Source organism: Blennius ocellaris (assembly GCF_963422515.1).
Source record: "Blennius ocellaris genome assembly, chromosome: 19".
Lineage (NCBI taxonomy): Eukaryota > Metazoa > Chordata > Actinopteri > Blenniiformes > Blenniidae > Blennius > Blennius ocellaris.
Window position 1 is genome coordinate 17,934,856 of NC_137668.1, and position 121,896 is coordinate 18,056,751.

The 121,896-nt window shown below is 43.7% G+C and overlaps 4 protein-coding genes across 6 annotated transcripts; 2 read left to right on the forward strand and 2 right to left on the reverse strand.

Moving 5' to 3' along the window:
• Window positions 1–11,747: 11,747 nt before the first annotated feature.
• On the reverse strand, window positions 11,748–43,214 carry fam49bb (family with sequence similarity 49 member Bb). 2 transcript variants are annotated; one of them, XM_080515429.1, is made up of 12 exons: window positions 43,109–43,214; window positions 34,159–34,250; window positions 26,346–26,428; window positions 25,143–25,264; window positions 23,616–23,721; window positions 19,694–19,833; window positions 18,253–18,330; window positions 14,686–14,802; window positions 14,517–14,596; window positions 14,313–14,439; window positions 14,162–14,232; window positions 11,748–12,511 (listed from the first exon to the last, which is right to left on the reverse strand). In XM_080515429.1, exons 3-12 carry the CDS (start codon window positions 26,416–26,418, stop codon window positions 12,448–12,450), a joined length of 978 nt encoding a protein of 325 aa, XP_080371555.1. In that variant the 5' UTR covers window positions 26,419–26,428; window positions 34,159–34,250; window positions 43,109–43,214; the 3' UTR covers window positions 11,748–12,447. The 2 variants fall into 2 exon arrangements, with proteins under 2 accessions (XP_080371555.1, XP_080371556.1); XM_080515430.1 differs by lacking the exon at window positions 43,109–43,214 and adding an exon at window positions 37,764–37,952.
• A 1,289-nt stretch (window positions 43,215–44,503) lies between these two features.
• On the forward strand, window positions 44,504–46,312 carry eef1a1l3 (eukaryotic translation elongation factor 1 alpha 1, like 3; the record flags this gene model as incomplete). The annotated part of the gene is made up of 6 exons (XM_080514828.1): window positions 44,504–44,647; window positions 44,723–44,902; window positions 44,970–45,266; window positions 45,329–45,479; window positions 45,563–46,126; window positions 46,200–46,312. 6 exons carry the CDS (start codon window positions 44,504–44,506, stop codon window positions 46,310–46,312), a joined length of 1,449 nt encoding a protein of 482 aa, XP_080370954.1.
• A 1,082-nt stretch (window positions 46,313–47,394) lies between these two features.
• asap1b (ArfGAP with SH3 domain, ankyrin repeat and PH domain 1b) lies at window positions 47,395–106,233 on the reverse strand. Of its 2 annotated transcripts, XM_080514876.1 has the most exons (29): window positions 105,410–106,233; window positions 83,959–84,031; window positions 80,317–80,462; window positions 77,753–77,827; window positions 77,321–77,370; window positions 76,985–77,114; window positions 72,120–72,205; window positions 70,375–70,450; window positions 69,427–69,513; window positions 68,364–68,464; window positions 68,127–68,196; window positions 64,912–64,999; window positions 64,781–64,829; window positions 62,472–62,638; window positions 60,260–60,393; window positions 59,946–60,037; window positions 59,676–59,862; window positions 57,309–57,394; window positions 56,423–56,538; window positions 56,264–56,331; window positions 55,605–55,712; window positions 55,079–55,304; window positions 52,648–52,716; window positions 51,922–52,083; window positions 50,520–50,598; window positions 50,303–50,367; window positions 49,645–50,210; window positions 48,895–49,017; window positions 47,395–48,776 (listed from the first exon to the last, which is right to left on the reverse strand). In XM_080514876.1, exons 1-29 carry the CDS (start codon window positions 105,533–105,535, stop codon window positions 48,702–48,704), a joined length of 3,480 nt encoding a protein of 1,159 aa, XP_080371002.1. In that variant the 5' UTR covers window positions 105,536–106,233; the 3' UTR covers window positions 47,395–48,701. The 2 variants fall into 2 exon arrangements, with proteins under 2 accessions (XP_080371002.1, XP_080371001.1); XM_080514875.1 differs by lacking the exon at window positions 52,648–52,716.
• A 3,245-nt stretch (window positions 106,234–109,478) lies between these two features.
• nfx1 (nuclear transcription factor, X-box binding 1) lies at window positions 109,479–121,024 on the forward strand. The gene is made up of 23 exons (XM_080514912.1): window positions 109,479–109,708; window positions 110,829–111,752; window positions 112,433–112,594; window positions 112,834–112,911; window positions 113,025–113,130; window positions 113,751–113,822; window positions 113,908–114,047; window positions 114,126–114,225; window positions 114,322–114,539; window positions 114,641–114,738; window positions 114,824–114,854; window positions 114,944–115,026; window positions 115,817–115,925; window positions 116,106–116,225; window positions 116,306–116,385; window positions 116,479–116,709; window positions 117,084–117,157; window positions 117,242–117,343; window positions 117,655–117,792; window positions 117,881–117,947; window positions 120,289–120,437; window positions 120,534–120,638; window positions 120,835–121,024. Exons 1-23 carry the CDS (start codon window positions 109,690–109,692, stop codon window positions 120,908–120,910), a joined length of 3,282 nt encoding a protein of 1,093 aa, XP_080371038.1. The 5' UTR covers window positions 109,479–109,689; the 3' UTR covers window positions 120,911–121,024.
• Window positions 121,025–121,896: the final 872 nt, after the last annotated feature.

Sequence of the window (121,896 nt, forward strand, 5' to 3'; positions counted from 1 at the left end):
ATGATTTGGCCGAACTCCTGCAGGCTCTGTAGCAATAATGAATGAAAATTAATATTAAAAGATTATTCTGGAAGCCACAATAATAAGATTATCTATAATGAAAGCACATTTTCTGAGCAAATGAGAAGTTCTGAGAATTTTCAGAGAGTTTCGGCACGTCTTGTGTTAAATGACGCAGGACAGGATGGAGGTGCTGCCACCGCGACCATCTGGCTGCTGGACTCTTCACCGGCAGAGGTGAGGGATCACTTTTAGGGAGCAGCATAATAAGTAGGAGAGGCAGAATGACGCAAGACATCATTGCTGGTGAAAACAAACAGACAGAGAGCTGTTTGGCACGTTAACCTGTTGCAGCAGCAACGGCAGAGGAGCAGAGGAGAAACATTTCCGCTTCTGAGGAAGAAAAGTAAAAAGTCTTTGGACAAAATAAGATCAAACCTGTTCAGAAAAATGTTGGGACTGAACCCTCCTCTGCTAATGACTGCTCAGCACTGCCGGGATCATAAATGAATAATAAATCACGCACTTCAGATAGCTGCGAAGGAATGAATCCCACAGGGCAACAAATGGCTCATCAAAGCGCTGTCATTCAGACGAGGTGTGGCCGGAGCCGTACCTCCAGATAAGCCATGAGATAACGCTGGGGTGGGGTGGGGGGGGGGGGGGGGGGGGTCTACTGATATGGCAACAGCTTGTGTTGGAGCAAGGGGAGTGTGATGTTTTCACAACAGGTGCACAGGTGGTTACTTGTGGCTGCATGTCCACAAAACATGTAATCCTAACGTCTCACCTGAAAGACAGGTGAAGGTAAACACTGGTGAGCCTGCAGATCCGCATGTCTGGGGCGGATGAACGTCACAGCAAAATAATGACACTGCACACATGGACACGCTCTTTGACTTCACTACGGTTATTCTCATTGGGTTCATTAAATGGAAAATGTGCTTTTTTCCAGCTTGCTCATAGACTAATCTCAGCTGATGGAGTTGAGTGGTCTTTCCTCCTCCAATCACCTTAAAGCCAATCAATCATTGATCTTTGGAGGTTTGCTCGGGGCAAATGTGGCCCACAGACCAAAAGATATCCCATCACTTAGCTAAGTGTTGATGAATTACAGCTGATCCAGAGCCCAACAGCAAGACTCATGACTGAAACCTCGATTCTGCATGTCACTCCAGTTTTATGGTTTCCTCTTTAACTCCTACAGTGCGAGCTGTTAAATAGTTTCAGGTGCCTCAGGCCAACAAAGTCTTTATGTAGTCAAACTCTGTGAAGGTTTATTACATGACTGGAAGAGTTAGTCATATGCATATCCTCTTTCAGAATTTCTCAAAACACTGATGCTTTTATGAGTTTTGCATTTATTGATTGAAGTGGTGTGATCTAATCAAGGTGGAATCATATCTACTTTTGGTACGCACAGAGGACTGTGTCTGACAAAATACACCGTTGATTTAATGGTTTCCTTCATTTACATCATTTGTGTTGTTTATGATGTTTTTAACATTTTTGAAAAGAAGGTGCCTCAGCCTTGACTTGAGAAAACCTATCACTCCATAGGCGTTTTCATCTTGTGTCAATCTCTTCTATTGTTCCTTTTTCCAAACTTTTACATTATGACTGATCAGCTCACATATTGCACTTGTTTTAGGGTTTTGTTGTATTTATATTTAACATGCATATCTGTTTGCAATAATACTGATACTGTGCAGCTTCCTCCCCGGATATGTTTACATCCATAATGTGACATTTAATTCTGTGGTTGTAGGAGCTTCGTGCTTCATGTAAGTCACTCCGCGGTGCACGAGCAATAATGTGAGCAAAACTCCTGTTTGTTTGTGATGAAACTGATGGTACAACTCCTCCTATCTATTTTAGATAGCATACAATTCATTACACTTCATATCATCTTAGTGAATGAGGTAGTAAGTGTCTGAATGTATTAATAGGAAGTTATGAGGTTGATTGAATGTTTTGTTTCTCGAGTGCAGCTTGTTAATTATTGAATGTTTGATTAGATGTCAGTACATAGCATAGATGTTTTGCAGCAGATCATGTCACATCAGCCTAAACCTGTTCTCATCAATAGCTGAGAGATGTAGGGTGTAAAGCAACGGTAAATAATTCATGAATTATTAATAAGGCGGTCTCACCTTATAAACCTGCACATAAAAAGAGCAAAGAGCAGAGAGCGCCATCACAATGTGTTGGTCATAAATCACACCATATTGTTTTCACGCAGTGTAGATTTTAGTGTATTTATCAAAAGACATAACATTGTAAGCAACTTAAAAACTCTGGACGGACGGACAGATGGGTGGATTGATGGACGGAAATGTTAAATCTAGATATTAATATGTTTTTCTTCTTTTATTATTTTTACCATCATGCTCTCTGTGGGCTCAATTTGGAAAAGAGGGACGAATCATTTGATGGAAACAGGAAGCCACCTTGACAAGACGCAAACTGACGGACAACAACCAAACCACATTTTAATGGAAAGGGAGAAGTGGAGCTGGTTGATCGCGGGGACATTTATTCTCAGCCGCGTGTGATGTGGAGCCAGGAATTAAATGCAAATATTTACTTCTATTACTGCACTCCCATTAGAAGTGTTTCTCCTGCGGGGGATGTGCAGGTCAAGGAGACCTTGGGAGCAGACAGGCCACCGTCGAGCCGGTGTTGCCGAGGCAGGCCGGCGGACGGCTCGTGGATGCGGGCAGCGATGAGAGGGGATCTGTCTGACTTTGGTGTGAATAAAACATGCCGTGGCATGTCGGTGGCGACTATCGAGGAGGCTGCCTGCATTATTCATGCGGAGTAGCAGGTGAGGATGAGGGGCTGGTGGTGGTGGTGGTGGTGGTGCTCAGGGTGGGTGTGGCTAGAGAGGGGAGAGGGCGCGGAGCAGGGGGATGATGCACCGCTGCAGGAGCATGTGAAGGTGTGAAGGTGTTGCCAGGCTGTAAAGACTGCGGAAGGTCGTTCGCCCAGCAACTGAGCTCAGCCCCTTCACGGAGGCCGCTCACATACTGAAAACGATCTGCCTCCTCTGAAATAGGCACCGTGAACAGCAATTTATGGTTTTGACACATTAGCGGAGCAGGGAGGTCAACCTAGGTTTTTTTTTTGCCGGCCGGAAGTTAAATGTGTTTCGTTTAACAGCAACTCCGATCACATGCCGCCGCCTTTAATAAGAGATCAATACTTGTGTTATGCGAAAAGAAAATCTTTCAGATTGTGTGTCAAAGAGTGATGGGGATGGGATGATAGTGTCTGTAGTTGAGGCGGTGTTATCCCAACCTCACTAACCCCAGGGACGGGGGGTGGGGGTGGCTGGGGTGGGTTCTCCCATAAGAGCTGAATCAGTGTTTTCCCTCTGCAGCGCAGAGCAGAGGAGAGGAAATGTGTTCCAGTCAGCAGCTCTCCAGCTCCCAGTCAGGGAGAGGCCAGCAGACAGCACCGCAAGCCAAAGCTGATGCGACTGCACCACCTGCAGGCTCCCCACCACATCAAGTGAGCTCCTGTGTGTGTGTGTGTGTGTGTGTGTGTGTGTGTGTGTGTGTGTGTGTGTGTGTGTGTGTGTGTGTGAGTGTGTGTGTGTGTGTGTGTGTGTGTGTGTGTGTGTGTGTGTGTGTGTGTGTGTGTGTGTGCACCTGTGTTGAAAGCTGTGCGTGCACGTCTATCTATATGTATGTGTCTCATTTTGTGCTATTTTTGTGTGTGTGTTATATATATATATATATATATATATATATATATATATATGCACTGTATGACAAAAATATTTCTCCATTAAAGAAATCAATACATTTTTCTGATAAGATATTTTATGGTCAGGCTATGATTAGGGACAGGCAAGTAGTAGTCATGGTTGAGTTTAGACGAACACATTGCAAGTTATCCAAAATCCCAAATCTGCTCCAACGCTCACCACTTCATCATGCGTGGGGGGATAAAAATCAGGTCCCAAAAAGGAAAAGCACTTCGAATTTCATATACGTATGTGTTGAGTTGATATATGGTGAGAGCTGGGTTGACATTAGGGAAAGGTTAACGTTTTGTGAAGTAACAAATTAGTTTGAGATAAATTAATGTCAGTCAAGAAAATATCCCTAAAAGGCCTGTGTGTAAATCAATCAGAGAAACTGTCACATAATAAAGAAATAAGAGACATGATTTGCCAAAATTCCATAATTGCAATCTGCTGCCACAAATTATGCCAAAAAAAAATAAAAAATCTTAAAAAAAGAAGAAGAAGAAGAGGAAGATGGTGCTTCTTCTTGTTCATCAAGCCAATAATGCAGAGAATACTGCAGCTGTGGTCGCTCGTGTCCATTCACTTCTCCAGTGACACGCCCTGCAGAGTAATAGGTCAGTAATGAGAGAGCTGCTGCTGGAGGCTCTGCATTGCTAAAAAGAAAATGCATCAGCAAGAAAACGCAGCCTAAAAATCAAGCAAGGGGAGCTGCAGCTAATGACTATTGATCGCCAATCAAAACAATGCCAATCACTTGTCATTGATGTTTCCGAATGTCTTCTTTTATTTGACCAAATCTCAAAGGTCCAGTGCATTGAAGAAAAAGCAGTTAATTCAGAAATGTTTTACTTTTGCCATTTAAATTTGCTTGAACAAAAAAGGTTGAACAACATCTTGGGAGAGTAAATTTATCCATGCTGCCCCACTTGCAAAAATCTTTTTATAACCTGAGCATGTTTTACTGTCCCCTTTCTAGGAACGTAAGATGACACTAGATAACCAGTGCCAGTCGGGTTTGATTACAGTAATGTGAACGCCTGGCAGCAGCTGGAGCTTCTCGACGAAAGTCAAAGGCTCACTGCACCGGCTGACACACCCCTCCCTGCTCTCGCAGCCTAAAACATGCAACACGCCGCCTGCTTCCTAATTCAATAATAAATACCCTCCAACAGCCAGTGCATCCAAAGTCACGGTGTCTTCTGCACAAGACAAGAGTGTTTATCAGCAAAATCTGACATAATCAAAGCTCTTTAATCAATAATCCCTCTTTCTTGACTCTGAGATTATGGGCCTGAGACGGTGGTATTTGTATTTATTATGGGTGATTTTATCAAAGCTGAAGTGACCGTGTTTATTGAATTGATTGGTATAAATAATACTGCAAGCAGTAAACAGTTTTCCACTGATACAACAACACAAGAGACAACCCGATTGTGTCTTGCCATCAAGTCAGTCTTGATTTTTAGAGCATAACTAAACTGCTAATCTTGGGAGGCGACTTGCAGAAAAATTCTGAATATGAAGATTGTATCAACTTAATGCAACAACAAAAGTCAGAATTACACACAATGTATGCATAATTGCAAATAAATCATTGGGCTGCTATCAGCAGTCAAACTAAATTGTAAGTTATTTATGAAAAATATATAAACCCATTATAAGGCATCATTTTTGGAAAACAAAGGGAAATCTCAGCTTAAAACCAGCACTGGAAACACAGTACTGGTGAAAAGTCTGCCGTTTCCATTAATTCTCTATTATGGGACTTTTATTGTGTATAAACATCATATATGTGACTACTGTTGCTATAACAATGGAAAATCTGAGGTTTTGTCACACATAACCAATTAATTTTAGTTAAAAAAAAACAAAGACACTTGTCACCATGGTAACAAGTAACCTACCAATTGGTGGGTTTCATGAAAAACTGGGAAGTGAGAGAGTTCCTACTTCCCAGTGGGGAAAAATGCATCTGAATACTACCAAACGGAGTTTCCTACTGGAAAATTTGGAAGCTTCAAGTCGCTTAATATTTGTATGGAAATATATTGTACTTCTTGAGTTTCCTTTGTCTGTTTGTCTCTGTTTATCTTTTTCATACAAAACTGTAAACTCACAAGTGGGAGTTTCTCCAATGGGAACTTTCCCATTTCCCAACTGCATAGATAGACATGCGTAGAAGTCCACACATTAAGATTTACCAAAGTTTAATGAGTGAGCATTACACATTTGTTGCATTTGAACAAACATTTCCCTGCAATTGACCCAATAATTGAACCCAAATGGGTTTTTCATAATGCAATGTAATATTTTCATCTTTAAAGTGTGAGAATTATTTATTATAATTGGTCAATAATGTCACAACCCTGTATGGGTGCAGTTTACCCGCTTCTATATTTCTGTCAAGATGAGCTAAGCTAAACGCTCACAGTTGTCTCCTGCTTTGTAAGAGTGTCTCCGACATTTCCACACTGTCATACCTAAAACTTCCTGTTACCGAGAATTAAAAAACAAAAAAAACACACAAACAAAAAAAACCCTCAAAAACTGAAGTATTTCAACATTTTAGCGGAACCACTGAAACACAACCACTTGGTGAGCAGATTTCAGCCGACGCTCATGTGGACGCTGCGCCTCCGGTCGGATATTACTCAGTGACAGGATGGCTGCAGACGAACCTCCACCGTGGAGATCGTGACCACAGTTGCACAGTCATCAGGACTCGGGGTCGTGATTTATGGTCCGACAGAGAGACAGAAAACGGTCGACTACCTTCAGGACCTCCGTCTGAGGAAATTGCAAGAGTCAGGGAGGGTTAAAACTGAGTGGAAGTGAATGTGGGCATGACAGTTTTGTACACTCAGAAAAAAAAAGAGGATTTAAACCTGGCCTTCTTCCTCTGGCTGAACTTTTAGGTTGTTGCTGGTTTTCAAGTCGGTGCACATTTGTCATAAATTATTCTGTTGAATCTGCAAAACTCAAAAAAAATGACCAGATGATCTAAGATTTTATAGTCTACATTTTATATATAGCATCTAAAGCATTTACTTTAAAGGAATTCAGGAAATTATTAATTGAATTGATGATTCTGCACTGATAAATAGTCAATTTGTTTTTCCACTTTAAAGCAATATTCATGAGAATATCAATTCCAACCTAAATGCAACTGGATTTAAATGTTTGCCATCTATTAATAACATTAATGGTACTACCATAGACTAACGACTATAGATTTGTTTAAATTATTGATTAATTCTTTTAATCTTGATGCAGAATCCACACATAGTGCTTACAATAAAACCACAACTCTCCTCGTGCTTATTGCAGGCTTGTAATTAGAAATCTGTTTTTGTTTGTACATAATGTGCAGATGTATGGGTTTGCACTAAAACTTGTTTTGTTTTCATCACTCCAACAATTAATACAGCAATAAAATGGGTTTTCAAAAAAAAAAAAAAAAAAAGATCTCTAGTTTCATCCTCCACTTTGCTCTTTCCTGTGTGCAGAAATAAAGATAACGGGGGCCTGTTGGTGTGAAACGTGACAGTGTTTTTGAGGAACTTGGCCCCTGCCCCTCTCTCTCTCTAAAGTGTGGCAACAGAGCGCCAGAGCTTTGCCCAAGCAAATCGTCCTATCTGCTCAACGGACCAAGATTACGGCACTCGTGGTTCTGTGTCACTGGCATGAAAACGTGATCGTCAATGAGCCGTTGATGTTTTGACACGACTGATTAACTAAGAGACCCCCACCCACCCCCACCCCCCCGATTAAAGCAACGTGCAAGAGGAGGAAGTGGGATATTGAGGGGGAGGTGGGGGGGTGAGGGGGGGGGGTCTCTGCATCTGTGACAGCATGTTTGTGTGTGAACGCGGGTGGCGGGGTGGTCTCAGAGGATGGCCGTTGTCTTTCTGAGAAAAGTGAACTTGTCTCACCCAAGAGACAGATGAGCAATGTGTTAGGGCCTCGTGGTTTCAGGACAGAACTCAGTTCTCAGGCTGCTTTTGGAGGAGGGGGGGGTGGAGGTGGGGTGGTTCTTACTGGAATAAAAGAAGAAACTCTTTACTTGGAAATAAGTGACAGTTGTGCCAGTTCACTGTGACGATGAAGGTGCAGAAAAAAAAAGTTTGATATTATTACATGATAGGCAAAAAGAGCTGATCAACTGTGAGTTGAAGGTTTTGCCTTAAAGCCTTTAGTAGGTTTATGTCGATTTTACAGATCTATAAGAAAATTCCTCATTCAGATTTTTTGTTAAAAATATTAACAACACAACTGCATGTAACTGAGTACAATGCAATAGTCGTTGTACATTACAGTATCATTATTAAGTCTTTTTAAGCCAAAATGTAAAATAAAATGAAAACACTTTCTCCTCAATGACCCTTTTTTTCTTTATCCTCCTGCAGAAACTATGCAGCATTATTCCATAAATACCACTACTAAATAGATGACGCAGTGCAAACATGGTCATGATCAGAATATCAAACAAAGGAGGATCTTTTGGGAAGAACTGCCTCCATGCCGCCTGTGTAGTTTTGAAAATATTTTACCTTTAATTTGTCACTCGACTGCGTGTGAAGGACAAAAATAGAAGTAGCCTGTAAAAGCAAGCACAAGGTGAAAAAACAAATACTGGGATCTGATTAAAATTCAGACAAATCCTCAAAGAGACGTCACAAAAGTCGACGTCACAAGTGGGTCAGTGCGGAAGAGTCACAGAATCATTTTTTTTAATATGCTCATTGTTGCACATGCACAATTGGAAAATAAGATTCTTTACAACTGTATGAGTCTTCCCTTATTTTCTATTGACATCAGCTCAAAATGTAGTAAAACTGTAAAAGTCCATTTAAGAAGAAGATAACTGACCACACCCTGAGACTTTCACGACCATAAATCCCACAAAGGAGCCACAGTTTCAACATTCAAGGTCAAGATCTCCATCAGGAAATGTGGCAGGTGTGATATAATATTTGCTCGATAAAGACCCAAAAGGTCAGTAAATGCTTCATTAATTTTTTATAGTTTAATCTAAAAAAACAAAAAAAAAACCTTCAGGACATTCTTTCTCTGTCAAACTGGATGTTCACATCGTCCTCTCACAGTGCAACATGCTGACCACGTGGAAATAATGAATGAATACATGTCTGCACTCTGGAGGTTCAACTCCAAATATAATGCGTTTGTTTCCACACGACATATCACGCATCAAAATAATAATGTTGAATAAATGTCCAACAGGTCTAAAAGTCAAAAAGATGGCCATCGGAAGCATCGCGAACAGCAGCCTTGTGAAAACCATTGATGTGGAATCGGTGCTGAAATGCCCCCCGAAGGTTGAAGTCTGGTGTTTTGTCCTTCTGGCATTAGACCTGAAAAGAACTACAAAAGTTTGACGGCGTCAATAACGGGTAAGTAAAATAGTATTTCTAACTATGGTAAATTTAACCAAGCAGATGTAGTGCTGAACCTGCAATGGTTCTTAACTGTTGCCAAGGTAACTAGTGGATTACAACCATTCGAACTCAAAAAGGTACCTTTTCCTGAACACAACCGCACACATTGAGCCAAAACTTAAAACCAAAACTCAATCATGTAATGTCGTGTATGCTGTTACCATGACGACAAAGGCCGTCATGCATGGTAGTAGCACTGGTAGGTGAAAATGTTTGTGTCTATCCAGGTGGTCAAAGTCAATATTGATGGTAGTAATGATGTAACTAGTGGGTTATTCGACACTTTGTGAAATAGCATGAAATATAGTAGGTAAGATATTGATGTCACCATGGCAACGAGGAACAAACAGCTGTCTATCAAATTAAACCGTTTTTTTTTTCAACCTAAAACAATATTTTATGTGGATGTGGTCCATCATTTTTCGCATGGGACAGATTAAAACAGGTATTTGTGGTTCCAAAAACATCTACATGCAGTATGTGTACTTCATTTTCCCCAGGAGATGATTGGAGACAGAGGTTGATTCAGAGTGCAACGTGATATGAACCTACTCCCTTGTTACCAATGAAGAAGACAAAGGAAATTCAAGCCTTTGTTTCACTTCAGTTGATGGGAGTTTGCGCCACAACTTTCACATACCATTTGAAGTAGCTAGTAAAATGAATGGCAGGTAGAGTTTTTTTTTTTAACAGCTTGATACTGGAGAGGATTGAAGCACCACCTTCAGTTTTAATATCCAGCATCAGCTGTGTTTGCTCTCTTTTTACAGATCCCCCGATGCTGCAGCTCTCAGCTTTTATCTGTAATAAGATCGGTTGTCGAGTTTGGAGGCTTGATGCAGTTTGTTCTCAACTTGATCAATCTGTGCTTCTTTTCCCTGGCGCCGCCCTGATAAATCTCAGCACCTTGGAGAAAATTTGGTGTCAAGATTAGAGACGGCGGCGGCAGACGGAGTTCATCCATCTGGAGCGCTGAGCTGCTGTCTCTCTCCGCCTGCAGCTGCCGATGATGCAGGATGACTGAGAGCTTCTGCAGCGACGGCAGGGGGGGGGGGGATGAGAACAAGGTCGCCGCTGCCCGCTGAGAAGAAGTCTCACAACGGAGCAGGCTGCTATTCTGTGAGCTTTTGCGTGCTTCAAAAACCACGTTGGGCTGCATCCATTGATTTTCAAAAATGCAACAGAAGCTTCACCCCCCCTCCAACCAGTCATTTTTTTTTTTTTTACAACCGTCTCCTTGAAGGACTTTTAAAACCCACTCAAGATGAAAGCACTCTGTCCCCCCCCCCCCTCATGCTTCTGCCATGCCTGTTAGTGCAGTGATGCTGCAGTGGACACACCCAGCAACACTCGGCTGCCTCTCGCTGACCCGGAGAAGTTGTGCTGATGGTGCTGCAGTGGCCCTCCACCTCCCTCCGAAGCACAAGAGTGAAGAAGAAAAAGAAAAAAGAAAAAAAAACTCAAGCCAAGACAGAAGAAATTAACTGAAAAGATGTGTTTGAGGGATAGATGTAACAGGAGGGGGGGAAATGAACATAGAGGGAACAAATAATGGCTCCGGAAAAGCTTTATTTTTTTTGATGAAACAGAGCTGAGCAGTTGTCATGGACATCATGTAATTACACCTCTTAATGAGCCATTAACTATAGAAGACTTTAAGTGCTCATAAAAGCCACGGAAAAGGATAGTACAAATTATAAAAGCACATTCACTGAATGTGTGAGAGGGAAACCACATTTTTCATTAGCAGAAAAAACATGTGATTCACTCTTCTTCCATCAAGCTGGAATTGAATTAACCAAAGTAATTGTTTAAATGACTATGTTTTGGGATTTACACTGTTGCTCAGGTAAACAAAATAAAATAAAAATCCACTGACACCCTTAATGTTTGAGAAATGTGAAGGACGAGCTTTGGCACAAAAACAGACAACTCATTACAGTGGAACCCGTCAGACATATAAAGAAATCATGTCCACTATTCTGCCTGTAGATCAGCCTCAAACTGGAGAAATGAAGTGGAAAATGTGAAAACAAAACATTTTATTCCTGACAGTTCAACTATTCTGGACATTTCCTGTGTTTGACATTTGGATTTTGTTTGTTGGCATAGAAACAACAATGATCAAACCCACTCTTTCACACCTGTGGGCAATTTAGAGCCACATTTTTTTTAAGTGTTTTATTATCTGATGTGTGAATATTCTAATTTGTTGTCTGGTTTGTAAACACACCAATAAAAACATTGATTTTACTTAAAAAAAAAAAAAATCTGTGTGGTTTCACTCAACCAATGGGTGTGCCTTCTGCATTAACCTTTGACCTTACTACTTCCCGTTAACAAGAGGGCATTTTTTGGGAGGGGGTGACTATTACTTAACATTAACAGTAAACTAGTGTGTAAATAGACTATTCACACAATTATATGTGCATCCCTGTTTAATTACAAGCAACACCCACTTCCTGTAAGCCACCGAGATGAAAAAGAAGAAACTTTACAAGTTTGGTCGTAGAAAACAAGAGTTCTCCTTTTAATCTCTCCAGCCACAGCATACTGTCCACTCAACAGTACAGACTCCCAATTTTAATTTGATTCAGCACATATCACAGTTTAAAGTTTTCAAATGAAAAATACAACACAACTATGAAAAAAGACATATGCACAAATTAAAACCTATAAAAAATATAAAAACAGTACTCTTAAATCTCATTTCGACAAGTACCACTCAAATAGAACATTAATAATGCACGATAGAGCAGAAAAATTAAACTAAACCATTAGCTTCTTTTTAAATAGAGGGAAAAGACATCATTTCCATCATGCAGAGGTTGTAATTAAATAACGAATCAAAACAAAAATAATATATACTTCTCTATATATTTCTCTCTCTCTTTCTCTCTCCCCTAAATTTTCAAGTCAAAGCACTCCACGCCCCTCACAGGGAAAAACATGACATGTTTAAAAACAAAACAGCGGGGGATCCACAATGCTTTCGTTAGCTGCCATCGTCACATGGCTTTCTTTCTTTTTTTTATCAAAAACATTACATCTCGGCAACATCCTTTTGGCACAGAAAAAGACGTCAATAATGGCAGTAGCATTTTGCATTAAAAACGAGGGCGGAGCTGCGGCGCTTTTCCATAAAAAAAAGCAACAAAAAGAAGAAACTCTTCTGTGCAGCGACATCAGTCTGGAGAGTGGCGTCTCCCCACAGCAGTGGTTAGCAGCTCAGTCCTACTGCAGCATGCTCTTGATAGTCTTGTTGGTTGAGTCATCATTCAGATGCTTGGTTGTGTACCTGCATGTGGGAGAAAAGTCCAGAAGCCATTGAAATGTGTTGACATGTAAACACGCCCGATGGGTTAAACCAGCGACAGTCCAGTTTGATCTGAAGTGGACTGCACTGGTGATGCAACATCGATCTATGAATGGCTTTCCTCTGCTTCAGAACAGATCCAAGCACATTAATTTAAACATCTTTTTTTCCCCCCACAAAATCTCGAACATCAGTGCGATTGAAACGCTGTGCCATTTCCAAAAATACTTCCAGGTGCAAATTGCAGCAAAACACCCCAAAATCATGTCCTTCATTTACGATTCTAAAACGCAGCAATGTTTCTGCTCCAATTGATGTTTTGGCAAAAGCTTGTCAGCTTTCACACAAACATCTGATCTCGCAGCTCGAGTCACAAGGTCATGCTTCGTCTGCTACTAAAACGCTGCAATCCCGACTGAAAGAGGTGAAGAACAGCAGTACTTGGGACAGTTAAAGCCAAAAACAGGGAAAAATAAAAAACACAGCAAACATTAGAATAAGTGAATATTTCAAATTGTATTGATGTGTTAACGCATGGAAGTTTGATTCTATGGAGCTCTGGAGTGATCGGTTTATAATTACAGTTACTTTTTGTGAAAATTTAAAAGTGTAAACACACGACTTCTGCTTGTCACCAGGCCGGTTTGTTGTGCTACTGAATTCTGAAAGAGGTCCAGAACACAAACCTCTAAACCCACCAGGTGTCAAAACCACCATCTGTTTGTCGAGTCTTTGTTGGTTCAGAAGAATTCCTGCTACTCTTCCGACTCATGTTTTGTCCCATTTTAGAAGTAATCATAAAGTCAGCGCCGGTAATAAAAAAAAAAACCTCCCTGATCCCAATAAAAAATTTTAAAGCTACAATTGTTGGCAATGTGACCGAAACATCAGCGAGGGCCACTTTAAAATACTTCTCTTTGCCTGTGTAAAAAGTTTTAACGCAAACTTCTAAACTGCTGAATGGAAAGTTGACAGTAAACGTTCATTAAATAGCGTGGTCGAGTACTTTACTCAGAATCCAGTATTATCCTCTTAGATCATGCAGCACTCTGGAAAATAAAATGAAAAAAAAAATACAAATCCTTGAGTCAGAGTACTTGGATAGTTTCCACTGCTGCCTGCCGCTAACTTATTCTGTCATCCTCTGTCGGATCAGAGAAATTGTCTGCAAAAGTAAATCCGTCAGATTTTTTTTTTTGCATGGAAATGACCTCATGAGGTCGGGCAGCGGCGGCCCGCTTCAGGCACAGAGATACAGATGTGAGGTCGGCCCCCGTCAGACCGGACAGCGGCGAGGCGGGGCGGGTGAAATTCGGGAGGGCTGCGAGGGAACGAGGTGTCAGATGTAATCGGCCCCGTCTGGAGAGGCTCCGACACCCGGCCGGCGTCAGGCTCACAGCTGACCGGGTCCCCCGGTGGAAGGAGCAGAGTGTGAGTCACCGCGCTCGAGGCGTGTGAAATAATCCGAGAGGTCTGTGTGCCGCTCGCAAAGACAGGCTCCGACATCATTCGGCACGCGGCGCGAGAAAGCCTCCTCCTCCGCGTCTGAGGCGCGCGCTCGCTGGCAGGCTGCAGCTACAATCACATTACATGCTGGGCTGCGGCGGGAAAAAAAACACAATTTGAGCTGACCTGAGAGCGTTGAGGAGGCCTTCCACGCTGTTCGGAGGCTGATCTTTGAGGACTTTGATGCAGCCTTTCATCTGCGGACAAGAAGCGGCACGTTTAGCCTCGGAGGGAGCCGCCGGCGAGCGCAACACAGTGTGAACGCGGCCGCACTCACATCGATTTTGGACGACTTGGCGAATGCTCCGACGGGATGGACGTAGTCGTACAAGATGATGACGCCGACCATCACCCGGAGGCAGAAAGACACCGTGTCCTCGCTGGCGAAGCGGCTGCGATACTCCCTGGCGGAGACACGAACGACGCGTCAAACGCAAAATTCAAGAGGGAGACTTGGAAACAGGTGCCGCTGGACACTTACGGCGTTTCTAGCATGACTTTACACACGCTCGCCATCGTGCTAAGACAGTCCGTCGTGTTCTCGATGGGCAAGTTTTTGTTCTGTAACGAGAGAAGGGGTGAAGCAGGACATCCATCAAACCCCCCCCCAAAAAAAAGTCCCCCCCACCTTTACAAAGAGAGCGCCTCACCTCTGATACAAACTTTGTCGTGCCGTCGCTTAAGGTCTTCAGCATGGGCGTGGCGTCGGCGTAGAACAGAGATATCCGATTGGCCAGTTCATTGTTGACTTCATTCTCACCCTCTGCCTACAAAAGGAAAAGAAAAAATGGACAAAGAAAGATCAGAGAGTAGCTTCCTTTCATGTATCTGGTTTACTTCTTCATCTCGCACGTCTTAAGCTGTTGACCATCTTTATTGTGTTGGACCCAAACAATCCCTGTGTCAACTTTTAATAATCTCGGAAAGATAGAAAAGATGTGTCACCAGAGAAGGTCTTAAAGAAAAGAAATGAAAAGAGCTTCAGCAACCAGCCGTTCACATTAATGTCTGTCTGGATGAACTTCTGAATGAAGTTGATCTTGCATCATGAAAACCACAGAAACAAAGCTTTTAGGACAAATACGACGACTTTCAGGTTTTTACACTTGGCGAGACACGCCGTTTTCATGTATGCGTGTCAAAGTTCTTAAACCAAAAATGTGAGGAGTTCAACACGAGTCCACGTTTGCATTAAAAATGAGGAACTGCCCTCCAAGCAATCTGCAGACATCACATTAGGAATGTGTGTGATCACAGTGAATTTGGACCACACTGAGGTACGGTGGTCAGGAATCTGGAACGTTCCGAGGCTCAGTTGGAGTCTTTCTGTGTGGAGTTTGCAAGTTCTCCCTTTGTGCAAATGGGGGTTTTCTACAGGTACCACAGTTTTAAAAAAAAGAGGAAGAAGAAGCCTCAAATGCATGTTTGCTCTCTGATGGACCCCAAATCGAGGTTTGTAAAGCGTCAAGGAAAATGGGTGATTTTTGACTCTTAACATTTAATCAGTTAAGCAATATGTAAACACTGTAGAGAACGCATTCAGGGATTCACATCACAAGTGGATTAACACACAATGATGCTACAATATTATATTAAAAAATCTGACAAAAAGCCGACAAAAAACACAACGTTTGTTAACTGAAAATATCACATCTTGTTTGTCATCAACCAGCTTTAATAGACCACTTATACACATTTCATGAAATAAAGACAGGGAGATAATGAACTGCTATCACTGAGTCTTCTCAGTCCTCCAGATTCTGCAGTTTGACAAACAAGAGCCGCTGCTTTACAAGTCGGGATGGAACGAGCCTCTGGAAACACCTGGCGGATAACACAGAAGGCGTCTCTTGAACAGCCCGTTCTAAATATGTCCGCATATCTGAATTACCGAGAACTTTTCCTGCCTTTGTGGGGACTCTGATGGAAAATGACTAATCGCCCCAAACTTTCAAACCTCTACACGTTTTAACAAATGATGACATGCGCGCTCAAAAGACGGTTTTAAGCGGGACAGACGCGTTTCATCTGGGATGTCTGAATGATTCAGCCGGCTGAGTGGTGACTAAACTGCGCGACGGCGCAGCGAGGAGGGACGGCGGTCTGAGCGACGCTCAAGCGCTGACAGGTCCTAAAGACAACTTGTCTGCGCCCATTTGCCTAATGGCCTATTCTTGTTTGGAGAATAAAACCTTCTGTCAGATGGGTCAAAACTGAGGGAAAGCGTCAGATTATTCTGCTCTCGCACAGGAACCCTGAAATCCAACCATTTCATGCACAGGACGTCTCTCTGGCGCCCGTGAAAAGGCCGGTACGGAGATGTAGACCAGCGGAGGGGGTCGCTGGGTTTAAGATCATGAAATCAATATGGGAAATATCCGATAACGCTTTAATATGGTTAAATGAGTCGCTTCCTTTGCTAAAGTAAATCTTTCCTTTACGGTCCACACCTATGCTTTGATTTTGTTCACACTCAGAAACAAAAAAAACAAAAAACCCCATTACATTCAGTTGCTCTTTAATTTGGGCCTGAGAGCTGTAAAAGGAAACCATGTGAAATGTCAGACAACCGAGGGACAGATTCTGTGATAAAGAAAGTTTTCTGCAATCTCAAACTAAACAAGGAGAATGCGAACACGTTACAATGCAATACTGAAGATTTTATCTTAATCCTTTTAAAGAAGACATTTACTGCAGGTCCATCTCAGTCGGTCCAAGTTGGAAGTGCAGTTCCCTTTCTGCTTCCACGTGAACCCTGGTGCTATTTTACTGAATTGTGAATGCACCGTGATTCAAAGAGCTGTAAAAAGACCAAACACAGGGTGTGGCAGACTTCATGAGCTTGCCATCTTTGCAGCAGACCTTAACAGAGGTCCAGAATGGAGGATTTCCTGCCGTGCATTTTGACTTTTTTTTTTTAATCTATGAACCATTGGACTGCTTTACCGGCTGAGAATTAATCATGCATTCGAATTGGTGTTGATTTTGTAGCATGTTCTTCGCAGAAGCTCCAGCTAGTGTCCAGTTTCTAGTCATTGTTCTCATGTTAAAAATATGAGTGCAAAGTAAACCAGCGTGATAATATCAGTGTGAAAACACAAGTGTGAAGGTGGCCTAAAACACGGCCCTACTTCCAGTCAGTGTTTTGGTAAACGACGACATGAATGATAATTCAATCTTTATTCCCTTTATAGTATTCATTGTGCAATTTTGTGTCTCTTGTGAAAATAGTCAAACATTGCTTCATTCATATCACGATCATGTTTTGGACAGTGGGAGGAAACCTCCACGTTTACTGGGCAAAACCCACTGGTAAATAATATTGTGGCGGTATCCTTCACAGCTGAGAGCCCAACAATGATTTAAGGAATTGTAAGGAACAAAGGGTGACGGTTTATTTGTCTCTCACATCAACAAAAAAAAAAAAAAATCAGCATCAATGAGACTTTGCTTTCACATCCTGAGTTCCGTCCAGTTACGAGCAATATTCACTTCAAACAAACCACACCAGACTTCATTTGGAGGTAGACTAAAATCTCTTCAAGGGGTCTCATTACTGATGTGCACCAGCTTTTATATCGTTCGAGTCCTCGCACATCAACCAAAAAAAAAAATTTTCAATTGTTTGCAGGTAATCAAACACTCTTACAAACATGGGTGTAATGCCCGAGTGTCCACTTCCCGCAGACCACACACTGCGCATCAGTCCATTTAATTGTAAACTCTAAACCACAGTTTTAACTTGGTGAACTTGTTGCCGAACAGTTGAGACACACATTAGAAGACGCGGTGAGAAAAACACACATCAGTCAAGAGGAGCCGCGGTTCAGACCACCTGATGAGCCTCGGGGCCAATTTCAGTTCTTAAAAGGATGCATCCAATTTTTTTGAAGCTATAAACTGCTCTACTGTGTTCACCAGCTGGTCTCTAACTGTGTGTTAAATGATGACTGAAGGTAATTCGCATTGCGTTTTAAGGCTTTTTTTTTTTTTTTTTTTTTTAAAGCAAGAGACAGCCTGCTATTGCAGCTGAAATAATCATCTGGCTGAAAAGACAAGAAAACAAAGAAACGTGAAGAAGCAGTGGGACTGTGAAACCAAAACAATAAGCTCAGGGATGCTAAAAATTCTTCGGGGAGCAGTGAGATGAAGAAGAAGTAAGGAAATGTGGCCACTTTTGACTAATGGAAGAGGGCAGAGGGACATGATGTACTCACTGGTACATTGTTGATCCGCATCCGACTCAGGGTTCTTCTGTAGTAGCTGAAGTCATTCTGAATGGCAGGATTTGTCATCTGTGAAATATTTCATGTATTAAAAAGGGCATCTTATTTACGGTGATAGAGAGAGAAGATGTGTCTGTAGGTGGCATAGCCTACAGCAAGGCATTCAGTTCTGGATCAAACACGCCACCGTCGTGACAGAAAGCTTTAGCCAACAAGGCAGAAACGTAGCTTTGGGGGGGGGGGGGGGGGGGGGGGGGACGACGACATGGAAAGAGCAATGGTACAATTACAATTTTATTTGCTAAACGGGATTTGAGTCGTCTGACACTCGCTCCCCTTTTTACATCCACGTCTCAGCTCTTCTTGTCAGGAGCTATTTTTTTTTTCCTGCGGGGAGTTGAGCCGAGTATCGACACACTTTCTGACAGGAGGGTTAACAATTACACAGCTGACAAAAAGCCACAAAAGGGGTCTCATTAGGAAGAGGCGAGACTGAGGAGGAGGCAGGACAACTGCAGGCTTACGCTTCAACATTATTTACACTCAAAGACCTCAGATGAAAGCCATGGGAGTCGGACAACTTCTCTTACCCCCCCCCCACCCCTAAAAAAAAATATATATATATATATGAATCATCTGTTTTCGACGTAGAGCCAAACTGACCTCCTCGAGAAAAGGAAGCCCGGGCCAATCGCAGAGCTTCTTTCAAACGTCAGCGGCAGCGAGAGCTCATCATGTGGCTAATTATCCTCATTCTTGTAAAGAGCCTGTCACAGTCGAAGCTGCGCTGGCAGCATGTTAATCCTGCTACAATAGACTGGTACTCGGTCTGTGTCCACCAGGAGAGACGGGCGGCTTCGACGTTCAGACACTTTAAGTAGGTCAGAAGCCCGAGCATTGGCGTGAAAGATTGATGAATGGGCCTGGCATGCCACCTTACACCCCCTACCTTCGTGTTTTTATCTCACCAGCCTGGGTAGTGGTCACTAATTGGGACTCGGCAGTAAACTGCCTCGGGGGTATCAGGGAGGTTGTTTTTTTGTATTTTTTTTGGGGGGGGGTTTAAAGAGCTGAGGGTGTAAGGTGAACCAGTTCATCCACCGTCTCACCAGATGAGCAGTCACACCACTGTGTTCTTTTACATCTGACCAGCACCTACGCTCGATTTAAGGTGATTTCTGGGTTACACACCAATAGTTTGTGGCCAGGGCAGCTTTTTTTTTTTTTTTGCCTGTAATTCTGGATGAAAACAACTCTTTCTTCACAATAACCCTCATTAGCGGGTCCACCGACATCCATGGTGTTCCGAACGGCAAAGAAGCATCAGGACTCCAATTAAATGCTCATCATGCACTCTGTTATAAATCAATTCAGGGGACATCAGCGGCTTATTGGGCCACTGTTGACATTGAGAAAAATGTAGAATTCGTACTTTGAGCTCGTCAAAACGCAGCGTGAAGTGAAGGATTTCTGCGAACTGTTTCGCCAGCGCCTGCTCCCGCTCCAGGTGTTGAGTCGGATCGCTGTAAGTCTCGCTGGTCAGAGCTCCCAGGAGGCTGTGCAATGCTGCTTCTGCAAGGAAAAGAGATGTCTGTGAAGAAGGTGCAGCAATGTCAGGGCAGAGGACAGTGAGGTGGAGGGGGGAAAAAAAGAAAAAAGAACTGCCTTTCTGGTTGATAAATACATCTCAACTGAGCTTTGATTCATTCAATAGAGATCATGGCAAAAGCCTTGAACAGACACTTCAGCTGATGCGTGTGGTCTTCCAGGTGATCATTTAATGCAGCTCAATAGTGTCACATTGAAGCAGAAAGTTAACAGCAAAGGAAGAAGAGCAAGCAAAGACAAAAAGGTCAGAAAGGAGAAGTGCTGCAGGCAGCTGGACACAATGATGGCTATCCTATTAAAAATCTTAAAACAGAAAAAAAAAAACTATTGAATCCAGCCAATATTTACTTCCATTTTAATTTTTGTCGATAAACTAAATCTAGATCCCCAGTTGTCATTTCAAGGCAACCACTTTCTCGATTAGATTTTGGACTCTTTAGGCAGCAATCCCAACATGTTAAGCTATAAACACTTTCTGTTCCTCTGCATCACAAGAATATTTGTTTTACAGTGTTGACAGCAACACATGCACATTGGAAGCATTAATAGGCTCTGTGAAAACAAAAAACTGTAGCATGAAATAAGGTTAAAAAAAAAAAAGACCTATAAATGTCAACAGTAACTAAAGGCCTGATTTTGTCACCTCAGATGAAAGATGGGTAAGGGTGGTGATAAACTTGTGATCATATATATTGTTACAGAAACTGGCTGCAGTCTGACCACTACTTCCATACTACTATGTACATTTTCCCCTCATAAAATGCTCCTGGTGAAACGGTTTCGGTTTATTTATTCAAATCTGGAGGAACTAATGGCATATCTAAATGATATAGAGGATTTTTGTGTATGGGGATTGTCACCTTTGTTTTAGTAGAAAGCGACCCAGGTTTCTAAAATCCACGGTGGTGCAAAGAACACCAAATTGATGAAATATTGCTTTGAAGGATGTATTGTATTAATAGGGCAAAAAAAACCAGCCATAAACCCTTAAATTGGGGAGCTTAGTACACAGAAAACCTAAAAAAAAAACACACAAAAAACAAGAATATTCAGAAAATGAATGATGGAAATTGCAGTGAATCCTCCTTCTGTGTGTTCTCCACGTGAGATCAAGGAATAGCTCGAAAAAGTGGATCACAGCCACCGCTAGATATGTGAACAGTGCAGAGTGTCAGCCAGCTGAGACATCCTGATTAGGACGGAGACAGATAATGGGGCAGCGGTGGTGCCCAAACTGCCCAGGGCCCAGTGCCAGTCTCAGGGGGGGTGGGGGGGCTATATGGTGGGCGATCAGCAGGGAAGGGGGGGTCTATTTGAAGAAGGCCTCAAGAGGCTTTCCTGCTCAGATGCAGATGAGACATGGGACTAATTATCTCATTGGCATGAAATAAGGGTGGGGTGGTATAGGGGGCAGGGGAACAGGATTTCATTCAAGCAGGATTACACTCATTGTTTTGACAGTAAGTAAATACAAAGCCTGTGCCATGCCTCGACATAGCATACCCATAGACTGATAATTAAGCATGCATGAGGAGCACCGGCAGTGAAGTGAGGAGAAAGATTAAGTGAAATGTGGCGAACAACTTCCAAGCAAAATAATATTAATAAACAAACATGTCAGGTTCAAACATTAGCTTTTCAAAAAAATAAAAAAAAAAGGGGGGGAAAAAAACTGAAAAACCTCTGAAGCCCAGAGGGAGTTTTTATTTATAGACGCACAGACTGTGCTTCGAATGGAGTCTAGACGCTGAGGAGAGACTTCGACAGTGATATAACCCAGACAGGCTGCACATCTGATGCAATAAGATGTGCGGCGCAAAAATGAGCACTTTAAATAGATTGGTTCCAATCGTAGTTTACGGTTCTTGTTGATTGCAAACGACGACGCACATGTCAACATAACCTAAAAACAGGCGGATTCAGGCGGAGGTCCCCTTCCAATAATCGCACGAGGACCTTTAAGAGACGGACAGAGTGCTGGCAGTGCAGTGCGGTAAATTGAGCACGTCTGCCTCTCAGTAATGACTCCCATCTGCTTGGGCCAGCGTTTGCAGCGAAGAGGCTGATTAAAAATGGCCTTAGTAGTGCAGTTTCTTCTTCTTTTTTTTCTCCCTCTCCTCCTCCTCCATGCTACGTCCCAGTCAAAACAGACGTAAAGATGGAGAGACTTTCAGGCCCGTCAGAAATGAGCCACTCCTGTATGTCGGGAAGTCAGGGAAGGGCGGGGCGTCGGGGTGGGGGGGTGTCTGATCTCATCAGGTCATGGCGGAGCAGGCGAGCAGAATGCGGGCACACAGGCGCTTTACTGGCAGAGGGGCGGGTCAGAGGATGGCGGGACTTCAGTCCACTCTGCAATCTCTGAAGAACCAGACTCAAAGTTTTAACCGCTGCTCTTTCATGTCTTCTTTGATCCATTTTTAACCTTTATGTTACATGTCACATTTTTTATGTTAGTTCAGTAAATCCATTTAATTTAGATTTGACTTGTATTTGTCATATTTTCCTCTGGAAATGAAGAAGACTTGGCAACATTTTTTTTTCCACCCGTGCCCTAAAAAATTTTAAATATTTTAAGTTGTTACCTTAAGTGCAATTTGGAACTATTCAATGAATGGAAACTCATTGAATTAACATTTAAACTTTGGGAACATTTCATTCCTTCGCTTTAATGAAAAGTACTTCAGTGTTATTTTCACATTTTAAATAAGCCCCATCTCCACCTAATGTGGGGACATTTATTAGCTCTAATTAACAAACCAAACAACTAACAACAAGCTTATTGGCTTGTCATTTATCAAGCAAAATGTCAGACATGTCATTTTCAAACACTCAAAAAAAAAAAGAGATATTTGCCATTTTCTGTAATTGTTCTCGTGTGTCGACTGCAGGTTGAAAGCAAACCAGCTCAAAATATGGCAGTGAAACTTCCCACATGATCGCAGTTGGAGGATCTGTTGAACTCTGAACTTCTCCATCTGTATTATTGCAGTAAATGGATACAGGACAAAATGAGGCTCTTCATTTCCATTGGAAAGCTAAATACATAAGCTCGTCGACAGGTTTCTAGCCGTGCTCAGGATAACGCTCCGCCAGCTTGTAGCAGGGGACTTTGGGCTTCCTGCGGATCAGGCGGGACAGCAGGCCGCGGAGGCAGTCGCAGCTCCTGAAGCCTCGAGTCAAGGCGGGTGAAATAGAGCAGCAGCCGAGGCGGGGAGGTGACCTACTTCGTTACATAACAGCCATCACCGGGCTGCAGCCGCCCACTGCTCCCAGTGACTACCTTCTCCACCGCCACTGGGATTACTGGGGGCTGGGGGCGTTGGGGCATGACGGGCTCCACCTCCCCCCCCCTCTGCCTCAGGGTCATAAGAAGATCAGGGAGCAGTAAGCCTGCGCCTCTTCCCCCCCCCCCCTCGCCCCCACCTCTTGCATCTATGCTAATTAAACAACCTATAGCCCCCCCATCCCAGACAGAGGTCAGCGCACAGTGCAGCGCAGGCAGCACGTCGAGAAATGCTCGGCTGGCGGGGGCGTTGTCTGCGTATTTATATAAGGCTGAGGTGCATGCGGTGTGTATGCGTCACATGGCTCTTCAGCCATCAATACTGCAAGTGCAGACAATTAAGGTCACGTATGATGTTTACATAACGCCTCTATTCCATTAAGTGTGTCAGCTCTCGTGGACAGCGTTACAAATAGCGTAGACATGGGGATGAGAATTGCAGACAGGGCAGGTCGATCCATACCTAATCTCTGCGAGAACTCGTAGAATTTCTTAAGTTTCCCAACCAAGGGAACCACAGCCGCCCAGGCCTGCTCCTGTAACGCGTCGTCATTTGGATTCTGGATCGCCTGAAATTAAACAGAGAAATCATCATTCCATTTAAATAGTGAACCGAAGCAGATTACGGGAGATTTACCATTCAATATCTAAAGGCCATCTTCACATGCGTTTCTGAATTCAGCTTTTATCTGCCCGAACACCATATACGTTATGTGAAATACTTTTAGCTGCTCCACGAGGAAGCTCCATGAAATGCCGTCAGTGTCAGTCACGGATGAAAACTACAAGACTGACAATGAAACACATCTGCAGGAGTTCCAATAGAAGAACCTCAATAGCGACTCTCCGCTTTGAGCGAAAGGCTTGAGGCGACATCAGCAGCCACTTGCATAACCAACCTTAACATCAAACTATTGGAAAACATGTTGCATTGTGGGTAATGTTGTGATAAAGATTTGATAGGAAGAATGCACAAAAGTAGAAAAAATCATCTGTGATTCCTCTTTTAATTTTTTTAAACTGGGTAATCTATAGGATCAGTCTGTGAAATCAGTTGGATACTGACATCAGGGAAAGTTTGATACCTTTTGAACACAGGAGATGAAAAAAAGCCGTCTGCTCATGAACCTGCCACAGAAGTTGAACAGAGCAGGTCCAAACAAACAGTGGTGCAGCTTGATTAAAGTGTGAACTCAGTGCAGACCAAAGATGACGGGCATCAGGACGGCCGCCTCCCAACCGAGATTTCCTGGGTGTGCCATGCAGGAATTCTTGCTACAAGTGCTTTATAACATTCTGTAACCGATTCTGTACTTCATCCAGCATACAACGCCTGATTTGCCACTCTGATATGTCCTCATTTTATTCAAAACAAAAACTAACATGAATACAAAGCAACTTTCTTTTATTAGTTTTTTTTTTTTCCCTGAAGATCTAAGAACAGCACTGGCGAGAGTACAGTTTGTACTTGCACCATACAGCTAAATGTACTCTTCTTCAAATGAATGTTAAATTCATTTAGGCCACACGGTGAAGTTGTGGTGAGGATTCTCGCCTTTCAGCAATAATATTTCCCGCTGAAGTCGGGGCTTGGTGACCTTTCATTGAATGGTTTTCATGTTCGCTGTGTGCATGACTGACTTTGCTCTGAATATTTTGGTTTCCACTCACAGTCCAATACCGACGTCTGAGATTAACCAGTAATTATACATTTACTGTAGCATAAATGTGAATTCCAGGGCAGGCCACGTTTTCACCCACAGTCAGCTGCTATCAGGCTCCAGCCCCCCGTGGAGGGGGAAAAGGATAAAGCCGTGTCGAAAAAAGAAGGATGGAGATGCTTTATTGCAAGACTGACTGAGGCAGGAAGGCGGTATTGTTTCTAATGTGAAACCTGTTAACTATATTTGTCTTTCTTTGAAATCTAAAACAACGACGTTAACGCTGCGCCGCTCTATGTGCCGACAGTGGATGGCTGCATCAGGTGTACCTCTCTGATCTCCTGCCCTGCCCCCTTGTAAGCCTGCAGCTCGTCCAGGATTCCCTTTGCGTCCTTCAGCACAACGTCCACCTGCTCCCACACCTCTCGCTCCGCTTCTGTGGGCTGGGCATCTGCAAGGCACGAAAAAACAACAACGCAAACAAGGTCACTGGGCCGCTAAGCCGCATTCACACCCAACTCCACATACAGCAAAAACTCGGCTCTTGAAATTTTTTTGTAAATCTCCGGATTTCATAGAGAAATTAAGACGAAAAACTTTAAATTATGGAAATTCAGAGAAATAATCTCATCTCAACACTGCTTTTCAGTGTCTCGACACCGCCCACGTTTCTGGCTGAGAGTGAGGACAGGGAGCAAGATAAGAGAAGACAAACGGAGAGGGTTACGCCCCATCGTGGAGATTTACAACAGCTCTGGTTTCAGAATTTGGTCAGATTCTGGATTTTTATTTTGGCTCGAGAGGAGTGGCAATGCAGAGTGGCAACACTATGAACCCCTCTCTACCACCTGAAGCAAAAACACCTTGCCAAGTGTGAAGACGTCAACACACTCCTGCATCCCTCCAGAAGAAAGGCATTAAACGACTCGCAGCTACTGCAGATGCATGCTGTATTTTTATCCATTCTTTCAATATAGTTTCTATTTGGAATGCAGTCCTTCTTAGGTAGGCACTCATGATGCTCTCAAGCGTTGAAATCCAAATACCAAAGGTGCAACTGTGTTTAATTATGAAAGATTTACAATACTGCATGTACTGCAATACCTGATGTTCTTCAGATATAAACCCACCTCGAAACAGTCTGATCTCTATGAGAAATGTTTCCTCTCAAGCTATGACTGACTCTGCGGCTTTGCCAAGTGTGAGAATAGTACAGCGCAGGTTCACGCCGTGTTGAGGGGCCTTAGGCTACACACAACTTCAGTGCTTCATATTTGAGGAGGGGGCTCTGTTGCAACTCTGCCCTGCTTGGTATTCTGCACAAACTCCGGCGTGGAAAAGACAGGTTGATGGAAAACTGCAGAAAAGCTCCCAGTGCTAGATTTGATTCCTTTGCCGCTGGGAGGAACGCGGCATAAAAGATAAGTGGTGGGGGAGAAAAGACTCCGGAGTTCGGCGCTGATAATGTTATGGTAAGATATTCATGTGATCGATATCGGGAGAGGGAGCAATTACTTGAGAAAGACACTCACTTTCAAAATCGAGGAAAAAATTGGGCTCCTGTTCCAGATCTGTGCATGTCAAAACTTTCAGTAGGTTCCCCATGTTACGATACCTGTTGAGGAAGAGAGAGAGAGAGAAAAGAATCAATTAAAAAAAAAAAAAAATGAGTGTAGCAGAAAGATGAGCAGGTGGTGATACACCGACGTATCCGCGGCACCTCGCTGCTGCTCTGCCTCACTGCTCTGCTGCATGGAGGAACTCGGTGGTGCCCCAGATGTGCCCACAGCTCAGAGACACCAAGCCTCCCCTCGGACCCCTGCAGAGTGTGTTTCCTGCACTGCGGCTCCAAACAACCAGATGTCAAACCAAAAAGTCCCAAAAATACAAAAACAGTTTGAATTCTTTTTTTTGTTTTTGTTTTTTTTTTGCTTAACCAAGTTTCTTCCCTGCATTTTGTAAAGCCTTTTCAGTGCAGTTGCATGCAAAAGTATTCCATTTCAGCAGCCATCAGAGAGATATCAGCAGTCGTTTGCTGCATAATAACACATTCAATTAAACATTCATAAAGGAAGTTGCCATGTAAAGGTGCAAAAGAGGGCCTGTGTGTCATTTGTGTACGATTCAGACCTACAGAAGTCTAACCCGCTTTACAATTAACTTGATAAACTCTGAAAAATCACAGCAGTTTCAGCGTTATGGGTCATAAGAGCTGAAGTTGAGCTACCTGAACTACACTGCAACCGCCTTTATTTACCAGTGGAGTGCATTGGAAGACTGCAAACCACACAATAAGTGAACTGTACATGAATCAACTGAATCATAAGCAGCAGCAGAATAAGCTTCTTTGATGTTGGTGGGGGGAAAAAAAGGAAACTGCTAAATATCACATTTGGTAATTATCCCCAAAACGCAGTAGATTTTTCAATAATCACATACGTGTAGGTTTATATGCAGCGCAGATCAATCTTCTTTACTGTACAAAAGTATTGAAGACAAGCTACAACAAAAGGTAGTTCGGTTCGGACAAAATGTCGTCCCAGAGGGTCACTGCAGAGCCGCGATGAAGTTAAACTCTGGCAGGCAGAGGTCACCGGAGATGAGTGACGGGTGAAGAGCCAAAGTGAGCGAGTGAAGGAGGTGGCGATGGGGGGAGTCATGACGGCACAGGTAATGCTTGGAGACAAGGGAGGTGCTGCGACACGGCAAAACACACACTCAGCAGTCAGAGGCAGACGGTTAGACTTTTAAAATGCATGAGATGCATCGAGTGAGGAGGGAGCAGGCATGTGTGCTTCAATTTTGAAACCTTGCAGTGGGTTGTGTGTGGTTTCTTTTTTTTTTTTTTTAACCAAATATTTATGATGACCAAACAATTTTTACATGACCAACTTAGAAAAAGTTCAAGAACAGCCTAATCGGGTGGTCACAGTTGTTAACGACTAATCTACGATTTCTTTTTAAACTAAAGGGCAAGCGATGCAGGAATAAGACCTTTTTATACTGCTACTCATTGTGCCGCTTTCCTTACACAGTTTAACGATTATAAAAAGTGAACTGACTGAATATGAAAAAAGAATTTTGTGCTTTAGCCTTTAAAAGCTCCGTAAAAATGTTGCCAGTGAGGTTTGATTTTCATACATTTTCAGTGGGGAGGAGTTGACGCATCATCTGTGCAGAACATTTTCTCAGTTGTTGGCGTGATTAGTTTAAACAATCATGAGATCCATGGTTTGCAGGGAATATCAAGGGCAAAAACAACTTTATTCTTCCTGCAACCTTGAGGACACAAACACATTTTTCTGCTATTATGGAGCGAGTACCTACCCTCCGATACCCCCTGCCTGAAGCTATATGATGCTACTATTTGTGCAGAGGAGATGCAGAAGAAGCGGTTTTCCCCATTGCTGGCAGAATAAGGATAAACTCTATTGTGAAGGATGAGTCGGATTTCACAATATTTTAGTGAAAAATAACATCTGAAAATTTGATACGGAAGGCACATCATTAATAACTTTGACAATTATTCAGCAAAAATAACAATGAACAGTGCACAATTAAAGTGGATTTTTCATTTCCTGGTGATTTTAATGCATCAAGCTTTGGTGATTTACTGCTGATATTGCAAGAACATGAACCTTTTCTCTTTAACAAATGAGCAATTTTTTTTTTTTTTCCCCACCCACAACTTTAGCTTCTCCTGCCCCCTAGAAACCATGTTTGTCACTAGTCAAATCCAGTGACCACCTGCAAAGACCCACCTGCCATGTCCAGCCTCGTCTTATTACCCTCCGCTAATGTGACCTGAAAGTCTGACTGTGCCAACGCTGGCACCTCGCTGGCTGTCGGGGAAGCAGCACCTGATGCAGCCTCAGAAGGGCTGAGGAGCCGTCACTGGCCCTCGCTCTGCCGGATGATGCGGGCACTGCCCATCCTCGCCCGGCTGTCCTCAAGTCCTCGACTGCCACCTTCCAGCAGCTCTTTAATTGCAGCATGGCGGGTGGGGTGGGGGTGGGGGGGGTCCGCCGGCTGGGCTCTCCTGGGTACACAGCACTTAAACGAGGGCGCTGGCAGTCTCCCTCGCCCCGGCCCAGCGCTGCTGCTTCGCGTCGTTTGAAACGAGGTCATTTTAAGGACGGGGATTTGTGTGGCTGTGTTTCAAAAGTCCAAAGAATCTTCAAGTGTACCAGAAAAAGAAACGGATTAAGTTTGTGTCAACAGCTTTTCAAACACACTCCACTGTTCCACTCAAAACTCAGTTACAACTGCCCCACAAAAAAAGATAAATAAAAAAAAATAAAAAAATGAAATTTTGAACCAACAGAGACTCTGCAGCTGATAGAGTTCTTATGAAGATAGAGGCACTTTAAAGAAGTGTTTATGGTCATTTGTATAAATGTGTAACTGGTTGCTTAGTGATAGTGTGGCACGAGAGGGACGGTGCTGGCAGGCGATATATCAGAGAAGAAGACCTAGAAGAGCAGCCGGCCCTTCCTTCAGCGGTACCCCTGAGAGCTGGCATGGCCTGGGCACCGCAGAGAGCCCGGCGACAGCCTTGTTGTTGTTTTGAACCCCCCCACAGAGCAATCGCGTGAGGGAGGGCTGCTTCTAAGGCCACGGGCAGAATCTGACAAGCCGGAGCCCGCGCAGCACTCCCATTGGCTGAGCCGATCTACCCAACAGCTCACTGTATCCATGGAGTCAAAAAAAATTTTGGTGCCATTGAAAACATTGCAGCAGCCAATCAGGCGCAAGCTCCGGGTGAAGAGCGAGTACAGTAGTAGTAGGACTTGAAAGCACATGAATATATTAATACAGATGAGGTAATGCGCCAAAAACAGCGGATTAGTGGAGGAGTTAAGTCAACTGGAGACGACTGAGAAAGATTTAATTCCACTAGTGAGCACTTAGTGATTTTTATATGATTTGATTTTTATGTGCAGCTCAGCAAATTCACATTGAGATCAATTATTTTAATGCGAAAAAAAAAAAAAATCAACTCATATGCCGATTATGATCAGCAAATTAGTGCACAGAGGATGATGAGGATGGGCATTGTCACTGTCTCAATATGTCAGTAAATAATAAAAATGCTGAATAGAAAAAAAAAAAAAAAAAATCCTAAAATACACCCAGATTACAGAGAAGCTGAAGCGTATTTGGTGAAGACACCAAAACAGTGCCACGCCCATGCAGCAGCCTGACCTCTGGATGGCACTGCCTTTTAAACATCTCCCAGCTCTGCGCCTCCCCTTTAATAAGTGCCGGGGAGCGGGGCAACAGCTGAAACCGAGCACTGCGGCAGTGTCCTCCAAAAACGGCTCGGGGGGCTGATGGCTGGCTAATGTGAGGGGAGGATAGTGCTGACATTCCACTACTCAGCTGCAGCATGAGTATCCACGTGCCCCGCTGCTTTACTATGGGAGAAAAACAACGCCCTCCCTTCCCCAGCCTCGGCGCGGAGCATCACGTGGGCTCTGCCATGGACAGGCTGAGAGCTCGCCTGGGGTGTGGAAGAGGGAGGAGGGCGGGGATGGAGGGGGGGGATGGGGCGAGGCAGCACGGCTGTGTGTGTTTATGCTAGGAATACTGTCTTGCAGAAAGCCAAATTATTTGCTTATTTTGGGCTGTTGCACATCACATAAAATAACATAAAAGGCATGTTCGGCGAGGACGCAGGCTGAATGCTATTGCGTGTGTGGAAGGGGAGGGATTTTAAAGCGTCACACTGCGGCAGAGGCGGGCAGTGCTAGGCAGCTTTAAACTTGACCTAGATTCCCCGGGTGACACGCCACATCGCATTAGCCCACTCGGCCAGACCTGGACCCGCTGGAGCACGCTGACGCTGGCCCGATTCGACAGGCAGAAAATGGGGGAGCACTTCCCAAGTGGGGCTGGCATGCGTGCCCCCACCCCCTTCCCCCGTTTTCCCCACTCCCACCATTTCCTCCCCCCTACTCAACTTCTCCTCACCCTCCCAACCATCCCTTGCCAATCCGGCACAGCTGACTAAAAAGCTGGCTGAGGGGGGTTGGATGGTGACATGAAGGGGGGGGGGGGGGGGTTATGTCGTTTGTTTATGGGGGTGAACTTGATTACCTCAAAGCCACGCCCCTGTATTGTCACACCCGGGTAAACATGAGCTAATACCCCCCTCACCCAGATTCCGGCAAATCAAAACAAACCTACGGGAAGTCTGAATTGTGACGGCTGGCGGTGACATCTAATATCAGCTGTCTCATTTCACCCCCGTGATTATGCAGGCGGATAAAAATATTCCACATATTAAAAAAAAAAAAACCAAAAAGAACCCCCAACTCCTTTAAAGCTCCCTGCCTCACATCATTCCAGCCATAATAAACCCAATCAGCATGAAAGCAAATGAAGGCATGAAACTGACGGCTCGTCCAGAGGAGCAGATCAGAGAGGAGGGATGAAAGTGAGAGCACCTCATCCTTGGATAAGCTCCTCTATTTGGACGGCATCTGATGAAAGTTGGAAACCATGGCAACAGGCATGTACACAAGAGTCAGCTAAAACGCCGGCTCCATTGAAATTGAGCTCATGGAGAGCCTCTTAGCGCCGCTCTTCTGTAACGCCAATACAACGCTTTATATCGTCAACATACACACAGATGCCGACAACCCGCTGGTGCGAAGTTCAGACCAATGCAATAAACCGATGAAAGCCCTGACAGTGGACTTCTACACTCACACCACAAGGGACTATATGATCAACTCAAGAGAAGAAGCTGCTGCGTGTTAAAAAGAACAAACTGAAGTACTAAGTGACCGATTCACCTCCGCGGCTGCGTTAAAAGCGGCTCGCATGAACTTTACTGCTCATTTATCACCTTAATCCTTCACCCAAACCTCTGAACATCTGCTTCAGTCAAAACGAAACCTCTTCCGCCCTCTCACCCTGCCCTTGAGAGTCCTCCGACTCCTTCCCTGGGATGTGTTGGAAATCATTAAGAGGGGCACATTGACTCACCGTCGCACCGAGCTGCACCTCCCTCGGGGGCAGCTGGCTCATGAATCCATTCACAGATGGATCTACCCATTCTTGTGCAGGACCAGCCCTGAAACCATCATTACTTGCGTGACCTTCTGACAGAAGGTGACTCACAAACCTCCTGGCATCTTAAAATTGCACTGATTTATAGCGCCATTCGGAAGTGAATTCAAGCACATTTGTGAAGTACCACAACACAAACTGAAGAACATGCAAAACACTACATTTTTTTTTTTTTTTTTCCTGCACAGTATTAACATAACAGGATTTTGGGTGGGGCATGGAGGAGGTTTTGGTGGGTGGGGGGTGTGATGAGTGTCAGACTGAAGAGCAGCAGTGGGTTTATTCAGTAGGAGATGATCGCCATCTGGAGGCTGATGGCAGGTGTGCATGAAAGGAAAAAGAATACAGAAAAAGACCACTCCCAAACACCCCCCTCCAAAAAAAAACAAAAAAACAGGAGCAGCATGTGCCTGTTCATATCTGGCACACAACTGATTTTATAGACAATTAAGATTTGCTGCACAAATCACAACACAAACATAATAAAATCTGACTTGACCAACATATTGTTATCTGGAGAAGTTTCTAGAAGCACCATCCAGTGTTTCGTAAAGGCAGCTCCCATGAAATTCAAACATTTCTGAAGACTAATTATTGTTTTACATTTTCATTCATTTACTTATTTTGAACCACCAAACTCTATTCCTCCAAGCTCCTTCAAGGAAACCTGGACAGGAAGTTACACAGTGTCAACCCTCTATTGGCATAAATAATAGATACCCGAGGAGAAGCTGGGAGCTTTTAGCTGACATAACAAGCCACTCTACATATTACACTCACTCTGAGGCATCATCTCAAATTACCTATTCAGCAGGGTGGAGGGAAGAGTGAGACCTCAGAACCTCTTCCACATGCTGAGTCAAGAATGGGGCAACCGACATACCAGCTGCTGAATCCCTGTGACAAATTCATAACACATTTGAGAGAATATGTTACATAGGGCAAATTAATCCCTTTGTGAGGTTAATTTCTGAACATTTTTTGCCTTCATTTCTCTACGGGAGCACAGAGTTCAGCAGAAGGGGGCAGCATTCACCCATTTATGAGAGCGTCTCCTCCAGCAGCAGTACCACCCCTCCTCAGGCTCATTAGTGAAGCTAATCCACTATTTCTAGTCACACAAAAGTCAAGCTGCTGCTTTAACTCGTTTTCCATGTATAATGCAACACGTACACTGCTCGCATGTTCCGCCACAGGCAGCCAGGCTATTTCAGTGCAAGGATTTGAGTCTTACTCAGCCCATACAGACATACACAGGGTTCTTATGGGGACGTAGAGCATATATATATATACACACACACAAACCACCTGAGGCTGAGCTGTCAAATGGGCACAGCATTCCAGGACCACAACTCAGCCAATCAAATAAAGCCTGTGTGTCATGGTAACAATCTCCACGGAGACACAGAGGAAAATACAACAGGGATGGGCAGACGTGCAAGCAGGGAGAAATGATGGGATGTGTAATAGGATGAGGTGAGGAGAGAGAGAGAGAATCGGAGAGTAGAAAATGGTTCCTTCTGCCCAGAAGGGAAACGTGAAGAGGGAACTTGAGTAGAGGGCAGCACTAACGGTACATAACAGAAATACCTTGGTCGAACATTCTGGAGCACATGGGTAATCCCCGAGAGTAAACCCAGCAAAAAACCTCAATACAGAAAGTAGCTGACCATCAAAACAGGATAGAAAACCGCTCATATGTAATTGTACATGAAAGCTGGTGTGGGAGCCGCCACATAGTCATGTGAGCGCTGACCTTGTGCCCTGTAGTTACATAAACATGCCAGCCTTGAAGGGGAACAGGAAGCTGGGAGCACCTACATGACTCAACTCCTTTTTATGGCCCACAATGCACTTCATTTCCGGCATAGGCGGCATTACACACACACACACACACACACACACACCGCGTTAAGACTATAATAGGCATAGGTTCACCACAGGAGGTCTTGCATAATGACATTGGTATCTGAGCTCACGAGTTACTAATACAATCTAACACAGCGTTTGTGATCGTGTTTAGATTTCAGTAAGAAAAAGTTGCTTGGACTTGAGAAGTGAGAAAGACGAAATATTGTGTGTGATTAATGTAAAATATTAGTTAGCTTCAAAGCATGAATAAAATTATCAGGAAACAAACAAAAAAAAAAAGTTTCAATGAGGAGTCAGAATTAGCCAAGTGTGCAACCACCCATCAGAAGATGAATGTGCTGGCAGACGAGTCGAGGCGACGTGAGCGCAGGAGGCCTTCAGGGGTCGATCGCTTACCAGTAGAGGAGCAGTGCGACTGGCGGTCCGGCTCAGGGAGGACCGACCTGGCGGGTGGCCCGGGGTCTCAGTCCTCCAGCAGAGGTCAGCCTCTGAAACACAGGTCACATAAAACACACTTCACACTCAGAAAGCTTGCCAGTGCACAACCATACAGTTAAAAAAAAAAGAAGAAGCCATCTGTGGAACTGAAGTCTGTATCAAACACCACAGAGAAGTTGAGGTATTGCAACTTAAGACAGCAATCATGTAAAGTGTATTATATTCACAACAAATTCTGAAAGCCTGTTATCGGCAGAGAAAACTACATTTGACCAACATTGCTGACACACAAACTAGTCGCACTATGTTGCTTAAGACATGCATATCGTCATAGATCATTTCTAACCACTACAGTGGCACAAATGGAAAAAAAATATGATATTAAGACCCCAGATTTGAGGTTTTGTGTGTAGTAATGGGCCAATTGTATCAGTAAAAAAAAACCATGGAACATGTCGACTCACATAAAGCACACCACTTCCTATTGTGTAATACTTCCTCTGATTCACTTCAGGTTTGCTACAAGGCTCCCTGCTTCCTGCTGCGAGAGCACGCCAACACGGCTCGCGGTAGCGTTCTCTGAATGGAGAACGCAAAACCCAATGAGCAATTTCTAACTAAAATCAGATATTCAGTGTCTGTACATAGGAAAGGATCGCCTCAATAGTCCCAGTTGAACGATTCAACTCATTTCACAAGTTGGGCCGCCGCGATTGAGAGCACAGGCTCAGTAGACTGTGAGACCATTACGACCAGGGCGCTGCTCTCCTCGCCAGCCTGCATACAAATGCACCGCCAGAGCAGCAGTGTTGGTCATGCATGAATGTGATCAGACTTCAAACCCTGAAACTTCAAAACCACAAGCACGGTGAAGAGCTGTGGGAGAGGCGCATGAGTGAGCGGACATGATGGAGTGAGACGCTGTGGAAAAAGGCCACGTTACATACAGAAAGGTGAAGGAAGTATATAAAAGAAAGAAAAAAAAAATACCCTCGTGAACTGGAAAGAAAGATGAAATCAGATCAGCCCCTCTCTTATCATTCCTCTTTCAGACACACATTCTCCTGCATGGAAAACCCAAGCGCTCCTAATCCATTACAGCTGACATGTCACAGGTGACATCTGTGGCAGGGCATCATGGGAGTCAGATATGCATCGCGCCTACAGCCGGGGGGGGGGGGCGACATACGGCCAAATCAGTGCTCCACTGAGCACACGAGGTCACAGAGGTTGTAGACGAGCCCACAGTATGTGGGGCAGTCTGCTCGGAGCTGCACTCCCCTGCGCCGCGACAGTTGTTTCATTAACAGGAAACTGTGGTCTTTGCATGTTTCTTTTTGAGCCGAGCTCAACTATCACAGCCAGGATTTAGAAACACGGCAGCGAGGAGCGCTTGAATACGACACGAGACAGCTGCTACAACAACTCCACGGTTTTGGAAATATAAAGCAAGAATAACACAACATGTAGTCCCATCCTTACACTACGTGGCCCAATTTCCCCCCAACACATAATTATTGGTTTGAGAGGGAGTGAAAGGCTTGTAGTCATTTCAAGCACAAAAATTATTCCAGCAACTGGACTGATGCGTTTGTCACAAGCGCTTCGGTAGTTATTTTTATTTACACAAGCAATATTTAAAAACCTAGAAAACTTACAGAATCCACTATGAATCATTGAATAAAGCCATGACTGTGGCAAAAAGGGTGAAATCGCCCACTTTAAAAACAGTCATCATGCGTTTTTAGACTAATGGTTGATGCCGTTTTTGTGGGACTGCAGTCATTCACCTCAGTGCTGCTGCAGGAAAACACTCGCATGATGGATCATTCAGAAGTGGCTGCGTGCAGTGATTCAGCTGAGCTCATCCTTCCGAGCACCAATAAAATCTCGGCCATCACAGAGAAGAAGACAAGAAAAAAAAAAAGAAAAGCTGTGGCAGGGCTAAGTGGGGAAACAAGGGGCTCATAGGTTCATTCAGATTCTTGAAAGACGTCATTAAAAGGCAAGTCAGAGGAAGAGACGAGTTACGGTAAAAATGAAACAATCTTCTAAACACAAATCTCCAAACACTTGAATGTAGCAATTATCCGAAGGGTCCTGAAAGCGGCACAGGTTTTACAGCTCGGGTCGGAGGTTTCCATTGCCAGAGTGGTAAATTTAGATTTTCATGCATCTTCAGGTTGTGACAGCAATAGGCCAACACACCACGTACACTTGTTTGCTTTTAATTTTCTCCAACACATGACGGAGGAGGGGCCAACATGTGTGGCCCCAAACCATTTTAGATGGGACTGCAGAGCGGGCCATGAGGGAATCAATAGGAGCTACATGTGGAGCACCGCCGGCTGTCACGCAGAATAAACAACACCATGTTTCAGCCATTGAGGGGGAAAGAAATAAATAAAGAGGAGGGTCATTCTTCATGTCTATAAATCACACCACACAAGTCCCCCCCCCTCCCATCACATGAAAATGCCCCGCCGTCATGAAAATACAGAAGCAAGTACTTTCTCGTTTTCAGATGTTCTAGCCCACAAATTTGAAATTGAAATGAACTTTGTGCCCTTTAAGTCTGCATTAATGTGAGGCCTTTAAAGTGTTCTATAACTCTTGACTTACATGCAATCAAAAAAATCTTGTGGTGAGTCTGTTTACCAGATCAGAAATACTTCAAATCTCACCAGCCGCAGTCCATTTTTAACACCAATTAGTTCAACTATGACTCAAAGCATTTAAAAGCTCCAGCGTGTAGAATAGGATTTTATTTTATTTTCAGTTTATTGCGGAGCCGTGCTGTAAAATGCAGGGCTTGTTTTTCCATCACATTTGGCTGTAATGATTGCTCGTGAATTAAGAGCAGCGAGTCGTTTATACTGAAGACAAACGGCATCCATGCAATGAGAAAGTTGAAAAATAAAAAAAAGAATCGTTCTAACGGTGTTGGTTTTAGCACCACCGAACAAAATGTGCATTAATAAAAATTAAGTTACTATGACAACCTCTGTCCTCCTTCTTCCTGCTGGGAAGCAAGAGCCAAACACTAAAAACACTAAATTTGCTTTATATGAAGCCCTACACAAGAAATAAAAAAATGTTTTAAAAAAATACTTCAGCCTTTGTATTGACACCAGTTGAGCATTTATAAATAAAACCAATAATATCCACCACGCTAATAAATATGCTGTGCAAATCACTCCACACTAAAGCTGTAATCAATCCCAAGAGCCCGTTTCATAATATGTGCAGGTACATTAAATAAGCCTGTGTCACATAAGAGGATTAAAATATGCTTGCAAAACCGAGCCCGGATTTAATGTACAGGCAGTCGGGTTTTGAAAGTGGGACAAAACCCATCCTCGGGTTTATAGTATGGCTACTTTAACTCTGTGTGCGGGCGGCGGTTTGGTGCGGGGGCAGCACAGCAACAGTTTCATGCAAATTCGGAAAATGTACCATGCTGATTTGCCATCTGTGGCTGCGCGCCTGCTCCATGTGTCCACTGACACGGAGGCAGCCGCACCAGATTCTCACGCTAAAACAAAATCCTCATTATCCCTCACCTTTTTTATAATTTCGTGCATTTGCTGCGGCTTGTAATGAAGCAGGCTGGCGACGGAGACTGTGTCAAGTGGCTGTAAGAGGAGGAGGACCTTCAACGCTACGGCTGCTTTTCTCAGCTGAGAGCCTGGAAGGCTTTTCAGTGTACGTGTAGAAGGTGTGGGGGCAGGAGCACAGAGTCAGGTTTTTTTCTTTTTTTCTCCTTTTTGAGTAGGCCACGTTATTTTTAGCCCTAATGTGGTGGATTCAATTCAACGTCCACTTTGCTTTGTCTCCACAGTTCCTCTGAAGATGCTGCCGTGTTGAGGGCCTTCATACGAGCCGCCTGCAGGAGGAGAGAATAAAAGAGTCATGACCACTCTCTCCTCTAATTATGTGCACGCTCAGGGCTTCAGATAACCCTAATTCAGAAGACGGAAGTGAGAAAGTTGAGAGGAATGCTGGAGTGCGCCAGCGGATCTGAAAGTGGCACACACACACACACACATACACATTACCAGTCTGTTACCCACCGCACACACAAACCACCATAGTGAGGACCTCCACGGCTCTGAGCCATATTTCGATGCTCGTTATAATGAAGAAAACAGGCAGCGTGTGTTCATCAACAGGCTATTAAATAAATCCGTGAGCGGACCAAACGGCAGGGAGTACGTGACGCTCCCACGAAGCAGCAAGTGTCATCAAAACTACAGCTTCACGTGAAAACACATGCTGGAGCACTTTGTACTACGTACAACTTTTCACTGAGCACGCTGTGAAACTGTTGACTTGATTTCAATTTCTTTGTATGAGCTCAAGCTTAGCAGCTGTTGTAAAGCAGAAGTTAACAAATGTCACAAATTCAAGATTTCATAACTGTCACAAGTTAAAATAAAAGTTATTTCAAACATAGACAACTCATGAAATCCATGATGTCTCAAGCATTTTTTTTAATGTCTATATGATAATTATGGGGTGAAAAAGGAAAAGATCTCATGAAATATTCTATTTTCAATGGTGGATTTTTGGTTTTCCTGATTGACAAGTTTATATTTTGAAGAGTAAAACAAAAATATGGCTTGAAATATTTCAGTTTGTGTATATATTCTTAAACTACAATTTCATTTAAATGACAACACCTTCGTAAAGTCATGGCCGATGTCATTTTGTTTTGACAAAGGTGACATCAAGAGTGTGACTTTGCTTTCATCAGTGAAATCATGTTCATTTGTTTTCCTCAGTTCCCAAATCCCTCGACTTGTTTGCCCAATTCGGCATTAATCAAGTAGGAAATCTCAGTCAAATTTTATAATTAAAAATGTTGGTCATTTGACAATCACACCTCAAAAAAGAAAATCTGATCCTTTTGCATCAACACAAGCATGCAATGCAGTGAGGACTGCAATCATATTCTCAATTTAAACCAAACATGGGCCAACTATATAGGCCAGAAAGAGTGTGAATGGATATTTCACGGTCAAACAGATGAGATCAGAAGGAGCATGTAAAGCTGACGAAGTCAAAGCGATCTTTCAAGGAAGAGGGATTGCGATCTCTCCAGCCACTCTAATAATTCAGTTGTGAACATAGACCCTCTGCAGGGGGGGGGGGGGGCTCCAGCCAGCTTCTCCTGACGAATGACTCAAGTGTGTCATCAGCTTTGTGCTTATGGACAAGAGCAGGCATGCAAGAGGAAGGAGAAGAAACGTGTGAGAGAGTTGCGGCTCGCAAGTCGTTCATACAACTTCAAAAAAAAAAAAAAAAGTAATAAATCTGTATGCATGTAAAGAAGCATTCCTGTTGTTCAATGATGCTAAAGTGACCAACTCCCCCAGATTAAGCCGCGTCATGATAATGGTGTTAGAGCAAAATGCTGAACAGGCCAGATCAGCTGGAAGTTAATCCAAATAACTGCACAAACAGCGTTATGCCAGGGAAAGGGATCAATACAGCCCCTTTCTGAGACGGCAGAGGAAGGCACGGTCACTTGAGCATGTGAAACAAGAGAAGTTGCTCACAATAAGAGATCCGTTGGCTTTTTTCTCTTTTCTCTGTTAAAAGCACCGAGGGATGACTGTGTTGTGTTTGGTGCTACATAAATAAAGTTGAATTGACTTGAATTGAAGAAGAACATCAACACAGCTGCAGAAGTTAAGGTGCAGTTTTGGTGGCGACGGAGTGGGAGGGCTGCTGGTTAAGGTCGGTGGATCACTGCGAGGATGGTACGAGTTACGAGTAAGTGCTCAGATTAATGTGGCCGCCCACTTTAGGTCACAAACACAATCTGAAGGAGCGTTGGAATATAATGCAATTCTCAAACTGGATAGCCAGATTTTAACATGAAGAGTATTAAAGTCTTAAATGTGTGTTCCCTGCCAAAAAAAAAAAAAGTCACAACAGAATCTCCAAACCACACAATTCTACAAGACTGGAGTGTCTTTCGACAATGGCCGATGCTCAGAGTGAGTGTTTGGATCCACTTTTCAGTGGAAAGAGGGAATGTAATGAAGTCTGACTGTCAGCACGAGATTACGGCAAAGCTCATACCAAGAATAACTGCAGTAACCCAACCTGTAGACAGCAGTGCAGTGCCGCTGGGTGTGTTCAAGGGAGTGGGGCTGCACAGCAAGGTCCGGGCCCCTCACAATGTTTGACACATTCCAGTTGAGCCCAGAATCCAGACTAATTTGTGAGCATGACAGTAAATATCACGGGAGTGTTATTGATCAGTTAAACACGTGATCACCTCCGATCCTCAAGGTGCATGGACAGACCCCAGGAGACAATATTAGTAAATAATTGTTAGATTTGGTGCGTTTCCACCGTTTCAGCAATGACTCATTCTTTCTCACACACGCATGGCGACAGCTGCCAGGCAAGCAGCTCAACCTCAGGAACAAGTTGGGGTTCATCATCTTGACAGATCTACACATGGATCGGGGAAAATATGGGATGAAACCACCAACTTCTGGGATTTCCGATTTGAAAACAGACCCACAGGAACCTTAATAATCAACTACTGTCCCACTCCATTACTCTCTCGTGGCATCACATTAACTGTAGTATCTGTGACTGGGCAAACCAAAAAAAGAAATAAAAAATCCCCTTACATGGGATCACTCTCAAGATTGAGCTGATAAGATGTGTGTTTTCTGTAGATTTTGCTTATGTATTACTCAATGTTTGAACATTACTGATGATATTCTGTGCGACTGATGGTTCCTTCTATTGTGAATTTACATAAAAGACATGCAGTCTCCAGATCTTTATCTGCATGAGCTGCACGGTAACCAAATCATGTTTAACTTCCGAGAAACACTATTCCAAAGCAGACTTGCACGCCTGTGGCTGCAGTACACTGAGATTTATGAAGGAATACATTGTGCCAAGTGACCCATATTGTCATTTCAAGCTTCTTCAAATGTTACACTTATTTTCATGCGCGCTCTTCAATGACACAAAAACAGGCTTTAGAGTTGCGATTCCTTTCTGAAAATATACAGACGTAAACTCTGCATGACGTAGCTCAACACACCAGAAGGGATGTTGTGCGATATGTGTGCAATGAAACAAGTGCCGCCATCTCAAAAAGGTGTTGGACACATGGAGGGAATTAAACAGCAGCAACACGTAAAGTACGTCTTTACATTTAACAACTTAGCATAGTCGGCATAGTCGAAGTTGCACAAGAGGAAAGCGTGAGGCATCCCAGCCTAATTTAGTGAAGACGTTGCACTTTCCTGACGCACGGCAACAACAAATCCGGCTATTTGGACATTTCACTTCCACTTTCAGTGCTTATGCAAAGACTTGGGTGGAGAGTAAATAATGTACACGTCTGTGCAACGCTTCTGTGGTTTTACAGGCAATGATGCAAAAACCTCCACAGTGGAGTTCGCTTGCCAATAAGTATTCCAGTACCCAGGGTGGATTATCACTAGGTGGCCTTAATATGCATGTCAGTAGTTGTTAAAAGCCAATAAGAAACCTCTATATTCTGCATATAAAACATTTACAACCAGCATGAAATACAATAATATTAGATTGATACAAAAACACACTCCAAGAGTCTACTTTTTAAATCAGTCACTCACCTATAAAACTATTCTCCTTTACAAATACTCCTCTCACTTCCAATCCAGTGACACATTACCCAATAAAAAGCAAATGAAACAGGGTTACACTGTGCAGAATGTCAAGGTGGCTCCTCCCCGCAGGTGATTTTGCAACGAATTCAGCACAAAAGAAGGTGATCTGAGTAATTGCCACCTTATTCTACTAGTCATACTCATAAATATTAGACATGGCCACAGGTTCAACCTGTAAATTATTCAAAACAGCCCATCAGTTCAGTGTAGTTTTCATGGGCATTATTCCTTCTCAAAACAAATTCACATTAGCTGCACACATCTGCCATCAAGGGGATTTTTCTGTGTCAAGTTTAAATGTTCTTCCTGTGCATGCAAGAGTTTTCGAAAAAAAAAAAACAGGTTATTTGGTTGTTACACACAGTTCAAAACAAGCATTTCAGGGCAATAGATTCTAAACGGAGTGTGTGACTGAGATGGATTGAATGCAAGTCGAGGCTGGACTCCAGCAACATGCACCTTAAGTTAAATAAAACACTATAGAAGATGGAACTCTTCTCATAGACAACTTCAAACTCACAGGATCAATCCTTTAGCGATTAACCAATAACTCGTGCAAAAAGAGCCTTTTAAACGGTCTGATTACGACTAACCCTTCTATTCAAGGAAATGACCCGAAAACTTAATCGAAAGTACTAAAAGTGGAGTCCCACTTTGAATGTCGCGCAGATATTTAAATGACGCTCTGATGAAAACCGTCGAAGTCAGACGAGATCCGTGTCAAAGAGTGTGCATGTCCTTTTAATGCAGCTTTAATGGGGCATCATTTACTGCCTGGAGGCGAGCAGCCGTAATCCAATCCATACGGTTACTTTAGAACTGTACATAATCCAGCCATCTCACAGGGACACAGCGACGTTAGAGAGGTTTGTTGTGGGTCAGACTTCTGGCCAAATAAAAAGGACCGATCGAGGTAGCGGTGCAAAGCCGCTGGTATATGAAAAGGGGGAAGTTAACGGTACAGCGAGGATGTAACAGACACACTCCCGTAAACACTTCTTTATATCCGTAGCGCCGTGAACGACACGTCGGATCTGCTTTCCTGGCTGTGTTTCATCAAATCGACCCTCACGGGGAACCAGGTTTAACACTCAAAACAAGACCCGCTGAATGGCAACCGGTGGGCAGCGAAGGCGGCGGGCTGAGGAACCGCAAAATAGTCGAGATAAAGTCGCTGATTTCTCTCCATTTTCTTTCTTTTTTTTTTCTTTTTTTACCTCGATCCTCGTACAGAAACGCGGAGCCGATGTTTCGGATAACCACGCTTGAAGCGGCGGTCCTGGTTGGAGCGAGAAGAAAAGCGATGTGCTGCCGCTGCGGCTGTTTCCGGGTTACTTATCCAGCGTCACTGTGGCCGTCAGCCGGCAGGGGAGCTCGGTTTGTGTCACCTCGGTGCGCGGCGGGGTTAAAGTCCGCTCCCAGCCACTACGCGTGAAAGGCGACCCCGCCCGCGCAGGAAGCACCCGCTGACCTGTTTCAAACAGCCACTTCAACCCGATTACACCCTGAAGTGCGCCGGGAATAAATTGCACCGTCGCTTTATTTAGCACTTTAAAAAAAAAAAAAAAACTGCGAGCTGTCAGAAACGTCGTTCAAGAAGAAAAAAATGCTGAAGGTTCAGTCTCTACCGAAGTGTCTTTGAGCAGAAAGCTGGTAGCATGCCTTCAGGGGGCGCTGTTTTGTTGTGTGACCTCAGATTAAGCAGCATCATTTCAGTTATTTAGAAAAAAAAAGATTTACCCAAAACTGTGGTTTCTAAAGTGTGGCCAGAGGGCTTCACGAGGAGCAGATAAACACAAACCTCAGGAGGCCTTTCCTACTAAGAGCTTTTTTTTATTGTAACTTTTGAGAAGTTACAGAAATAGAACTATTATTAACAGTCATCTTTACACATCCCATCCACCCATCTGTTTCTCAGCAGTAGGTCTGACACTGCTGTTCTCTATACTTTAAATTCAAAGGAACATTTAAGATAATGCAGACAGGATGTATTCACTACAAAACCCACAGAGACAAAATGTGCGGCTTAAATTTCACCAATTGTCCCAAATTACGTTGTTTTTTTTCTTCAATAAATTGTTTCTCTTTTTTTATATAACTATATTCCTCAGTCAGCAGTCCATACAAATCCAAAAACACACAGCCCTCGGTTGTTTTCCTTTGATACATTGTGGCTGATGAGCTTTTGTTTGATAAACGGGGAGCGGCTGCTGGTGGAAAAGGTTCCTCTCTCCAGATGACACAGCTTGTGGTAATTTGAGCTCATTAGATGATCCATGGTGGAAGCCCGCGACAGACCTCTGACTGGCAGCACTCATCAAAGATTAATCCAAAGTATTCATTCCATTTCCATCTACTCACTATTGTCCACAATAAATAAACAAAGTGATTTCCCCCCCCCCCCCCTTTTGATTTCGACCTGAGTGTGTGATACCAAAGAGTTGATCTGGAATAAGGGCCTGGTGGACGCTAATTAAGCTTAATTACACAGCACACCTGAATTCAGTTGAGTATCAGTGGTGCTTATAAAGAGACCCCAAGCAGCTTGAGTGCATTCGTTTGATTCAGGAATTGAATGTGTGAATTTCAAAAACCTTAACTTGTTTGCAGCAATGGCAAAAGAGAAGACTCATATCAATGTCGTCATCATTGGCCACGTCGACAGTGGAAAGTCAACCACCACGGGACACCTGGTCTACAAATGTGGTGGGATTGAACAGAGAAAACTGGAAAAGTTTGAGAAGGCTGCAGCTCAAGTGAGGGGGAAAAAATGTCTTTACACAATCCAACTCTGTTTAAATGTTGACATTGTAATTGCTCTTTCTGTACAGATGGGGAAGTCTTCCTTCAAGTTTGCGTGGGTGTTGGACAAGCTGAAGGCTGAGCGGGAGCGAGGGATCACCATTGATATTTCACTGCTGAAATTCAGCACTCAGAAATATACAATCACAATAATCGACGCGCCGGGTCACCGTGACTTCATAAAGAACATGATCACTGGAACTTCACAGGTAAGAAGCATATCAAAATTTGTCTTATTCGTCTTCAGTCTAATGAGTCTCTCTTCTGATGTTTCAGGCTGATGTTGCCCTCTTGGTGGTCTCTGCGGCCAAAGGCGAATACGAGGCCGGCGTGTCCAGAAGCGGTCAGACGAGGGAGCATGCCCTGCTGGCTTACACTCTGGGCGTAAAGCAAATCATCGTCTGTGTGAACAAGATGGATCTCACGGAGCCGCCTTACAGCCAGAAACGCTATGAGGAAGTGGTGCGAGGCGTGAGCGGCTTCGTGAGGAAGATCGGTTACGACCCTGCAACCGTGCCGTTTGTTCCCATTTCTGGCTGGACTGGGGAGAACATGATCACGTCAACTCAAAAGGTAAGTTTTGGGATTCAGAATGCGACGTTGCTGTGCAGCAAATTAAAGTGTTGTCTGTGCAGATGCCATGGTACCAAGGTTGGAAGGTCAAGCGCCGAGAAGGGACGGCATGTGGGAAAACCCTCCTTGAAGTCCTGGACTCCATTCAGCCACCCGTCCGTACAGTCAACAAGCCACTGCGGTTGCCCTTACAGGACGTCTACAAAATTGGAGGTCTGGCGTGATTCTCTTTGAGCTGAAAGTATTCGGCAGATGGATCACAACCTGCTAAATTTGTCTTCTGTTCAACCCCTCAGGAGTTGGGACTGTTCCAGTTGGTAAGATTGAAACTGGCGTCCTCAAACCTGGCATGACCCTGACGTTCTCTCCAGCCAAGCTGACCGCAGAGGTCAAGTCCATTGAGATGCACCACCAGGGGCTGCAGACGGCTCTGCCGGGGCACAATGTGGGCTTCAACATTAAGAACGTGTCTGTCAAGAACCTGCGGCGTGGTGACGTGGCCGGTAACGCCCAGCAGGATCCTCCCTCGGATGTCAGCAGCTTTGAGGCTCAGGTTGGTCCACGGATGGAGTTTAATAAAAGTTTTGTGCTTCACTTGTCACCAAATTGGAAATTTGTCCTGCAGCTGATCATCCTGAACCATCCGGGGAAGATCAAGGCTGGCTACTCGCCAGTCCTCGACTGCCACACCACTCATGTCACCTGCCGCTTCGCTGAGCTGAAGGAGAAGCTGGACCGCCGCACTGGCAGGAAACTGGAGGACAACCCACAGATCCTGATGTCGGGAGACGCTGCAACGGTCAAACTGGTCCCCATCAAGCCCATGTGTGTCGAGAGCTTCTTCACATACCCGCCACTAGGTACAGTAGTCCTCAATTGAGCTTCCTCCACTGCGTGCTGTAGTTGTTGCTAAAATCCAATTTGCTTCCACAGGTCGCTTTGCAGCACGAGATCTGAAGCAAACTGTTGCTGTCGGGGTCATCAAGACGGTGGTAAAGGACCAAGGGTCAAAAGGTCCACTTAAAGCTCCTCAAGTGGGCAAATAAGTCGTCTTTTGTCCAATCTTTGGAGGTTTTCATTTTCAGAGAACAGTTTTATTTCAGATGCAGTTTTTGTGTTTTAACACAAAGTATTTATGTTGTCTTTAAGGTTTATAGTATCCCTGTGTTGATATTGAATGAAAATGTGGATCATGTATTTTTGTTGAAGTGAAGTTGAGAATAAAATGATTCATACAATTTTGTTCCCCTTTTTTGAGTAAAACAAAGTTGTATTGTGCTTTTAAACCTGTGTTGTATTAAACTTATTTTGATAGGACTTTTCAGATGCCCATGAAAAGTTGCAGTGAGCTTACAAGGATTAAAGTACCTGCACTATGTTTTTGGTTATTCCAACCAGAACGTTAACTTGTGCCCATTATGCTAAGCTTTCAAAAATGTCTATGAAATTTCACCAGGCATGTAGCCCTTGCATGAACTTTTTAGACAAATATATGGTGCAAGATTGTGTTGATTAAAGGTATACTTTCTCCAACTTTGTATCCCTGCAATTGACAATGGTGTGGGGAGGGCCATCTTTTAACGTCAATGTAAAACTTTAAATTAAACACCCTCCATAGCTTGTCAGTTTTAAAAAGCAAATCCTTAAACTTCAATACTAGTTGGCTTCACCTTTATGAAATTGCTCACTTGTCTGAGTACTTTCATTTCTCGCGGGTCTGCTTCAGTTGGGTGATCTGAAAGTTGTGCAAGTCAAATTGGTATGCAAAATTTTAGGTAAAACAATCTATAAAATGCTTCTATTTGAGGCGAGAGTTGGAAGGTCACCTGCTGAGGTTTTATTTTTAAGCAATTTGTATTTATCACAAGTTACTTGGCCTAAATGGGCCTTATTAAAGGCCCATTTAGGCCCATTTATTTAAGGTATAAACAACCAAAAAGGTGAAGTTGGTGTTGTGTTTTAACAAATTGGCAGTACTGAAAGACTTAACAGTAGCCAAACTATAATTCACTGAGGAATGTCTCTTGCACTAACACTGGAGCTTTTTAAATTCCAAGTACTCCCAAACAGATCTGCAAACCACATGGCTACAAAGTATGAGAAGCACGCTCTGTTTAAGTACAGCACTTTTAATGATACAATGGTTTGATGGGTTTGTTCCTTAACATGAGAAGAACTGCAAGTCAGTGAGGACTGGGTGAAAATACTCCGGCTCTCCAGCCTTTATAACAAAGTCCACCCCTTTATCTAAAAAGACATCTCTGGTTCACAGGCAAACCTGGAAATGCACTGAATCCAGTAACATGGAATGATTTTACATGACAAACTTAAAAAAAAAAAAATGTTCAAGCTCATGAGGTTTTACAAGACACTGAATTGTGAACACAGGTTGTTGTTGAAACTTGTAGCCTGTCAGAAAATCAAGTTATTGCTAAGACGTCCTCGAAAGTTTTTCCCGTACTTGTCATCAATAGTGGCTTCAAGAACAGGATACATTTTGCGTCGTCCTGCTTAGTTTTATTAGTGGCTTTTCAAACCCTGAGGTGAGCGTCTTTGAACGCAGCACTCCACTCATTTCCAGTCATTGTTACACCATGCACGGAAAAAAAGAAAAAAAAAGTCAACAGACTGTGGAGATGGCGTCGAGTTCACACACAGAGCATACACACAGTGAACAGTGTAACAAGGAGTAAATTAGTGACCTACAGTGAACCACAGGCTTTGATATTCCACCACACAGTAGCAGCAGGTTTCTATACTGTAAAACAACCAGAATACGTGTACACACAAAGCAAGCAAAGAACAAGGAGTACATTTAATGAAATTCTTTTCAACTCGGGGAAGATCAGTGGGAGACTCCTGCCTCTTGAGTCAATCATGATGGTAAACAGGGATGCAAGACACAAATAATGACATGAACTATTTCACATTCCATTTCATGTTTGTCCTTTTTTTTTTCCAGAAATATAAGCTGATAATTACTCGAGGGCCAGAAAAATTTAATACAGATAAAATTCAAACTCTACCACCCTGATGCTTAATCTGACGGGCAGAGAGCAATGGTACATGTTTTGTACAATAAAACATGTATATACACTCACACACAAATATATATATTTACATACATATATACACAGGAACAGCATAAACATAGACTTTTTAGGTAAGTGCTAGGGTTTTGAGAGTGGCTCTGTCACAGCCGTGCTATAGGGTTAAGATAATACTGGTAGAGGAAGAGTACACACATTCTTTGTACAGCATGGATGAGGCATCCACGGCTAGATGAGCCTTCTTGGTTTACTTCGTTTCGTTGCTGTTGCTTTTTTTTTTTCTTCTTCTTCTTTAGGACACTTGTCTCGTGACAAGAGGTGTTGTAATAGCTATTTACAGGACCTCTCACTCCACTGAGAGGTGTAGTGCAAGTCTTTCTGGCTGTCAGTCACTTAGGATGTGCACAAAAGACATGGGGAACACCCCTTTTCGGTCTGGATCTCCTTCAATGTGCCCGATCTGGAATAATAATAATAATAAAAAAAAGAAGATAAGAAAAGGAGCACAATGCGTTTTTTTTTTTTTTTCTTTTGTGCCGTTTCGGTGCCAAAACTACGGATTTTCCAGCTGAACTCACCCACCACTCCTGGTCCTCTTCCCCTGTAACTATGATCACCTCTCCTTCGACAAATGTCAGTTCATCATCGTTGTCGGCCTGGCAGTCGTAGATCGTCTTCACTCGACGGGCTTTGTTCTTCCCCTGGGTACAACGTACATCATCATTATCAACCATAAGGACGGAGTTACCACTGGGTCTGTTTAATTCTGGAGGCCAATCCAAAAGGTAGCATCAGTCTGGTTCCCTTGAAAAGTCACAAATAGGATTTTTGCTGCCTTTTCATCTCTTGGATTGTCGCATAAAATAGATCATGATGTTCTGATAGACAATCTTCCTCTACATTAATCCTTCATTCCACTTGATCCCAGCTAATTATGGATAAAAGACGAACACAGAGAAAACAACCACTCACACCTACGGGCCACTTAGAATCACAGAAAATAATAAAAACATGCAAAGACCACACAGAAAGGCCCTGTGGCCCTACGACTTGAACCCAGGATATTGAGACAATCGTACTAACCACTACATCACTGATGGCCCAACTCCTTTTCGTTAGAAAATGAGAACGTAATGTCGGGTTGAAATGGTATAGCCAAAGGATAATAGATTGGTGCATTGAACTGAACAATTCAAACTACTTCACAAAATTACGAGAGAAAAGGCTTTATCTGCATATTGGTAGCAGTTTTATTTATTTATTTTATAAATTAACCTTAAAAAAAACGAAAAACAAAATGATGAAAACAGAACAGAAACTGCCCATACCGTGTTAATCTTCCTCGGGAGTGGTACGGGCGTCTCTGCAGTCCCTGCCGGGGTCCCGTTGGTGTCTTCGCCATGTGGTTGAGTCGGGGTCGCTATAGGTGCCTGTTGATTGGGTGACGGTGAGTCCTGAAGCTGCGGTTGAGGATGAGGCTGAGGCTGAGGCTGAGGCTGAGGCTGGGGTGGAGGCGGAGGTTGCGTCTGAGGCCTCTGCGTCGACTCCCCGTGAGACAGCCTGGGAGTGGACTCGGCGGCCCCGGGTTTGGGGGGGATGTCTGCGAGATGAGGCTTGGGAGGGAGGTCTTTGAGCTGGGGTTTGGGCGGCAGGTCTCCCAGCTGAGGTTTGGGAGGGAGGTCCGAGAGCTGTGGCTTCGGAGGAAGCTCTCCGGGTTTAGGGGGGAGTTCGGAAACCTGCGGTTTGGGTGGCAGGTCTCCCAGCTGAGGCCGGTCCGCCAAAGGAACCTTCTGCACCGTTTCAATTGCTGGGGGGGACTTCTGGAAGACCTCTGGAGGAAGGCTGGGCTTATCCATAGATGGATGGTGTATGGTATCGATCTTACGCAATGCCACTGGGGGAAAAAAAACCAAACAATACACCAACTTCAATTGACTGCTTCAATATCCAACTTATTGTATTAAAAAAAAAGAAGAAAGCTTGTACCTTTCTGAGGTAGTTTGGGAAGAACCCTTGGACCAAGTGTAGACTTTGTGTTGCTTGAAGTAGTGCTGAATTGTTTAGAAGTAAAAAAAAAAAAAATGAATCAAATTAATTAAAGAAAACTGCTCATTATCACGTGGAAACACTTTATCATAGTCCATAGAATGACTCTTTTCATATCGGAGAGGTTCCACCAATGCACACAGAAACATCGTGGTACCTTTGCTGCTGAGGAATTCCTTCAAACTTGTTGGAAACAGGAGACATCTTACTGACCGGAGGAGGAGTGGAGTCGCTTCCTAAAATATTGACATCCATGACGACAAACACATTATTGAACACTGCAGTGGAGCGCCGGCTGAAGAGATTAATTTGATATAATTGTGAAAGTAAATCAACATGCCGTGATGGTTTAAAAAAAAAAAAAAACCAATGGGGGATGCATCATCTGGCTGAGCGTTCTATGAGCCCATGCTCTTTGGAAAACTGAGGTGGTTGTGCAATAAAGTGCCGTCATTCAATTAGTGGTGGGGTGTTACAGTTCGTGACTCAAACACAGCAGAAGACATGTGATAACAATTAAAAATACTCATATTTAAACACATAAAGGACGTGAAGCAAGCAAAATGAATGATAGGGGCTTCATCTTTTGTGACATATTTGTTTTTATCCTAAGAGTGCATGTAAATGTTGGTGGAATACATTTTTAAGGAATTACTTTTTTATTCCAGACTAAAACTATTGCATGAATACTGAAATCATCCACAGTTGAGCTGATGAGTGACTTTGTGAAGTTACTGAATAAAGACATAATCAAGACATAATTTGAAATGAAAAGTGCCAGTCTGGAGGAAATGGTGAGGGTCTAAAAAACTCAATCCTCCTCACATCATCCTCTCCTTTTAACGACGAGAGCCTATGATTCCATAACCTTTACACAACAATTTTTACTTTAGATGGCTAAATATTGACAGAAACACATTAAACTTAGCTAAAATATCGTGTTGTATATTCTAAAACTTTAAATACATTAAAAATTGTATCTTTTTGCAACTACTTTCTTTGTCGTCCAGTTTTTAATTCAAAAATGTTCATGCTTTCTAAAGATCTCACTGAAACCAAATTGAAGTAAAATACTTAAAATGTACTTTAACTGCATTTCACTGACTTTCCAGCTTATTTACAGCAGTTTATCAGATGCAGTCCTCCACAAATCCATCAGGTGTGGTCATCTAAGATCACTATTGAATAAATCCTATATTACATAAAGCGGCAGGGAAAAAACAAAACAAACAAAAACCAACTTGGGAGATCTCAATAGATTTGATTGTGCCCAAAAAAATTTGCTCAAGGTCCACTTACAAGCTCATTTTGGAGCTTCAATCCAAATCCCATGGTTTGTATTAGTAAATGGTCACATGAGCTTCGTTTAACATATGGTGGAAAAAAAAAAGAAGAAGATAGAACTGGACAAAGTTCTGACACAATTTAGTCGGATTGTCTAAATGTTTTGTTTTTTTTGCTGTTTTTTTTTTTTTTTTTTAAGACTTCAGTTGAAATAAACCTATCGCGTCGTTGGAGTGAAACCAGCCCTGGACAGTTAAGGTGTGCTTGCATCTCACCCCCAGTTAAGCCCCCTTTACTGTGTGGACTGTGAGAGAGCGGGCTGGGTGGGTCAGACAGGGTGCGTTTGTGTCCAGGAGGGGGGGGCGGAGGTCTCTTCTTGGACAGGGTTGAGCTGCCTCCTGGTGTGAGTGTGGAGGAAGGGCCGGATGGGGGAGTAGCTGGAGGAGCGATACATAAGACACATGAGGTGATGAGGCCTTGAAAAATCCTTCTGTTAACCCCCCCCCCCCAAAAAAAACACCCCGAGAAGGTAAAGGAGAGGATGATTAGGTATGGAGAGGAGAGGAGGAGTGTAAAGAGTGACGCAGAAAAAAAGTATGAACCAAATTGTTGGCACAGGAGCGTTGAGAGAGAAGTCTTGAAGCATTTGTGACTGAGACTTTAAAGCACTCACTGGTCACTAATGTAGAGAAGAAGTGGGCGAAAGAAGCTAATAGAAAGCTCAGCCAGAGAGGAATCAGCTGTGGTTAAGAGTTTACAGCTCAAAGGAGGTGGAGTACAATCTAAAGAAAGATTTCAATTTTTTTTGTTTGTTTTTTTTTTTAAATCATGTAGGCATAAATAATTTAATGTTGATTTGCCTACATAGTCCCATTATTTCTTTAAGAAAAACACCACTACCTTGTAAATCTGAGCTGTAAAAGGAAGAATAAACTGAGGGATAACTGTATATGGGGCACACAGCCGAGTAAGTGGGGAGAACATAAAACCAGGATATTCACTGATGTATGGTCGAGTGCCAGCCAGAGTGGCGTAGTGCGAATGAGAGCCAAGGAATGCCAAGTGTGGAGCTGAAAGAATAGAGAAACAAAAAAAGAGAAAGAAAACAGAGCGAGATGAGGAGTGTGGGAGAGAATCTACAGTATGTCAGTCTTATAAAGAGCTGCTCCCACACACTGTAAAAAAAACAAAAGAAAAAAAAACAAAAGAAAAAAAAACCACACACAGAGAAAAAGAAAAAACCCAAGATGAAATCTTATCAGAGGCGAGCAAAGGAAAAGGAGGAGGAACGGTGTGAAGCCGCCGCCGCCACCACCCCCCCCCCCCCCCCCCCACCCCCCCCCCCGTCGGGAGGGGAAGAGGGCGAGTACTTCAGCACTTTGGCGAGAGAGAGCATCGCCAAGGTGGAGCATCTGAGGAGTTAGTATGTTCATCTAAAAGCATGTCTGTCGTTAAACCTCTTAATCAGGATCACAATCTTATTTTTGCATAAATCAAACTTCGACTTGTTTCCAGTGTTTCTTGAATGTTGGAAGGCGTCTGCAGACCACACCTCCACTCAGAAAAACTGTCGCTTTCGGAGCCGAAACACGGCAGTTTCCGGTGCACAGTTACTTCCACCAGTTTGTCTTCCTTTGATGTGACATTACCAAGGTGCCATTTCACTTCCTCTGGTCTATAGTCCTTTCAGTAGAGGGGCGATAATTCACTGAAACTATCTCATCAAATACAAAGTAAAGCTCCGACAGTGAAGCCGTGAAGTTGAAATAGATTTTTTCCCTCTCTACTCTGGAGCTCATGTGACCACAGAGATGAGACCACAACGAAATGCTGACTCTGGGTCCACTGACCTGGATCAATGCAAAGTTCACCACACAAAGCACAAGCAGTCCATCCATCACAGGGTTGTGGGAGGCTGGAGCTGATCCCAGCGATGGGTAAACACCCTGGACAGGTCGCCAGTGCATCACAGTGCAACTTAGAGTCACCAGTTAAATGCATGTTTATGGACTCTCAAAGGAAACCAGTGCACCACCATGTAGCCTCACAACTCATCTATTTCTGCTATTAGATGTTTATTTTTCTCTTTGGAATCATCCAGACTGGTCTTTAACAACTTGTGGGATGCAGTATGCCAAATAAATCGCAGGACTATTACTGAAAATGTCACAAAGAAATACACAATTCAAATTTCCAGCGAATTGGGGAATGTATCTATTTTCTTTTGAGGTGAAAATAAGATACTGATTCCATCATGACAGCGGAACTCATCAAAAGGTACAAAAGCGTAAATGTATTCATGTCCATTATTACCGGTTTCATTGACTCAAATATTTGGCCTTTGGGGAAAGAGATTTTGGTCAAATATTCTATTTTAAAGGTAAAAGCCACTGAAACTTATAACATACTGACAAAATCATGCATCTTTGACCCTAATAATTCAAACAATTCTATATTTAGTTTGCTTAACAGTACAACAAGTAGCAGGTATTTTATAAATCTTGTGGTATTACATCAGAAAAGATTGACTAAAGGTGGATAAAACTGAGTGTCTTTGTCCTTTCTTTCAAAATTACACCAAAGAAGTCAAAATACCAACTTGTGTACAACAAATGTTTTGTTGAAGACATGAACTTTATCGTCAACATAAACAATACAAATGCTACTCGTACCACTCGCTTTTTGCTTCTTCTTTTCGAAATGTTGTCTCATTGCACAGTAAACAAAGTTTCAGGAAATAACCCACTGAAATTTGTTCTTTTGCACTGGAAACAAGTGAAATATCACACCCCTTGCTTTAGGAAAAATAAGATTTGAATACTTGATGATGAATTAAACTTGTTAAGATGGAGGTTGAGAGTTTGTTTTCCATCATGAGCCTGTTTTCAAACAGCCGACGTTGTGACGGGTCCACGGAGGGAGGCCTGTTATCTTTAATTGTAATACCGCAGACGCAGCACGCCCACAGTATAGCCTGTGTGTACACTACGTCGAGGCTAATGATGAAGTGTGTGTACGGGCTTCCCTTTTACACATGCCTGTCGTAACGATGGCCGCCCTGCCCTCTCCCGAAGCCAAGTTTTCCTGAAGGTTTACTGTGTAAGCAATCTTAATGACACCTGCATCCCGCCCTCTGATCCTGTGTGCTGACAAATTACATACCACTGCAGGGTGTGTGTGTGTGTGCATGTGCATGTCCGTCTGTAGACGAACATTAACAGAAACAATGTGGTCACTATCTTCTCAGGCTATCTTCTGTAAGTCAAACATAACCATCTGACCATTTGCATTACTGGCTGACATTTGCAAAAGAAATATTCCCAGAGTACTATCTCCTGAATCCAGTGCCTTGTTATAGTTAAAACCCAGAGACCGATAAGACTAAATGTTGCATAAAGGGCCGCGGCAGCGCCCGGAGCAGTCAGGTCTGACCTTTGCCCTGGTTCCTGGGTGGCAGCGGCGGCCCGTCCACCGGGGAGGAGCTGAGGTCAGTGGAGGCGCTGTACATCTGGTTGGTGAAGGCGCTGTAGGAGAGACGCTGCTGCTTGTCCCTCTGGCTGATGAAGCCCGGCAGGGAGAGCTTGTCGTGGGGGGAGAGGCTGGAGGAGTGGCAGAAGCTCTGAGGCCTCGGGGAGCGGTCCTTCTTGATGGGACTGGGCTGGAGAGAGAGAGGCACGTAACAGATGAGACTCAGATTGAGCCTGTTCATCATGTTCACCATATTCATTTCCACTGCTTTACACATTTCTGTAAATCTTCACACGAACCTTACAGTTTAAAGCCAACAAAATCAGAAAAAAATGCACCTAAAACATATTACAGTGGCCATTAAAACACAAAGGAATATCATCAATTGTTTCCTTTACATGGCATCCGAACACTAAGTCAGATAATTTCATGTGTCCATCAAGGTGTTTTCGTCTCGATTTGTTCACAGCAGAAGATGAACGTGACAAACCTTATCGTCCAGGTCATCGTCGCTCTCGTCCATCTCCTCCAGTCTGAGGCTCCACTCGTACTCCACATGGATGTGAGGGTTGAACTTCCCCTCAGCAGCCTGCACCAGCTGACACACGCAGACAAATCATTTCAACACATGCAAACTGCAGCGCTTGAGCTCCACGTCTTAAAGCAAACGCTGTAAATTTATGAGAAAAGAGAGTTGGACAAAGAAACGTGTGACCAAATAAAAATACCAAATAAAATTGTGTAAAAAATATAAATAAATCAATCTACAAACGAAGTCAGTTCTGAGATTAAACACACATGGGTAGAATTTACAGAAGCACAGTGAGAAAATTGGAGCAGTTAAAAACAAAAACCAAGACGTTCTAGTATTTTTTTTTCTATCTGCTTGCTCATTTTAGTGTTAATAACAAACATACATCAACAATTACTTCCACTCTGCTGCCGCTGCTGCCCGAGGCTGCAGGCAGACCTTTGACTGCCATCTAGTGTTTCTAATAAACTGGCCAACAATAAAGTGCGTCCACACAGTCTCAACTCCACGACCTTTAGTTTGATTTATCCGACTGTCTATTTCAAGTGTGTGACTTTCATAGAATAAATGATCAGCTGCGGGGTCCGGCAGCTCGTTCGGGGCAGTCCTGTACTTACTGCCTCCTCACACTGAGTGTTCCTCAGTCGCCTGGCAACATCCAGCGCCGTCTCTCCGTTCTGATTGGCTGTGGGGCGAGAAAGGGAGAGTCAGGAGTCTGACACGCTCGTGGCGGCGGATGACACGGGCGAGGGGATGAACCCCGACGTGTGACTCACTGATGTCGGTGGCCGGCTTGCCCCTCAGGAGCAGCTTGAGGCACTCGGGCTTCTCGTACATGCAGCAGTAATGCAGGGCGGTGTTTCCCCACTCCGTCTGCTTATCCAGGTTACCGCTGAGAGAGAGAGAGAGAAAAAAAAAAAAAAAAACAGGACCCAGGTTACATTCCTGAGGGTGTTTTCCACTGCCTGGCCGCTCCAGGTGAACTTGCTATCATCCAGGATTTTAAGATTTAAAGTGACACAATTGAGCTACAAACAACAGAAAGTCTTTGAGGTGAGATTTGTCATTGAATCATTCATGAAAACTCACGTCTCTCCCTATCCTATGTAAATCAGGAGAACTATTACAGCAGGGGTTGGGGGAAAAAAAAAAACCCTCACATTTCCAGCAAAAGAGAATGAAAAATATATTAAATAATAAGCGCCAAGGCAAAGTATGAGCCACTAATTAAAAGCGAGAGTCCTGTGTCTGCTGTGGAGACCGTGTGCAGACGGAGCAGTGGTGGGTAAACAATTGAAAAGAGAGGAATAAATTAAGGCAGAGAACAAGTGCTTGACCCATTTCTGTTTGCCTTGTGGGAATCTGAGCAGAGCTGAGCTGTGTGGCGCTAAGCTCTCCTCTGCACTTTTACTGCTTTTCTTTTTCCTTTTTTTTTTTAAATCACAGACTGGAGCACAGAACAGAGAAGAAGACTCGCAGCACAGATCGAATTTAATGCTGCATGTTTCTGAACTGTGCTGTTTAGGACACAATGTTTCCCTAAAGTTTTTTTCTGTATGAGTCTTTTGGGGCATTTTGGCAACTCTCTCTGCCAAAATAAAAGCGATGATGTACACAACACTCTTAATTTTCATTTAAATCACATGAGACCGGAAAACGTACCTGTTTTGCACGAGAAAGTCCACCAAGTGCAGTGAGGTCTGGTCGGCAGTCCTCACAGAGTAGTGCAGTGCCGTCTCTCCGGATTCCTGCAGGGGGCCATCAAACACAGCAGAGACTCAGTCAGGAAATCTTGGGCAGCATCCATTCTGTATTCTCTCCTTCTCTGAGTCTCTTTCAGCATTTAAACAAGCCGCAGTAAACAAAATGGCTCCTAAAAAAATCATATTTCTGCAGACGTAAGTTTGAGTTTTGTCGTTTTTTTTGTGCAAGACATTAGAAACATGGAGGTAACGTAAGCCGTTTGATGGCTCCTGTAATGTTGGGTACAAGGTCTTTTGAGTCATGCTCCGTGTCTCAGGTTGAGGATGGGATGTCACTGTGAAGCAATTTCGATGCACCGACAGCAGCAGATCAGATATCGGTGAGTCAGACTTCATAGCGCAGACGGCCGCGGTTCCCCCTCTGTCGCTAAACAGGATCCTCTTTAATTCTGCCGCAGCATTGTACACTTAATCTTTCATGAAAGAACTACCGTGTTTGCGTTATAAAACCTTGACCCACTTATGTCAGATTAAGTCTGATCACACATGTTGTTTGCGGTGCGGTATCTTCGCCCTCGACTGCTCGTTATTGAACTTTCGTTTCTGGCCCGAAGCAGCCGCGCAGGAGGTGAGGAGACAAAGGCAAAGCGGGGCAGAGCCGCATAATATAAACTAGGCACAGACAAAAAAAAAACGCCACAGATGTCGCCATGGAAGTAAACATGGACCCAACACAGATGATGCCCTGCGATGAGGCGGAGGCTGCTGGCTACCACCACCTGCTGGCGAAGACGCCCAGATGACTCCGATTTTTCCAAACTGTTACACCCTTCTGTGGCCGCCAAACTGGCAGCGATGTGTCAGCGTTTGGTCGTCCTGCTGGGAACAAACCTCACACGGAGGAGGATGAACCGCTGCGGAAACACGTGCAAGAGCTCCCAGAAGCAGTTTGGTTTTTTTTGGGGTTTTTTTTTTTCCCCTCTAGGATCTGCAGTCGAGTGTGAGATCACTGTGTGCGATTGGAAATATAAGGTCTGTGTGTGAAAATGTATAAGTGGAGGTTATGAGAACAGTTTCACTTGCAGCACAGATTCCAGGCATATTTTCACAGTTCACTCACCAGCCTTCAAGGACATGCAAATAGTTTGGAACTTGAATGGGATCATTAAATCTGATTGGCGCGATCAAAAGGATAATTTCAATTCAACGAGACCTCCAGAAAAAAACATGTGGCATCAAAGGCAACTTGGTTTGGAATGAGGTCACCATTTTATGGACTGATGTTTGGTGAAATGCGTTGTGATTTGTAGAAAAACACGTGGGAGAAGGCAAAATCGCTCGTCGCACTCGCATGCAAATGTTCCCGTAAGTTTTAATCTATGCAGCAATCTGGGCTTTTCCCCCCTCGCATTATTCACTGTGCACTATCGTACAAACGCTATCAGACGCACAGTAATGATGACTCATAATGCTGGGTTGGAAAACAATATGATTTTAGTCAATGTGCATCCGCGGATTTATGCACAATATAATGTGGCAGACCAAACCATCCAGCTCAGAAGAAGGAAGGAGGTAACACTGGTGTTATATGCTGTAATGGTGAGCCTCAAGTTGACTTCCACGCGTTGTTTTTATTTCACAGTTTTTGAAGAAACCATCGGGGTATGCCTTTTTTTGTGTAATTTCTAAACGAGAAATCTTGCTAAAAACGAACTCAGTTGAGATTACAACCAATATGTATTTCCCAAAGATTAAAGTGAGAACACGTCTTTATTTGGAAAATCATACAAGAAATTCTCAGTCTACAGATCCCATTCACTTGTATGACACTCTATTTAGGCGATATACCAGAAACAATTACGGGAACTGATAGATATCTGTTGAATATTTTTGCTGCAGCAGCGAAAAAAGCCATCACTCGCAAATTGTTACAAGTTGACCCTCCCACAGTGGATAATTGGCTAGAAATCATTAAGGACATACACGAGATGGAAAGATTGACTTTTCTTTTAAGATTGTAGATGGATATTTACTCTTCAAAATGGACAAAATGGACAGTGTATCCGAATAAATAATTGCTATCATGTATAGATAACTGATGTATGCTGGCACCTCATTACCCATTTATTTTCCATAGTGGTTCATTACAACATATACAAGATTATTGTTACAGGAATGCTGCTTAATGTTGATCAATGTTTATACGCTTGACAACTCTGCCTTATGTGGAAAACTGTTCAATAAAAATTGAGTATAAAAAAATAAAATAAAGTGAGAACACGTCTGTGTCACTGATCTAAGTGTGTGAGGGTTTCTTGCCACTCACCGGCCCGGCCTCCGGGAGCGGCTCCATCAGCTCCACCCCCTCAGCGTAAACCTGAACGAGAGACAGCAGGTCCCTGGACTGGACCGCCTCGAACAGCTCGATCATTTTCGCTGCCGCAGACGTGCACGTCTTTCTGGCGTACTTGTGGTCCACATACTTAGCGTTGATGAACTCCTTCCTCACCGTCCTGCAGGAAAACGTCACACGTTCACTGGGAGAGGACCGCCGTTGGGGTCCGCGAGACTCAAATTATACTCGGAGAGTTCTTACATGTCACTGGAGGGAGTGGGCTTTGGTGAAGGGGTAGAGAGGTTTCCCTCCATGATCTCATTGAAACTACTGTTGCCTACGTTCTTGGCCAGCTGAGGAAATAATGAGCAAAACAGCAGATCACAATGATGTTCGAAAGAATAAGAACATTCACATGTGTTGGGAGTCGATCTCTGATGTGTTCAGGGTCAAATTCTGTTTCCACTTATCTCTCCTCTTTCAGCGCTTTTGATATTTCACTCAAGATGGAAACGGTTCAGGTTGTGGGGAATAGAAGGTGCAGAGTTACTGGGTAGAGCTTTGGCCTGACTCACCAAGAGTTCTGAGGTTCCTAACTTGTCAAGCTCCATGGACTGGATCCGAGAAATGTGGACTCCCATCTCTCTGTGGATGCCAGAGCACTCGATGCAGGTGAGGATCCCCAGGTTGGTGGACAGCCACTTCGGGTCTACAAAACAACGGCAATATAACTGTACAGCACCACTGTCAAAGGCAACAAAGCTGCACTGAGCACAATAGATTTGAGAGTGAGAGTTTAAGTGTCTTTGCTTGAATATATCTACACATACACATTGACAAACAGTTTTGTTTAATTTCAATTAATTGATCTTAGTGCACTTTTGAAAGGAACTTTCCATTTTTTTGCCCCAGCAAGTTTGAAAAAGACATAATTTGACGGGAAAAAGAAAAAAAAAAACAGGAGAGGGAGAAAACTTGCAGATGCAACAGATCGGGCAGCAACGTGCTCCTCATTTATGGCTATAAAAAAAAAATTCAGCTCAACGGCTAAATGGCTTCATTTTACTACTTTACTCTACATTTCAGTTATGAAGCCAAAGTAGAATTCTTATGTTCACTACATTTCTTCCACAAATATCCAGATTTCTACCCGACAAAAAAAATGCGTAGCTGTGTTATCCCTTTCTGGCCAATAATACTTTGAAATCATCTGGAGTGATGTGAGTACTCCTTATTTGATCCTTAATCATTTGTGTATATAGTAATTTTTTTACACAGAAACACTGCTTTGAATTATACTGAAAGAATCAATGTAAGCCCTTTTCCTGCACCACATGTATTGATTTGACTCATTAATCTAGCACACTGTGCTGGTGACCGCAGAGTTCTCACACTGCAGGAGGACGCCCAGAGTCCATTGCGCAACAAGCAAAGGGCACAAGCACGCTGAGATTTCAACAGATCCGTGTGGCGACTTCACACACTAAACCGCAGAGACTGACCGGCATCGCTGCCTGACTTTCTGATGCAATCTGGGGGATTTAAGCCGGCCTTAAGGCCGGTGGTGCTGGTCGTGACCTCAGCGATGCTGTAATGCTGGGCGGGCGGGGGAGGGGGGGGGCTGACTGGATCTGACAAGTGAACACTGGGGCGAGGGCCGGTGGAAACAAGGACCCAAAAACCAATGAGTCACACAGAGAAACACAGGCGAACAAGCCGGGCACCGGCACACACTCGCTTGACACAATGAACAGATGCAAAGTTGGCGATGGGTCACAGGGTGCATGTTGAGCATGATGAGGGAAACGCGCGGTGCCCTCTGTGGCTGCCTAATGACAAAGATGCAAATCTGTGCTGTGCGGAGAGAGCTCCTGCAAGAATACCTCTGACCAAAATAATAATGATCTTTCACGAAAATGTATTTTCTGCATTGGTGACAGCGAAACGCATCAGAGCCGAGTGGCATCCAGTCGGCAAGTGATAGACTCCAGATGAGATTTCAAAAAGGGAAAAACAGGATTGAAACAGCTCAGAGCCACATCTGGATCACCACTGAGATCATGCATACGAGTAAATGCAGCTCCAAGAGTGTAGACATGAGAAATTGCCCCTCAACCACTGCAGACTGCGAGGGTCGACGGCGTGTGTGACTTATGTAACCACATGATGTAATGCTGTTGTTTCTCAAAGCCTAGAAATGTTGTTTTTTCCCCCCCCTCAGAGCATAAAGTCCTCCCAACGCTCGGTCGACAGGCTGCCGTTGTGTGTGGACTCATGTTTGGGTGTGCGTGTGTGTTTGTATGGGCCTGAACCTCCACAGCCCTCCTGAGTGCTGACTCTTTGCTTCCTAATGCAGGGGAGTATCAGGACCAGACCGTGTCCTGAATGCTAACAAAAATAGCGCCGCACACATGCACGCAGACGCTTGTTTGTTGAAGGCTGCGGTGGGATTTGCAGCCCAGCTTGCGCGGTTGCCGTCTAAGTGAAGGACGCTCCGGCCGAGTGCGGTGATGATACAGCGAAGCTGTCGAGACGGACGCACGCCTTTAAATAAAACATCGTCCCGTGTAAATCCGGAAAGTGCTGAAATGAAGATGTTTGTTCATCCTGAGACAAGGTGAAGGTTGACTAAGCAGAAAGCAAAAACAGATATTTATATCCACACAAGGTCCCTGCGGGGTGGCACAGTGGAGCAGTGGCTTGCACTCCAGCCTCACGGCAAAAACAATGTATGGTTCGAGTCCAGGCAAACGGGACCTTTCTATGTGGACAGCAGTCCCACTTTACCTGCGGCTCCACAGTCGCAGCACACTTCATTGCCTGGCATACGGAGCACGTCCTCAATGATGGCTTTGGTCAGGTCCTCCAGTCCGTCCTCGCCTCCGCTGCTCTGCTCCCCGCGGAACGCCATGTTTAATGCCTCCTCCTTGCTGTTGGTCAGCACCGAGATCCAGCTGAAAGAGGGGAGGAACACACGTTGTTCACAGCCATTATTTCAATATGTGAGTTTTACGTACATTTATATTGTAATTGAGATTAAAAAAAAATGTCATGCTAAAACAACAAGATATTCAAGGGGAAATTAACAATGGAGAGCTGCAGTTAATGATTGTCATCCAAAAAGGTTTCAGGTTTTAGGTTAATGTGTCTGTCAAACAGCCAAAAATACATGAAATAAAAAGTTGCAGACAAACAGGCTGACAAGCTGAACACAGGCATGCAGTTTTTTGGTTTTTTGGGGGGAAAACACTTTAAAATCTGGTATTTTTTGTTGTTAGGAAGTAATAGAACACTCGATTTAATAAACCAAGGCTAATATCGCTGTGTGCCAAGGAGAACAAATAAAAAGAAGAAAATTTGATGTAGCAGTAGACAGCTGGCTGATTATTTAGAAACAATGACTTGGTCAAAACGGCATAATTCAGTTCTCATCATCTAAAATTTTTTTAATAATCTTGATTTTACATTGGTTTCATTGACTGTTTATGCACAAACACACCCACGCACACACACACACACTGAACTGCAGTCATTAAGAGCCACACAGACAGGAAACACTGTAGATGCCTTTGAAGCATTCAGACATGGGCGGCCACCATTCACTGCGCAGCACAATCTGCTGTGTTAATCTACACAATGAACTGACACACGCACACGCACACAGACGCACATACACACACAGACGCGCACAGTGAGGCTGACGTCAGCACTTCCTCTGTCACTGTCAGTCATCTGCCCTTTGTAAAAGCCGAGAGCAGACAGGCTGTGGGTTTGTGAACCGATGTGTCAGATTGTCAGCGCGTGTGAAAGATAATGTAAATCCACCGGCGTGCAGGAGCGAATTGTTTTCGTGTTGACTTTTATTACGTGCTATAATGCGCTCGCGGCCTATTAGAGAGGGAGTGTGACTGCACAAAGCAGGAGCCCTATGGAATACTAAATATTTCAAGGGAAATCCCAGGAAGGAGCTGCGGCAGTGGCTGCTGCGGCAGTCGGAGCTGCGACACCGAAGTGGAGGAGAGGAGCCACAAGCTGAGGACTTCACGTACAAGAAGATACCAGGAGTGTGGAAGCAGCGCTGAATGAGGAGCAACAACAAGGCTGCAACAAAGCTTCCAGAGAAAGGACACGCTATCTCAGAATAAGAAAGTGCCTGGCACGTTTCTCTCTTGTATACAAGATGTAAAATGTCATATAAAATGTGTTGGAAAATCAGTGTTCACCTGATTTAAATCCAAATTAAATCAAAATGAAAGCACAACTTTCATTTTCTCTGTCGAGGAGGTAACCAGTAAAAGACCCAGTGCGAAGCAACCGGTCTCAAATAATGTTACGAGCAACCTCTTCACATTACAACAAACCAATTTGTTTGCCTATCATATATTGTATATTAGATAAACGAGCAACAGTGTCTCAAAGGTCATTGTCTTGTAGTTTGGCAACACCACTCACTCTTCTAATCAACCTTTAAAATATCATTGCCCGTGACTTTCTGACCATATATTGTGTTTTTGTTGCTCTTGCTTGTGTTTTTATTACCGAGGCTTTTGTATCGTCCCAGCAAGGGGCAGCAATTATTAGCTTTTAGGCTCGAAATGCTATGGAGTGTCTTTTCACAAAATAAGCTTTTGATTTCAAATTCATTATGATGATGTAAAGAGCTAAAACGCTGAAAATTGGGTCAATATCGATACATTTATGGACCCCCACATGTGTGTGTGTGTGTGTGAGTGTGAGTTTAAGATGTCAGTGGAAACAACAGTGTGAAGTTACAGCGACATGAGATGCTCCAGACCACAAGTCCCACTGCTGTCCTCGCTGCCACCCACTCTCAACAGTCACTCTACTCCTCGCCGAGTTAAACACCTCCTGTCCTCAAGAATGACAACAAAGCAACGGAGCAGCCACCAACCAACAACCCCACTAATACAAAGCATCAGGTCGCCCACACGCGTCTGAGTCAGTCTCAGGACTCTGCTGAAAGATGACAGTTATAATAAGACTTTGGCTTTTTAGCTGTTGTTAGTTTACCGCTGAAAACATGATGAGAAAACTCTCACTGGGGATTTGAGTGTTTTTCACTCTGAAGTACTCACATCACAAACTCCTGTTCATCTTCGGCTTGGAAGTGGTACGTCCGGTTATCTGCGGGAGGGAGAAACCATGACTGTGAATGCGCAGGCATACACTCGCGTGCGATTATAACAGCAGAAAAAGCTGAACTTACGCGAGATGAGGTCAAAACACTTCCTGTCCTCAGCGCTGGGCTTCACCTGGCAGGTGAGCAGGTTGAGTTTGACCGGCTGCCGGTTGGACTGCAAGTTCAAACACACGGATGGTTACAAATGAGGCCAGACAGCACTGTTGAAGCAGATAATTACTACGATTACTAACGAGGAAGTGACTTGTGAGGAAAGCAGAAGGGTTGGGAGTGGACCTCGAAGTGGAGATATTCTCGCTGCAGGCTGAGATTGTGAACTATCACATCAGTGTACAAAGAGGCAGTGATTTAAACTACATTTACATTCCACTTTACCCGGACATGCGTTTGGAATAAAACCCTCGTATTGTTCAAAAATAGATGCAAAATGCAGCAAAACCAGATTAAAATGTTGACTATTTTTACAATGTGTCACCTCATGTGCGCAGTATGAAACTGTCACAGGGACACGAGGTGAAGTAAAAGGCTCCTCCGTTCAGAAAGTGGACTGTGCTGGCCGGCCTGCGTACTGTAATAATGGACCCAGTTGGCACACACACTGAGCTTTGTCTGCTGCCCAGTGCCCGGGCAGAGGAGGGGCCTGGACACGTGCTAATGAAATGCTAACAGGCTGTGATGAGTCTTGGATCCGCGCTGGCCTGCTGGCATCGCGCCATTTCAACTGGAGTCACCGAGAGTTCAGCTGCCACGGGGGCTGCAAAAACAACACGGAGCGGTGGTAAACTGCCCCGAGAAGTGATTAAGAGCTCCGGTATGAATAACACCTTCGCACACAGGCTTAAGTCACGTCAATACTCCACAGGACAAAAGGCATTGTTTCCTCATCATATCTGAGAGGACAGCATGCTACGATGATAATTCGAGGCAGCAGATGCAAGAAGACTCGCATCTTCGTCACACTTGGGCGCAACAAATACAGCAAATGTTGAGGAATCAGGCTGCACAGGCTCACCGTCACATCGCATCATTATGCACTGCCAGAGATCGCCCTCCCTGCTGCGTTACAGCTGGAACAACTGCGTCTTGATGGTAAATAAGCTGCCGGAGCTCCCACCGCACCAGCTCCACTGACACACCAACCCTCGACAGCGAGAGCAAGCATCCTTGAACGTAAACGTTTGCACTAACACCGGGGGAAAAGTTGGTTTTCGACACATCTCTAATCACAATCCTAACACGGCCATGCGGCAGCAGACAAAATTCAAAACGGTGAACTGAGAACTCGTGAATGGGATTGATTTATCATGCCGTTACCATGGCAACAAACCACATCTAAGTTAGGATTTCTCGCCACTATAAAAGACTTGCACGGAGAACAATCTTATACTATAGCTACCACATCATTATGAATCTCACTGCTGCTCCGCCAATCCTGCTCTCTCTAACCAAGGAATAGTGGAGCATCATAGAAGATCAGTTATTGGTAAAGTGACTAATAAATTGTTGATTAATGATGATTGGAGATTTTACTGTCAGGCTTTAGCATTCAGTTATTATCAGCTTACAAAAAAATTATTTATTGGTAATTGCTAAAACTCACTTGTCATGTACGGATTGTAAAAGGATGTCAATGTGGTGTTTAAACTCTCGAAGTATAACATGGATTTATTTGACCTTTATTCCCATGTAAAGTATAACAACATCAACAAAGCCAATCAGAGCAGAGCAGGACAATGCAGTCACTGAAGGGCTCCTTCAAAATGTATATGACAGATACACACATTCTTAAGTAGAGAAACACACAAAAAACACACTTTCCTAAAAATTCGGATAAAATATTGTTTTATAATAAAGAGTTGAAATTTAAAAAAAAAGTAAAAACATTGTAAATCCACTCTACTTTCTTAATATTTCTTGTCAAGAAAGCTTTACCCAGTTATCCAGTGTATTTCCCTACAATGAGTGGGTGAATGATATTCATAGCGCTACAGCTGGAGCAGCAGAAGAGTCGACCTTCATTATATAAGAACAGGTTAGCATGTCGGTGTGCAGGCGGGAAGGAGATAAAGTACAGTGAAACAGCCGAGTGCACATGCTATAAAAATCAACGCTGGAATTCCTGCATTCAAATCGGCAATTGGATTTCGCCATGAGACACCTGGCAGACCTCGGCTGTAATTAGCTGCATTTACTGATTTGAGTTAAGCTCCTCAGCCCGGTTGGTCTGTTTTGTTTGGGGCTCAGTGGGAGCTTGACCGACATTGTGATGGCATTAACTCTTCCGTTGTGAGTCCGGTTTTCTAGATTCCTGCAGCGGAAAAAAAACGAAGACGTCACACGTGAAAACGCGTCTGCCCTGCTGCACGCCAGTGAGTACGGCGTCGCCGACGCGATGGCGTGTACTGCAACGCTCTCCTCTCACTCTGAGATGAGTCACCGAGGCACGGCAGGCAGCAAAGAGAGGAGGAGGAGGAGGAGGAGGAGGACGGCGAAGAGGAGGGGGAGCTGGTGGATGGAGAGTTGGGGGATGGGGGGGGGGGGGGTTACCATGACAACCCATCTATGTCAATTGTACTCTGCCAGCCTGCAGATTGAAAAAGCCCAGCGCAACATCCCTGCGTGATGTTTTCCCTTTGATCCACACTGTCGCCTGTGAGGGTCGTGGAGTTCATGTTTGAGTGAGTGAGTGAGTGAGTGAGTGAGTGAGTGAGTGAGTGAGTGAGTGAGTGAGTGAGTGAGTGAGTGAGTGAGTGAGTGAGTGAGTGAGTGAGTGAGTGAGTGAGTGTGAGTGTGAGTGTGAGTGTGAGTGTGAGTGTGAGTGTGAGTGTGAGTGTGTGTGTGTGTGTGTGTGTGTGTGTGTGTGTGTGTGTGTGTGTGTGTGTGTGTGTGTGTGAGCCTGAGTCGATGCTGAATTGCTTGTGGGGTCAACCTAGCTCGTGGGGATGGGAGTGTACGGCCCCACAACGTTATGCATGTAATAAAGGTTTTATGTTGTTTGACTAGTCTTAAGTGTAACAGTTTGCACTCTTGTCTCTTAGCAAGAAGGGTTCAAATCCAGTTTGCAAGTTCTCCCTATGCGTTCATGTTTTTTGGGGTTTTTTTTTTTTTCCTTTCTCCATGTGCTGCGGTGGTCTACAGCCCAAGAACATGTAAGGTTGGGTAGATTTGTTAGAGTCAGACATTCAACTGCGATAGTACGATGACCGTAAACGGACAAGAACAGCATCATATCAAGTGGGCCCAAGAGGTAATTCTGTACAGATGTGTTTGTGTGTACTCACTGTGGCGTGAGATATGGTGAGCATGCCTCCCTTCACTGAGCACTGCCGCCTCTGCCACACCTTTCGCAGCCTGTGTGTGACAGAACGGGGAGGGAGCGGGGGGGGGGGATCGCGCCCACACATTAGCAAAAGGGTTGTCAAGTCTTTTCTTCTCGGCGTTGCACGTTAAATTTTAATGCAACATAAACGGTGACGCCGTGGCACTTTTTTGAAATAACCGCTGTGCTGGCAGCTCACCCATCGCTCTTCTTCAGCAGGTAGCCTTTCTTCTCGCTCCCAAACTCCTTGTTCCCCTGCAGCTGGTGCATGCTGTAGCCACCCTGCTTACTCTGCGAGTCCTGTGGGAAAAAAAAAACACACGTGCACGGAAACGAGGTAAACACAGTGTACAGTACAGAGACGCAGTTTGAAAACATGCAAAACACACACACACACACACCACAAGCTGATTCTCCATCTTCAAACTGCAGGACCTCTCACGTTGAACAATGCTACTTGGAATATAAAACAACCTACAAGCGCATGCTCTACGGGCCAAACCACTCTACTGTCAAGCAGAACAGACAGATGCCAGCATGCTGAACGTGCACCAGCACTTACTCTTCTAGACTTGATTCCAGACAAGCAGGAGGCAGAGAGGGGAGATAGAGGGGAGAGGCGTGAAAGATCCGGCTCAGGTGGAGAGAGTGTGAAACAGTGTCGTCTAACCGCGTGTCCAACTGAACCACAAAGTGTCTTGAGAGTGCTCACCAGAAATTGCTACGGCGAGAGTGTTGATTAAAATGTGAAAGCTGTATAGATTGTCATGCAGATCGGCGTACTGAGAGTGTGAACGTGTGAACCGGGAGGGTGAAAAAGGAACACAGCGACAGCAGCCGGCGCCGACAACAAAAGTAAATCCAGTTGGCAGTGTTTTTAAGCGTGTGTGTGTGTGTGTGTGTGGGTGTGTATCTGTGTGTGTGTGTGTCGGGCTCTCCACTGAGCAGCCAGTGAGGCACAACACTGGTCACCAGCAAAGCCTACCACACACTGGCTACCAGCATGGTACAGCACTGGGCACTCGCTCTGTGCTGCAGGAGACGAGCTCCAAACGTGGCGGTGGCCAAAGTGAGAGGAAGCGTGCGGTTAAATTGTGAAAACACACACAAAAAAAAAGGGAGGAGTGGGGGTTCAGTGTGACTGGACAGACTGAATCAGGTCTGTTGTGGCTGCTTTAAGCCCAGTTTAGCTCATTTTGTGCTGCCCTGGCAGAGGATTTGGTTTAAATTTGGCTACGGGTGGATGGGTGTGACCTGCATACCTCCTTCTGGTCCAACTGGAGGGAAGACTTGATCAGATCCCGCAGAGCGGTCAGCTGCTTCTTCTCCTCATCCTGAGTTTGTTTGATCTGCCGAGAAGAATATGTGTGGGTGAGGGGAAGAGGAAAACCTTTACTTTGGGAGGAAATCATTTGCATGGGAGGACCCTGGTTGAATCTTTGATCTTTGATCGTGGGTTGGTGTCATACAATGACGGGTTCACAGACGACTGTTGTCACCGTAGGCGATGCAAACGGAGAAGGAATTTCTGACTGCGTTTCAACCATCCTATGACATTTTAAATGCTTCTAAGCGAACTTTCATCGATTGCATTGAAAGCAGGTTTTTGTCTTGTGAACGCTAATGCTGTCTCTTTACATTATCCATTCATTCATCTTCAATAACACTTTTATTGAATTCAGGTTTGTGGGTAGCTGGAGTCGATCCCGGCTGATGATGGATGAAGGCGGGGTACAAACTACACAGGTCGGCTGTTCAAATCCAGCTTCTGAGTTGTGCAATTGCATGAATCATTCAGAAGTGCTGAATTTATATAAATAACTAAATATGATAAACCCACTGATTTCTTAAAATACAAGATACTTTGATAATTTTTGCCAGGAACATGTGGCGCTGTTTCAATTTTGACAGATGTTGCCCTAAGTGCATATATGAAGTCCTGAATCATGACAGATGACTCGGCTTATCTGACTTAAACTGCAGAGCATTGTATTCTGATGACAGTGCTGCTTTAGAAGAATATAGCAGTATTCTTATAACGGATGGAAGGATGGATGGAACAGTGTCAGTTGAAATGAATTCTTCAGTGACTATGTACAGGAATCAACTCAAAGTGTATTTACGTAGACGAAAACAACCAAGCACAGTGTCAGACTGCTGTGCACCTCGCCTCACAGACGAAATCAGCCATAAGAGAAGTGAGTATTTACATTGTAGAGATCAGCTGCCAGCTTCTCGATGTACTGCTTCAGCTTATCTGCTGTCTTCAAGCCATCCTGGAAGAAACTGGAAAGAACAGACCGTACAGTACAATTTCACTGGCAACGATGTTCACTCGTCCATTTACGTGGATTAGCACTGAACAAATGTCATGTGCTGCAGCGTGTCCCTACGGGCCGTTTCTGAAGGTCACCCTCAGAACGAGACAGATTGGGGCAGTTTAACGTTCGGCTCGACTCGTGCCTGCACCTTTGGCTCGGGGCACAGAAACTGTATGTGGCCAAGTGCTCGGCAGATTTGCAGAGGTGCTTAAGCGCGCTCTGAAATCCATTACCGATCCGTCAGCGGTACACACCTCCACGCAGCGCTGCAGCTGCAAATCACCCCTAATGACCCCCCCCCCCCCCCCCCCCCCCCCCCTTGTTCGCTTGCTCTCTGTACTCTTCCCAATGCTTTCTTCCTCTTAGAGCTTGTATCCCACTTCCTTTTTTTCATTACTCTCCCTGACGTGTCTTTGCGCTGCTTGTTTTTTTTTTTTCTCTCTCCAGTCTCTGCATTGAGGATCCCACATCTCTCCTCCCTCTCTACCCAGGGACTTGAGTCAAGTACTGTTGACCTTGCAAAGTGTCACAATCTAACCCGTAAGTGCAGGATTCACCTCCCCTGACTCTACGGACATTTAGCTGAGCAGCAAACCTCAATTCATTTTACTTCTCATTTAATGGACAGTTTAAAACTTCCGCTGTACAGTTATGACATTTTCAAGACTTTTCATTTCAGTTTGTATTTCAGTGAAATTTAATACATTTTATGACATCTTACATATCTTATTTGACTTTTTTCCTTTTTTCATTGGACAATCCAGCAGTGGACTATATGTTACATGTAAAATACATAAACCAATACGTAACCAAGGAGAAGGCCACCAGTTAAATGTGACGTCTGTGATACAGAGAATTATAAACAAAATAACTGAAAGTGAACCTGATGAACACAGACAATAGAACTTAATCATAAAAGCAACAATTTCTCCACAAACTAACGACGAGCTGCTTTCTGCTCAAGTAAAACGGCAATAAATGGATTTGTCCTCAGTCTAAAAAAAAATCGCAGCTCCTTTTTGATGCTTCGGGTCAGTATCTATCAGAAGTGGTTCATGAAAGGAAAAGCAGTGGACCAGCAGGGGTTCCATGCAAGAAGGTCTTTCGCATTTTCAAGTTTCTTAAATGTAAACTTTCTTTAGTGCTTCAGATGATTCCTTCTCCTCGAGCAGGGAGCTTCACCCGTTTCTCGGGTCCACATCTGGAGTCCGAAGACCCCCCCATCTATCAACACCGTAGCAATTCTATCCATCAGGTCCCAGGTTGAACAGATTAATGGGAAAGTATATTGTTTTGCCGCAGTGTTTTGACAGGACGTAGTAACACAGAGTAAATCTGTCATCCTGTCACGTCATGAGCTGCGGTTCTGGCGGGGAGCGCGCCCACTTTATTTACCCACCAGAACTCTGCCGCTGTCAGAACGCATCTGTATGATGACTTTTGCATATTTATGAGAGCTATATATGTATATATACAACTAACTGTAGACCCCCAAAATCTGTGAATCCCACAGGAGGTAGAAAATTGACATAAATTGCTGCAAAGACTGAGGAGAAGTGTCAGACTAGGCTGGTTTGGTGCACACGGCAGCAGTGTATTGCAGAGGGTGGGTTGGGGATTAAGGTGGTACTTACTTGCACTGTGCATGGTAATACTTAATCAGGTTCTGGAGGAGGTCCACTCCTTTCTTGGTCTTGATCTCATTTACTTTGATCAGGTACTGCAAGAAGAGGAGAGGTGGAGAGTTCAGCCATGAGTTGAAATGCAGGGCACGTTTAGAGGATTTTTTGTGTGTGTGTGTGTGTGTGTGTGTGTGTGTGGCTTAATGAGGTATAATATGTCAGCACTGTTCGACAGACAGTGAAGACTCCTACTCTGCAACAGACACTGTGAATATGAGCACTGCATTATGATAATCACATCTGAGTGTGCATATGCTTCACGAAGCCTTTGATGTGGGAGCCCAGATTGCCTTGACACTGTGGGAGTGGGGGCAGACTGGTAAACACTGTGGAAAATGCCTTGTAGAACTAGAGAATACAATCCCTCCGCCTTGATCTAAATAAAGTTTCAAAAGGGTGATGAGAAATATTTCACATTAGCATGATAAAAAAAAAGGGAGAATAGCCTCCAGAGGAAGTGCTTTGTGGGCTGTGTGCTCACTCAGCCTGTCTGAAGAATCAAAACAAACGTCTTCAGACACTGCACCCACCAAACAAATGTATAAAAGATAATCTTTATCTTAAACTAATCCCACAGCATGCCAATCCCCAGAGATTTACAAAGAGTCACAGCCAAAGACCACTTTCAGCTACACAGTAAAATCTCATCTATTACACAATGCTGCTCTGGTGCTGCCGACGCCAACACAGTTTCAATCTGCTCCACACATCGTGTGCGGACGCATGTGTGTGTGTGTTAGCACACGGATGAGTGCACGTGTGTGTGCATACATGTGTGTACGCACGCATGTGCTGTCCCTTTGTCTGCCTGACAGTGCTTGTTGGACAACAGATTATCCACATTTTGTCGGAAGCCTGTGTGGGTTCGGTGTCCCGGAGGGCACCGCCGAATGTGCGTGCTTTGGACGCGTTTGTGTGAATGAGCGGCGACGTTTTCCACCGCTGCCGCGTCCGGGCAGAACATAATACAGCCCGCTGAGCGACGCCTTTCCACGCTCCTTCGCTGACAGCGTAGGATGAAAAGGGTGAGAGAGTGAAAGCATCCTGTAATCTTGTGATTGAGTAACATGGACAGAGAGAGCGAGAGAGAGAGAGAGAGAGTGTGAGAGCACGCAACAGAGAGAAATGAGGTTAAGTGGGATGAACAGATTGTACCACTGACTGCAGCAACTGCCCTACACACACACACGCACGCACGCACGCACAATGTAGTCTATATCTGATATTTGTGATTGTTGAGGCTTGTATTTGTATTTCCAAAGCACCTTCAACACTGACTCCATGCTGCAAAAATACAAATACATTGCAAATCTAGGCCCGGACACAACAAGTTCATCTGATAAATGAAACTGTATTTGAGGTGAATGGTGATAGCACCAGAAATGCATTCACAAAACAAATAAATCTGAATGTGCTCTGCAAATCTGCAGAGACTGTAGTCATATGTATTGTGTAAAGCCTCTTTAGCTCGTCTTACTCTATATATCCAAACAAAACAACAGGGATTCAGATTGTCATAAGCACCGGAAACACATTTCTGAATCCAATACTAACAATTCTATAGAAGCATCGACAGATACATGCTTTTCAAACCTCATTATCTTTGGCCTGCAGGATGACCTGCAGTTGGCCTGAAACAGATTATATACGGATAGACCACAGGCAGTTTTGTTCTCATTACAAAGCGCCTTGACGTTTTCATTTCAAGTCAAATATATTCTTGTGACCGCACAGTCATCAAACTAGCATTTAAAGTGAGGCTGGCTCAAAAACGAGAAGCCAAAAGCCACAGACGACCATTTTTACCCTCCCGAGAGGACTCACGCAGAGCAAATCAGTATCACACCATGTGTCAGAGGACATGCAAAGATTTGAGAAAGACGAGAGAGATGGAATCCAAACGGGAACTGAGGAAGCAAGAGCTGACATGATGTGTGAGCAACAACTTGTTTTTGGCATCCTGGATCGAGTGGAGGCGGACTGCTAAACAGCACAATGCAGAAACTGACAGATAGGTTTCCTGAAAAATAGAATTTTATTGCTGAACCCAGTGATGATCACAAGTCTGCACCATCCGTGGTCATCATAGAACTTAAACGTTCTTTAAAATCACTGTTCGGGCAGTCAACTTTCACATTTTGGTTTACTTTAACCACATTTAACGTTATAAAGCTCCGACAAGCAGCAGCACAAAGTTCTTAAAGGAGAAAGTAGACAAAGACAGATATTTAACTGAGAAATTAATGATAAGAATATATCCAGGACTGCAGATAATAGATTTATATTCATTCAACAAAAGACAAAAAAGGTTATTGGTGAAGCTGAAGTGCCAATGAAGCTTTTTACATTATGATGGAGTTTGTATTATCATTATTATAATTAGTTGTGTATGCACAGAATCACTGTTTGCTGTGGAGACTGAAAGATCCACAGTTTACAATCAGAACTGCATTCGTCTGTTCATCTGCTCTCTTTTACAGCAAGAAATTGCAACTTGCACCAAAGACTTGGTGTGGCTTTAATCTACATCTACATTTTGCTGTTAATAATTTGAGCCTTTCTACTGCAGCTACAAAGCTTTACGGATTTCAAACGGCAAGTTAGTTTGAGTGAAGTGGTGAGAGGGAGTGGACACGCAACAAGGACATCTCTTTACTTTGACTTGATAATTCATAACTGTGGGTTAGGCGAGGTAGCAGGCTAAACGGAGGGACTGGGAAACATTCCTGGTAGCCGAGTCCCGCTGAGTAACAGAATGAGACGTTTGAACGCAGGTGGGAAATGTGGGCAAGAAAACACTTGAGAGTCACGGTGAGAAGAGGGCAGATCAGCATGGCGGCGGCGCACAAAAGGAGAGCGGCGAGTTCTCGAGTGAATTATTCACACAACCAACAGCAGTGCAACAGCCATCGGGCCATTATGTAATTTGAGTAAAAAAAAAAAAATCCTACCGGGATAAAACAGTGAACGAGGCGTAGGCGTCACCGCCCACCGCGAGAGAGGTTTTTTTGGCAAAGCGGAGTGAGCTCGAACCGTTCGCTCCGATTCTCACGGGCACGGAAAGAGCACGCGTTTGTTTTACACTTAATTCTGGCTGTCGGGTTACTTTAAGTCCAGCGTTTGTGCATTAATACCAAGAAAAATCAACACGTTTTAAAAAGAGAAACGGGTTTACATAGCAGGGCGAACATCGAAATCGTTTCATCAGCTAGTTTGTAATATCCACCTCAGCGCTGACAGAGGAGAGAATTCCATAGTTTTCCTGTGAGTCAGTGGCACTATGGCTGTATCTTTTAGTGCATACAGCTTTTATTAAGACAAATTACAAAGAAAGAAAATAACTAATCTTGCACATTGAAGAGCTTTGATAAGAAGAAAATGTACTTTCTTATTGAAATGACCGACAGGATGTTTTCATTGCATGATGTTCAGCCTCTTTAAACCACACAAACTAGGTCTTTTGTTTATAAAGAGGATGTGGGTTCAAAAAAACAACACTTATTTATAATCCAGAGTGACTCATAACAAGACAGCAGCTTCCACAGTTCATGCATAATGACCTCCAACCTCCACTACTGCTTAGATGAAACTAAAAAGTCTGACTGGCATGTGATCTGTGTCTGGACGCCTTGTCTAAGTAATGATCTGATCCAACAGGCCTTGCATTCCCCCAGAATTACTACACATCTTCAGTAGCAGTGTCTTCGACTCACAACGTGACCAGCGGCTCAAATCTAACACAATGAGAAGCTGTGAGGTGAACTTTCACCTCACAGGGAGCATTTTGTCCTCAAGACACTCGTTCTGCTTGAGTTGCGATTGCAGAGAAAGCCAAAACACATCACTTTAACACACTGAGACCTGAGGCAACATTTGCATCTTTCCCTTTATGAGAGTTTGTGTTCATCTCTTTGTAGCACGAGTGGGTGAATATGCCTGAGAATAATAGCAACGTATCATAGAGAAAAGAAAAAAACATAATTCAAGGTTTTTATGGTGAAAATATATTTGACGATGTGACTTTTTAAAAGAGCTGGGCTGTTAAAATATCCTTTATATTTGGAAAAATGTCAAGAATGGACAATTTTTTTAGCCATACTGTTCATCTCTTTGAAAAAACCCCCAAAGGAATTCAGCATTTATGGCAGACAATGAAATCAAAACCAGACCCATATCTTTAGGAAGTGAGTTTTTATCTGTTTTACAGCAAACCTACAACAATAGTTGTGCAATGAGCTGTGAAGACCGACACTCAAACTGTCCTTGAACCCCCTCTCCAATGAGATGAAGACCACAGGTCATGGAAACTCTGATGTGTCCCTGAACGCCTCACAGACGGTTAATAGGCTGCTCATGTTGAAGGCCAACAAAACACAATCGACACTCTCAGAAGAGAAGTTTTCTGTTATCTCAGGAAAAATAATTAATGGAATGAATTGAAATTCAGTAGGACTGATGAGGAGTTCAATTCTTTTCATGACTAAAGCTGTTTTACATGATGCGTACCGTCATCAGGCAGCACGAAATCATGAATAATATTGTTATCAGGTATGAAATTAACAGTTTAATATAGCATAATATAATATGATTTGACTTAAACTTACATGGTTTCACTTTATCCAATGTATATTTTAAATCTATCATACGATGTAATTGTTGACATAACAGATTACTGAATAAGTGCAGTGCAGGATCTTCATGGAAGCAGGCGAGGTACGATCCATCAATACTCTTTTACTCTTTTAATGAATGAGTTTGAATCCAAACCGACAGTTGTGATTTGTGTTGAAGTCGGATTCAAAGAGACCAACGTTTACCTCGCACATCTGAAGCTGGAAGAGGCGTCGCTCCTTCTCCATCTCCTCTGCGATCTCGGCCCCGGTGATCTCGGTGCGGATCATCCCGTGCTGCTTGGCGTGTTCCCGCTTCTCCTTCTCAATCTTTGTACTGAGACAAAGAGGCACACAAGTCACCAAAGGGAGGCACTTCTCCTCCGGAGGGCACAAAAGGTTCGCAATTGTGAGCTCATGAAGGCTCAAAGCGCCATCGCTGCATATTACCAACTGCGTTTGATCCATTATTCATGACTTTATAATAAACTATATGGTGCAACTATAGAAGATTGCAAAATCATGCTTTCATTATTCACTTACAACTTGGCCTCATAGTCTTTCCATGCTTTGTCAAAGGGCTTCTTTATGTCCTGCAGGGAGGCAGAAGAGCAAGAATCAGCAAACTACAAAGAGGTCACAGTGGGGACGCTGGTATTTGCAGAGTTTGATCCTTGCATGAGGCCCAGAAAGTGCCTTGCTCCGCTCACAATTTATGACCTGGATGCCCAGCGAGTGACCACGCCCCTCCGCGTACCTCCCAACATTAAGAGTTCACAACCGAGTAACTCAACGCAAACTCAACACAAAAGGCTATGCTTACTCCTGTGTAATTTACAGTCTCTCGAGTTCCCTGCTCTCTTTTCTGACTCTCTTAATCACAGGCAGGCTGAAGGGATCAGTTGCCCCGCTGCTGAGTCGGAACACGAGGAGACAGGGAGAGACGAAAAAGCAGCGGTTTAATGTAAATCTTACCCCTTTCACTCCTTTCAGGTCGCCCTTCAACAGCGAATCCAGGGTGAAGATCACATTGTGGCTGAGGCTCTGGAGCTGAAAGGGGATAGAAGGGAAGGGGGGGAGGCCCACGGGGAGTCACAAAGAGACAAAGTCACATAGTTAATATATCATAAAAACATGCTGTCAGGAGGTATCTGCTAAAAACATAATAGTCATCCTTCAACTGTTATAAGAGTTTTGTCTATTTAACTCACTTCTTTATGACGTGGAGCTTCACTGATAAGTGAATAAGTATGAAAGCTGAACTAATGACACTAGTCTTTTCTTCTCATTATCACTACAGGCAAGATAAGTGTTCTTTTAAAAAAAACACCATTCAGAAATGAGCTCTGCTTTTGGTTTCCACCACCTCGATTGTCCTTCACAATATTCATGGTCACCAACAAGTAACTTTTGCATAAATCTATATACAAAAACATGAATATTATATTAACAAAATTCAGCAAACTATTAGAAGTCATTCGTTTTTATTCTGTTCTATACATGAGTGATGTCCCTTAAATGTTTTCTGTTCAGTGAGTCTTTACAGTACCTGCATTGTTTTACTCATGCACTGTTAATATTATGACATATTACCAGTTTATATCAGGCAAAACAACATAAAAATACAGAGACTGACATAGAGCTAAAAAGCTCCATAGAGATAGATAAACCTGCAGTCAAATAATAATTCACTGTGAAAAGACTGTCTTTTCATATTACAGTCATGATTTTGTGTATTACATTTTAATTATTTACCAGAAAGTCGAATACATCGCCACTATTGGAAAAATAACAAAACAATTCACAAGATGGGGTAAAACCTAGAAAACCTGCATACAAGTTTTGGAAAATATGGAGACAGATTGATTTGACGTATTGTATTTTCAGTGTGGACTTAAAGGCTCGGGCTTTAACTAAATGACTGTTGGTGTTTCATAGAGACATGAACTTTAACCTTCTTCCTGTTGTGCAATGCATTAACGCAAAAGTTTAAAGTCTTTTCTTTTTCCCACGAGCACCTTTAGATTGCCTCAAAGAAAAGCTGCAGTCCAAACCGCGAAAAAAAAAGTAAAAACATTACAATGAAGCCAAAACATCCTCTAGTGCAAATAGTATTTAGTTACCAGATTTCATAAAGTCTGTTATCCTGGTGCCGAACTAAGACAGTCTCGGACACAAGGTTGATAATTCCTGCACAAGTGTCTGAATTTGGCAGGTCAAGTCAGTTTACAGCAGAATTAGCTTAAAGCATGAGTTTTCTAGCAGCTCGGGTTGCCACAGCTATGCTCAGCAACTCTAACCGTCAGGATCAGCAAGGTCATTTACAACAGTACTAAGCATTTAAGTCCCTCTCGTCGTTAGCCAAGTCCACACAGACACACAGCAGCGGTCAGGGAAGTAAACAACGCTTAATGTGCGCTAATGTGCTTCTTAAGTGCCTGTCTTGCATGTGGCTAACGTCAGGATCAATCTCTCACTGGCCGGCTGCCGACGTACTCCAACAAGCCCATCCTGGAAACTGTAACCGAATCTTTTTACATTCTCAAACCAGGTAAAATAAACTGTGAGGAAAAACAACAACAACAACAACAAGAAACAGTTGTAAAGTCTTTACATGGAAGGCGACAACACATGTAGGACATGCAAAGCAAGCGCTGCTCATCGATACCAATTTGTAGTACACGCGCCTACCAGCCGCCCCCGGGGCACAGCTATTGAAGTCTGAAAAGCTCATTTAGTGTTATACTGTAAGCGAAAAAGACGAGGGTCAAAGGCAGAGAGGATGAGAAAGATACAACTTCACTTTCCCGCAATTTGCAGGAAAGCTCTGACAAGTGATTTAAGATATAAGACAGTTTCTACATGGACACACACACACACACACACACACACACATCCTTAAGTGTACACATAGTTGTTCCTGGTGCTGCCGAGTGTATTTATGGAGTCTAATCTCACTGTCAGCCACACAGGAAAAGAGAGAGAGCGAGCGAGAGAGAGAGAGAGAGAGAGAGGGTCTGCTTCGTCTTCCAACAACAATCACTCACACAGGATTTAAACAGGACGCATTATTCACGAGAGACGTCAGGGGAAATCCACAGCGGGGAGATAAGAGCCCGTCTGGGTAAAAGGAATAATAAAAATACAATGCTCGGAGGTAGTCGATGTCGCTGCAGTCAGCTATACCGTCAGGACGTGAAGATGGGTTTTGACGGCGTGGGCAAAATTTCGTACCGGCACAGAGCCTGATGAACCGGTCTCAATTCACTCACGCGCACATTTCTAATGTTACATTAACAAGTGTTCTCCCGACTGTCCGCCTCTCTACGTGCATAACCACAACCCTTAACCTAATGTAATCCTAATCTTAACCCCGGACCCAAATCCTAAACCACTTATGCAAGTGAAGACAGCTGTATGGACATTTTCCCTTTCTCTGTCCTTGCGAGGGGCCGGACCACCCGTACCGGCAGGAGCGCGCCTTCTCTCCACAGCTATTCACTTTAATGGCGCCGCGAGTGCCGACGCGCTGGACTCACCAAGTTCTTGAGCAGGGCCGACAGCTCCTTGGTGAGGGAGGAAAACTTGACGAAGGCTGTTCCCAGGTCAGGGTTGTCCCGGCTGATGAAGTTGCTGCCAAATTTGTCCAGAGCCTGGGCGTAGTTTTCTTCATTCTGGACATGGTCTGGGTTCAAGATAGAGATGAAAATGTCAACAACCAAAAAAAAAAAGTCACCATATTTTCTGCTGGCTTCTCATCATGGATCTTGACAATCCTACAGATTTGAGCAGGATTCGATGTTTGACTACACAAATAGTGAACCGGAGGTCAAAAACACTACAACAGACTAAGGATGACAACCTTAACCTGTAAGTCTACATATGCCAACAGAGCCTTCAGGGGAAAAATAGACGGTGCTAGCAAAGAATGGAGCCATTGTTCTCGTGGCATTTATGAAAAAAAAAGAAAAAAAAGCTCTGCATGGAAGTGTATGGAGAGCGAGCAAGTGTTTTTGTCCTTTCAAGCTCACATGGCAACGATAATATTAACAATAAAGCTCAATCTGACACTGAAAACAAGAAAGCAGATTTTTGATTGCTTATCTTTTGCCTGAGATGACCAAAGTACAAACAAAAACAGTCAATGAAACACATTTTAGATTCCTCGGGCTGTCAACACATCTGTGCTTTTTTTCCGATGAGGGGGAATCAACATCAGATGCTGTTGATTTTAATATCTAATTCTATCCTCGAAACTACACGACAAGAGCTTTCCTTTACAAACAACCTGCTGGTCAAGTTTATACCGTCATAAGCAGGAATGGCCAGAAAAAGCACAATTTTCTCACAACAGTTGAACTGAGTACAAACGCGGCGCTTAATGGGCTTCTTTTGTGATGCGCCTGGAACAAACAGAATTGTAATGTCTCCTTTTGATGTTCATAGTAACACAGATGTGCCAAAAATACTCCACTGATCCTGCAATGGAAAGTTTCTTCAGAACATCAGCAACGTGATAACAGACACATGCGACCTTGGGCTGTGGGTCTTTCATCACAGCTGTTCCACAGACATCTTTTTGTTTTGCATGTTTCTGGCCATAGTAAGTCACCTTTACATCGGTCGGTGTCACTTCAACTAGATGTGCGGTTTCTCGGGCCCCTGAAAACTCAGCGGGGGGAGGGGGGGGGTGGGGGGGGCGTCAGTCAGCCAGCGGCATCCATCTGTCCACATCGTTATGTAGAAGATGGAGGATGGAGGTGTTTACGCTGTTGCCAAATCGACGGAGGAAACCCGAGTAGGCGGTCAGGTGAAGCAGGGGCCGTGCAGAGATAATTACTGCTGTGGCCATTTTTGAACTTTTGTCACTCTGGAAACGAGGTAAATATAAGCCAGAACGCCAGCATTTACCACAGTCTGTACATTTCTATTGAGTCCTAATTTTATTGACGTCTTTTATTACCCATTTTTCCAAGGCAATTGTGAATTTAGAAAACGTGGAGGGACAGGTATGAATGGGTGCTACAAAATTCAACAAAATATGAATTGTTAGGTTACAGTTGGTATGGTTTGTGCAAGATGGAAAACCTCATGTTTCCATGACTACTGAGAATAGAATAGAATAGAATAGAATAGAATAGAATAGAATAGAATATGGAAAACCTCACGTTTCCATGACGACAGAGTATGATGGAATGGGGAACATCATGTTTCCATGACTACTGAGCATGTGAACATGTTTATCATGCCACAATCAGAATTTCCTTACACCCTTTAAGAGGTTAGTTTGTACAATTTATGAAATCACATTTTCATTTTCATCTTATTTTTCAGTTGTTTATTTCATTACTTTTAGGAAAATGTTTCTCGAGGTCAAACCAATTCTATTCGTAGCTCACGTCACTACACATATCATAAGCAGCTGCAGTCAAATTGCCCAGGGAGCCACAGTTTTAGGCAGTGGAAGTGAAATATGCAAATTTCCAGTCACAAGCTCGTCCCTTTAACCTTTAGGTCAATGCAGCCTCCCAAATATATCAACCGTGGTGGTGGTTGATAGAGATTTAGGTCCAAATATCAAGGATGAATTAAATCTCTTTTTCTCACCATGTTTGATCATTTTTTTTCAGCACAGTTCTCATTTCCAAAACTCAACTCGCTTGACATAAACCGAAACACAAGTGTGAAAACAAGCTCTGTATTTTTAACCGGTGCAAAAGCAGGCCCAGACGTTAATCATGGAAGTTATAACATCAACGATTTAATGAAATCTGGCGCCACCATTTCAGTTGCATATCTGTGTATCATGCCATGTCAGAATGAGGTAGGACTATCAATAGTGACTACTGGAGAGCAAAAGCTCATGCTAATTTAACATTCATAATTGTTGATTCACAAAGAAGAGAGGACACAACAGGAGGGTTTTTGTAAAACAAGATAAAAGTCCAAACTCTCTGCAAGCTTTGAATATGAATGAAAGCCTGATGAAACAGCTGTGAGAAAATGGTAAAAGAAAAGGTAGATTTATTTTAAAACAAACCTTTTTGGAACTGAATGTTTTGTTGAAAATGTGCACGGGTGTCATGCAGACAAATTCAAAAAACAACACGAGATCATAATTGGAACAAGCGCTTGCTATCATTCCCTTTACATCAGCCATCGACGCCAACATTTCTCGCTGCGAAAATACAAAAAGTCCAGCATTCATTAATTACTTGCTGCGAAACAAACCATGTGCCATGTGAGTTTGGAGTGAATCGTGCGAGTTTCCCTCTCAGCACACGACAGATGGCAACTCGGCATCGCTTAGATTTTAAAATACAAATCATTCGATTTGTTTTTTTGCGAGGCCTGCTGTTGAAGGAGTACTGACCGCTATAATCATTCTTATCACTTTCGGCAATAAAAGTGTTTCAGCAGAGACGGATCCCCAACGAGAGTCGGTATGAGTAGAAGTATTCTTCTCGCTGCAACTGAAAACCGCGAGGGAGCGACGTTGGCTCAGATGGCGACGAGTCGTTCTTCTGTCTTCATAAACTCAAATCCTGAGTCCATCTGTCTCACTTCGAACATACCAAAAAGCACAAACCTCCCACTCTTGCATCTAATTTGAGTTTGCAGAAAGTATTTGCCTGAATTTAACTGGACAATACTGTGTGCAGCCAAACACACAATTAACTTTAACTGGTGGCTAACCTTTCTAAAACAGCCGACCTCCAGTCATTGCAGCTGTTCATTGGACTTTTTCATTCTACACAGACACAATGAGGCCGAGGATAGCTTTTTTTCCCCCCTCTTTTTTCGTGTAGAACAAACAAACTTTTTTTTTTTTTTTTTTTTTTTGTGGGCCAAACATCTCAAACTGTCAATTTGCAGGGAGGAGGCCACTCTCTGAAGTATTCAGTGGGAAATTACACAGGATCCATGTCGCAGCAACGAGGAAAAACAAACTCAGGTGTTGGTTTCTGGGACAGCCTGAATACATACACAAAACACCATCTGTCCCACAAAAAAAAAGGCAACTATCCAAATAAAAACAAAAAAGAGGAACAAGCAATTGAGATTTTTTTTTATTTAGGAAATCCTGGGATTTACCTCGGGGGATTTCTAAAGCTTTGTGAAAATGCACCTAAACTGGAGCCAAAGCTCGCCTGCTTATTTTAGAAATGTTTTCATCTCACCTTGACCTGAATTGTAGATGGCCTTCACTGACTTCTTCACCTTCTGCAGGGATGTTCGGTCCTGGTCCAATGCCTGGAATTAAAAAAAGAAGAAGAAGAAGAAAGATTATAACAATTGAAATGCTTTAAACTATTCAAAACAAAGACATGTTCACTATTCAAACACTTGTTTTAATAGTAAACCAGACCTGAAAAGATTAAGGCCAAAGAACAACAAACTCTGCATGCCTTGAATTTTTTTTAAAGCAGTTCAAGGCATGCGAAGTCCATGAAGCGATAATGCTTACAATACAGTGCTTGACCTCAATGTGGCAGAAATCATTATTTCAACATTGCTGACTGATGGTGCACAGCCTTTGTGCTCTGTAGTTAGTAAATAGGCACTGTATCCAATTTAGTCGTTGTTCGCCTCTTTATTGTTATAAATTACTCGATGGAAATGCTCGGAATATAAACACAGGCGCTGACCCATTGTTTCAGCAGGTTATTTGTCTCACTTCACTTCAGTTCCACAAATTATTGACGCAAGTTCTGCAACTGAAGCAGCGGTGAGCGAAATGCTGAGCATTATAAGCATAAAAGTACAGATGTTCTAGATCACAGCAGGGGGAGCAAGTCGTTTATTCATATTTATCATTCGAAAACATCACAAAGCTGCACAAGTCAAAATCAAGTGCGCCATGATTTAATATGACCTTCCTTGCACCAGGAAAGATCATCATCATAAACATGTTCCGCAGGCAAGAAGAAACTGTCTATGTAACTCACTATGTGGCTCCCGTCACTGCCAGAGAAAATAACAAGTACATCTGAAGCTCCACCACATTCAAACACACCCCATAACTCACATCTGGCAGATTGAAATCACAGGACGGACACTTCTACTCTGTCATCTCTGAGCTGCCCCAGTGCAGATATCTCAAATTAAATGAAATGTTAGACTATGGTGTCTCCTCACATCAACATGAGATTATAACCTCTCACGGTGGGTTACGTTTTGTGAAACTCTTCTTGGTTGGTTAAGCTCTCCGTCGATTCCTTTAAAATCCTTCTAGAAGTTCAACTGGGCGCCAGTGGTGTCAAACAAATGGCCGCAGGGCAAAAACCAGCCCACCGGTGGGACCGAACTGGTCCAGGAAATGACCTTGTAATAAGGAAAATGCTTCGTATGCAATTTCCCAATAAAAGTAACCATTAGAGTAGATTTAATTTGAACTCTGTTCGTGAACAGTGAAAGTGAAGATAAATAAAGGCTCATGCATGGTTCCATTTGAATGTTATTAGCAACAACAGTTCCAAGAACTATGTAAGTCTCGACGCAAGTCAATGCTGGCGTGTCACTAACAACACATCTGTAAGAAAACTATTCCCCACGACTTCAGGACATTATTGCGATGATGAAATATCCCAAAATTTGGCCCATTTTGTCACTGAAAACAATGTTCAATCATGTGCTGAATTCATCACGTTTCAATAAGTGAATGTAAGTTTGTACTGTATTTTTGCGCTTGACCTTGAGCGGTGTTGACAGCATATGTCAATACTGCAATGACATAATGCAAGATTTCATTGTGAGTTCATATCAAATATAATGCATAGTTAAAATGTAAATGCAAAATGGTGCTGAGGAAGCAAATGAAAACAGACTGCCTGTAAAACCTTCAATTACTTGGCTGGCTAATGGTTCAAATCATATCCAAACAAAGAGCAGACTGAATCGTCCAAACATTTTTCCAATGTTCTTACATTGTTCCGCTTGAGTTTTATGTTAGTAACTGTCTTGTTCTGTTGCGATTGCCAGTTTTGCCTGAGCCACTTTAGGATGGGTTTTGTTTACTACTTCAAGGGAAACCATCGCTACCAACCACATCTATAATAAATGATCCTGCAGGACAACAGGAATGAAACCACAATGAGCTCACACCCAATAAATACCGTGATCAATGGCCTGCTTTCATTTGTGTGCACATCAGGCTGGCACCGCCAGTATTAATCCAAAGAACCCTGCAATAAGTCTATCCAAACGGCAGTTATTTACAGCTTGTGTTTCCTCGATGTCTGAGTGTAACAGCTGCTCAATAAAATCAGAGCCAGACCTTTATATGATGGGAGAATAAGGCAGTTTAATGGTTCGCACATGCAAAAAAAAACTAGAAAAAAAAGAAAAGCAGATATCGAGATGCTGTGGTCAAGCATCTCCCTGCAGTGAGCTAAACAACCGAGATGAACGTCACCTGTCACGCTGAACGCCATCTGCCCGTATGACATCTATTATCGGCTTTTTCGCCACAGACACACGAGGGACGATTGGGCGACTCGTTTTGTTTAGAAAAAAAAAACCAAGAAGCAGAAGGAACTCAAAACACACGTTGAGTTAAAATTTTGAAAAGGCGGACTTGATGCTTTTCAGGATAATTTATTCCGACAGTACAAAAGCTTCTTGCCCACAGGGAATGGAACCATAAGTCTGCCACGTTTGCTCGTAATGGATGATAAACACGAGCAAAAAAAAACAAAAAAAAACACCATTACAACAAGGTCAGTCGGTTAAAAGCACAGGCACGCACACACAACAATCGGCTAATTAAATTTCACTACATAATTAAGCCGTCCTTGGCCTACCTCGGACAGCTTTACATGGCTCTTCCCCAATTATGGCCGCAGTAGTTTGCCGCCGCGGGGCCCGTCCTGCCAGGGCTGAGCCCTTTGATCCCTCGGCACATGGGAACATGCTCTGCCGCCACATACCTCCCTGCAACACCTCATTACCAGGACCCGTGTCTTCTCAGCTAAACAGGAGGCCGGGCGGGTTTTCGGCCAGAGTGAACATTTTAATAGTCGCCTTATTTTGGCAATAGTGACACTGTGGATGTTATTATCCTGACACAGCTGCTATGATGGTAATCTTCAAACCGCATGAAAGAATATTGAAATGATTGTATGCATAAAACCGGTTCTCTGAAGACACGATTGACCCACTCATCAGATCGTTCCCTCTGATAAATTTTTTTTCCCCCACAGCATTAAAGAAAAACAGACAGATAATGTTCACCATGTTTTAGAGTCATGTAATGAAAGGAGGTTTAGCAGAGCAGCAGCAATATCAGTGAGAGGTTTCTCCAGGTGTCTACGAATGAGGTGTTTACACACTGATCATGCTATTGGGAGAAATGTGCAACAGAAAGCCTCTAAATAAGAAAAGAAGGAGGAATTTGACTGCAAAATGGAGAACAGCAAAAGAAATACAATGGCTTAGAAACAAAAATCCATTAATCACTCAATCACGTCAATGGTTTAATGTTAATTTGTTGAAATTCTATTTATCTCCTACATGATAAACAATAAACACTAATCACAAGTATAATTTGTGTTAAAAATAAGCCGACATAATAAGAACAACTCCCATATCTATCTGCAGCCAACAGCTAGTGAGGTAAGACAAAGCCTGGAGATAATGGGACACAACCCAAGCTCAACAGAAACTAAACTCATTTACAGTAGTTTCCAATAAATTTCCTGAGACAGAAAAATCCTCACACACATATGGAGATTCCCAATTTGCACTTACATTCCAGTAGTATTTCTTGTCTAGTTGCTGATGTGTAAAGAAAAGCATACTGTAAATTACTGTACCAAAAAAAAGTGGATTTCAGCTTTGGTAGAAAACAGAAATATCAAACTTAGATATCCGGCCTCTTATCTTTGATGTGTCGAAAAGGAAGTCATATTTCTCTTAACATAGTGCAGCGGAGTCCGTATAAGCGATTACATAGGACGTTTTACAGCGTACAAGTCAGATTAGATCTCTCGAACAGCTGATACATTCACTAATATGCCGTGTTTCCTCCAGAAGAGCCTCTTTACAACATGGTGAACATCCTTCCTCTTGCTGACTGGGATGAAAAGCGCCCTGCAGAGACCGAGCAGGCGGACTGACCTTTGTGGCGCTCGTGTTGAGAGCAGCTGGCAATGCCACCCAAGGGTCACCCATGTTCCACCAAGTTCGTGCTATTAATGAAAAGACGCATCCTGAACACGAAAAGGCTTTTACTGGCTTTCTAGACATTTTTTATTTTTTTTTTTGCTTGGCTCGCTCCAAATATCCAGATTCTGTGTCTCAACATGTCTTAGCATCAGATTTAGACCGCTTACTTCAGATAACATGACAGATAGTATTAATTCAATATCCCAATGATCATCTTTACATTCATTCACTGCTGGGGTTTTTTTTTTTTTTTTATGGTAACCGGTGCAGTTTTCTCTCTGAAGGACATCTTGGCACAAACTCTTTGCAAAACCTTGGCAACACACAAGAATGCGTCTAAACTCCGCTCTCCAAAAGCTGACAACTATTGAATATAGTCAAAGGATTGCTTTTATCAGCCGGCGACCAATGACAAGCCCCCATTCAACACAGTGGGGGGGGCTCAGCCAGTGCAACAATGCCAAAACATCTGCGTCCGCTCGTCTTTCCACCCATACAGAATGTGATGCATATGGACGATTTGCGAGGACAAAATGAGAGAAATTTCACAGCGGCAGAGTGCTGTAACATCAATCTGAAGGGGCCATTTGTGCTGCGAAAATCAACATGCGAGTGGCAGAGATGGTGGGAGTTTCATCTGAGGTGGAGCCAAAAGGGGTAGAGGGCCGATTTTAAAGGAGGCGAAGGACGTCAGCGTCTCTCAGCAGGAAGAGATTCTGTAACCAGCAGGACGCCTCAGGTGAACGTCTTTCAAAATTAAAAAAAACAAACAAACGCTGACATGTAAGAATCAGAGAGGATGAAGATTTCCTTCCATTTTTAAAAGTCTAAAAGTATAAAAAGCCGTGTTTCCAATTCCAACAGAAGCTTCAACAAGGACCTTTAAACTATGTATTAACTTTTCTTCAGACATACCATCTCTTCTTAGTTGGTCCAATAAACAATGAAGCACCTAAAGGAATTCAGTTTATTACAGAGCACTGCAAAACAAAGAGGTTCTTTGTGAATCTTGTAATATTTTTGCATCAAAACTGTGAGAAAACAAAAAAATGTGCAGCACAATAGATCAATTACAGTCTAAAATGCAAAGATAGGAAAACAACTAGGAGTAAAGGAAAACAACTTTATTCAATTCAACAAGTCCTCTGCATGCACTGGCTCATCGAGTCGTGAATGATTGATCGTGAACAAACATTCACAAAAAAGATATATTGCAAAGGAAACTGAGCTGTAAGTCTGTGAAATGAGCGAAGGGACAAACAACAAGAAAAACCCGTATGGGAGTTTCCCCCCTGAAGCCTGGACAGTGCGATTTCACAAAGCTAAGCAGGTATTCGAAAACACTTAAAATCACATGGAAGTTCTTGGTTATTGCAGCCCAACTGTGGCAAAGCAAAAATAACACAATCACACAAACAGACTAAAGCAGGCTTCCTGATTCCCAAATACCGCACAAACACGGAGCAAAGCACAGGAGGTCAAACCCTCTGGAGGGTGTCGGGGGGGTGGCTGAATTACTCGGTATGACTGACTCGAGGTTGTCTCAGCTTCACGCTTCCTGCACAAAGCCTTATCCTCCCCCAGCAGCCCTCCCACTTCCCCTGCAGCCGTCCCTTTGACAGGAAGCAGGAAGCGTCCAGGCCTGTCGGCGTCCCGTCCCGAGTCGGCAGCGCTCGGTCTGATGACACCGGCCTGTCTCCACTCACGACCGGGCCGGGATAAAGACAACACGTTGTCGTTCTCGTCGGGTAACCCGTCCACCGTTTGCACCTTTTTTTTGAGGCGCTCCGCTCGCCTCCGATGATACGCGGCGGACGGCTGCACCGAAAACAAAAAGGGGTGCGATCTGGCCGGTCTCACACCTCAGCTGAACATTCTTCATTGTGAAGACAGCGGGAAGCTGCTCTGGCACATTTTACCCCTCACCCAACGCACAGAGCTGGACAGGCAAACTCCTCAAATGCAAATTACTTACTTGAAGAAAACAGGAAGGGGCACAATTATCAAAGGACTTCCTCGGAGTTCAGACACAACCAAAACGCTTCCGCTGTGTCATTTTTAGAAGCGAAAAGCAACCATTTGGGTTTTTTTTTTTAGCCAATTGTCAAGCTGTATATTTAAAATCTGTGTCCATGACTCTTTAATGTCCAGCTTCAACATACAAGCTCATACAGAAGAAAAGGGGCCACGTAGTCCCATATGTCACATAAATAAACCTATTCGCTCTTCTTCAGTCAGTTTGATGAAGTCACATAAAAGATAAGTAAGTCAGTCAGTCTGTATGTCTGCTGGTTGAGTCTATGTGGCATGACTCAGACAGGAAGGGCGGGTAGCCATTTTCATTGGCAGGAAACAAATGCACATCCCTTTCTCTGGGCCTGCAGCCGGCCGGGCCTTCGGCTCTCCGAGTGGAATGGGAGAAATGAGAGGATGTAACATTTCCAAAAGCAGCTGAGGTCAGATGGCCTATTTGTCACAAACGCACAGAAGAAAAAAAAAAGTGCGCTATATAGACTGCCGGCGGTTGAGGTTTCAGTTAAGAGGTGTGCATCAGGATGACCACAGGATTGAGTGAGATTTATGTTCAGAGGATCCTGAATATCAAAAGACATATAACGAGCTCGGGAGAAGTGCTATAACCGCCTACATACTTCAAATCTTGAGCTCCATGCACTAGAACCACATATGAAGAAACACAACTTGTGACTTTGGTCACATAACAGGACTTTAATGAATCAGTGTCAGTTTAACGTGTTGCTGGTGGAGTGTAGAACACGGCCATCCAGGTCAACTGTTGCGATCCAACTGAAGTGTGCACACCAAACATGACGTCTAAGCCTTCTCGGCTTAGATATACTGTGTCCTTGAGGCAGACGCTCTAAATGCAAACTTTAAATAAAGTCTTCGTAGTATCTTCGCTGGTACAAAAAAATCCAGCTACAATAACAACAATGAGGACATTAATCCATGGATACTGCATTATTGCGGAAGGTGGTCAAGTTTAGTAAATGGTGTAATGGATTTATTATATTTATGAGGTGTCATGTTAGATATAAGCCATAAAACCCCTTTGAAAAGAGCGCACACTAACTTACACAAACACTTGATTTTGATTGCGCTTTAATTCAGTCTGGTAGGTGTATTGCGTTTCAACGTCCCAACCTCCCAAGAGGCAAGACTCGGATCACTTCAAACATCCCCGTCAAACTTCTAAATACTCCAAACTCTGCCTGCAGCAAGATGTCCGGGCACCGTTCAATCACCCCCATGTGCTTTGCCTGCAGCACTCGGCCTTCTCTCCGTTTCGCCTCAGATTTCATTTTTCCAGCAACAAAGCCCACTGATGCTTTGCCTCCCGCAGCTCAATTCACATTTGTGGCAACCTTCCAGTAGCACTTGAACGTCCCACAAGGAAGTCCAAACCACGATGAAATTTCAACAGTCGGGGCTTTCAACTGCAGCGCAATGTGACCGTAAAGTTCCACTGACCATCGGCAAGGGCCGGCTCCATGTCGAAATACAAATGTTGGGAAATATTTGAGAGGAAAACAAGAGGAAAACAATAGCTGATAAAAAAGCAACACACATTGGAAAGCTTGGGGCAGCGGTCTGTGGAGGCATAAACATGGAAAGTGTATAATTTATGGGCCACGACTTTCAAACCTACAAGTGTATTTTGTCGCCGTCTCATTTGCGTTGTTTATATCAGGGTTCGGCGCTTGTATCGTTTAGGCAAATGTCAACCTGCTAATGTTACCCGTCAGTGAGGTGAACCAATACGAAATCAAAGTCCTGCTGTGCGCTTCTTAATCTTCACACTCTGCGAGGGAAATGCTCAGCTGTGTGCTTTTCAGTATCGAGTTCGGCGGGGTCACTCTGTTCACTTTGCAGAGCTGCGACTCTTTGCCGCAGCTCTCCGGAAGACGCGTCGCAGGAACCGAGAGGCGGGGACCAGAGGCGGGGGATGTCCAGCCACAGATCGCGGCGGTTGTTACTTTCGCACATGATCTGGCGGCTTCCCCTCTGCCGTGCTTCGCTCTCGCTTCGGCCCGCCGCGATGTTTTCACGATCACACCCACACGCTGCTGCGTTCGCTCGCTTAGCATCAAGCAACATGGGCAGACCTTCATCTGTATGGAGCTCAAGCAGGCAGGAAGTCATTACTCACACAAAGCAGCTGTTGGATTACTCAATTACTGGCCACCAACACAACAATAAGAGGAAGAAGTTGCAGCAGGGCTGAACATTTAATAGTTTCTATATTATTTCATAAAAAGATGAGCATCCCTGACTCTCTCCTCGTCGTGGTTTTGATCAGTAGATACTTTATGGGATGAAAGAATAAAGAAAAAAAGGGTTGTAATAATTCTATGTCGAAATCCATCGGCTGATTCTACTGCTACCATTCACTGGGTGTGTAAAGAGGAGCGTGGCGGTCAAGGATGTACTCTTTCCTCACAGCTCATGGGACCAAAATTCTTTCCTGGGCCTTTTCTGTGTGGCCTTTTTCATTTACACGGCAACAGCATCTCCTCCGTCTCCACAATCACGGACGAGTCGGCAGAGTGGTTTGTTCTGAAAGTACATCCCAATCATGGAATGGAATGAAGGACGATAGAAACTACAGCCTTTAACTGCACTTTTGGTCGCGTTTGTTTGAAGATCGTTATCAGCTGTCTGCACATGTTACTTTTACAAACCAAACAAAAAAAAACCAACGATATTTTTCTTGTGTAAACAGGGGCTCCAATTGGCCACTGGTATTTGTCCCCAGTTAGGATCAGCTCCTGCCCTCAGGCACCGAAGTTGGATAAAGAAAGAACAGAGGATGGACGGATGAATAGTTCTGTAATTCTACAATGTGATATCTCTAACCCCCTTTTGATTGTTTAACCAACAGCTAAAAAGAGTTTATAGGAGAAAGAAAACCAACAATACCAGAGGACAGTAGAAAAAGCTCTGCATAATTAAAGAATATGTCAAGACCAACGTTTTAGTTAGTGATGCTCAGTGTCACAGAACATGATTGTTATACGTAATAAAAATTAGCTTGAAAAATTTTGATTTTTTCTTTTTTTCTCAAATTCACATCAGACCTCTTCAAAAAGATTCCACAATCCTCTTGTTGCTTTAAAGAAACAAGAAGAAGCTGAAAGTGACCAGCTACGGTTTCTTTCCTTGTAAAGTGTTGAATGCCCATTGTTTAATATCTAAGAGACAGTTCCTCTTAGAAATATGAACCTCTATCTCAACATTAATCTTCTCAACGTGCCTCCTGTCCCTTCAACTCACTTCCAGTTCAGACAGAGGACAAAAAACCCCCCCCACTGTTTCCCCACAAACCTCAAAAATGTCAAATGACTCTTATCTGATCATTCTGATTCAGATGACTTCCAAGATAAGAAACCACAGTGAAATAACCCTGCTGCTGCTTTTTGGGTTTATTGATTTTTACTCAAAAATGACAAAGCACACAGAATTGAACTGAAACTGAATATGAACCGTCTTGATATGTCATGTTCACTTATTATCTGCCTCTTGTTTGTTAGCATCAGCTTCAAAATCTGGATTTCTTAGGAGATACACACTGAAACTCATCTATAAAAAGACTGAAAGTTGAAAACTTAATAAAGAAATGTGAATGCATGGACAGTTATTGGCAGAGTTTACATGCTAATCAAAATCATCACATTGAGAATATCCATGATAAATGTGTTTGATTATAGTTCATTTATTGCACAGTAAAACAGTAATACGACACAAAAAGACTAAGCAAACAACCGAGATGTGTCTTTTATGACCGACTTAGCCTCGTGTAGGTAAATGAAAGATAAGCTAAAATAAACTACCCCCAGGTCTTTATCTCTAATCTTTTGACTTATCTTTGATCAGCTGATAAGGCCGCCGGCTCTGCCTCCGACCAACCGGCCACCTGCCTCGTAAAACCAGTGGGTCTGCTGCCAAAGTTCCCCCCCCGGCGAACACTTGAAGTCACAGTCCAGCGAGTAGCGTTTTCTACACCACACAAAGTCAAGCGTCCTCGGCCCGAGTCGCAGGCGTCGATTCTGCTCAGCACTTTACAGCATTCCTTGAACTTTTTCAGCAGGAGACTCTCGAATTTCACACTTTATGAGACGCTGGCGAGCGAGAGAGACAGAGAGAGAGAGAGCGAGCGAGAGAGAGAGCATGCTATTCCAAAACCACAGGTGTATCCACTCCCACAAGCCACTTGGACTTTCCAGACAAGCGAGTGGACGTCACACCTCCGCGGCGAGGTGCAACAAATGCGCCGCCTGCTATTTGTGCACAATTCCACTCTGATTTTCCTGCGTTGACAACGTTCGGAGACGGTGGCTCCGACTGCTGCGGCCATGATGCAGGGCGAGAAGCGATGCAACGCGAGCACGGACCTCAAGTGAAAAAGTAAACAACTCATCTTAAAGCACCACCAGTGCCTTTTCCTGCACGCTCGAATGACCTCACTAGACACTCACAGGTTCGGTGAAAAGGCGGTATTCTAAGTGAAAAATCGGTTGTTCGGCTGCACGACACACACAAGCAAACATCAACACAAACGGACAGAGTTCAGGGCCAAACGCCATCAAAGCTCAGAGACAGAGAGGCAGTGTTTACCCCCGAGGCCCCGACAAGACAGCCGGGCCGTCACAGGACAACACTGTCCCCGGGTTCTGCAGGCCAGTCCTTCAAGACCACAATGTTACTACTGATGTAATCGCAGAAGAAGAAACAAAAACAAGAGCCAGGAGGAGGAGGAGGAGGAGGAGGAGGAGGATGAAGAGCGTCTGTGGGTGCTTTGTTGCAGCTAAAATACACACCCACACAAACCAAAAACACAGAAGATCAACACAACGGCCACAGGATGATACTGGAAGTCAATATTTATGGAACACCAAATTATACGACTGGGAGATGCCATTTAAATGACCTTGTTCGTGATTCAGTAAGGTTCGATGAGATGGCAATTAGTGAAATGTATAGCAGGGGCTGATGGGAAGGTACCGTCTGTTCTCATCAATCAAAGAACTGGACTCACCGGATTGATGATCAAAGGTGAAAGTCAAACCAAAGTCATCAACAGACAATGTTCGGAAGAAAATTAAAAAGGATCTTATCCAATAGTTTTAGTGTGAATCAAAATGTTAGCCATCTATAGGAGGCACGTTAACGTGGATAAAAACTGATATGAATGTTGTTGTGCGAGAAATACAGCAGGATAGATATTCATAGTCAACCCTTCTAATTCTTGTAATTTGAATTCAACTTTAGCGTCAATATTATCTCTCTCAGTATATTTTCAGATCGATCTTATACTTCTCTATAAAAGAGATGCTTTTCATATTTCACATTTCACACAACGACGTGCAGCTAAATGCAGGCTGGTAACATTTTGGCACCGCCACACTAATTATATAACACTTTTGTGAGCGATTTCTAAATAAAATCAATGGTAGTTTCCTTCACTGTCACCAGACATCCACAGAATTGGCGACACGTGATGGTTGGTGGTGTAAATATACCAGTGTTAGAAAAGTACGCCAGTAATGGTGTACTCCTCGCCGTCAGAGATCAAAATGGCTGTTTATTATCGGGCACTTTCACACCATCCGACTGTGTGAGGAAGGCTGCAGACAGATGTGAACACTGACCCACTCTTCTTCGCCTCAATCTGGGCGAATAGCTTGAGGGGGGGTGGGTGGGTGTGGATCAGAGCAGAGTCTGGTCCGGGGCTAATCCGCTGCCAGCTAACAGCCCTTGATGATATACGCGGTGCAGCTGTGGCAGGAAGGTAGGCCAACAGCTGTGGCCCGCAGACCGATTATCAGATTTCAGCTACAGACGGCACAACAAGCCGACAAACAAGCCACCTCACCTCCTGCTGTGAGAGAACAAATTAAAGAGGGGCGCCGAGGTTTACGCTGGGAAATTTAAACAAACCCACCCCACCCGTTCGGATGCTCTTTTTTTTATATCTAGAAATACTCCACATTTGCCTCTTCCAGCTTTCCCAAGGCGAGCTACAGTTTTTCTAAGCCATATTTTCTGCCGCGGCGTCAAACAGATGGTTCGGAAAAGCCAAATAATTGCTTTACAAAACTGCACACAAACTCATTTCCATCCAAACCAGAGTGACACAACCCACAGCCTTCTGTTGCATTCACTGCTGACGAGGCATTATTTCACTAACCACAAGTCATTTCAAGATACATGAAAATCAATAAAACACCTGCTGTGCCGACTCGTGAATTCAGAAGTTGGTGATACATTTCTCAATTTTTGAAAGCCACACACACACAAATCTACTTTGGTTGGTAATATTTTCCAACGTTCCTAATCGATTGCCCAGTGTAAACAGGAATACAGGGTCCACTGACAGATGGAGACAGTTATGAGCAAATGATCAGTTAACTGCAACATGAAAAAAAATATTCATTACATGCAGAGAGCCGGAGTTTGAGCAATGCCAGTGATCATATCAGTATAGCCAGGAAGGATTTGTACACAGTGAAAGCTGTGCATGCGTTTTCCAATTACCCTTGCAAACATGTGGAAATGGAAGGAAACGCTGTTATAACTTAGCGTATCTGTCCTCGTCGCCTCCACCGCACTCACTTTCATGTGTGTTTGACACAAACCGGGAACTGATATTTTACTCTCAGAGCTTCAGTTGAATTGAATTTGAAGACAGCCTCAAACTGGGCATACAATGATGTTAATATGTTGAGCTTAATTGTTTACTGTTGACGGATGTAAACATCCTCACCGCTTCTACCACATTTTCTCATTTCTGAGACCCGCAGTAAAAACTAAATACATTGGCACCAGCGACTTTTTGGTATTAAATATGTTTAAGTTACGACTGAGAATCTTGGAAATGACCCCCCCCCCCACCCTCCCTTTTTTTTTTATGATGCAGTTTAACTGGAACAAGATGTCATATGAGTAACAGTGCCAAGGGAGGAAAAAATGCTCCCATTCTCTCACCCTTTATGATTCACTGGGTTTGGTGACACGAGGGACAAATGATGAATAAAAAGCTGTAACTTCATTAATAATTGAACCCGACACAGCTGCGCTCCTCGGTTGCAAATGCTGCAGAGAGGAGCCTTAAATAGCCGCCACTCACTTTGGTTATGTAAAGACCAGTATGATAAAAACCTGTCTCGTACCGTTTGAATTATTTATTGTTTTTGCCTCGTTTCCGGTGGTTGGTGGGGGCATTCCGGACGTATAAAGCCAAATAAAGCACTGAGAAAAGTATTTTAACACAACAAAATGATTTTTATGCAAATTAACATTTGATTATCAAACGTATTTAAAAAAAAAAATAGAATCAGGATACACTCAACAGGGGAAACCCATGAGCAGTGGAAATAAAAGGAAAATAAAATCCTTGCACGTGACGTTCGGGTGGCTCGGTCGACGGAGGCAGCCAACTCTCCCCGCCTGTGAGGCAGAAATGACCAAAGAGGAGAAGAAAGCTGGAATTATAGTGTTTTCTGTGCAGCCATTGTTGCGGCTGCTGGACGGGGACGCTGCATGTGACGGGATGCTGCAGCCTCACATGACGGCGTGTCATCGGCGCCTCAGGTGCCGCCGGCGTCTCAGACGGACGACCTCGGGCTATTATCACGAGCAATTAGTGTGTATTTTACCCACAATCTGCTCCCGAGCCCCTTCAAACAGCCACACACACACACACACACACACAAAGCGGATCCTCATCCACGAACACGACTCTTTATTCCTTCCCCATCTGTGATATTGTGTGATTTTTACCACTTTTGAAAAGACATGTTGCATCTCAAGGGGCTAACCCTTTACAACGTCATAATGTTGACCCATCAACATTTTATTGAAAATTTAAAAAAAATGTTGTTCTTTACTTTCAGTAATTATAATAAACTATTGAGTCATTCCAGAGTAGCTTATATGCGATAGCCTTTTATTGTCCTTATTTCCAATCACGCAGTTGTTCATTTATTTTTAGACTGGCTTTATCTAAACAGAGAAATTCATTTCTATGGATTAATGCCTTCAAAACCCATCAATCCATCGTCCACTTTATCCTGTTCAGGGCCGCAGGCTGCTGGAGTTAATCCGGGGTGCAGGCAGTATACACCCTGGACAGGTCAGCAGACTACCAGCGGGAAAACAAAGAAACACACAAACACACACAAACACATACGCACAGACACGCACACACACACCATTCATGGTCAATAGTATCACCAACTAGGCTCAAATGCATCTATTTTAACTGTTAACCACAACACTGCTCTGCACAATATAATAACACACCAATATTGTTTAATTTGGGATGATATTAGCATCAAAATAAACTAAAGATATCAGATATGAGAGTCTGAAAAAACCCCACATAATGAATTATTTCCAAATGTCTCGGATGAATGTCCAGGCCTGTTTAAGTAGAACAAATTGCTATAATTTCTTTGAAAGAAGATGTTGAAATCAGTATTATTCTGATAATAAGTGTAACAGAACAACCAGCATTCAGCCAAAGTCTGCACAAAGTGTGAGTTTAACATTAACATCTATCATCCTTTGTCCAGTCTGCTTATGAAGTAGCATTTATCACTATCAATTTTAACTTCAATATGGTGAAAACAATTTATCACAACAGTAGAGACATTATCCAAATAACTGCAAAAGATATCAAAAGCTTAGTGAGAGAATATTGAGAAAGCAGCCCGCTGTGTCTGACTTAAATTTTAATAATAGATCCTTTTATGATGAAAAATGATGACTCTCTTTATACCATGTTGTTGCTTTTGTTTTTTAAGGCTGCAACCTCCAAACATTCAATAAACGGTGGAACTCTGCGATTGTATTTTTTTTTATGCTCATGCGACCTCTCTTAGCAATATTATCACTTTCCACTGCAACATTCCTGATTTCTTATGCTTGCTCTTGCGGGATCCTTGGGTTTTCTGTTATATTTGGCGCGATTCAAGTCAAATTGAATTGAATTGCTCACTCGTTTTCCATAAAGTGCCATCTCCACTCAACAGATTAGAAATAGAATCTGTGCTGGGCTTCATCTAATAGAGAAACGCCTCAAACACTGATGTCGGCTTCAGTTCTTCTTGTATTGACAGTCATTGCTGCTTTTTGGAGACGCCATTGCTCAAAGGTCTCACTCACACGCAACAGCAAGACATTAAGGGAAATTGTTGTTAGAAACTTACGCAGGAAATCCAGCTGCTGTTTAAAGTGACACCAACCTAAACAAAATGACATAAACAAATGCTGGGGCTCATGAAAGAATGAGAGGAATGTTAAGCCTGTCCCTGGCAACACAAAAGAAACAAAACCAAACAATAACATGGAGCTTTTTTCCTATTGAGTGACGACTTCGGGCAATACTTTTCATTCCAGCATGAATACGCAGTGGTTTGGAATAAAGCCCCTCATTCATTTGTTTTCTTATTTATTTATTTCCCTACACAAACGGGACGTCCGCAAAGCTGCATCTGCAGCTTAAAATGCAGCGGCTGAAAAGACCGTTACATAAAAGCAGAAACAAATTATATATATATATATATATAAAAGGGCCTCGGCCTATTAGGTCAAGGCGAGCCACGCTTCAGCGGACTGACTGTGAAAAGTCAACATTTTTTCTGCTCTGGCCCATGTGATGTGGCGCGAGAGGCACACTCAAAGGAATGCCAACGCAGTGAGGGTTTCCCTTGTGCTGCAGCTCCGGCTCTCTGCGGTTTCGGAGAGCAAACCGTGTGACGCAAAGTGCCATCTGTGGGGTAAGAGGGAGAGACAATGCATGCCCCTCGGGGTGAATAGCAAGAAGTGACTGCTGCTAATATTAACTCACATCAGAGCAGAGAGCGGCTCAGAGTCGTCACTCTGTTGATAAATACACAGAAAGACAGTCTGAGCCCAGTCATTACGTTTTGCTTGTTTTGTATTTTGGAAGGAAACGTCCTCGAAATTATGAGATTCCCATGGTGCAAGAGGCGGTTAATGTGGGACTAATTACACACATCAATATTTAGCACAAAGCAGGAGATCATCAAGACTATGAGCTGTACCTAATGAGCGTTTTTACTTATAATTAATTTCCATGTTGGTCAGAGACCAAACGACCAGCAGTTCTAAAAGAACCGAGAGCCTCGTCTATCACTTTATCCCACGTTGTTGCGGTTGATTCCAGCCGAACGTGAGCGAAGGATGGGTAAACTCTGGACATGGCTTCACAAATCAAACCTAACGTGCCAAACGATCGCCCACTCTCAAGCAATTATCCTCAACTGCATCTTTTTAGGACGGTTGGAGGAAACCAAAATACTCAGATGTAAGAGAAAGTGCTCACACCACACGGGGAGAACATGGAACCTCACATCCCCTTGGCCTGGACTCAAACCGGAGATATCCTCAAGGTGAATCAATAGAACTATCCACTACACCAGTGTACAGCTTGAGCTCATGGTTCTTAATTCAATGCTCGCTTGACAGTTAACTGCCGTGGCTTATCTTTGCTAAAATGGATTTTAAAAATGGCAAATAAATGAGAAAATGTAGAAAGCAAAAATATTGCAAATTGCAAACATTTCTGTACTTGACAATTAAAGATTTCAAGAAAATGTAAACTGCTAAAAATTATTAAAAAGGGGTAAAACAGCTCCAATAAGTGAATATATAAAATAACTTAAACTACAACAAAAAAATGGAAAGAAACTAAAAATTGCATGCAGAGAAACTGAAGAGACAAAATGGTTAAACATCTTTTTAATTACTCTTATAAAAAAAGATAAAACCACTATCGAAATATAGAAAATGCAAAAAAAAAAAGAATGTTAACTATTCATTTGAAACTTCCTGAGATAGTTTTTATAGAACTGGCACTTTACAACTTTATGAGCTGTATTAGTTTGGTTTTAAAGTTTAAAATTTTTTGGTTTTTTTATTAAATTGAGATTAATTTTATTTGATGGAAAGTGGCATAAAAAGCCCTTTTGGTTATAAGGTTGCAGAACTTAAACTATCGAGGCATTATTTCTTTGTGTAACGGCACATCTTCACTAAATCTTCCTACGCATTAGGACTTCAAGGGAAGATTTTCAATAAGATTATTGAGTCGCATGACGTCCAATGAACTGTTCGATCTCTTAAAATGCCATAAATTCTTTTAAGTCAACAAATGACACACTCATTGCGTCGGAGCCCAAAATGTCGTGTTCTGTGCTGTAAAGAAGTGTACACCAATCAAGAACGAAAGGAAATTAAGATCATAGCTTTCAAGTAATAAAGAATTCATCTAAAATATCAGCAGTTTCCTGAATATTGTCAATTCCAGCTCTATTTCAAATTGTGACCTTCATACCGTTTCAATGGTGACGAGCTTTGCAACTAAAGCTGTATTGTTGATGTAAATAGATGCTCGTGGACGTGTGGTCAGCAGGATATCAGAGGTCAAACACCTTGAAATAGCAAATAAAGCTGGCTGCATTTATTCTCCACTCACTTTGGAACCAAAGTCGACCGGAAAGTGCAAGTCAGGAGACTCGGGATGACTTTTCTGATCGTTTAAAATTTCTGTGGACTTCGAATTCAGGGCAGGTCATGATACAGACACTGAGTTGGATAAAGCGCTACGGAAGACGGATGGAAGATGTGAAAATGGAACCATTGCAAATATTTCCCTGTTCTAAAGGCTGGAGTTCAGTGACTAACTGTATAAAAATGTATAAAAGCACCGATAAGAATCCCTACAATGGCATGAGATACTGGTAAAGTTGTTAATAAGGCCCATGTTTACTCATTTAAATGGGTTTATCTAATAGCATACAAGTCGTAGATGAAATTGAAATATGACTGTTTTCAAATGTATCAAACACCGAGAATGATAATGTTGGTTTCTTGGAACAAAAAGACATTTTTTCCCCCACTCTACTGATTTGTTTTGGATACAATAGTAAAAGCGCTGATGAAGGTTTATAGTGAGGATTGCACTCGTGAAGAATTCTCAAATTCTTATCTGCCACTGCCAGATAGTTTTAGTTTTTCTTTGCTGTTGCTTTTGGGTCTTGGTTTTAGCCTCTGGATCCACCAGCTGCTCATCCCACAAATGTATTTAAAATTTAAAAGCAACATAATCAACAACATAAATCCGTCTATCCAATGGCGAAATAAGAAGCATTAACAAAACACAAATCCACCCACTTTGTATGTAGAACGTCTCCGACCGGGCTCACGAAGTGATAGTACAGACAATTAGAACATTGTAGAAAAAGAGAGAATCTCAGCTTGACACCCACTATTTCACATCCAAGTGCCTTTTGGGGAAAATGAAGTGGACACAACAGCGACAGACCAAGAACCGCTTTGCACCGGTGATGACGGCAAAATGAAAATCCACACACATCAGGCACTTTCCGGTCTGCCACCCACACACACACACACACACACACACACACACACACACACACAATGCCCCCCCCCCATGTCCAGCGTCTCCAGCAGCCGAGAAGGTTATTTTTAACACTTTAACTCTCCATCTCGCTGCTCATTGTTTTCCACTTCTCTGCACTGATCCAACAGTAAACAGTAAACATCTCTGAGCGTTCAGCCGAGGCCGCCGGGGAGAGAAACATCTCCCCCGGGCGGGAGGGCCGGTGAGTCACGAATACTTCAGCGTCTCTACCCAGTCGATCAATAATTGACACACGGGTGGCGAAATTAAGACGACACGTCGTCGCGACGGTTCTTTTCCTTTCTTTCTCTCCTTCTCTGCACGTCCAGATGACTCAGCGGAGGTGTGTGCACAGAATGACAACTCTCCTGTGGGGGTCAACTCGCCCCCTCAGGTTACACTATTAAATATTCACACCATCCCTTTGCATAATTTACCCTGTCAACATACCAAGGAAATGACTTGGAGAGGGAGAAATTAAAAAAATAAAAGTGTTTGACTGCTTTGAGTTTGTTGGATGAGAACTTTGGAGCTCGGCGGAAAGCCGGAACAGTTTGAACAAACTCTCCTTCAGGCGGAGCCAAAGGCGGTCTTGCCTCTCTGCGGCAGCTTCGCTCGGGAACACGGTGCAAAGTGAGTCCCCGCACGTCTCCCTGGGGGAATTCGAGATTCGCCAATTTCAGAAGAAAGACACGAAATCTGGGAGTATCTGGTGGCCGGAGGCCGGCCGCCCGGCGGGGTGTGGCCCCCGTCGCAAGTGACCCCGACGGGCCGACGTTTCCAACCGGGAGCGTCTCGCAGGCGCATCCCGGGGCTTTGTTGAACCCACCGAAGGAGCGCGTTGCTCTTTTCTCCGGTGCCAGCATAAATGGTCTTCCTTCGTCATGTGATCTCCGCAGAAAAATTCCAGAGCGGCTACTGAAGCCAAGCGCACATGGCGGCCCTCTCGGAACAGATGTTTTTCGTTTGTGCTGCTCGCAGTCTCTGGGTCCGGGGGCTCGGAGCCAGAGAGGTGATTCATGATGCAAGCTTTTTTTTTTTTTTCTTACCCCCCCTTTGTTAAGAGTCAGCAGACTAAAAGTGTGCTCCAGCTTGGGGATAAACACAGGCCCCCGGCTCTGTTTTGGTAAGATTCTCCAATGTTATAATGTAATAAAGTCGTAAAAAGACCGACGCTGGGAGTGATGGATGGCAGCGAGTGTGAGATTTACTATCTGTTAGTAAGCTGAAGGGAGGGCCAGGCCTGCGTTTCCTCCTTTTAACGCACCATCTCTGGTTATTGTCGGGCTCCTTTCATTGTTGACATGTGATCTGTCCAGTTCTTTAGTAAACACAACAAAACTTAAACAGCACAGTTGCAAAACCCCACCGCTTCGGGCCTCTACCCCTCCTGCATGTTTTGCCAAACGCGAGTCTTCTGCCCGTTAAAACGGTAGAAACACCTTCAGATGGAGGGTTGCCCCATCATCGGAATGTTGTGTTTCTTAGGCTTCCAGGTGATTATTGACTCAATGTGACCACCATTTCTGCTGAACTAATGGTTTGATTGTCTTCTGCTTTTCATCACCGTTGTCTGTTAATCACTTGGATTGGCTCTCGTCTCGCCTTTTCATTGAAGCCTTTTGCTTTCAATAACTGCTGACAGGAAGTATGAACGATATCTGACCTCCGTCGACACAAAGGATAAAACAGTAAGCCCAAAAATAACCTGGATTTTTCCGACCTGCGCCAGCACAGATGAACGGCTGAGGATCACAGGCCCGCTCTACCTGAGTTAATCCCGCGCGCCTGAAGTCGTTCACGTCTGCAGCTCACGCAGAAAAATGAGGTCATGCTTTAGCTTCAACAGGCAACGGCGAAGGTGTGGGCTCCCCTCGCTTGATGCTCCATTTAATCAGAGCAGGGAGGGATGCCAGCGGAGGGTAATGGGTGGTGGTGGGGGAGGTAGAGATGGAGGAGGTGTGTGTGTGTGTGGGGGGGGTAGGGGGGGTGGCACAGGCAACACACATCCGAGCCCACCTGCCAGACCTGATTATGGTATTTGCACGTGATCAAACGTGACACAGCATCATAAAGTACGACTTTCGGTACAACCTTGTGCAGGATTTTCTTAAATACAAGAATACATGAATGTTAAATGCACTGGGGTGTGTGTGTGCGTGTGTGTGTGTGGGCATGGAAGGAGTTATAATTCAGAAATGGTTCAATCCAGATCAGACCAGAGTAGGTCTTGCTCTGTGTGTCCTTCTCTCTTTCTTTCTCACTCACACACACACGCACACACACACACACACGCGCGCACGTACACACACACAGTGCTACATCCTGGCAGCATGCGCTGAAGCTGTGAGTTATGTAATAGTGAGCACAGTGAGCTGCAGGCCTGAGTGCACATCCTTCTATTCCCTGCACTCTCACCAACAAAGCCACCACCACCACCATTATTACTCCAGATATCTGGAGAGAAAGCGCAGTAAGAATCACTCAGATGATGACAAACAAAGATGAGAGTTCACCTTCGTGTGTGCACACACGCACACACACACACACACACACACACACACACACACACACACACACACACACACACACACACACACACACACACACACACACACACACACACACACACACACACACACACACACACACACACACACGTGTGATCCCTGGCGGAGATATTTTTGCTTCGCCTCAAAAATCTTAATCCAGATATAAAAACTGCTCTCGCGGGGCAACAGGTGCAGTTATTTTCGTTTCCGCCGATGTGCAGCACAATAACACACTTCCGACTGCTGAATTCCCATCATCTGTGTGGATTCGGATGTGACGCGTCTCCCAACTGAGAGGGTTTAATTCGTGCGAGATGCGTAAATGTAGTGCGGTTGCGGTGTGTTTTAATGATGAGGCTTATTCTCTCTCTCTCTCTCTCTCTCTCTCTCTCTCTCTCTCTCTCTCCATCACATCCATCCTCTGCAAGGCTGCCTCCGTGGCCTTACCTCCTCCAGCACACTGACGGTGTTCCTGCAGCTCTGCAGGCGGGTGGTGAAGCTGGACGTGGTCGGGGAATTGTAATCCTCTGTCGTCTCCGAGAGAAACTCGGACACCGATATTTGATCCGGCATCCTTTAAAACTTGAGGGTGTGAAGAAGAAACAGAAAATATGCCCACTGGGAGAGTTGGCGATGATTGTTCAGAATGGCAAAAACATGGGAGATTGGCGGGGGAAAAAAATCGAAAGGAAGAAAGAAAGCGAATGGAGACGCAAAAAAAAAGAAAAGAAAAAGAAAAAAAAACGGATTTTCCACACAAAAAACTGCGCGGGACTATCGTGATGATCAAGACGTTGTCTTCTACTCAAATGACTTCTCAGATGACTTCACGGTCCCCCGGGGGCCAGGGGAGGAGGAATTTCACTAAACGTCTGCAGCCTGCGTCCTCCTCGGCGCGTCTTTTCCTCGAGAGGATGGCTAAACGCGACACATTCATAAAAAAAAAAAGAAAAAAAAAAGAGTGTCACCGCGCGTCGGACTAAACCTCGGAGGGAAAGCCACCGTAAAGAATAGCGGATGCCCTCATTATGCTCTACAGATGTGCAATAAGGCGCTTGTCGTCCGAACGGTCCACCGCGGCCAGCCTCCGGCTGCTCTCGACCATAGTCCACGGTGCGCCCCGGGGGTGGTTGTGTGGAAGGGAGCAAGCAAGCGGGGTTCGGTCCTGTCGTCTCCGGCCGGAGTTTGCTGGGGTTTTTTTTTTTTTTGGAAGCAAATAGGCTGGCGCAGACACAGTCCGTGGCTCTCTCTCTCTCTCCCTCTCTCTTGCTGCTCGGCCGCGCTCAGAGCTGCTCAGAGGAGGAGTGACGCTCCGAGGAGGAGTGAAGCTCCGCCACAGGAGGAGGCGCCACGTCCGACGCGGAGTTTCAGCGTAAAAACACGGCGCGTAAAAGACGCAGCCTCCAGTTCAGGGGGTCTGATTGCCTCTCCGGCGCCTAAAGACACACGTTTAGCCTTTAAAATGGGGGCGAACGCGGCTTAGGAAGTGTCGGATATAGTTTTAAGACAAATAAAACTGTCTTCTGTTGCGTTAATGAAGCTTCAGTTACTAATCAGGACGATAAACATTTCCAAAAGTTTTACCATTTCGTTCTACTTTTTTGGGCTGTTTTAGACATGAGCTAATGTTTAAAGAGTTTGAGAAGTTTCTTCTTCAATTTCTAAGTTATTTTAAGCTTTTTTTCTTTTACAATATCCTGTCATTTTAAGGATTTTTGGAAAACATTATTCTTTTTTTTTTTTTTTTACATTTCATGTGTCTATACCAAGAAGTCTACTTTGCTACTTTTAAAATCATGTCATACAATTTCAGTTTATATTCAAATCTTTTCATCTGCATATTGAGAGTTTAAAAGTCTAAAATTCCTGATCCGTATTTACATTTTTTTCATCATAGAGCTATTTGATGTACTTCATTGTTTTTTCTGATAAATGTGCTATTTATGCTATAATGCTATAATGTAGATATTTACTTCTGTAAATTGAATCAAATGTGTGCTACTTGCCAAATAATCTAACTATGCTCCAAAGCAACCAATGTTTTGAGTTGTATTCTACTTCTGGTTCACACTTCAGTCACTTCGTTGTACTTGAGTACATATTTTTAGTAGTTTTTCCACCTCAGGTCAAAAGTTTATATTAGTTTTATCTGAATAACTCACACGATTTGAAATGATTTTCATCCTCTTAAGCTGCATTGTTGGAGCTAATAAGTTTATTATTTTTATGCAGAAAATTTGTCATTCATATCTATATTCCTTCACTTTTGGAAATCTATATCTGCAATTTATACAGAGGAATGTGTAACTGGTTGTTTGTCAAAAACGTTGAATGTATAAATGGTACTTTCTACTGATGCTAAATACTAATAAGAAAAAGCTGTCTCAACTGATAACAAACATGATTTGACCTAATTGTATATCGGAATGTATTATTTCTTTGATTCTCACCAATATGTATATTATTTTAACCTTGGAAATGCTTGATTTGCATGTACATTTCTATATCAGAATGTTTGTTTTGTATATTTCATTGTTTGTCTGACAAAAATGAATTGAATTTAGGCATTTTGTAGAAGTAAATTGAAGTGAATGGGTTGATTGATCATTGACTGTGAGAATAAAACGGCAAAAATGATTTTAAAAAAGAACAAAAATCCATTAAAGAATGGTTAAGTGTTGTTTTTACGCTTGATCACAAGCATTTGTTAAAACACTTGTATTTGCACCTATTTGACGTTTGGAGGAATGCAACACAGCACCGTCTTTAGAAAAAATAATTAAGTAAGATATCTTGTTTGTTTGTTTTTTATTGTTTTTAATCCCCTCACTAAATCTTATTTTGCTACCACAGCATGTTTGTTCTGTTGGTGTGTGTCCACCCCTGCGCGCTTCACGGACTTCTCTCTCCCTCCCACCGCCTGATAAAAGGGGCCGAGATGCCGCTGTGCGCATGCGCACCGCGTTGTGCGGCTGCAGCGTGAGTAGTGAGGTCTGCAACAGAACACGCAAATATAACACTAATGATGATTCTTTTCAGTTTAAGTAGTTTTCATAACATAAACTAGTGTACGGGATGCTTGAAATCTTGAAATATGATATATGATATGCCTAGTCAGTTTTCTTCAGGCAACAATATTAAACATAAGTTATTTTGGCTTTTTTAATGGCATTATGAACAAATTATTTTGTTTATAAGGGCTGGAATAAGTGGGACAGACATTGATTTTAGCAAGGGCTTCTTGTTAAGTTTCTGACGTTCTGATACGACTAAAACAATCCAATGTGACCACCAGCTCTTCATATATTGTTTTCCTCAGTTGATGTTGTCAAATAAGACAACATATGTCGTTTTCATTAGTTTACACTTACGGTGATCTAATATATTATGTGTGTACGTGTATGCAACAGCATCTGGTTAGGTTGATAAGTGTCATCAACCACTGTTGAAGGAGCTTGAGCTTCATATTGCCTCTCAAAATCTCCACTCGTTTACAAATATATGATTCATACGATTTTTCTTGAAGTTAAAATCAAGATAATGTGTTTAGAGGAAACACGAAAACAATGTAAATGTGTCAGGTTGTTTTCCTTAAAGTTGAGTCCAGCTATGTCAAATCTCAAACAGTCATAATAAAGGTCTCACTTCCTTCAGTTTTCATTCACTCGCATTAATTTTCACTTCCTTTATAAAGCTTCATTATTACAATCTGCAAACAAACACATCTACTTATGGCTACCAAGGAAACATAAATAGAAATACATACGAATTTAAATCATTGTTGTTCTCCTTCATTTGAAATACTCCGTTTAGTGGCAGAAAACCAAACATGAAGCGCCACCATGTGGTCGTTGATGGGTTTCTTGTGGTACAGTATGTTGTGGTTTTTATTTTATTTTGGGGTTTCCCAGGATTTCATTGGGGAGCCACAGTATGTGCATAAATATATTAAATTCACACACACACACACACACACACACACACACACACACACACACACACACACACACACACACACACACACACACACACACAGGGCGAGAGAGAGAGAGAGAGGTATATTTTTATTTTTTATATAATAAACAGTTAAACATCAAACACCTAAGTACAGTCTTGTATTATTCTCTAATTCAGAGGTGTCAAACATAAGGTCAATGGACCAAAACAGCCCAGCCAGCCAAACCACCAAGTGAAAATTAAAAAAAAAATTAGCCTGTATGTGGCCTCTGAACTAAAACGTGTTTTAATGTATAAATACATTTTTTTTTGTAGTTTTTTAATTGTAAAATGTGATATTTTCGCGTTTCCGGTTTATATTATGGTGTATTGACTTCACTTCAAAAAAACTAAAACAAAAACAATTTTCCTGAATTCATACGATAATTATTTGTTATTGTTTATGTGTAACGCAATAATGTTTTCTAATTAAATACGTTTGCTTAACTATTATTATCATCGTCTATATTTTATTTTTAAAGCGAAACGGAAGTTCCGGTTTGTCTTCCGGCCAACTTGATCCAGTGCTCGCTGTTAGCTCGCCACTGTCTGGATCCTGTGTGCTCGCTGGGCCATTAAAACGCCGCTCCAGAGGAGGTTTTCAACGATTTCAAGAACTTGAATACAAGCAGGGAAACTGTATTTTGTCGCTACATTGCTGGAGCCGCTTGTCATCGCTCTCAAAGCAGCCTGTTGTCAAACTTGCGTCAGAAACGAGGAGTTCAAACTGAATGGCTGAGAGCTCCTCAGGTACCTCAAATAACTCCCATTCCTCCTCAACTATACGCAGTGAAACGGACAGCCACCCACATCGTATGAAAGTAACTGCGAGCAGTTTCCTCCGCTTGGTCAAACGCAGCGAAGGTGGTTAATGTCATCCAGCTAACGTCGGCTAAGTCAAACTTTGAGCTAATGCTTTAGCGTCCTGTGATGCTAATGCTAGCTTTAGCATCCGAACGTGCTGAAGCGACGGCAAGTCAGTGACCTTTGAGCTCGTGCGCACTTTAATTTCATCTGATTAATCCGTAATCGCAGCTCTGCAGGCAGGAGTGACGCAGAGGTTTTCTCTATTCCAACTTTAGTTTACTGATGACTCACTGAGAGGTGATGGGAGTCGGAGCTCTGACGTGCATCAGCCTCCCCTCAGTAAACACACCGCATCTGTATTCCCTGTATAGATGTTGTGTCTTCAATGGCATACACCGTCTGTTTGAGGATGTGTTAAATCCCCATTTTGGTTGATCTGTGTGTCTTTAGAAACGTCTTGCATTAAGTTTCCATCGGCTTTCTTTTTGTATCAGCTTGATGGCGTTAATTCACTCCTAGTGGCTGTTTATTTATTCCCTTTCAGTTCTTTTGTGACCCACGTGAGAGTTAGGTGTTTATTTTAACATTGGCTTTATTACACCTCTGTCAAGTTTTGCCTAACTTGTGCTTAAATATTAATCCTGTAGACCTCTGTGGTCTTGAGGCAGTAAATATGTTTATAGGTTAAGCTAGTAACAGTTGTACTAAATTAAATGTCACTGACCTTTGAAGTAAACTCACACCGTCGGATCCAAATCATTTCCAAGCACGACAGCTAAAATATTATATTCATCAGGGCTCAACTTTTGCTGTGTGTTCGAGCCACTCTAATAACGGGGAATGTTATTGCTACGAGGATAGAATGTCGACCATGACATCACTGTGCGGCCCCGAAGTTCAACTACAGTGAGGGCCCAAATCTCGCAAAAATCCAAAGCCATCTCTTCAAATAATCATTATATAATTACTCCAGTGTCCTGACTGCATTCAGTTTTTATTTGTAGTGTATACACATATACAGGTTCTAACGGTGCTTTTTTTTTTTAATTGTATTTATTTGCAGACCCACCTAACGTCAATTTAGATGGATCGTCACATCAGAAGCCACGCCAGTCCAAATCTAGACGAGGTCGCCCCAGGAACAACATTGACAGAAACCTGAGCAATGATGGTCAAGATTCACCCCAACACTCTGGACACTTTTATCAGGGCTATAACCCTTTTTTCCCTCATAACGCTTCCAATTCTGCCGAGTATTACCGTCCTCCCTACCCCGGAGAGGATGCAGCCAGAAGACGAGGCAGAGGGAGGGGGAGAAGAGAAGGTCATCGAGGATTCAATGGGAGCTCTGGTAGTTCAGGGCCCTCTTGGCAAGAAGGAAGTGACTTTGTCCCATACGGTGATAGTAACAGATATACAGGTGATTACCACTCAGGTGCTCGTCCCGTGGATGAACCCAACTGGCGGAGTGGATATATGAACAGGAATTTGGAACAAGCAAATGATCAAGACGCCCGACCTCAGAAACCCCGGAGGTTTGGCCATGAACAGAGGAGAGAAGAGCAGCACCAGAAAAGAGTTAATTTAAAGGAAGGCAACATGGCAGTTGAGAATCCGAGCTCCTACACTCCGAAAAGAGAAAGTCCTTTCTCTGAAAACAAGGGAGGAGTTCAGCCAAGCATTACAGGTTCAGAGTATCAACACAACATTCATCAGAAGAGACCTCATGACGCCAAGAGACGCCAGGGGCCAATCAAACCTCCCAAACCACCAGCCCAGGAGGAGGCAGACTCGGAAAGGGGCGCGAGCGGGCAGGACGACTCCGACTGTGGCAGATCGTCTCACAATTCGACTGGTAAAGCAGGAAGAGCGTCAGGGCGACACGCCGCTCCTCAGCCCAGAGGAGGCAGAAGACCAAACCAGAGCTACCACAAAGAGAACCAGAGGAGCTGGGACAAGATGCCCAAGAGCAAAGAGACACAAACGGGTATGTCTTAAATGTCTCAAAATGTACCTGAAGGACAAAGACGTATTAAGTCATCGGTTGCTTTGTGATATTGGCTCACCTTTACAAGATACTAAAGGGTATTATAAGCCCGTGAGACGACCGCCTGAAGACCGATCCAGTGATCAAGGTGGAAATAGCGCAACACCGAAAGCGAAAACTCCACTGCAGATGGCAGAAATGCCTGTTGTTATGAATCAGTGAAAACTAGCTACCTTATTGGTGGCCACATCAAATTAGCATAAAAGTCGCGCTATGAGTGTAAATTGATGAGAATATGGTGAAGTTTGCAGACTTTGTGCGGCCAAGAAAACGACAGCCTTTAGTCGACATTAGTGTAGTGATAAACACTGAAAGAGAATATTTTTAAGATCACAAATTCTCTTTTAAAAAAAAAAAACTTCATCTTTTTAAATTGGATTTACATTCACTCCCCCGGCTCTGTTAAGACCAGACTGGGCTGAATGTTTCCCCCTCAACTAAGATGACTTTGCCACTCCCGATCTAAATGAAGCATGTCTGCACACTCCATGTCTGTTATGCTTAGAAACCTTTTTGGTGTGAACGGGGAAGATCTTCTCAGAGCTTTCGTTTCAGCTTGTGTTGATATGTCGTCTGGATCCCTGCCGTCACCTCAACCTCGGACCTCGTCTCTGCCACAGGTTGCCTGATCGAACAGCTCTCTGAGGAGAAGTACGAGTGCATGGTGTGTTGCGACATCATCCGGCTCATGGCCCCGGTGTGGAGCTGCCAGAGCTGCTACCACGTCTTCCACCTGAACTGCATCAAGAAATGGGCTCGATCCCCGGCCTCGCAGGCGGACGGTACGGCCCATTACAACAGCACAATGATTGCTCACAGCCATGTTGCCTCTGCACAATGTCCTGTCCAGAGTGCTGAGCCTCGTGCAGTGAACTGTAACAGAGCATTGTTTGAGTGCTGTTTGAAAACACTGAGGCCAGGTGGAATTTTTGTATTGTCATCGCGTTGTGCAAAGCTTTCAGTTTATTTAAAAAAACAAAACAGTGGACCTCGTATGTTAAAATTTTTGGTTGTTTTGCAGATTCAGCTGAAGGGTGGCGCTGTCCAGCCTGCCAGAATGTTACAACAAAGCAACCGTCTTCCTACGCATGCTTCTGCGGTGTGTATCTGTGGCACACGTGCACTCTTCTCCAGCAACATCAAGACATTCTGATGCTGGAGAGAGCAGATAGAAATCTCATCGTCGCTATTCGTTCTGTATTTGCTTGGCAGGTAAAGTGACAAACCCAGAGTGGCAGCGAAGTGAGATCCCCCATAGCTGTGGTGACTTGTGTGGCAAAAAGAGGAGTGGAGCGGACTGCCACCATCCCTGTAACATGTGAGCCTTAAAAAAAATAAAACATGCTTCTCATTTTTAATGATAATTCTTAAACTGTTTTATAATGGCAGTTCTGACACTAGATTATAAATGAGTGAGAAGCAGGTTGCTGATTGGATATTGACTTAATTTTAGATTATTATGCTGTTTATTGATCTATATAGTGTACAATTTCGCATAATTAACTTGTAATATTGCAGATATTGTTGGGTTGGACACCAAATACTGGAGCTGTGTAGTGTTGGTACAGTTAAGAAATCATGACAGATGAAGCATGTTTTAACACTAAAAAAGATCCAGGACATGATCCAGTATCCCTTCAGATATTCATTTCATCAATAGTTCACTGAGGAGCATCCGACTCGTCTCCTCAGGAGACTCTTTCAGATTGTGTCACACAGATGCTCACTCGTCTACAGAATATTGTCACTGTATTAATTGTGGTTCAGTCGCCGGAGACGATAATCTTCCAATCACAGTGGCTGAATCACTCATTTCACCCTCACCTTGTGTCGGTATGAAGTCGCTTCTGAATGACTTTGCTCACAGAAGCTCGTAGTAATTTCCTATTTAGGCTAAAGCGTCTTCATTAAAAAAAATACTTTGTGTTTTTCCTTCAGCTTATGCCACCCCGGGCCTTGTCCTCAGTGTCCCGCCTTCGTGACAAAATCCTGCGTCTGTGGCAAAACCAGGTACCCGAGCTTTGACGATGCGTTGCTTTTAAATTTGAGCCCAACCTTCCCCCTGCTGTTTTTGAACAAATGGTCTCCCTTTTAGTCAGCCGATGCGATGCGGCCAGGCCGCCGCGCTGCAGTGTGACAAAGTGTGCGGCGCCGCACTCAACTGCGTTAAGCACACCTGCGTGCAGGTGTGCCACAGCGGGCCGTGTCAGCCCTGCCAGCTGCACGTCCAGCAGGGTGAGTCTTCCTTTGGCAGAGCTGTTTCAAGTGTAAAAGTATCGCAATCTCAGCAAGTCGTAATCAATTTCTGTGTAGTTTGCTACTGCGGCGTTGCCACGCGAGACGTCCTGTGCGGCACCGACCAAGAAGGATTCGACGGTTCGGGACATTTCTCCTGTCAGAACTTATGCGGAAAGTGAGTCTCGATGTCCTTAAAACACAATTCTTTTTCATCACCCTACTCAAGTTTTTATTTCATCCCCCCCCCCCCCCCCCCCCCCCCCCCCTCCAGGATGTTGAATTGCGAAGCTCACGCGTGTGAGCAGGTGTGTCACCGCGGCCCGTGCCAGGCGTGCCCGCGCTCCCCGGCCCTGGTGAAGACGTGCCCGTGCGGCCAGACGCCGCTGGCCAAGCTGCTGGAGCTGGGCTACTCCGAACGACGGAGCTGCTCCGACGCCATCCCCTCCTGTGGGAAGACCTGCAACAGACCCTTGCCCTGTGGCTCCAGCGGTGAGGAGACGACGAGACGCTGACATCATCATGCGTGCGTGGTTGTGGTTCACAGTTCCCGTAGGTTTACGAGGCATAATCATGACCCTCTGCTATGTCAGACACCATCCATCTGTGTGAGAAGCTGTGCCACGAGGGCGACTGCGGGCCCTGTTCCCTGACCTCGACTGTCAGGTGCCGATGTGGCTCCAAGATGAAGGTGCGCTGGGGAAAAAATACCCGCAGAACATTTGGTTGCATCACCGCCGCATCTTTTACCTTTTTTTCTTTTTTTTTTCTTTCAGGAGGTCCCGTGTGAAAAAATCCAAAAAGAAGGTGAGATTTTAAAGACAATCGATGGAAGCGAGTCAAACATCAGATCTGCCGTAATAAATTTCACCTCCGACTCTTTAATTTTGTCCCAGATGAGCTTCTTTTCACTTGTGAGAAACGCTGCAACAAGAAGCGCTCCTGCGGTCGACACAAGTGTGGCGAGCTGTGTTGTGTGGTGAGTATTCCGTCAGTGGCGCCTTACAAAATTAATTCTGGAATAAAAATCTAGCAAACTCACTTGTGTTGCATCTGCATGGAAACCAAAGTTTTTGTTTGGTCTTTTTTTTTTTTATGTGAAGTTCTTAGGTTTTCTGCATTATCTGAATGGACTTCCTTTATTAAATGTGTTTATTTTTCTCTGCTTCTCTTGCTAATCATAAATTTAACAAACTGCTGCATCTCTTCATAATAGATGGTCCAGTTTTTTACAAGCAAAATCAATAAAATCTTTAAACACAAAGAGGGTCGATTGCAAAGGTTTTATATATTTTTCTTCAGTTATCAATACAAACCAAACACGTCTTATTACACTGGATTCTTGACTTACTATAGGTGCTTCCTCATTAGATACAGTTTTGAATGCAGTTCTAGTGTCCTCGATCTATTCTTTACACAAATCTCCTGCCTCGCCGGTTGCTCTCCTGCTATCGTTCTCACGCTTCACGCCGCCAACAACAACATCCAGCATGGTTTCTTGTTTCTTATACAGAACGTGGCATAAAACCAGGAGCTCAATATTAAACCCGACTCTTTTCTGATATATTTCAAAGAAGAGGAAGAAAAAAAAACTGATTTATGCTGTTATGTATAGTTTTATACTCCAGCTTTGGTATACTGCAGCATGTGCTCTCTGTCTGAGATTCCAAATGACAGCATTTAATAAAAGTGCAGAAAGTAATTTATGCATTAGGAAATGCTCGATGGTAGGAAGTGAACTCACCATTTCCTCTTCTGGGTCTGTTCAGAGTGTGGATCACAAGTGCCCCCTGATCTGCAGCTACAAACTTAACTGTGGCCTCCATCGCTGCCAGGAGCCTTGTCACCGTGGAAACTGTGAACCCTGTTGGCAATCCAGTGAGTCCCGCAGTCATTTTCTCCTGTGGTCGTCATGAGCCCAGTCTTAACACACCAAGTTACTGTTTCCACGAAAACAACGGGTTTTTGGTTTCAGCGTTCTCTCGAGTTGCACTGTTGTCCGTCGGCGACGTGTCGTTTGACAGTGATGACGTGTCGTCATTCGGTCGGTATGTGCAGGTTTTGATGAGCTGACGTGTCACTGTGGACTCACCGTACTGTACCCGCCCATCCCCTGTGGTACCAAGCCCCCAGAGTGCAAAAACCTCTGTACGAAAAGGCACGAGTGTGAGCATCCAGGTGAGAATGACGCCCTGCTCCCTCAGCAGATCTACGCGGTGACGGACTGAACGCCCTCCTAAAGTCTGCTTCTCCCTCAGTGTTTCACAACTGCCACAGTGAGGAGAAATGCCCACCCTGCACATACCTCACTCAGAAATGGTGCATGGGAAAACACGAGGTAAACGCCCCCCTCTGCACTTGGCGAACTGACCCGCAGTTTCTCGCTTTTTATTGCAAATGCAGTGACGACCTTTTCCTTTTGACTCCCAAGCAACGCAGCAACATCCCCTGTCACCTGCAAGACATCTCCTGCGGCCTGACGTGTAACAAAACGCTGCCCTGCGACATGCACCGGTGCAGGCGCATCTGCCACCGGGGAGAGTGCCTGCCGGACGGCAGCTGCCAGCAGCCCTGCGCGCTGCCCCGTCCAGACTGCAGCCACCCGTGCTCCGCCCCCTGTCATCAGGGCAGCAGCTGCCCACGCACCACCTGCACAGCGAAGGTACGTCGCGGCGCAGGTAGCGACGATCACGCAGATGGTCTCTGTCGCGGCGAGGCTTGAATCCACACGGGGGGGGTGCGAAGATGACCCACCTGTAATGACGCGTTTTCCTGATCAGCATTCATTTTAGTGAATAGATTCACTCCCAGTCGCTCTGCAAGGCCAGCTGTGTGATCTCTCTCCTCCTCCAGGCGTCTGATATCTGCTCTACGACTGTGTAATTGTCATAAACGGTTACCAGGGATAGAAATAATTACATGTCAACGGTGAATGTCCATATAAAGAATTTAAGAGACAGCGAGGCCCGTCACACTGGCAGAATTTGTCATGTGTATTATTAACGTTTAAATCTTAATGGTGGGACTTCTTCACAGGTTTCACTCCAGTGTGGCTGCGGTCGGAGGAAGGACACTGTGGTCTGCACTGAAGCAACTAGTTCCTACCAGAAGTCAGTCTGACTTTCATTAGTTCCGCAATGTGTTGTTAGTTTTTTTTTGTTTTTTTTTGACATGCTGCTATTTCTATGCTGCAGGTATGCAGCCATCGCTATGGCCAGTAAACTCTCTGACATGCAGCTCGGGGAATCCATGGACATCGGACCACTTCTCACGAAGAAGGAGCTGAAACAGACCAGGTAGAAATCAGGACATGTCAGAATCAGGACATGAAGTGTCTGCTGAGAATAACTTGATTACGTCCAAATAATTTGGAAAATAAGAACACGTGCAGCCTTCATTTCTAACCGGCACACATTTTATTTGAATACAGTCCTGCAGCTACAGATTTTCTGTTCAGTATCAATTAATCGCTTCAAAGGTTTACAGCATCTTCAACTGCAGCTCCACACAGGGGATTATACTTTTTTATTTTTTTTATTAAAGCATGTCTTAGTAGACGTTGCAATAAATGTTCTTCTTCCATAAAATGTGAAAAAATATTCCTCAGGCTGGAATGCGATCAGGAGTGCGCCACGTTGGAGCGAAACAGACGTTTGGCTGAGGCGTTGCAGATCGACCCGTCGTCTGACCCCTTCAACATCCGCTCTACCTCCGTGTACAGCGACAGCCTCAAAGACGACGCCAGGTCAGAGCGCCGCGCCGCCCCCGCTGCCGGATCGCACGACTGAAGCGATTGCTTTTTAATTCATGCAACTTCTTGTTTTGTCTTCTAGAAAAGACCTCAAGTTTGTCACTGAAGTGGAAGAAGAGATAAGAAATCTCGTAGAACTTGCAAATAAGGTATGGCAATCACTTTGTCTTAAAAAATATATGTTTTTAAGATAAACGTAGGTTTTTTTTTGTGTGAATGTGAGGTGACCTCTGGTGGCGGCTTTGGAAAATGTTGGGCCTCAAGAAAAGGCTTCATGCTGATGTCTTGTGAGCATTTCAAAACATTTTAATGTGGATTCTTGTTGTATTCTTAGTGGATGCTCGAGAAAATTTTGTAATTTATCCATACCTTTTAGTACGGTTTTCTTCAGTTCATTACTTTTGATAATACGTGTACTTTTTACAAAACAGGTTTATTTAAATTAATTAAATTTTGTTGTCTAAAGGAATTATTGATTTAAAAAAAGAAAAAGGATTTACTTTGTGCCGTCACAAGACCAAGGGTGATTTCAGACAAATGGATGTGACATCTGTGACATAAAGATTTAATGGCAGCGTGTGGAAGGGTGACGGTGCAGATTTACAGCCGCCATCTCCATTTGTGCACTTTATGTCATGGATTTAGTTTCGATCTTGAAAGAGCTGCTTTTTAAATTGTACACAGGCAGTTTAGATTCAGTATTTCTACGCAGCACCTATGCTTCTGGACACGTGTTTTCAGCACATGTTTTTGTTAAAGCAGCAAGTTTGTCACCTCATAGAAAGACAGTTTACATCAATCATTTACACTACAGCCCTAATCTAGTTTTTTTTATGAAGGCATTCGCTTTATTTTCTCATAGAAAGATTAGAAAATGGATCGCGCGAAGCAGCTGTTGTTAAAATGTTTCAGATATAGCTAAGGAGGGCGCACGCACACTTCATAGTTTCACTGTGCTGCTGCCGTCATGCTCCAGTCAGCGTGTCGTCCTCGCTGCCATCTAACCCCCTCCCCCCCCCCCGAGCGTCTTGTTAACAACGTCCTACTGGTGTAGCAGGCTTCTCATCAGCCCGGTGGGATCGCTCTTCATTTGACGGGCTCAGTCATTGTTCTGGAGCACACACACCTCTCGTTTCTTTGGTCTTCACACTGGTATTATTCCAAACCCAAGTATTAGACTTTCTCTGATCTATTTCCAAAGCAAAGTCAGTCTTATTTTCTGACCAGTGCTCCATAGGTCACCCAGTCATATTCAAGTTTTCACATTTTTATTGTCATACTCGTACTCAGAATTACTCGGATCTTCTTTTGTTAATTCTCCATCAGACCTTCAATGAAGAAAAACCTGTAGATTTTAAAAATATCAGAAGGATAAAGAAGTGTCTCTCATTGCTCCTTTTCCTGAATAAAGTAGTGGGCGTCACACAAAGCAACCAGAAAAAGGGTTTCGGGTGCCAATCTCTTCTTTATGTAAACAAATAGATTTTTTTTTTTTTCTGTCAAGTTAGCACTTTTCTTTTAGCGGAGGCCAAACGCCTCACACACACTAACCTGCTGCCGTAGGACACGGTTTTATGAAACCGTTTCCTCAGTCTGATTAAATCGTTTCCAGTTGAGAGATCAGATCGTTCCATTTGCATAAACACTGAATAACATGTTCGGATTGATGTGGGAGTTGATGTGGACTATAAAGTCTGATCCTCGTCAATCCCGCATTGCTTCACGCTGTAATGTTGGCTGTTTGTCAAACACTTCACTCAGACGCCCTCCAGCACTGACTGTCGGTTTGTTCGCTCAACTTCTGCACCGCCTGAAACCTCCTCCTTATTCAGAGTCTGGTCAGAGCAGGTTTTTTTAACGTGTCGTTTCTTCCATCAAAACACCGTGAAGCATCGCATGTGTACAATCATGATGACATTTAAGTAGATTGACTTTTGGTCCAATTCCCGACCGGGTGGATGAAACCTTATGGACCTTTCTCATGTGTATTGATTGAATGTTGCTGACGGGAGACGGCGCTTCTTTTCCGGTCACATCCTGTATCCGGTCTTTTCCGATGTTCTTTTTAGTTTGAGTCGTGCTCATAATTTTGTCTTCCCCTCCAACCGAGTTACAGCGAGGACTGCTCCAGCTCCACTAATGTGGAACGCAGCGGTGTCAGATGGCAACCGTTTTAATGGTTGAACCAAAATACCCAATGCAGTAACATTTGAATAAAACCTTCCGGCAGTGAATCGACCCTCTTCCTGTGTGTGGCTGCAGACCCCTGATTTGTTCCGAGGCCACGTTGTACCTCTGTGTCCGACTCAGGGCTGCTGCTGCTGATGTCTCCGGGTTAGGGCTGGGTCGAAACAAGGCATCTATCAAAAAGTGATCCCAAGAAGGTTAAAACAGTAAATCGTCATTTATGGGGAAGTGAAGACGGGCCCGCGGTGCTCTGCTTCCGAGTTTGAACCCGCTAATGGGGAGTGCGTTGCCGACGTCTCGCAGGGAAAGAAGCAGCTGAAGAGGAGCCACTGTTTCCCGCCCATGAACCGAGAGCATCGCAAGATCATCCACGAGCTGGCCGAGGTCTACGGCGTGGAGAGCGTGAGCTACGACAGCGAGCCCAAGCGGAACGTGGTCATCACGGCCAACAAGTACGACCATTCGCAGACCCCCCCCCCCAAGTGCACAGCCGGCGATTGTGGCTCTTGACGGATGTTGCCTGTGTGTCGTCGTTGTTGTGTTCCCAGGGGGAAGTCGGCTTGTCCAAACTCCACGCTGACGTCCCTGATAGAGCGAGAGACGACGGCGAGGGCCCCTCCTCCCATCGCTCACATCAAACAGCACAGCAGCAAGTAGGTCTTTGTTTCTGCTCAAAAGAGGATGTTTTTGTAAATTTATATCAGCGAATCTATAATGTTTTGTTATGTTACAGCCCTGTCTCATATGGCCACCTGTGAAACCAGTACAGTTTGCAGAACTGCTTGTTATTTGCCCACGTCTGATATGCAATCAATTTTAAGGCACCATGCTGTATTGTCCTGGTTACAGGGCTGCTGGTGGGAGCACCTGGTCGAAGGCAGTGAAGGAAGAGCCCGTTATTGATTATTTTGACGTCCAGGACTAACGCGGAGCCAACCAACAAGAAGAAAATGCTCAGGTTCTACTTGATACATTAAACCTACCATATCCACAAAGTCTCGTTTGTGTCAATCCCAACATCAATCAATATTTCCTCTGGCTTCACAAACGAATAAAGAAACATTTGCAAGTATCTCAAAAGCGCGATGGTTTCTTTTTCTATGCGAAAGCGTTCTGAGACGAGGAGTTTAATGGTGCACAGATCCAGAAGAGGGATCACTTGTCTGTGTTCTTTGCCTCTGGCTGAAATGTAATTAAAGTACATCTTATTTCAATATTCAATATTCTGCTTTGTCTGCATTGAAAGCTGCTCAGGTGTCTACAGGAAAGGTGGTTTCAGATTCTCAAACAGTCGGGGGACAAAGCCAGCTTCTAGGAACCTTTTGTTCTCCCGAGTCGGAGCGTCAGTAGTGAACCTGTGCAGTTGGAGGTGGTGGGAGTGGGAGTGGGAGTGGGCTGCACTGCAGAAAGAAAGCTTTGTTTCAAAAAAAAAAAAAGCACGACTGTGACCCAGAAGAGCCGCTCGTCTTCTGGTGAGGGCCCGATGGTATTTTCAGGTCAGCCTGACCTGAGCTTGGACTCGCTGTTCCCACCGAGCTCCGGGATCCTTGTTCTCCAGCTAATGGACTGTTTCATGCTCACTCCTGCAGCCACTCGGGTGGAGAGAGAGAGAGAGAGAGGGAGGGAGAGAGAGTTCAGGTGCTGACTCAGAAGTCGGTGACTAATGTGCTGATGGGAGAGAAACCGGCCGCTCAGTAGACACTGGAGATTTTTATTCAGGCGGCACGGACGAGCATTCATCTTAAATTCAACCATTAAATAAAATGGCTTCTGCTTATTGATCTGCATCATTTACATGGTTTTTTTTCCGCTTCGACACAACCCGAGTCGGAGGAATAATTCCTCATTAACAGAAGCTGTTTGGCTTCAGGTGGTTTAAATTTGTTTTTTTAAGCAGTAATTGAATAGGCA

What these genes read in the sequence shown, in the direction of transcription:
- fam49bb (XM_080515429.1), bottom strand. Translation starts at nt 26,418, where the DNA reads ATGGGGAACCTACTGAAAGTTTTGACATGCACAGATCTGGAACAGGAG. An exon ending in CGAGTTCTCGCAGAGATTAG is followed by an intron (nt 19,834 to 23,615) that starts GTATGGATCGAC and finishes TTTTCCTTGCAG; the next exon opens with AAGCAGCATTGCACAGCCTC. An exon ending in TGCGTTTTGACGAGCTCAAA is followed by an intron (nt 18,331 to 19,693) that starts GTACGAATTCTA and finishes AATATTTCACAG; the next exon opens with ATGACAAATCCTGCCATTCA.
- asap1b (XM_080514876.1), bottom strand. Translation starts at nt 105,535, where the DNA reads ATGCCGGATCAAATATCGGTGTCCGAGTTTCTCTCGGAGACGACAGAG. An exon ending in CTGCTGAAGAAGAGCGATGG is followed by an intron (nt 68,197 to 68,363) that starts GTGAGCTGCCAG and finishes TGTCACACACAG; the next exon opens with GCTGCGAAAGGTGTGGCAGA. An exon ending in TAAAGGGGGCTTAACTGGGG is followed by an intron (nt 50,599 to 51,921) that starts GTGAGATGCAAG and finishes TCAATATTTTAG; the next exon opens with GAAGCGACTCCACTCCTCCT.
- nfx1 (XM_080514912.1), top strand. An exon ending in AAGGAGCTGAAACAGACCAG is followed by an intron (nt 117,344 to 117,654) that starts GTAGAAATCAGG and finishes AATATTCCTCAG; the next exon opens with GCTGGAATGCGATCAGGAGT. An exon ending in AGCCTCAAAGACGACGCCAG is followed by an intron (nt 117,793 to 117,880) that starts GTCAGAGCGCCG and finishes TTTGTCTTCTAG; the next exon opens with AAAAGACCTCAAGTTTGTCA.